We start from the raw sequence: 108,483 nt of genomic DNA, 5'->3' as shown, positions 1-108,483 counted from the left end.
TCCTTTTAGCCTCCTTTAATCCTGCTCCTTAAACTCCCTGCAGCCGTGTCCTTCGAGCATCCTGGCTGACACTCATAGTTTGACCTCAGCGGTTTCAGTGTCTGTGTCTCTTTCCTGATGCTTCTGTTGGCTTTCGAGAGGAGACCACCATATACAACAGCAAGTTCTATAGATGCTTTTTACTTGAAAAGCTTCAGCATAAAAGTTGTTTTTCCCAAAAGGCATGTTCTTGGGAGAACAGTTCATACCTATTTGAAAGTGCAGGGTTTTATTATTTTTTTTTTTCAAATTATACAACTGGACAGCAAGAGGTCATAACAAAGCAGTTTTGTATTGGAGAAACAACTTTATTGGTCACAGAAAAGAAGTAGACCAAGAGAAGAAATAGAATTAAAAGAACAGTTTATTCATAATCATGCAAATTAGGAGTCCTTTTCAAATGATGGGGAAAAACATTGTTTTTGTTCCTTTCCAAAATCCAACCACCATCACCGCAGCACAGAACCTGCCGCCACTGCCCAGGGACACGGACACTCTGGGCTATGAAGGTTGTGTTTCTTGACTTTTTGGTTTTTTGTTTTTAACAGCAGAAAAGGACATGAATTCAGAGATTTCTTTCCACGGGAAACTGAAGGAGGGAAAGCAGAAATCCACTTGTATTTGTAAATGGGCGCTTGCCTTGCCCTCTTCCGGACCCTGTAGGAGCCTGCCATTCTCATCCCCTGGCCTGGAGGGGCTGTGACCATCAGACCTGTCACATTCGGGGCCTGGGCAGCAGAGTGGCTCATTGGAAGTGTGCTGGGCCCATAACCCAGGGCTCTATGGAGCGAAACCATCCGCGGCTACAGGCTCATCTTTTTTTTCCCAGGAAGCAGCCTGCAGACCTCACTCTCTGTGTCCCCTTCTGTCTCCCTATCAGGGTGTGCAGGGCCCACAGCAGCAGCCGGCTCCACGGTATGATGGTCAGCACTCTGGACTCGGGATCCAGCGATCCGAGTTCAAATCTGGGTGGGACCTACACAATTCTTTTTTGTCCCCCTTCCCTTGATCCCCACTTTGGTGTCTCTTCCCTCAGCGCCCTCAGACCAAGGGTAGCCTGACGGCAGCCCTGGTGTCTTATGATTCCATGGTGTAATGGTCAGCAGTCTGGACTCTGAATCCAGCGATCCGAGTTCAAATCTCGGTGGAACCTGCCTCACCTGTGACCCTTCTGTGTCCTCCCAGTGCCAGGTAGTGGGCAATGCAGCCCTCAGCAGGACAGCCTGGTGCTTCCCAGACCAGGGTCTCCACTTTGGAGCTCACGTGGAGACCCCTGGCTGCAGTCTCCATTTGACGCCACTGGCCCCTCCTCAGTCACCGGTCACCTTTTCCTTGTATGTCCACCAGGACACCCCTAGTCCCTATGCGCTGCTGCCTGTGGCTTAGAGGGCATGGTCTGGTGCAGGGGCGAGTCTGCCCTCAGGGTGCACAGAGGCCTGGGGCTCTTACTGCTTCCACTTGGGCACATACCTTTCCAGGGACCCTCCAGGTCCAGACCTCTGAGTGGGGTTGTGTGGGTGGCCCAGCAGGGCTCCTGCCCATCCCCCGACCCCGCAGAGGGAACATGTTAGAGATTTCCTGATCTCTGCTCTTTTTAACGTGTACTTCCTCTCTCTAGCTTGGCTTTTAAAAAGGGAGACCAAAAGGGGCTCATACTGTCACTGCCAGGAAACGTGAATTCTTTTCATTATTAAAGCAGATCCATACAAATCCTGAGTTAAGGGCCGGGGGCCTACCTCTGTGTCTGTTCCCACGTGACCTTGGCAAGACCTTGTCCTCTTGAGGGGAGCGGGAGGAGCTGGTCCTTGGGTCCATCACAACTCTGCTGCAGATGGGATTTCAGTCCTGCTCCTGCCAGCTGCAGAACCCCGGGGCTCAACCTTCTCCTCATTCCTGTTCCCCCTGGTCTTTGTGCAAATGGGCTCATGTCTGGTTTGAGGCCCTGGCAAGCACCCCAGAAGAGCCCAGCCCCCACATTTGCTCGTGGATTATGACGGGCCTACAGTGAGGACTCCTTGGTGACGTGCCTGTAGAGATTTCCCTATTTGTGCGTAAAAAATCTGTTTCAACTGCTCTGCCTGTTTCCGATTGGGAACAAAGGCAATGCCTGAGGGAAAGGAGGTGATGTTGTAAATACCAAGTGTCCAGAAGCCAGAGGCTCAGCTTTGGGCCAGCAGCTGAGGTCAGAGAACACCATCAGGTCAGCAGCACAGGGGCCGGCACACAGGCAGTGCCCCTGCTCCACACCCTAGGCCAGCATCAAACTGATGGTGTAGACAATGGCTGAGTTCCGATCCGCAGTCCAGCAGAGTCGAGGAAGAAGAACCAGGGTCTACAACGGCTGGGACTGGCCCACGGGCCAAGGCCACGCGGAAGTGCAATGGAAAAATCTGGGCTCTGCAGGGCACTGGAGAGTAGAGCTATTCAAGACGGCCACCATGCACACAAAGCTGCCGGACACGGTCATGGTCCACAGGAGGTGCTAGCAGCACCACGGGTCCAGTGACAGCATTCTGTAGAGCGGGTCCTGGGTGCAACGTGAATCTGGACTTACTCGGCCCTCCTCCTCATGGTGGGCCCCACCACTGCCCACCAGACACTCTGTGCACCAGCCCAGCTTGACTGTGGGGCCTCCCCCTCTTCTCTGCACGTAGGGCTGGAGTTAGGACAAAGGTGGCCATAACCCCAAGATGTGCTGCAGATGAGACCCCACACCTCGTGTGATCACACATGGTCTGTCATCCTGGGCCCTGGCCACCAGGGGGCTTTGCTGCAGCTGGAAGAGACTGCTTTTGAAAAAAAAAAAGTTTTTAATGTTTACCTATTTTTGGGAGAGAGAGAGAGAGAGAGAGACAGAGTGTGAGTGGGGAGGGGCAGAAAAGAGGGAGACACAGAATCCGAAGCAGGCTCCAGGCTCCGAGCTGTCAGCACAGAGCCCGATGCGGGGCTCTAACCCACAAACCGTGAGATCATGACCTGAGCTGAAGTCAGATGCTTAACTGACTGAGCCACCCAGGCGCCCCTGGAAGAGACCGCTTTTGAAGCGAGAGGCGCAGCCCCCACACCTGACTCGTGGCTTTCTACGCCCCCTGAGAGCAAGGACAGCGCTCCTACTCTGGGCCACGGTGAGGCGAGGGGGCACGTGGCCCAGCGGGAAGGGGCATCTTCTCGACACACTCTCCACACTCAGCACATTCAACTGTTTATTCCGCAGTCAGCTCCGTGGAGGATGACACCGGTCGTGACCAGATGGAAAGGAAAAATGTACGATTTCACGCCCTAGCCGGCTATCAAGCCGGACAGGGTACGGAACACGATGAAGGAAATGGAGCCCACCAGGGGGTGACGGCACGGAGGACTCAAGAGGATCAACATCACTCGTGTTTACCAAATCCAAGTGCTTTGAAAAACCAAACCCAGGCCACTCGCAGATGTCTCTCTTTTGGAGGACGAGCCCAGATGTGGAGCGCCACGGTTCTGGAGGTTTCTGGCTGCTTGCTAGCCCTTGTTTGTATTGCGGGGACACCACATTCTATCCCTTCTTTAAGGCGCTCACAGGAGCGGCGCGGGCCGCAGGATGACAGTCACTCAAACAGCAAAGGTCGGGGGGGGCTGTCCCCTGCTAACCCCGCTGGGGAGGGACTGAGGCGAAAGCCTCCCGATCACACACCCTGGCCCGAGCGGGGCAGCCAGTCTGTCCTCCGTCCTTCCGTCCCCCTTGCCAGGCCTCCCCGACCTCGAGGGGAGTTCTCCTTAAAGGCAGAATGTAAAAGTGCAAGTCTGGGGCCCCCTGGTCAGAGGTCTGGTCCCAGGAGGCAGTTGCTACCGCTCTCGGACAACTGCAGCGGCGAGGAACGTGGCCCACTGCTACCAGAAAATCCGGAAATCCAGCTTTGTACACGAGCCCCCCCGATTCCGAAAGGATGGAATTTATTCACGGTCTGGCAAAAATGTTTTCAGGAGTAACGTAAGTGGGTGAAGTAAGAGCCAAGTCGGGCAGACCGGGGACGTGGCTCCACCACCCCCGCAGCCTGCCCGCCTCTCATCTCTTTTCCACGTCCCATCGCTCTGAGGCACATGAATCTGAACTTCTGGGGTCTTGGCTCTTCGCAGGACACTTTTTAGATTTTTTTTTTAAGCCTAAAAGATAGTAGTCTGTCTCTATTTTTGTTCTTTGGGATATTTTTCAGTCTTAAGATAAAAGGGTACTGAATTGGGGCAATCCTTCTCTCTTGTTAAAATACGCCAGTTGAACACACGTTACAAAGATAGCACCACGTCAAACCGAGTGAGGGAGCCGCCTACACACAGGGGGAGAGCGCTCCGGAAAGCACAGTGACGACTGAGAAGCGGAGAGGTTCTCCTCCAGTGTCTCCCTCCCTGGGCGGTGGCGGGGCCCGCTTCCCAGCCTTGCCCACCTTCACCACTTGATGTCTCGGCTGGCGGCAGGGAGCCCCGGGCCCTGGTACACGGTGTGCAGGGCCTCCCGGACCCTGGGGGAGTCGGCCCCGTCCAGCCACTCCCGGTACAGCTCCTGCACGTGGGCGCTGGTCTCGGGGGGCCGCACGGGGACGTCCGCGTACTTGCCCTCCATCTGCCGCAGCAGCGCCTTGTCTGCGCGCCCATCCTCCGCCTGGGCTTGGCCCCTGCCGTTCAAACACCCTGGAAGACAAGCAGGGAGCCTGTGCTTTTTCTCCTCTGCGTCGAAGGGAGTGGCTCCGGGGCAGAGGAGGAACGACACCGCGTGCGGCGTCCCGTGGCCAGAGTCTGGAGCTGGACTCGACGCGCGGCCCCCAGCTCCCAAGGACAGCAGCTTACAGGCTCGCAGCCCCGGATGCTTCCTAGTCTTACCTACTTATGCTCTCCAGGAAACAGTTTTTACCTAAAACCGAATAGCCTGCCAACCTTTAGAACCGGATGGCTGTACATGCAAATCCGGACCTCTGGTTTCTCCTGAAACTCATCAGAACCAGAAGAGCACGAAAACCGCTAACGGGCAGTCACGCCACTGCTGTCTCGTAAAGCCTCTGGGTTTTGGTCACCTCCCCCCCCCCCGGGCGGCACTGGGGAGGGGACGGGAAACCAGGAGCCCACACAGGAGCCTACCCGCCCAAGTACCGCAGCCGGGATGAAGGGCGTGCCTCTCACGTAGGCGTGCTGCTTACCTCCAAATGTGTTAGATGATGTCACGATTTATAGGATGACATTCATGGAAAAGAACTTGGAGCAAACTGCCACCCTGGTCGAGTCCCCTTCCGCCTTCCCTTGGCAGCACCCAGCAGCTGCACTTTTGACCCCAAATCCTGAAGACGCTCAGTGGTGGTGGAGGACCCTGCCCACTCTCCCAGGGTCTGCTCCTCTCCTCAGACCCCTGGCCCCCGCCCCCCTGCCTCCTCACCTGCACCCGCACCTGTCTGCTCCCCCGCGCCCCCACGTGGCCTCCCCAGACACTGGCGGGTTTTCACTAGCGCCCTGGCCGTGCCTCCTCTCCGCAGGCAGGTTCCAATCTCGTGGGCCCTCCCCACTCGGGGCACGAGTGGTCCCACTGCCACCCGGAGGCCACAGGATCCTCTCCCCCGACAGCCACACCCACTGCACCAGCAAGTCCGTGGCCTCTGCTGTGGGAAGCCGCCCCGGCCCCTCTGGTTGGCCTCTGTTTCTCTGTCCCTCAGGTGGGGCTAGCCACAGGTGGGGCCTCCGGAACCGAGAGCAGGCCCTCACCTGGTGCCACCCCAGGTGCAGCTCTTCTCTGGGACTATGTCCCAGGGCTTTTCTAAGGGGACACCTGGTTTTTCTGCTCTGTGGTGAGAGGAGGACAGGGACCACCGTGTCAACCACCAGGGCGGCACCCACGAGGTGTCAGAGTTGGGCGAGGCCTGCGGGCGGAGCCCCCGTGCCTTACCCCCGGCGCAGGCGAGCACCTCCACAAAGTGGTACGGGAACCTGCCCTTCTTCAATTTCAGAACCACATTCTGGATGTTTCGAAAGCCGTACGCAGCAGCAAAGCGTAACAGAACCTCCCCGTTCTTTTCAAGGGTGACCTCCTGGAAGTCTTTGTTCCTGTAAGGTGAACAAAATGGGTTTTCGTCTACAGAGTCCTTCCTCTGTAGGTCGACAATTGTTTTCAAATCTAAGTTGGAAACGTTAGCAAAACGAAAAGTCTGCGAATGAAAACAAAGAAGGCTTTTTGATCTTGGCTGTTCTAAACCCTATACCTAGGACAGCCCCCACCCCAACTCACTCACACACACACACACACACACACACACACACACACACACACACACAGGCCTGGCTGGCTTTGGGCAGTTTGCCCTGGACAGCAGCGCTGACCACACAGGCAGACCTCAGGGTGCGGTAGGTGACCTCCCCCACGTCCTCGTCAAACAGCTGCTTGGCGGCGTGTCTGAAGACGTGCGCCAGGTACCCGTCGGAGCTGGCTCCATCATGGCGCCTCACCTCCTCCTCCTTCAGGCCTCCGAACCTTCCCAGGCAGGAAAGAGCAACAGCAAGATTAAGTCAGATGTCCAAAGTCTTATGATCCCCGTGAAGAGAGAAACCCCTCACAGATATTCATACTCTGGGGCCACAAACTCACGTTCCTGAGTTTTAACGATCGGACAAAGCAGCAGGCAGAGCCCCACTTGGTGCGCCCACATCAGGCACGTTCCCCTGGAACCCTGACACTTGGGGATAGAGCTGGGAATCTCTGGGCCACTCGGAAGCGTGTGCACGTACCCAGCGGGGACAGGCGACAGGCACCGGCTCTGGCCACGGGCACTGCAGCCAGCTGACTAAACTCTGTAAACCTCAGGATGACCGTCCACGAAAGGGCCTCGCCGGCTAAACAGCCCACACTTGCCCTGCGTGGAGCCCAAGGGAGCCACTCTTCCCAGGAGGTGACCCAGCCTCGGGCAGGTCCAGATGCTCAATGTCGGGAACACACGAAGTTCAGAAATGGAGGGTGCTGGCATGTCAATGTCACCATGGAAACCCCCTTCCTCCAAGTGGCATCTCACACCAGGCCCCGCCCACATCCCATGGAAGAGCCAGGAAGAGCGGGTTGTGGTAAGGGCTGAGCGGCAACAGAGGAAGGGGAAACCCAGGTCAGGGGCCCCCACACCCTGTCCCTTGGCTGCAAGTGGCCTCATACAGGAGGCTCCACCCACAAGGTGCCCCTCCCTGAAAGTCACTTACAGAGTATCAACGGCTGCGTCTTTTACCACGAGGTCGCTTTGCTCCATTATCTGAACGACTTCACCTACAGACAAAGAAGGGGCATGAGGCACCGAGGAAGCTGTCCTCAGGAGCTGTTTCCCAAATCATGTCCCCACTGGAAACCTGCTAAAGCGACCCTGGACGCCGTCATGCTCACGGAGGCAGGAACCCAGCTCTAGTGCAATGTAATCCCAATAAAATGAAAAACTGATGAAACGCGAAAGAAGAGTCCAATTCCTCCGTCTGCCCTTGAAATGAGGGATTTTGCCATCTCTCCACATTTCTGTTTCTGAAGCAGAAACTTTTTGCACACAGCCTCCTGTGGACAGATGACCAAGGCGCAGTGGCTGCCCTCACATGGTATCAGGTTGTGTGCCAAGAGATGAGCTGAGAACCAGAACTGTTCTCCTACTTCCCTCCACACAGCGGCCCCCGGAAGGCTTTGTGGAAACAGCTAATGTTTACATCAGCCACCGAGGCATCACGTGCGCACGAGTGGACTCAATGTCTGAGAACGATAGTAAAATGGACTCTGCATCTCAGGAAAACCCACTATCTACCCTTCCTTGGCTGCTGGGGCCGTCCTGTCTCCCTCCCCCGGGGACCCGGGGGTTCTCGTGCTGGAGTTTCAGGTCAGGGGACCCACGCCCAGGAGTCCCTGCCCCCGAGAACTGGCCTAAAGTACACCCATGTGGGTTCAGCAGACGTAAGCCGCCCGCAGACTGCGATGTTCTGCCGAACGGTCCTGGAGGACACCGAGGAACCACCCCCACCCCAGCACACAGGCTAGAGCAGGCCCAGGGCGCTGGAGCACCGTGGGTCCCTGCTCTGTCTCCAGGTGAAGGTTTGGTTTGTCCGCAGAGCCTCTGGGCTCACACGCGACTTTTCCGCGCTGCGTGAGCGCTGCCTCTCTCCACTTTCCTGCAGTCTGGCCCTCGGGGGGCCTGTCGTGACCTCAGAGGATGATGGGCCAGAGGCCCCAGCAGTCCCCAGCTCTGTACCCCCCTCACCTGAGGTTAGTACGCAGTCAGCACCCCGGGAGCCGTGCAAAGCTGTGGGAACGTCTTCTCGAAGGGCCTCCAGTTTCCTATCGTAGCAAGGGGCCACGATAACATGGAAAATCTTGTCTGGGGACAGGTTCTGGGGAGAAGGAGCAAACCCAGGTTGGGGCTGTGGGAAGCGAGGAGGGCGGCTGTGTGCCAGTACCCACAACACCCCCCGGGGGCTTCCTCAGACCAAGTTCCGAACTGTGCCTGCCTCCCAGCTGTACGGGGAGACCGTGCCCTGGAGACCCGGGCGGATTCACCCAGAACCCATAAGGCCGATGGCCTGGAGATGCCAGGGAAGAGCTGTAAAGCTGAACCCGTTTCCCCTGAAACCTCTGCATACAGTGACCAAACATGGTTAAGAGTAAGCCACACGGATGGTTGCTCGACGCCTGGCTGGTTTGCCTTTGGACCTTCTGGAAACTTCCCAAGTGACACCTATCGGAGCTGCCCCTCTGGTGCCTACGGCTGAGCTGGAGTTGGTAGCCACGCCAGGAGCTGGCACAGTTGCTGAGTGACCTTTGTGGAGAGGCCTCGGTGGAAACACCCTACTCGGGGCAGTCTGAGGAGGGTGCCGGCCGGCCCTCAGCAGGCCCACAGGACCAGGAAACTCCTGGACTCCCCCAAGCAGTGGGGCTGGGGCAGTCCCACAGTTCATTTTTCTGTCCCCAAAGTGAACACATACACACTGACATCACATTTACAATTGACAAGCTGTGGTGATGTTATGAGCGAAGGAATGAAAAGGGAACATTCCCACTGCTAAATTAACGAGGATGCCAGAACTGTGTGGCTTCCTGAAACTGGCTGTGGGTCTGGGGGATTCCTCCAGCTCCTGCAGGGCCAGACCTTGATGGTTCCCTGGAGAGATGTCTAATCTGACTGAGGAGGGCTGTGGGGATTCTGGCAGCTGGAGAGCAGGCCACGGGAGGGGCCACATCGTGGATGGCATGAGAGTGTCAGGGACCTCCGGAAGGACCCAGGCCTGGCCTCCACCAGGCTCCCAAGGCGGCCCTGGATGGCATGCAGGGGGTCTGCGTGGGGAGGGACAGCACAGGGACCAGCTGATGATGGGGCACCGTCCACGGTGGGGGAGCCGGGGCAGGCGAGGGATGTGGAACGGCCTTCAGGGGCCTGGCTGGGAGATTTCCTGTCACGTGAAGGCAGACGCAGCCAAGGGATCAGACACTAGCTGCTCGCTGTGGTGACAGGCCAGGGACTCCCTCAACAGGATGGCAGCATTTGCACTCGGTCCGGGTCTGACGCCACCCTGGTCGTGCGTGGTGGAACATTCCCTATCTCCTGGCCCACGTGCTGCCCTCTGGGAGGAGGCTGGCTTACCTGCCGTCTAGCGAAGTAATCCTTCACCAGAGAGCCCATGATCTGTTGGGGAGACTTAGCGGTGCAGAGGTGGGGGGTGACAGGGTGGCCCAGCACCCGCTCGGCATATCGGACCCAGCCTGGGGAGAGAACGGGTCCCCTGTCAGCTCCTCACAGTGGCTTCCTCCTGCTTTCTGTCACACACGAGGAATTCAGCGCTCCCAGACCCTGTCACTTGGGGTAAAGCCAGACACCTCTCCTGACCCTAGGAGCTGGTGGCGGACCCCCCCCAGGAGCTGGTGGCGGATCCCCCGCCAAGCTGCTTTTCCTCAGCAGCTTGGGCCACGCAGACCCCAGCTGCATTTGCCCCGGACGGGAAGACGCCCCTGCCGGCTTGCCAGAGAGGACGGAGTGGAAGGAAGTGAAAGCTGGTACAGGGGCGCCTGGGTGGCGCAGTTAAGCGTCCGACTTCAGCCAGGTCACGATCTCGCGGTCCGGGAGTTCGAGCCCCGCGTCGCGCTCTGGGCTGATGGCTCAGAGCCTGGAGCCTGTTTCCAATTCTGTGTCTCCCTCTCTCTCTGCCCCTCCCCCGTTCATGCTCTGTCTCTCTCTGTCCCAAAAATAAATAAACGTTGAAAAAAAAAAAAAAAGAAAGAAAGCTGGTACAGGGGGTCCCCCAAAAGAGGAGGAGCACAAGCTTAGAGGGGCAGGCACGCGGCAGCGTCCCGAGGGGACAGGGCCCCTCTCCACCGTGCCGGCCACAACACCGTCCTTACAGCCAGTGGCCATGCTCAGATGCTGCATCGGCCACAAAGCCACCGGCTCCACTCACCTATCAGAAGTTAACGGCCAACTGCTCACTTAGGGCGAGGACCACAGGAGGATTTCACACCCCAGTGACAGTAAGAGACAGCACACTTACTCTCCACCTACTACGTGCCCAGCACGGTACAAGCATTTCCTGAGTGGCTGACGGCCACTGTGCCCTCTGGGGTCACCCCTGCTATGGTTTCCACGGGTGACAGGGGTCAGAGAGATCAGTGAACTACAAGGCCAGAAGCCTGGTGAGAGGCCTGCTGACCCCCAGCTGGGCGTGCGCACCACGGCACACGGGGGAGCACAGAAGCCTGGCAGTAAAGCTGCTCGTCAGACCCTGGGGACAGCCAGCCACTGTCCTGTGACCGCCCCCGGTAGGGAGAAGCGGCAGGCACCAGTTGACACAACAATCCCGTCCGAACAAACTCAAACCACAGCTGTCACCTCCAGGACAGGAAGTGTCTGCCGCGGCCCCCAAAAGCCCCAGGAGAGGGGGCCCTGGAGGAGGGCTCTCCTCGTCCCGGCCTCAAACATTAAGATGAGAAACTGCCAAACACCGTGGCACCTTGGGGGCCCCAAGGCCCTGCCCCCCGGTCTCAGTGCCCAGGCCAGCAGCTCGAGACACGGCTCCCAGGCAGGTGGCACCTCTGGGCTGCGGGCAGGCTGCTGTGTGCTGGCCCTGGGCGCCCCACAACATCAGGCAGAACACCAGGAGGTAAGGGCCAGGGCCCACGGAGGACCCCGGCCTTGGGTGAAGAGGGCTGAGCAGGGACAGAGAGGAGGAAGCAGGGTCCCAGGCCCCACGGCTCCCTGCATCTGAAACCAGACAGGCTAGCTTTTCCTGAGGGTTCCCTTCACCTCCCCCGGAGACAGAGAGGCTGCTGCCGGCTTCACAGCAGCACAGGTGTGACAACGCGCTACCTGGACGCTGGCACTTTCCTCGTCGGACCGCGGACGGGATGGGACGAGGGGAGGTGTTTGGAGAAGTGGCCTGCTGGGTGCCGGGCAAAGGTACACCCAACAGGAGGCGTCCTGTCAGGCTGTGGGCGGCAAGGGTACCCCAGGACCGGGGAGCCCTGTGAGCCAGCACAGGACTGCCCCGGCCCCGATTCTATCTGCCAGGTCATGTCACCTGACCGTGACATTGCTTCAGTTTCCTCACCTTGTCACAGGGAAGCAAAAATGACAATGCCAATCGTAGAAAAGGGCTAGGTTTGAACAAAGCTCACCTCCTCTCCCTGAATTTGAGAGAGGGTATGGAGCTGAACAACTTATAGTCCTGACACATTTAGGTAGAAAGAACTCCAGAAGGAAAGTGCATCATTATCTAGGAAGAACATTCCAGAAGCTCCAAACCTACATGTAAACAGACTTGAACAGCTTGAAACCCTGAACACAGCAAGTATCAGGCCAGATCGGGGGTGGGGGCCGGTCTGCGTCAGTCAGTGGCTCAGTGAGAGGGGACTCGGGCGGATGTGCAGGGGACCCGCGGGCACTTCACTCCCTCCTGACCCAAAAGCCCAGGGGGCCTGGGACCTCTGACCTCACCCACCTCCTCTCCTGCCCCCAAGGCAGACCCACGAGAAACGCTGCCTCAGGCCAACGGAGGCACAGCAGCGGGCTCTGGACGCTCACCCGGACAGGCGGAGGTGAGCATGGGCAACGCAGGCTCCTCCTCGCTGTGCTGGCGGAAGCGACGCACAAATTCCTTCTGACTCTCCAGCACGCTGAAATCCGCGGCTATCGTTGTGTCAAAGACATAGTGCACCCCTGCAAGAACGAGGGGAGCATTTAGCTTCTCTTGACCTGCAAGAGTCTGGAGAGTCGAAGATCAGACTCAAAGGACAGACTCCACGGCACCCCTGCACGATCTCCCTCACTCTCGCCTCACAAACCGCAGAAGCCCAGGACTGTGCTTTAACTTTTCCTTGAAACAATAAACATGCATCACTTTTCACAATAACATACAACTATTTTCTCTCTGGCTTCTTCTTGTTCTCTCTACACCTACATAAACACTTCATGGTAGCTCATAAAAGTAATGGGATATTGTAAGATACCAGCACCACTCTCTTCCAATCAGTGGCTACATTTCAGTCTGTGATGATCCTTGATGTCTTGAAAATAAATGAGTAAGTTGGCAGGTCATGCCTTTTTGCTGGCTGCAATTGTTATGATTTATAACCATCTATCTTTTTTCAGCTATCTTTTCAAAATAAATTTTCTTAATATTGGCTCGTAAGGATGATACATTTTTAATAATTACAATAAAGTTAAAATAACTTTAATATCTGCAGCTAGTCTAAATCTTAAAAGCAAAGTTATTCCTAAAAAGAAACATTATAAAGATAAGCATCATCTTATCACTTAAAGTATTACCTTAAATCAGTTTCGCTACAAATATATTTTATTAACATATAATGCCCATTATTTTCTTTCAAAAAATTCTCCCGCAAGTGGAGGCTGGGTGGCTTAATCAGTTGAACGTCCGACTTTGGCTCAGGTCATGATCTTGAGGTTTGTGGGTTTGAGCCCCGCATTGGGCTGTGTGCCAAGAGTTCAGAGCCCGAAGCCTGCTTCAGAGTCTGTGTCTCCCTATCTCTCTCTCTGTCAAAATAAATTTTAAAAATTCCCTCACAAGCAGTGGTGCCTGGGTGGCTGTCGGTTAAGCATCCGACTCTGGATGTCGGCTCAGGTCATGATCTTGTGGTCCATAAGATGGAGTTCTGTGTCGGCCTCTGTGCTAACAACACGAAGCCGGCTTGGGATTCTCTCTCTCCCCTCCCTCCTCTGCCTCCCTTGCTCAAGCTCTAAACCTCTTTGCCAAAATAAATAAATAAACTTAAAGAAAAAAAAAAGTTTCCTCCCAAAATAGGGCCTTTCCCCATGAGAAGAGAGCTCTGGCCTTCGGTAAGGCCGAGCTGACCTGAGGCGTTCTCAGATCATACGTGTGAAGGGGTAGCTAAATCCGCGCTCGCAGCTGTGGCCCCACTGGGAGCAGGCAGTGTGCGGGGAACCCACTCCACACCCGGTGCTCCGAGGAGGCGGCCGTCTTTATTCTGAGCGTCACCTTATTCTATTAGGAATCCCCCATGTGCTTGGTCTCTAAAAACCACTGCAGAAAAACAAACTCGTGTTGGCAAACGGCCCCCGCTGTCCTCTCCTGAGCCCACCTGGCGGTGCTGTGCACGAGGACACACGGGGCGGCAGATGCTCTGTGCATGGTGGCGTGGGGGGCTGGGGTTGGGCAGCTCTGGTCCGACGACAGCGGGTGACACAGGAGCCTTCTTACCGCCATTTTGCACAGTGCCATTCTAGCTCATTCACATCCGAGCTCCTAACCATGTCTGAAAGGGACCACCTTCCTGTTTTGTGCACAGGACACAGCCCATTCCCTCGCTGCTCTGCTCTTCAGAGCACATCCTGGGAACTCAGATGCCAGTCATCTTGCAGGAATGAGGCTCTACGAAACGCCTTCCGTGGGCCCTGGGAGCCGGGACGAGACCACACTCCTCGGCAAGTGCAGGAACCTCCAGCGTGTCCCCGGCCACCCCTTCCCAGTCCTGGAGGCCGGGCCACACCTGTCTGCACAGCAAGGGGTAAGGGACACCCGCGGGGTCTCCTCTTACATTCCTCAAGGTGCTCATGGAAGTCCTCATCTACGCTGCGCCCCTGCAAGCTGAACTCTGGAGATACAAAGGGCAGCTACAAACTGGCATCCTCAATGCACAAACAACATCAAGGAGCCTCACCAAGACTTTTGAGGAAGCCGCAGAGTCTTCTGGATGCATCAGTCACACTGAGGCGGAATTTGGCAGCAAAGTAAGGCAGAGACTGAGGACATACCGACACCACCAGCACCTTGTGCTGTGAGGTATCACATTTCTGGAAGAAACAGAGTAGAGTGTCATTCATGGGGGGAGTACGGAAAGTAACGTAAGACGTTATAATAAAAAGGTCAGAAGAGACAGAATGTCATAGATGTTCTGTGGAAAGCCTCCTAAATATACAAGCACTAGCAAGTATGATTAAGGACATGGAAAAAGTTAGGATTGAAGAGTATGACGTCCTGAGATGCCTGGGTGGCTCAGTCAGTTAGGCGTCTGACTCTTGATTTGGGCTCAGGTCATGAGCTCATGGTCGTGAGATCAAGCCCCCTGTGGGGCTCTGCGCTGAACGTGGAGCCTGCTTGACAGTCTCTCTCCCTCTGCCCCCTTTCGCCTGCTCACGCTTTCTCTCTAATTAAAAAAAAAAAAAAGTACATCCTAAGAGATTTCGTCAATTTGATTTTTTAATGTTTGTTTATTTTTTTGAGAGAGAGAGAGAGAGAGAGAGAGACCCAAGAAGTCTCTGTGCTGTCTCACAAACTGTAAGCTCATGACCTGAGCTGAAATCAAGAGTCAGATGTTTAACCGACTGAGCCACCCAGGCGCCCCTGCCAATGATAACCTTCACATCTTCTGACCTACACAGTTCTGATTTCTTTTTCTGATTGTATTGTCTAGGTCCTTTAAACTCAACCTCCGATAACAGTGGTGATAAATGGTACTAACATCTCGATTCAGACCTCGGTGGAAATGCTCATAAAGATGTACTATTAAATAGAGGTTTGCAGAATTTCTGGTAGATACCCATAGGCGTCAGCATTTCAGTTGCAGCAAATGGGTACGCAACTCACTGGAATAAATAACAAGGAAATGGTTGTTTTGTGAAACTGGGCTGGTGAGCCAGCCACTCGAGTTGTGGTCAGGGACACGGCAGTTTGTTGAGTTTGAGCCCTGCCTCAGGCTCTGTGCTGACAGTGTGGAGCCTGCTTGGGTCTCTCTCTCTCTCTCTCTCTCTCTCTGCCCCTCCCCCGCCCATGCTGTCTGCCTCTCTCAAAATAAACTTAAAAAAAAAAAAGTTATCACTGGCAGACAACACACCTACAAAACTGGAAGTAACCTAGGAAACTAGGAGAATATCAAGCTTACAAAATAGCTACATACAAATGATACGTGAAAACCAAAAGCTTTCCACCCCAACAAAAATCAGTATTACAGAATTTAACAGATAAGAGGCGGTATGTGTAACAAAACAACCACAGAGACCCAGCCACACCACGAACACATCACAGTTGCAGAGAACAGACAAAGAGGCAACATGAACACTTGGGGGGTCACACAGCCTAACCAGAGGCACAAACCACGATCATGGACGAAAAGATTATTCAGTAAAATATAAACTTCCCCCTCATTAACCTATCGACTCAATGCAACTCGCGTCAAAGTCCCACAGTTAATACCCAATAGTACAAGGTCAGCCGAGAGAGAAGAACACAGAACAAAGAGAAGGATGGGGTCTACCAGCAGCTGGGGCCTGTTAAAATAGAATCCAATAAACCGTACGTGCGTCTAGCAGTACAAAAGCCTTCTTATGACAACGCAAATTAAAAGCTAGTGAGGAGAGCGCGCCCTGCACAGCTCCAGAAATCCAGTGACTCAAGTGTGACGGGAGTGTGCACACACACTACGGGAGACGCTCCACCCGGGAGAAAACACCTGTGCCCTGTGAGCCGGGCCCAGGGTGCTGCGAGGGGGTTCGGGGGGAGGGGCTGGGAATGGCTGAGTCTGGACTTGTCTACACGAGAGAACGGCCCTCCAAGCTGTTCGACGCCGGCAGCCGAGTGCAGTCTCGAACTCACAGAGCTGTGAACAGGCGGCATACAATACGGTCAATGAGCATGTTAAAGATGTTCAGCCTCACCGACGATCAAGAAAATGCAAACGGGATCTTCTAGCGATCACACTGGAAAAACAAGGAGTTTGAGAGCAGGTGTGGTCAGCATAGCGGGACGTGGGCGTTCTCACTTATCACTTGCAGGAGCATAAAGGGAGATTCTGGCACAAAGTACCGCCACTAAAGAAGAAAAGCCCGCAGTTGTTCCGTGGAATGTGCCAGTGTGTGGGGGGACCAAGATGCGTTGTAAGTGAGCCGAGTCTGCTCAGTGTAATAAGACAGCTGAAGCCATCTTGCTCGGACAAGGACAAGGGTGAACAGGCAGGGACGGGCGAGCACGGTGACCGGAGCCGACAGGGTGAGGTCTCCCGGCTCAAAGTCCATCCCGCTGCTTGCCCACAGACCTCCCAGGGAGCCCGAACGCCAGGAAGGGGACGGACAGACACCATGCTGACAACCCAACATGTTATTTCTATCTGAAACTGTGCCCCCAAAATGCTGAAGGACGTACCCAAGAACACGCCACAGGGGTGGCAAACACAGAGAACATCGCTTGGCTCTGTCCTGGGCCACGTCAAACCCATGTTCCTCCCGGCCTCTGCCCCGCTCGGGCACATCGCGCATTGCGAGGGGCAGACCCAGGTGTGCCTTCCAGCTCCCCTGCCTCCCTGGCCATTCCTTTCACCTGTCTTCCTGTCAGGAAAGACACTGTTCACAGCTGAGTGACACAGGTCTACAGGGCAGCTGAGGGACCACAGCACTGGCCCAGCCTGATGAGCCCATTAGACCAGAACCCCACCTCTGTGAATAGACCGGGGACCTTGCCTCGTTCCACGTCAGTGAGGGAGTGTAGCCCTGGGTGGTGATCATTCTGGCTGGCGGCGGACTCTGGAGAGGGCAGAGTCAGGCAAGGAACACAGGGCCAGGGCCAAGACCTATGCCCTGACCCCAGCAGAGGCTTTCATGACTCACCTGCACCGCCCCCCTGGGCCGCAACACCAGCAGGTGCCCCAGAAGCCCTACCTTATTAAGGTTCAGAACTCGAAAGAAGTCCTTGGCGTTCTGCTGGGAGACCTGGAGCCCTTCCTCTGCAGTGACACAGCTGTCACACGCCAGGCAGTCACTCAGAAATATCTTGGCATCAGCCAACTTATGGAATTCTCCCTTCTACAAAAGAAAGATGAGGTAGGTTTTGGTCTGATATTTCAGTAAAAACTCTAACATGTGCTTCTCTAGGGAGGGTGGCAGCATGAGACCAGCACAGGACATGGACCCCCTTGAACAGCACAGAGCCAGGCCTGCAGCTCGAGGGGCTGGAGGGGCACAGAACAGGCCACAGTGACACCAGGGAGTCTCGCAGATGACAATCGAGGGCAGGAGCAGGACGGCAGTGTCGTGTGGTGGGAAAAAATCTCCATTCCTGTGCCTTGGGAGCTGGCCCGGACCTTCTCCTCCCTGTACCCCTTCTGTGCAGCCCTGGGGACTCCTGCTTGGCCGGGTGAGCTCCCCATGGAAACCCGTGGCCTGGCCTCAGGTCTGAATGGGGCCCAAGAGTTTGCACTTCTAACGTGCTCCCAGGTGGGGCCAGACCTGCCACTCCAGGGTCTGGAGCACACGGCCGGTGCCTGGTAGATACTGCTGTGCTCCACCGAGAGTACAGCCTCTCCGTGCCTGCAGGGGTGTCTGTGAGCACGCTCTGCACTGTGCCCAGCAGGACTTCCTCCCTGCCCAGTGCACCACCCAGTCCTTTCTGCAGGCTCTCCTGGGCCAGGTCTGGTCCTTCCCCTGCCTCTTGTCTCCTAAACGTGTGCCTGTGAGGAAGACTGCCCAGCACCCCTGCTCTGCCATCAGCCTTACCTTCCAGAGCAGTGCCAGCTTCCCCACCCCCAACACCTCCCCAGCCTTCACCTCCAGCGGGGCTCTCGCCCTCCTGAGCTCCAGACGGCCATCCCATAGAAAGCTCAGCGTCTGTGGAACCAGAACTGCACTCTACTGCCTGCACTGCGTCCTTTCCTGCTTTTGCCACTCTGGCGGGCCTGCCCAGGCCCCACCACCCTGTCTCCCATATCGTTTCCTTCATCCTCCCCTGCTCTAGCCACCTTAAGCCACCTGCCCCCAAACACACATACGACCTGTCCCCTTACCCAGACGCCCTCAATGGCTTCCACTGCCCCTCCCCCAGAGCACTCTGTCCGCACCTCCCTTGTGCCTGGAAAGCGCACCCCACCCCTGACCTGCTCACACAGGGGGTACCACCCACCGTGCTGGCAGGGCGTCCACTGAGGCCGTGTGCACACCTTATCTCTGTGTCACCACGGCCCTGGGAGGGAAGTAACTCGACTCTCCAGCTCACTGATAAGGAAACTGGGGCTCCAGGGTTTAGATGTCTGTCTGAGATGACGAGGCCAGCGGGTGGGTGTGGGAGGCACCGGGCACTCCCCGCCTCTTCCACCTTTGTGCCCTGGGGGCCGTTCTCACCTACTGCTTGCCAAACCCTACGGCCGCCGGACCACAGAGGGGTGCCAGTACAGGAGGGACGAGACCAGTTCCTGTCGGGCCAGACGTCGAGACTACAGAGAACCCGGCTGCTCTTCGCCCCACGTTGCCAGCTCTCCACTAGTGAGGTCGGTACCCGGACTTTCCAGGGAAGAGCGACCTCCCCCTACCCGGTAAACACAAACCGTCACTTCTAGCTGAGGAGGATGCAAACACTCAAGAACGGACTTAGAGAAGAAACCATTAGAAAAATAACCTTACAGAATCAGATTTGAATTATTTTATAAGTTACCTACCTAAACTCCCATTTTACAGAATGAAGCTTTTCATTACATAAAATTGGACATTCCAATACTATAACACTCCTTCTAATAAACGATTAAGGAGGACGCTTTTCTCTGTTCCTCATGCAGCTTGCCCTGGCTCGGTGTATTCTCGGAAGGCTGGCTCTCGGGCACCTCTGTCTCAAAAGGTCATGTGCCTCGGAATGACGGACCTGTGTGTGTGTGTGTGTGTGTGTGTGGCCCCCGGCAGGGCACCACTTCAGTACCTTCTTTCCTAGAGCATGACGTGCTGGGGACAGGAGCCCTCGAAGAGGACAAAAAACGGCCACAGCCGTTTACTCCAGGCGAATACAACACTGAAAAACTACTTGCCTCTCTGTTCTCCAGGGCCAGACTTGGTACGTCGACTGATGCATTCTCTTGGTCATCGGTTTTTGTTTTTTTACTACATTCCTTGAAAAGGCAAAGGAACATATAAAAGAACAACTTTTAATTTGACTCCCTGAATTTGCAAAGATGCACATGGTCTCCGCTCCATTAACCTCATGTGTAGAAGTTTTTTCTACAAAAATAAAAGCGGCCGTACTTGTGGACACATGGAGACAGACACACACACACACACACACACACACACACACACACACTCTCTCCTCTATCTGTATCTGTATCCCTTTTAGTAACTGAGAACTAGAAACAATGGGGCCTTCCATCCACAGGTAAATCAACACCGACTACCTGCACACATCATATTTAGAACACAATGGACTAGAACTGTTCGTGAAGCTCTGAAAACGCACTTGCTGTATGTTAAGTAAAAAAAAAAAAAAAAAGTGATGGAATATTTATATGAGCCAATTTGTGGAAAAACAAACCAAAAACCCCATTCGTGCACTGAATGGCTGTGTATGTTCCGCTGCCTAGAAACAAGTGTGGAAAGCCATCCCAGTTACCATGGTTACGCAGGTGGAGAGGACCAGCCCAGACCTTCCTGCCTGTATAGTTTTGTTACTATAAGCATGTTAGCTATAGAAAAGCCTCCTCAAAAACATTTTTTGATCATGGTTTCAATCATCCACATCAAGAATGGTGTTTTCCGTGACTGCCCTGAGTGGTTGCAGAGGTTGGTGTTTTGGGGGGTTTTTTAGTATTCTTTTTCTGGCTTCAAAAATACTTTGCGAGCATGGACAAGTGCACGGAAAACTAGAAAGACGAAGCATGACCCCAACTGTAACATTAACTACAAGGCACCTGAAAACGTCACCTGACACGCAGTAGTAGCTCCAGACACCTGGCAAGGTGCAGCGCCTGGAGCTTACCAACCATCTAGTCTCCCTCCATCCAGTTAAAACCCCAACTAGTTCTGCCAGACACGCGATCAAGGGTGCATGTTGACGCGGACGCAGAGGCGCCCGGAGCGGCGATCCGGAGGACCGGGAGCGAGGACCGCGCAGCGGCTGGCGCTGCCCGCTCTGGGCACCGGGGCTCCCGCATGCCCGCAGACGCGGGCAGCCCCGAGCCCCCGCAGTCCCGATCCCCTGACCCCAAGCAGCCTCGACCCCGGACAGGCCGACCCTCGACTCCCTGACCCGGGGCGGCCCATCTCAGCCGGGCCGGCCCCGGACCCCAGCCCGGCCGGCCCCCGACCTCCTGACCTCGAGCAGCCGGGCCTTTCCCTGCAGCCCCCGGCCCCCCACGCCCAGACCCCCGACCCCGAGTGCGCGGAGCCCACCTTCCGCGTGCAGTGCTCACACTTCATCTGGAGCGGGGCAGGCAGGGGGCCAGGGCTCGGCCTGAGAAGAGCACCGGGAGACGCGGTCACTGACGCCCGCCACCCGCCGCCCTTTGTTGTAGTCGCCCCCGGCCGGCCCCACCCCCGGAGTCTCCTCTCGACCAATGAGAGCGCTGGGAAGGGACAGGCCTCACCACTAAACCAATAGAAGTGAGAAAAGGGCGATGCGCCTCCCTCCCGCACGGCTCCGCCTAGGCCAATGAGAGCACCGGGAAGGGGCGGGCCGGGCCCCGGAGCCAATCGGAGTGCGCGGGGGCGGGGTGCGGCGGACGCCCTGGAGGCCCGGCAAGTTCTCGCGCCCGTTTTGGCAGCGCGCGGGTCGGGGACGGGTGCTGGGTGGACGCGCGGACCCTCTCTGTAGGAGGCAGCCCCGAATTGTCCTGGGGCGCTGGGCCGTCAGCTCGGCGCCGCCTCACGCCCGTTTCTAGGCTTCGCCGGGCCATCGCCATTGCGGCCCCGAGGCGCGTCACGTAGGCCGGTCCCGGTGGCAGTGCGCACGCGCAGGTGTGCACCACGTGGCGCCTTAGGGCGCACGAAGTTGGGTGTGAAACGAGACCTCCGGAAGTTCTCGGCAGGTGTGTGGATGCTTGCTTTACAAACAGAGAGCAGTTACTGATTCTGGGAGTGATGACTCCACCTGCGGGGCTAAAATGAAAATGTTTAACTCTTAATAATGAAAATAAACACTTTACAAAATCAGCGTCTGCTCCTTACAGGATGGTCAGAAACGAGAGGCATGCCTAGAAAACTTGAGTAGAGAATAGGAAAAGTAACTGGTGACCTTAAAAATAGAGTTGCCATTTTACCAGAAAAAATGGGTTTATTTGGGAATAACAGAGAATTGCAATTGGGACCAAGCTAGCTGTACCAAAACCATAATAGGCAAGTCTGGAAACAAAGGAGATGAGCACACTTTTAGAGGAAAAGGGGATGTTGGCAGAGGCTATTGTAAACAGAAAGTCCAGTGGAGTAAAGTAGTGGCCTCTCAGCACCGAGCTTGACTGCTTCTCCTGGCTGGGCTGTCCTGCTGCAGTAGTTGAGTACCTGCAAGGATCCTGCGGGGTCTGCGTTGGAGACCAGCGGTCGTGGACGGAGAGCGCCCCTGCCTGGCCCCAACCCAGCCTAAAGAGGGTTTCCTTGATTCAGTTTCAGGATTTCTAGTGCTTCATACAGCTTTTCACAAATGCCTCTGTTAACTCAGGAGGTCTTTTTAAAAATGTTTTATTTATTATTTTTGAGAGAGAAAGAGACAGAGTGCGAGCGGGGAAGGGGCAGAGAGGCAGACACAGAATGGGAAGCAGGCTCCAGGCTCAGCTGTCAGCACAGAGCCCCATGCTGGGCTCACACCCATGAACTGTGAGATCATGACCTGAGCTGAAGTCCCACACTTAACCAACTGAGCCACCCTGGTACCCCTAAACTCAGGAGGTCTTAAATGGCTCCCAGATTAACTCTCTGCATTACTCAAATCTAGGTCAGCAGCTCTCAGAAAACACATTCCTTCAGTTTTAAGCATGAATAACGGTATTTTGCGGTTGTCACTTGTATATATTTCTCATTATTATTTTAAAAACGTAACCATGATACCATTACCGTAATGTGTGAAAAAAGAAAATTGCGATTACTTAATTTCATCAAATATGTAGTGTCTAGGTTTCCCTAAATTGAACCTTTTTTTTTTTTCAGTTTAAATCAGGACCTAAATAAGGTCTAATATATTCATTGGTTTGAGTGTTTCTTGTGTCTCTTTTTAAAAATTTTGTTTTAGAATAACTTGCAGCTCACTTAGAAGTCGCAAAGACACCATGGAGAGCTCCTGGTCTAAAGGTTTGTGTGTGCGTTTGAATTTGTAGGTTCCAACCACATCCTGCTGGCTTCTCCTTGCATATCGCTATAAAGGAATCCGGTGATTCGGCTGTAGGGCTTCCAAGAATTGCTGCCTGTGTCCTTGTGGAGTCCTTTCATATATCCTTGTTGTCTGAGTTCCCAGTAAAGAGTAGTTAGAACATTCTCATGCTTTGATCACGGGTTAAATTTGTTGGCAAGCCTATTTCATATATATTGTAATTCCTTCAGGAGTTTATACTAACCATCTTTTTTGTGATATTAATTAGTGCACATTGATGAAACTGCATGGATCCATTCATTTATTATAGCAATTTTTAACCCTACCGTTTCTTCTTTAAAAAAAAAAAATGTTTATTTATTTTGAGAGAGAGCGGGCACGAGCAGGGGAGGGGAAGAGAGAGAGGGAGAGAGAGAATACATCAGTGCAGAGCCCACTGTGGGGCTCTATCCCATGAACCGTGAGATAATGACCTGAGCTGAAATCAAAAGTCAGACACTCAACAGACTGAGCCAACCAGGGGCCCCAGTTTCTTATTAATTTACTAGTGGGAATACTTTCATAATGATAAATTCCTCTCATTCACTATTTGGTTACTCTGTTGTAAATTTTTTTATTATTATTATTAATGTTTATTGAATTTTGAGAGAGAGGGAGACAATATCTGAAGCAGGCTCCAGGCCCTGAGCTGTCAGCACGGAGCCCGATGCGGGGCTTGAACTCACAAGCTGTGAGATCATGACCTGAGCTGAAGTCAGACACTCAACCGACTGAGCCACCTGGGTGCCCCACTCTGTTGTAAATTTTATAAAGAAAGGCAGGATGAATGAATCTGTCAAAAAAAAAAAGAAATCCAAGTTCCTTTCTTAGTATCCTCTGAAAGTGAACGAAGGATTTAAAATTGATCATTACGAATTATGGATTTAAACCCTTGAAGATTTTTGATTCATATTTTTTAAATGTTTTATTTTTGAGAGAGAGAGAGAGCATGAGTGGAGGAGGGGGAGAGGGAGGGTGACAGAGGATCTGAAGCAGGCTCTGTGCTGACACAAGTGAGCCGGATGTAGGGCTTAAAACTCATGAACCTTGAGATCATGACCTGAGCCAAAGTTGGACGCTCAACTGACTGAGCCCCCCAGGTGCCTTGATTCATTTGAATTATTGTTCTTGTTGATGCTCAAATCCTTTTTTTTTTTTTCCTTTTTTTCTTTTTGGCATAGAAAATCTCTTCAGCTAGGCTCCAAACATTTTTTAACAAGATGCTAATAGTCTGTTTGGTTTTTGATACATCTGCTTGTGCATTTCTTGCTTTAGACCTGAAATCACTCCTTTCTCCCAAAAGCCTGGTTCCTTTAGTAGCAACTGCTATTTAAAAACCACAAAATCTGTACTAGTATTGTTCATTGCTACTGCATTGGTTATCGTTTCCAGGACTTTCCAGTGGACAGCATTAAGAGACATTTTTTTTTTTAATTTTTAATGTTTATTTTTGAGAGAGAGAGGGAGAGGGAGAGAGAGCAGGGGAAGAGCAGAGAGTGAGAGGAAGACACAGGAATCCAAAGCAGGCCTGCAGATCCCGCAAAACACAACCAGGAAGAAAAGCTCTTCCTCCTGCAGTGTCTCTCCAGCACCCTCTACTGGCAAAGCTTAACACCATGCCAGAGAGCACACAAAACACAGGGGTTCAGGTCCATTTTCAGGGATCAGGCAATGAAGTTTGAGTTTAGAGCTGATTTAATGCCTTGGTAATTGGCACAATATACAGGTTTATTCACTCAGTACCCTCTTTATGGATGTTGTATTTCCAGTCTTGCTTTTGCCAATAGTCAGCAGGATTTTAACCAAATTGACTATCATTTGGTTACACATCTGACATTTGTAAGAGTCCAGCGCAGTCTTCATTTTTAAACACCTTATAATCCAGTAGAAAAGGTCAAATTACACAAATAAATGTAATGCAAAGTAGAATTTCCTAGGTATCATCCCAGTTCTACCCAAATTCTGAGTCAGACCACTTCCTGTTGCAGTAAGCAGGACGAACTTAAAGGAAGTACTAACAATTCCAATCAGTCTTCAAGAAGGAAGTCCACTTCAAGAAGGAACGTGAGCTGAGGGCTCAGGTCGGCGAGGCTATGCTCAGACAGAGCCCAGTTTTGCTACAGCTTAGAGGAGACGGTCTCAAAGTGCTCAAGGTGTGGTTCCTGGACCAGCACTATTAGCAACATGTATATTTTCAGCCCCACCCATGACTGGGCACAGGTACCAGCCGTCTGTTTCAGTAAGTCTGCCAGGTGATTCCGATGCATGCTCAGGTTCGGGAACCACAGCAGAGAATGTCTGAAGGAGACTGGTAAAGTATAAAAGTCATCTCCAAATTTTTGATCACGTGCCTATATTGGTAAACTTGTAGGGTTATGCATACTGATGTTCATATATTTCTTTATAAGGTAATATGCAGTGTTATACTGTTATGCATGTTATAAAACACCGAGAATAAATATGAAAAAAGAAAAACAGGAATACAAACTCTCCTATGGCCTTTTGGCACCCCACATATCACTCGGCCTTACCACTTTGGAGATCACTGAGGCAGGTAGACAGTGACTATACGATGAAGACATACAGGTAGGGTCCTTTCCTCATCTGGTCAGAATTAGAAAGGCAAGTTAGGGTCCTACTCGGGTCCTCATCTGGCCGCAGTAAGGGAAGGTGGTGTTTTGGTGGAGAGGGAGCAGAAAGGCCACCTATGCGGGCATCACAAGGTTTTCCTGGAGAAAACAGTCTCTCTTACCACAACTCTTTTTCGCAGACATCAGGGCATGTTTATTAGCAATAGATAAACTATCATCACAAACACGTGAGTGTTTTGTTTTCCCAGCTACACTGGGAAAGTTGTTTTGGGGTTAAGGATCTCTGGTTTACACCTACCCTCCCCCACTTGCCTTGCATGGGCTGTTTAGATTTAAATTTTTAGCCTGTTGAGGGGCGCCTGGGTGTCCAACTTTGGCTCACATCATGATCTTCCAGCTCCTGAGTTTGAACCCTGCTTGGGGCCTACTTTGGATTCTGTGTCTCTGGCTCTCTCTGCCCTTCCCCCACCTCCTCCCCTCTCTCCCTCTCTCTCTCAAAAATAAATATTTAAAAAATTAAAAAAAATAGCTTAAACTTGTAGTCTGTTAATATACTTGGGGAAGTATAATAAAAGGAAAACTTTAGAGTGGAGTTAGGAGGCAGGCAGGGGGAGCTGTTGGCCCAGCATTAGTTAGCAATTACAGATGTTATGCCCAGAATTCATGATCCCCAAAGCCCACCCGACACAGCGGCGAGATACCGGGGGGGGGGGGGGGGGGGGGGGGGGGGGAGAGAGAGAGGGAGGGAGGGAGGGAGGGAGAGGGAGAGGGAGAGGGAGAGGGAGAGAGAGAGGGAGGGAGAGAGGGAGAGGGAGAGAGAGAGAGAGAGAGAGAGAGAGAGAGAGAGAGAGAGAGAGAGAGAGGGAGAGAGAGTTTCAAAAGCACAAAGGTTTTATAGGGGTCTAGGGGCAGTTGGTGAGGTAATGGCTGTGGCCTCAGCCGATTGGCTGGAAAAGGGTCGTGGCCTCGGCGATTGGCTGGGGAAGGGTTGGAGTCCTGTTACGCAGGTCACCAGGTGTGTTTTGATCTGGAAATTTGAACGGATGAGCAGGTTACTCAAGGGGAGGAGGCGTGGTCTGACGTTTCTGCGATTTTCCCGGAAAGGGGGCATATCGGGGGCATAGTCACTCAAGGTGGAAGACACAGAACAAGATGGAGTCGGCCGGCATAGGTCCGCTCTTTCACAGACTCAACAGGAGGAGAGGCACCTTGCAGGTGGAGGCTACTTACCCAGCAACAGGAAGGTTTCCTGCTGCTCCGGCAACAGCCCAGCCAATGAGAGGACACTATACTCCCAGCTCCCAGTTTAGTCCAATGGACATTCTGTTTACAACAGCCCCGCCCACCCACCGACTGTATAAAAGAGCCTCCACATCCTGGTCTCCAGACTTGCTTGTTGTTCTGGGTTGGGATTCTCTGCTATTCTCAAATAACCCCATCTTTACTGGTAAAATAGCTGGCAGTGTTATTTTTAAGGTTAACATCTTAATAGGATACATTGAATCTATAGATCAGAGTAGCAGGATTTATTTTTTACAATAACTTTTCAAACCATGAATGATTTCAGCTGTACTTCGATATTAAAGTTTTTACGTCTGTTGTTACATTAACTTCAGAGACTGCTTTTTATTGACATTGTAAGTGAGGCTTTTTTGAGGCATAACTTACAGACTTTCTAGGGCTCAGTTACCCCCAGTTAGAGTGGCGTCCTTAGCACGTGGCTGTCAACAGCATAGGCGACCTGCTTCCTGACTGCATTTGCTAGCTTTGCTCCGGCACAACACCTAGGTGCCTTAATGGCACCCCTTTCACTCTCCCTCCAAGCGGTGGAGGAACCAGAGGGCCTGAAGGCCTACCCCAGCCCCACCCCAGCTCGGGAAGTCAGCCGCCCTACTCCGCCCCCGGCAGTCAGGGAAGTCCGTCGTTCCGCACCTCGCAGGGTGGAAACCTCCTACAGTTCGCGCCCAAATACCGGAAGTCAGTCGCCCCGTCCCCGGAAGTCCGGAAGCCACTCCCTGGTCGTCCCCAACCCCGAAGTCGGCAACTCCCGCTCCCTAAATCCGGAAGTCAGCCACCCCGCCCGGCCCCCGGCAGTCCAGAAATTACCCCCAATCCGTCCCCCTAATGTCGGAAGTCAGCGACGCCCGCTCACTAGAGTCCGGAAGTCAGCCGCCCCGCCTCCGGCAGTTCAGAAGTCAGCCGCTCCGCCCTCCGCCCCGGAAACCACCCACAGCCCGCCCCCAAGCCCGGAAGTGGGTACCCCAGCTCCCGGCAGTCCGGAAGTCGGTGCCGCCCCGCCCCTGGCAGTCCGGAAGTCAGTCGCCCCACCCCCGACCCCGGAAGTCGGCGGCTGGTTGTCCGCCGCGAGGTCCCGGCCCTGCGCTCGCGCCCGCCGGGTCGTGCGCTCGGTAGGGTCGGGGGTCGGGCCACCGTCGAGGGCTGCGGGCGGGCTGCAGGTGGCGCGGGCTGGCCACGCCTGGGTTCCAGGGCGTCCTGGAGCTGCGGGAAGCGGGCCGAGCGCGCAGGGCCTGGCTGTGGGGGTCGGGGGCAGCCCAGTGGTGGTCCAAGATCTAGGACCTGGGTGTGTCGATTGAATGCACCCTTTACTGTCAGATGCTTGATTTGACCTTCCTGGAGTTTCTGCAAAGCCACTCACGAGCTGGGTCCCTCGAGTAGTGCTTTGCGGGGGCTGCGGTCTTCGGGGCAGTTAGGCCGCTCGGCGCAGCATTTACTCAGCAGATGCTTGTGCTCGTCCTGACCCTCCGTTGCATAGCCTGTTGTCCCAGCGGCCGGAGGGGATCGTTAGAGTGGCTTTCTCGGCCAACGCCAGGGCGTACTCAAGCTACCGCGAGCCTTCACTTCCCTTTCTTGGTGGAGGCCGGCACAGGGAAATGAGGGCGAGCTGGTGGGTTCTGCTGCGGTGTCAGAAGCTTGAATGCACACTGCGGAGGGCTAACGGTTTCCAAGTTGGACGGGGGCAGGTGGCGGTCAGGTGCCTGTTGACGCTTTGCGAGTCTGAGCAGGGCAGGTAGCCCCAGTCCAGTCGGTGTAACTGGGCAGAGAAGGGCCTTGAAAAAGAAAGGGTCTCTGGGGGCTGCAGAAATGGCCGTGGGCACAAGCTGACTGGTTCCACCGGTGCCCAGGCTTCCTTCCTGGGGAGGAGCTGGGCGCTTGTGTGCAGACAGTGGCGGGAGGACTCCATTTGTCTGTCTGCCCGTCCGCAGCCCGTCTCCTGTTGACAGTGGTGCCCTCGCGGTCCAGGGATGTACATGCAGGTGGAGTCACGCACCAGCTCCTGCCTCCATCTGAAGAGGGCTCCAGGCATCAGGTCCTGGTCTCTGCTTGTTGGTAAGAATTTCCATGTTTTCCCTCAAGTTAAAAATCTACCTTTAAAAAAAGATGAAAATGAAACTAAATTGTTCTTCCTTTGTTCCGTTACCCCCAAGTATAGCAACTGTTTTGTTGCTTTGTATCTTCCCAGCCTTTACTCTCTGTGCATGCCTTTGCAGAGAATTCCCACAGCCCCCTTTTCACCACTTAGCTTCTCCTACTGTGTGTGTTCTTCTGAGGTCTTGCCGTTCCCCTTTTACTTGCTTTCGTACACCTGCTTGCAGGTGTATGTTGCAGGCTCACGTGATAGGCCACAGTTCATTCCTGTTTTCTCTCCGTCCCTGGCGCCGTCTTTCCGAGGGTCCTGCACCCGACTGTGCTGTGTTGGTGGGATCCAAGGAGTGAGGGCTGGAATGGCTGTGCCATCAGCAGTGGTCTCCGGTTCATCTTTCCCGTCACCCTGCATGTGGCCTCTTGCCTGTTCTGCCTCATGTGCCACGTAGTGAACTTTATATATGTCTTGTGTTCGTTCCACACCACATGCTGTTGGCAGGTTCCTCTGTCTGGTTCCCACTCAGCCCTGGAAACTTGAGTAGAGAAGCGTGTCCAGGGAACACTGTGAATGGCATTTGCCATGTTTCCGAGTGTACTCCCTGGATGTTTCCCCCACTTAAAAACAAATTTTTTTTTTTTTAATTTAAATTGTAGTTACTTAACATACAGTGTGTTTCCCCCACTTGTGAGCCTGGTGGTCTTCTGTCCCCCTGCTCCCCACCTGCAGCCATCCCTGGCCCCCGAAAGGCCTGCTTGTCTGGGCCTGGGGCTCCTGGGAGGAGGGGGCTCTGGGCTGGTGGTGGCCCAATACGGAGGCACCTGCTTTCTTTTCTCTTTGCAGGAATCTTGTCTATTGGCCTGGCTGCCGCCTACTACAGTGGAGGTGAGGTGCTTCATCTGCTCACCCCCTGCCCCGCAAAGTAACTTCCTCTGCCGTTTGGGAAATAGAGCAAAGAAACAAAACCCTTCATTCGTGACCCACTGAGGCATAGCCTTTGGAATTGGCGCCCCTGCCTCTGTAGCCCCAGCTCTGTGCACTGGTGTGGTTTTCCTAGTATGCCTGTGCCATGAAGCCTGTGCCTTCCCCTTATATCTGGAGCATTTTCCTGTGTCATGAAATATTCTGCAAAAAGGTGCTCTCTTGTGCCAGCCTGATGTTCCGGTGCAGGCTGAGCCATACTCGCAGCCCCCCTGTAAGTTCCTGCCCCTCCATTGTCACAGGCTATGCCAGCCCAACTTCTCTGTCTCCAGTAGACACTGGAGGGGGAGCTGAGGGCACCCAGAGCTGGCTGGCCGTCCTGGGCCAGGGTTCCTTGCAGGCACGGGCAGCCAGCCAGCCAGCCAGCCCCAGACACCACTCCTGCCCAGTGTCCACTGGGGCGGGGCCCCTCATGGCCTTTGCCCTTCACCTGGCTGCGTCCTGTGTTTGCTCCTCAGATAGTCTGGGCTGGAAACTCTTCTACGTTACTGGCTGCCTGTTCGTGGCCGTGCAGAACCTGGAGGACTGGGAGGTAAGGTCAGCACAGGCAAGGGCGCTCAGGTGTTTCTGCTCCGGGCTTCCCCACGTGGGCGTCACAGCAGACGGAGAGGCTCTGAGGCCTGAACTTTTAGCTTAGTGGTTTCTGGCTAGTGGCGTTCAGCTCCTGGGCAGGGAAATCTCCTGAAGCTGTTTTTCTCCTAGAAGCTCTTCGTGACTGTTTGCACCGAAATTCTTTACTCTTGAGTGTTGCCATAGCACAGAATAGAATGATGGGCTCCCTCGGTGGCTAATGTCTGTCTCCCTTGGTGGCCAACAACCTCCCCTGTGCCTTTGTCCCCTTCATGAGGAACCGCATGACCCAGCGTTGCTCTCTGACCTCCGACCTTTGACCTCCATGCTTTTGTTTGACAACCTCAGCTGCTGTGCTTACTTCTCTTTTGCTTGCAGAGAGCACCTGCTTTGATGCCCCTCTCTCTCTCTACACACCCTGGTCCCGTGCTCCCAACAGACAGGAGCACGAGAGCATCTGGCGGCAGGTGTTTGGCTCTGGCAGAGCACTTGGCCGTCAGGGTTGGGTTTCAGCTGGGTGTCTTCCTGAGCGTCTGCTCTGGCGAGTCCGGGCCTCCTCTCTGGAAATTTTGTGTGTGGCTGGCTTGCAGAGAGGCCAGCAGCCAGGTGATCACCTTCTGGCCGGTTTTCCAGGAAGCTGTCTTCAACAAGGGCACCGGGAAGGTTGTGCTGAAGACGTTCAGCTTGTATAAGAAGCTGCTGACTCTTTTCCGAGCTGGTCACGACCAAGGTGAGGCACAGGGAGCGCACAGGACCTGGGGTGTGGCGGGAGGCCGGCTGCCCCCGGCTGGATGGAGGGTGGTGAGTGGAAAACAGAGACCAGGCCTAAGGCCTGGAAGTGGGGTGGGTCCAAGCTGGCCATTCAGTGACTTGGGGTTTTGCCCTGCCTGGTGGACACAGGGTGTCCCCAGACATTGCCGGGTAGCCCCTAGCTCAGTGGCCAGCCGTCAGGGACCAGGAAGGCATTTTTCAGCAGTTGGGGGAAGATGGAGCAGAAAGATGGGCAAAATAGCGCTCAGCTCCTCCCTGATGCGCTTGAGGGCACGGGTAGAGTTTTCAAGGGGCCGGCAGGAGTGCTAGATGCCCAGACAATGCCAGTGGCCCAACCTTGCGCTGTGGTCACTGACCAGTGATGAGGGTCTCTGTACGGTAGCCTCGAAGTGGCTGTGCCCAGCACACAGGCAGGAGGGGCAGGCGGGAGGTAGGCAGAATGCAGACGCTGACCAGCTCCCCCGCAGTGGTGGTCCTACTGAATGACATCCGGGACGTGAACGTGGAGGAGGAGAAGGTCCGCTATTTCGGGAAGGGCTACGTGGTGGTGCTGCGGCTTGTGACGGGCTTTTCCCACCCCCTCACCCAGAGTGCCATCATGGGTCACCGCAGGTAAGCCGTGGGCAGGGGACTCGTTTGGCCAGGGCTGGCTGCCTGTGCCCCTCACCCCCATCAGGTGGCCCTCACAGTGGACTGCCCAGCACGGCAGGGCACAGGGAGGGGACTTGGGGAAACATGGACTGTCCCTGCCACTAGGGGAATGTTGGAAGTCCCCACAGGGACAGAAGGGTCTCCTTGAGGACAGAGGTCTGGGGTCACGGGAGGGTCGGGGCCAGAAGGCACCACGTCCTGGAAGTGGGCGGTCCGGCAGGAGGTAGGTGTGGTCTTCCTGGCCAGCACCTCTGCCGGGGTAACTTGCCCCTCCTGTTGTTGCCCGGCCCAGTGACGTGGAAGCCATTGCCAAGCTTATTGCAACCTTCCTGGAACTGCACCGCCTTGAGAGCCCCGTGGAGCTGTCTCAGAGCAGTGACAGTGAGGCTGATGGTCCCGGGAGCCAGAGCTGACGCCCGCAGAGCCCCTGGCCTTGGTTCTGGTGGCACCCTCGTGGGCCTCCTGGGCCACCAGCAAGTCTTCCTCCAGCGCCTGGCTGTGTCCCTGGCAGCCCCGGGGTGGGACCCTCAGCCATTCCTGCTGCTTGCTTCTGTCCTCTGAGGACGCCACAGGCTGGACTTCCTCTGCGGGCTTTGAGGTGTCCGGGGAGGGCATGAGCCTCAGATCTGCCTCTTCCTGGCATCGGACGGCTCCAGCCTGGGCAGCGTGGGGACCGGGTCTCTGGAATGGGAAGGATGCCCAGGCTCCCCAGGGTGGGGAGGAAGGTTTGCCAGCACTGGCTCCCCCCGAGCTGTTCAACCCCCCGGTGCAGCAGGTGAGCACAGGGCCAGCAGCTGGGTCAGGCTCTGAGGATGCCCATGCTGGCGTGTTGTCCCCAGGAATCCCAGTGCTCCCTACACACAACCTCCCTTCCCCGGCTGGATGTCCTCATTGGTTAGAGAGGTCCTTCCTTGCCCAGGGTCTGCAGGGCCCAGGGCAGATGGCGAGGGTCCTGTCTGGCTGTGTGCACTGTGGCCACGCCTGAGACCTCCCCAGCCCACAGACAGCAGTCTCCACCCAGGATCACGGCTGGGCTGTCACAGGGCAGAGAAGACCTCAGCCTAGGCGAAGCCTGCTGGTCAAGAGGAGGCTCTCCTGGCTTCACGGTAGGCCTAAGCCAGGGCATCTCCCTTAAGAATCAGGTCCTAGCTTCTTGAACCCAGGCAAGAGGTGGGCTGGGCCCACAGCTGCCCCTCAGTGGGGCCCAGGGCCGCAGGGCGGCGAGGGCACCTCTGAGCAGGCCCTCAGGAGGCTGTGTCTAGGAATGGTCAGGACACAGAGCACTGCAGTGTCCCCAGGCCCTGGGTGAGTGAGGACAGTAGTTTCTAGGAAGCGAGAGAAACAAGACACTCCCTCTTCTCCATGGTGGCCGCCAACTAGCCCTGATTTGAGGACACAGTCATTTATACAAGCCAAAGTTAGGTTTTTAAGTGGTCAAGTCAAAGCCTTTTTCTAAAATAAAGTATGAAACGTCGTAATGGGTTTGTGGTGTGTTCATCCCAGACGATAGATGCTCTGTACTCTGGAGGCGGCTCCCCCCCCCCCACCTTTGCTGGGCCCCCGGGGTGAGGAGGGTCTTGGACCCCTGCGCAGGCCTGACTGCAGCCAGCCAGATCCATGGCAGTTCTAGCTTCCACTCCCTTTATTTCAAAAGAGCTGAAGCTCCCACGCAGACTAGCAAGTAGGCGCGGCACATCATGCCTTCCATCGGCCTTTCCAACGACGGCGGTCCGCGCCGTGGGTGCTGCCTGTGGCCGGCAGTCCCAGGCGCCTGGCAGACCTAGGGGGGCCCCAGGGGATGGCTCAGGTTCGGCCCCTCCCCTCCGGGGTCCTGACCCGAGTGTGGGCTGGGGCTGGGGCCGGCGCCGGCCGCCTCCCTGAGGTCCTGCACCAAAGCCTGCAGCCGCCGCAAGCTGGGCCGCGCGTTCTCCTCCAGCCACTCCTCCACGGCGTCCGGGTAGAAGACACGATGCAGGGCGGCCTCCAGCTCCTGCACCAAGGTGCTCCACCTGGCCAGGAGGCTGAGGACCAGTGCCCGTGGTGAGCCCGCCTGCCGGGCACCCCTGGGTGACAGCTCAGCCTGTGCGCTACGCTCACATTCCGAACGACCCCACAGGTCGGTATGGTTCTGTGCCTCAGTTTGCCCATCCATGAAACATGGCTATTAGTGCTCACCTCACAGTGTTGTTGGGGATAAATGAGTGACTACTGTGTTTTCACATCTAAAACTGGAAGGCTCTTTACATCTAGCTGGCAGGGTTTTTCTTTATGTGTGAACCTGACAGCATCTGATGGCATCTAACCCTGCGTGGACACTGAGTTGGCCTTGGCTCAGAGCTGTGAGCCAGGAGAGCCCGGGGGCAGGGGGGCTGGCTGGCTGGCTGGGACTCTGTCCCCACGGTGCTGGTGGGGGGGGGAGGGGATGTGGGGCACGCGGCAGCAGCAAGGCCAGGACAGGTCTCCAGCAGGTCTGGCTCCATGATGAGCCCTGGGCCCTCACCTTCTTAGGTGGGAATGGCCCAGCCTCTAACACTGAAGGCACAGCAGTCAGCAAAGCTGACTCACCTAGGAATTCGTGGCTGCAATACCTACAGAGCTTGTCTTAGTTCAAAGCCAGTGGCCACAGAAAGCTGTCATCAGGCGGCAGAGGTCGCGCAGCCCTGGGGGTGGGCACCGCGGGGAGGGGGCGGCTACCTGAGCGCCTGGGGCTGGATGTGCTGGACCATGACCGGGTGGATGAGCTTCCGCCCGCGGTGATAGGGGCTGAACCAGCCGGTCACGTACCTGCAGGCAGTCCGCACAGGCAGGCCCGCTGCAGCTGACGTGTCTGCCTCACGGTGGTTTTAAGATCATACTTGTAAAAAACTTAGGAGTCTGGGAGGCATTTTAAACAGTTGCTTGCCCCCGGAAGTCTGTCTGTGACCACCCTCACCCTGTCCCGGGGGGAGTGCGGGGTGGGGCTCAGCCCCTGCCTGCTCACCTGTCCCTCTCCAGGAGCGTGTCCACAGAGCTGCGCAGGTGGAGGCCGACGTGCGTGACGAGGGCCAGGATGTCGCTGCCGGGGAAGGAGCCGGCCCCCTCGCTGCACGGAGAGCCACCGTGCTGAGACGGGTCCACAGAGTGCGAGGGCAGAGGCAGGGCTGGGGGTGGGCAGGTTACCTCATAAGATCAGTTATTTCTAGGCTTGAGATCCCAAGAAAGTTCTCCACTCTTGCTTTAACGTCTTCGGTAAAGCCTCCTGCAACCAACCATGGATGGAGGTGGTTGGAGGGGCCTCCGGAGGGGAGCGAGGCAGGGGCCCTGTGCCACGGTGCTGGCCTGGTGGTGGGCAAAGTGGCCAAGGAGGCCAGCATGCAGGTGCCAGCCCCAAGGAGACCTCGGGGACAGATGGGCCCGTGGCTTCTTATTAAACACATGAAAACGGGCTCATTATGCTAAGAACAAGAAAACAGAGAATCAAGAGCAGCGACACCCCTCGGGAGACCGCCGGCTGTGCCTCCGGCGCCCCCACGGTGTCCCGGGTGCACGCAGCACCCGGCAAGTGTGGTTTCTCACACGAGGAGCCGTCCCGAGCAACTGGAAAGAACCAGAGAGGCCTGCAGGCACCACTGTGGGCCGGGCTCCACGTCAGTGTGGGTGGACACATGCCACTGGTGCAGGAGGGCGCCAGCTGGGAGGGCAGGAGGCCTGTGTCCGCGGAGGGTGGAGGGCTCCACAGCAGCAGTGCCCTCCACAGAGCAGGGAAGCTGAAGCCAGCGCCCAGCATGAACGGGGTTTCCGCTGGGGTGTCCCTGTGCCTTCCTCCCAGCGGTTCACAACCACCGCTTCAGAAGCCATCGGATAGAACGGAGGGCGGGTGTCTGTGCTTTTCCTGCTGCAGGCAGCCTGCACGCAGTCTGGGAGCCGGGCCTGCTGCCCCCAGGGCCTCCCACGCCTCTCTGCACCAGCACCACGTGCGCCAAGCAGTCCTGTGGTTCAGGTGCACGTGGTTCTGTGCCACCTGCGAGTCCCCGTCTCTGCCAAAGTGGCAAGTGCTGGGGCCAGCCTGGGCATTCAGTGGATTTACATAGCAAGGGCCCTTTTCTGCACCTCGCCCATGGTGAATTTCCTTCACGGGCTCTCTGGGGGCAGCAGGGTGGGGGGGGGGGGTGGCTGAGCCCCCCTCTGCTGGTGTGAAAGACCAGAGTCCGGCCCCAAGGAGATACAGTCGGCGGCATCAGGCACTCCCGCCACCCGGGAGGAGCAGGAGACCGTACCGTGTAGGAGCGACTGCAGACAGACGGCCAGGGACGGGATTCCCACGGGCAGCAACTCGCACAGCACGGAGAAGTGATCGTACCTAAGTGCAGGGGAGAGGGGCGCTCAGCTCCTGCTTGCACACGAGACCGAGCTGGCTGCTGCCTCTGGAAACATCCCACCCAGAAGGCCCTGCCTGGGGGCCCGCAGCTGCCTCCGCCTCTGCCCTCCCGGGCGCAGCAATGGACCAGGCCTTGGTCCGGAGGAGGGGTTCACGTGCCGCTCCGCTTTTCAAATGCTGTGAAATCCCCAAGGAGCCAAAATCTGTCCCCATGCCCGCCATACGTGAGACGAGTCACGTGTGGCCCCCTGGAGGCGGGGCTGCCGAAGTGGCCCTCTGCAGAGTCTGGGGGCTGGCTGGCCGTGGGGTGTGAGGCGCCCAGGCGCCTCCCCTCTGACTGAGGCCCAGAATGGATGGGCCACGGAGGGGTGGTCGTCCCGGGCAGCAGCGCTGCGTCGACCCTCCGAGCAGGTCGGCCCGGGAGCTTCCCCGGGGCCTGTGTGGCCTTACCTCTGCCAGCCGGTCAGGACGATGCCCTGCAGCATGTCTGCGGGCCCGCTGGCCGCCACCTGCAGCCACTGCACATTGTTTCTGAGGTGGTGCTCGATAGGGGTCAGGGCCTGGCTCGCCCCTGTGGCCCCCTTGAAGGCACTGGCGGCCCACAGCCGGAGAAAACCGCACCTGCGGTACTTTTCCATGAGGAGAGCTGAGTGAGAGAGTGTGCGGTGTGACCGGCCCGGGGCCCGAGGGGCCGTGGCCGCAGAGTCCAGACACTGAGAAGCCAGGAGGAGCCCACAACCGGGCGGGCTTAAATCTCAGTGAGAGAAGAGACTCGTGGGAAATACCACAGAGGACAGGCTATCCCGGTGTGACCCGCGACGGGACGTGTGCCAGGGGGCTCCCGGGGCTCCCGTGGGAGGGGCCTGAGTGGAAGCTGAGGCGGTTAGCAGGATTCTGATGAACCTCAAGCCCCTGGGCCGCCAGGGCTCCAGGGTCTCAGAGGCCGTGGCCAGGTCACTAACCTTTGCCGTGGATGTCCAGGTCGGCCCCGTAGTCCCAGAGCACGGGCTCCACCAGCTGTGGCACCCCTGATGCTGGGGGCAGAGAGAGGCTGTGAGCTGAGGCCCGTCTGGACACATCCTGGCTGCCCACAGGCCTTGCATTACAACGGAGCACAGGCTGTCTTGTTTAGGGGGGCGTGAGTTTTTTTTTTTTTTTTTTTTAACATTTATTATTGAGAAACAGAGAGAGATAGAGCATGAGCTCTATGGGAGGGGCTGAGAGAAAGGGAGACACAGAATCCGAAGCGGGCTCCAGGCTCCGAGCTGTCAGCACAGAGCCCGACGCGGGGCTCGAACTCACAGACCGTGAGATCATGACCTGAGCCGAAGTCAGAAGCTTAACTGACTGAGCCACCCAGGCGCCCCAGCGGGCTGTGGATTTTGAGAACAGACTCGAAACAGTTGAGTTCTTGACAGTAAATGTTGCAACCATGAAGCCAGCCAACGTTGGAAATGACCAGACTCTGGGAGTTCTGTAAAAAGCGAACCCCCAGTCTCGGGGTCCCAGAGCTTCCTACGAGGGGGAAAGGCTCTGTCTGTGTGTGACGGTGGGGGCGCTAGGACTAGTGGAGTAGGAACACATTACTACTTGGATTTAATTCTAATTAGTCCTAGTGAGAACCCTAGTGGCCACACCTGGGGAGGGCTGCTGCCACGGACACACCCCAGTCCTGCAGAAGTGGGGGCAGTGGCTAGGCTCTAGGCCGAGGCTGTGACTGGACCATGGGGTACGTCTCTGGCTCATCCCAGAGCCTCAGCCACGACCCCTGCAGGGCTGGCCACAGGGTTGTGTGAGGCTGAGGCGGTTAGAGGCACCAGACACTCAAGGCCCAGTGGGACCCTTTCGCCCCCATCCCCCATTAGGGCCCCATGGCTACTCTCCATTCAGACTCATCACTTTGTACGCCTACAAGACTCTAAAATGCCTTCTGGAGGAATGGCCCTTTTGTGTGAGAAAATCTAGAAAGTGGCTCTAAGGGGGTTGCCTGGAGAGAGCACTTCGGGGCAGGGGTCCTAGAGTGCTCCTCCCTCCCCAGACCAGGGTCTGGGAGCCGCTGGCCTCCTTACTCCCTACTCCTGGCACCAGAAGCCTGGGGGATGGGCCTGCCAACCTGAGAGCTGGTCCTCGGGGATGGCCCGCAGCATGTCGTCCCACACCAGTGGCGTCGTGGCGGGGTGCCGGGCCAGCACGTTGCAGGCCACCGCCTTCATGTGGGACAGACACAGTCTTGCTTTGGTGTTATGCTCCTGTCGCAGCCACCGTCTCGAGGCCTCACCCTCTCCAAGATAATAGACCTGGAAGGAAACACAGGCCCGCCTCCGGATCGCCCGGCCTCACTGCAGACACACTTGGGAGAGAGACCGCGCTCATGCCATGGCTGATGGATCTCAGTGGCAGCTGCCTGTGGGGAGGAGCTGGTGAGGGGGGCCCTCCTGCTACACCGAGACCTAACTCCCACTCAAGGTTTCCTCTGAACATTCACAGCAGCCTGAAGGCGAGCTAACCTGAGTGTCTGCCAGCCAACAAGTACATAGAGCACATGGGGGCTGGCTCTGCCCCTGCCGGGGGCGAGGACAGCACGGCTGTCTCGGGCCACAGGCCATCCCTCGTCCAGCTCCATGGCTCTGCCCGCATGAGGTCACGGGTCAGCTGGGAGGGATGACCTGGCTTTATCCTTCGTCCTTTGGTATGTTGACTACTTTTGTACGTAAGAGAATAACCCACAAAGTGGGACCAGGAGCAGGGGCTGCGGCAGGAGGGACGCCCAGTGGGTGAGGCTCAGGCAGAAGAACTGTCGAAGGACCCACCTCGTCGCAGCCGACGTGGAGCCACCGGGCACCCGGGTGCAGCTCCATGACCTGGCTGATCATGGCTCCCACCAGAGCCAGGGACTCCGCCTCGTGGGGGTTCAGGGTGTTAGGGAAGAGCGCCACTTCTCGGAGGTGAGCGAGAGCCTTGTGCTTCAGCACAAACTGCGGAGAGATGACAGGAGGTGACAGGAGGTGACAGACGCTGCAGCCACCCTGCAGAGTCACAGGCAGGGCCTGCTCCAGGTCCCCAAGACGGCGCTGGCGGGCCGGGCTGAGACTCTCTTTCCTCCCAGTCTGCCCAGGCTGGGAGAAGAACACGAGAACCAGGCTGCACGGGCTGTTCAGTACGGTACAGACGTCAGCACGTCCTTCCCTGAACACGTGCAGAACGGAACACTGGTCAAAACAGCCATTTCAGGGCTCTGGACGTGAACCAAAGGTGAACACCACACCTGAAGCCTGCTAGCACTGTGGTAAGAACAGAGAGTCTGCGCCCCCCCCCCCCCACCACCCAGCGCTGGCTGAGCGCAGACCCCCTGGGGCCACCATCTGTGAAGGCGGCAAAGTCGCCCGAACTCTGCGGTCCTCATGGTGTGTGTGTGGGGGGGGGGGGGGGGCGGCTACCACCAGCCAGAAATGTGATGGGTGACCGTGGAAACGAGAGCCGCGCACACACGGCTGAGGCAGGGGACTGGGTGAACTCCCAGAGCCCCCAGCGCCTGCAGCACAGGGTGGGTCCTGACGGCTCAAGCACACGGCTGCCTGGGCCCTGGCTGACCACCAACCATAAAGACAGAGGGGTGGCCCCTAGGAGGCCAGGGCAAAAATACAAATTAGAATAAAACACTATGGGGTGCCTGGGTGGCTCAGCTGATTAAGTATCTGACTTCAGGTCATGACCTCACAGTTCATGGATTCTAGCCCTGCGTCAGGCTCTGTGCTGAGAGCTCAGCCTGGAACCTGCTTCAGATTCTGTGTCTCCCTCTCTCTCTGCCCCTCCCCAACTTGTACTCTGTCTCTGAGTCTCTCAAAAATAAATAAACTGTTAAAAAATTTTTTTAAATAATATATAGGGGCACCTGGGTGGCTTAGTCGGTTAAGTGTCCAGCTTCAGCTCAAGTCATGATCTCATGGTTTGTGAGTTCAAGCCCCATGTTGGGCTCTGTGCTGACAGCTCAGAGCCTGGAGCCTACTTCAAATTTTGTGTCTCCCTCTCTTTGCTCCTCCCCCTTTCATGTTCTGTCTCTGTCTCTCAAAAATAAATAAGCGTTAACGCGCGCGCGCGTGCGCGCGCCCACACACACACACACACACACACACAGAGGCATCAGTAGCCACACACAGCTGGGGACACAGGCCTGCAGATTAAATCCAGGCAATTCCAACCACTTGCAGGGGAAAAAGTCAGATTCTCTATAACATATTATCCGAAATGTCCAATTTTCAACCAAAAAATCATGAGATGTGCAATAAACAGGAAAGTGGAACCCAGACTCAGGGAAAAAGCCAATTGATAGAAACTAACACTGATGTGGGCCCAAATGTCAGATTTATCAATTACTTCAAAGAAACCATTATGAAAATGTTCCCAGAATTAAACTATAATAATGAAAAATGAAAATCCATTTCGTGGGCTCCACAGAAGATTTGAAACATCAGAAGAAACAGTGATTGGGATGACAGACCAATAGAGTCTCCTCAGGCTCAACAACACAGAGAAAAGGTGGGGAGAACAAAGAGACTCAGAAGCTCGTGCGGTGACATTAGGTGCCCTAACGCACATGCGAAGGGAGCCCTGGCCAAGAGGAGAGAATGGACACAGAAACACTTGAGGACGTGGCCCAAAACTTCACAAAAGTGATGAAAATAATCTACAGTTCCAAGAAGCTCGACGAGCCCCAAGCAGGATAAATGCACAGAAACCCAGACCTAGAAGTCCTACTAACCAAACCACTACAGCAAGGCAAACGTACACAGGAAGTCCTGAAAACATCAGGAAAAGAAAAAACTTTGGGAAATAATAACATAAGGAAAGGCTGACAGAGCCTGTTCACAGATCGGAGAAGTCAGCAGAGTAGAGGTAGTTTCTCCCCAAGTTGACTTACAGACTTGATACAATTTCAATCAAAATCCCAGCAAGGTTTCTTAAAGACATACAGATAAACTTAGTCTAAAATATATATGGAGAAGCATGAGGCGCCTGGGTGGCTCAGTTATTTGAGCGTCCGACTCTTGGTTTTGGCTCAGGTCGCGATCTCACGGTTGGTGGGATCAAGCCCCGCGCTGGGCTCTGAGGACAGCCGTGTGGAGCCTGCTTGGGATTCTCTTTCTGCCCCCTTCCCCATGCTCTTTCTCTCTCAAAATAAATAAATGTACATTAAAAAATATATATGGTTCAGAAATGGGCCACAAATAATGTCGACTGGTTTTTGACAAAGATACAAAGGCAATTCCAAATTTCAAATTCCAAAGAAAGGATAATCTTCCAATCAGTGGTGCTGGCATGACCAGTCATCTTGAGGGGTCATAGGCTATGTGCAAAACACAATAAACCTCACCCTACACCTCAGGCCTTACACAAGAATTAAGTCAACACGGACCATAACAGCAAGTGGGAAGTGTGCAAATGTAGAACTTTAGAAGGAAACAGGAAAAATCTTCATGATCTGGTGACTGGCAGAGAAATGACACCAAAAGTACGACCCATCAGAGCAAAGCTGAGAAACTGGACTCATCAAAATTAGAGACTTTTGTTCTTTGAGATACACTAAGACGATGATGACAAAGTACAGATTGGGGGCAAATACTTGCAAATCACACATCTAACAGACTTGTATCCAGAATGTCCAGAGAACGTTAAAAACTGAACAGTTCAGAAGACAAAATGTGCAAATACTCATACAGCTATGTCACAAAGTGGGTATTCTGGGGCGCCTGGGTGGCTCATTCGGTTGGGCGGCCGACTACGGCTCAGGTCATGATCTCGCGGTCTGTGAGTTTGAGCCCCTCATCGAGCTCTGTGCTGACAGCTCAGAGCCTGGAGCCTGCTTCGGATTCCGTTCTCCCTCTCTCTCTTCCCCTGCCCTGCTTGCACTCTGTCTCTCCGTCTCAAAAATAAATAAACATTAAAAAAAATTTTTTTAAACCCAAAAAACAAAGGGGGTGTCCTCATGGTACGTAAACACAGGTAAAGGACCTCCTCCAGAAGGAACCAACCTGAGGACACCTTAACTTTGGATTTGTGGTCTCCAGCACAGAGAGAGCACACTTCCGTAGTCTCAAGTCGCCTGGTTGAAACACTTTACTGCAGTGGCCCCCGGAAACAAATGCACCCTGAGAGCCCCGCAAGGGCCCCCTCAAGGGGCAGGATTGGGGGGCCAGGCTGTGCTCTGGAACGACAGAGAAAGGGGCAGAGGGCACCGCTAGGGGGGCCTTCCAGCAGGTCAGGCGGTAGTTCGCACAAGGGTGGAGACAGGGATAGCAGGTGCCAACTCAAGAGCCTGAGGAGCAAAGGCACACGATGGCCCGAACTGCAGGGGTGGGAGGGGTGCCGAACAGGGCAGCGGAGACTGGGTCTGGGGGTCACGGAGCACGGGGAGGGGAGGCAGGAGTGGGCACCGCATTGTCTAGGGAGAGCGTGAGGTGAGGAGGGAGGGTTTCGAGAGAAGCTGTGGGACCGCCACATCCAGCGGCAGCTACAGGATAGCACGCTGCTGGCAGAAGTGGCGTCACAGCCAGAAGTGGGGGGCTGGAACAGTGTGGGGTTTGGGAGGCAGCAGCTGGGGCCACGTAAAGCCCGAGACTCAAGTTAAAGGGACGAGAACCCGTGGCTGCATTTAGTGACTCGGAGGACGGGGTGGGGTTGGGGGGCTGTGGAGATGCTCTGTGGCCCCTGGTGGTGGGAAGTGAGGAGCGCAGAGAGCGCATCACGGAGCTGCACAGGAAGGTTAGAGGCCAGAGGCCTGGGCGGTGTGGGGGGCTGGGGGGTGGGGGCGGGGGCGGTCCCGGTGCTCAGCTGGAGAAGGGAAGGAAGGGCTGCCCGTGGGTCTAGCAGGTGTATCTGTTAGAGGGAAAAACGGAACCTGCAGCCACTAAGCGTTTAATTTGCTTTTCATCTTTGATGCAGACGTGAAAAATGTTTCCGAAGATCACACAAGAGCTTGGGGAAATATTTTCAGTATTGAATGATGAATACAAGTTAAAAAGGAAAACAACTCAGCCCCCAGGGCTCCATGGGAATCATGCATCCCCCACTGGCTCTTTCCCACCATTCCTTGGACAAAGTCGCTCTGATCTAAAGTCCTGTGCTCTCCGGTCGTTTGCAGGGCAGGGGCTTGCAAGAAAGAGCTGCTCCCTGCCTGTGTACCCCTGAGCCCCAACACCTGGGTATCAGGAAACTTTGTTCCTCCCACTTACCTCCATGTGTCCAAATGTCTGTACCAATGGAATGACCTCTAGCTCATTCAGTGCAGCCAGATGCAGGATCTCTTTGATTTCAGGGGGGCTAGAGAGACAAACATCGATCACCCAGAGAGGTTCACACCACCTCCATTCACACAAGAGCTCCCATTCACACCTCCCATTCACACGAGAGCTCCAGTTCGCACCACCTCCTGTTCACACCCCAGCCCATGTTCACACACACACACACACTCATGCTCCTGTTCACGTTCCCTCTCCCTTGTCAGGCTCCAGGGGGACTCTCCTTGGGAAACTGGTATGGTCGCCATTGGTCACTATTCCAAAAAGTACAAAAGATATGCCTAAGGTTTCAGAGAGGGCTCTCTAGAATTTTGGAAAATGATGCTGTTATGTTCTCAAATAACAGTTTGCTTTTTACTTGCTATTCTTACCCAAACTATAAGAAGCAAGTCATTTTACAAGAAATTAGAAATCATATCCTAGAGCAGGAATGGTAGATGGGCTGAAGGACAAATCTGCCTGCCTGTTTTCACACGCCCCATGACCTAAAAATGGTCTCTGTAGTTTAAAATGGTTGAGAAAAATCAAAAGAGGAATACTATTTTATGACATGTAAAAATTATACGAAATTCGAATTTCAGTACCCACAAACAGCTTTATTGGAACACAGCCATGCTCACTCATTTACATTATCACCCATGACTGCCTGTGCTCCACAGGTGGTTGTAACAGAGGCCAGGTGGGCTGCACAGCCTAAAATCCTGACTGTCTGGCCCTTTACAGAAAAGCCGGTGGCCCCTTTAATAGAGGAAAGAGAAAAGAGCTTCAAGGTTGCGGTGGCGGGACTCAGCCCCGTGGGAGTTAGCTTCCGTCTGTGAGCACGCCTGAGGGCAGGAATGCTCCAGGTGGTGAGGACAGCACGCAGGAGGGCTAGTTGCCCCCTGCGTTACCAGTTGCCGTTCATGAACTTATCTCAAAAAGAAAATGCTTTCCAGTTTCTGTATGTGTTTGAACCATTTCTTCAGTTAATCAGTTCTCTGAATGTACTGATTTTAAGTGGACCTTTTTCAAGCTTCACAGGTACCCCAGCACTTTTTCCACTTGAAAAAACACACTAAACAAACAAAAGGTGTTCACTGTTTGAAGAAAAACAGAATAGTGTGAAAAGACACCTCACTGCAATGTTAACACTCTGAGCATGTGCGTGGGGCATGGACATTTTGGGGAGTTCTGACATAGAGCCAAACCTCCCTCCAGAGCGGTGGGGTGCTTCAGAGCCTACCAGTGGGAGGTTTGCTTTTTCTGACCTTGTGAACACAGAGCATTAGAACTTGTTAAAAAGTTTCGCCAATTGGATGGCCAAAATGGTGTTTGACTTGTTTTAATTTACTTTATTACTATCGTATGCTTATCGGACATTTTAATTTCTTTTGGGGGATCTGCCCGTTAATATCCTTTGCTCATCTTCCTTTTGGGTTATTTGTTATTGATTTACATGGACACCGTAACTCTAGGGACGCCTGGGTGGCTCAGTGGGTTGAACACCCAACTTTAGCTCAGGTCATAATCTCATGGTTTGTGAGTTCGAGCTCCACATTGGGCTGTCTTCTGGCAGCACAGAGCCTGCTTTCAGATCCTCTGTCTCCCTCCCGCTCAAAAATAAACATTAAAAAAATAATAAAATGGACACCATAACTCTAAAGCCCAGCAAGGTACACCCACAAGCACTGTATCTACTTTTACGGATTCTGACCCCCTTTCCTTTAATCTTTGTTTTCCTGATGAGGGTCCCAACCATGGCCTTAAAGAGCAGCATCCCCTTCCCCACCCCCCCGCCTTCCCCAATCCTCCACCCTCCCCCTAAATGTTTCCAAATTCTCTTCAGTGAGTGTGTTTTATCTTCGCAACTAAGACAGGCGTTTAAAAGCCAGACGTGGGCTGCCCCACCACTGCCAAACCCTCGCCTGCCCTGCCCACACCTCCGGGCGGCCCCAAGCAGCCGCTTTCTCCGTGGCTGGGGTACCTGTATGCGTGCTTGGCCCTCAGCAGCCTCAGGTGGCCCTCGTAGGGAAACATATCTTCATACTCGAGGAGCAGCCCATTGGCGCCCAGGGCATGGAACAGAGGAAAGACCTGGGGGAACAGGGATGCTGTGAGGATGCGACTATCTGAAGGAAGGTGACAGCTGTACCCCATGCGGTCTGCCTTCTTGCTCGAGGGCATGGTTGTAGTTGAGATTCACATTTTTCCTGGAAACGTTTAACCAGAATACATACTTTGTGTTACACCAAATCGAACTCTCTACCACATCAAGTCTTCACTTGACACAAGGTGGGTCTGCACCTGGGGAGCAGAGGCGCAGCTCAGCCTGTGGACAGCGAGGGGCTGAGGGCGTGGCAGGAAATGTTCCCACCTCCTCCTCTACCTTTATTTCAAAGGGTATGACTTCCTATTCTCAAGGATTTTCAGGACTAGTTCATGTCTACCATACACAGAACTGAGATTTCTTTCTGGTCTGATGTCAAGGCCAGGGTGGAAAAGAACACATCTTGGGCGCTGCTGGAGGGGCCTCCTGCAGGTATCTGAAATAGCAGCCCCTCCCTGGATGATGGTCGTTGCGGGTTCCACAAGATTTTAATACTCCTGTTGATGTATCTGTCAAGCTTTCTCTCTCCACAAGTGTGGGGACATTCTGATGCAAGCTGGATGGAAGGAGCAAAGGAGCCTGGGGCTAAAACTTAGCTGTAGAAAGTTCATAATCGGTAGTAGACTGCAAATTACAAAGAGAGGTAGACAGATTGTGGAAAGGAAAGAGCTCACGCAGGTCAGGCGTGTGGATAACGCGACATAATGGTCTCGGTATCTTCCATTTTCCTCGGCATTTTTCCCTCCGGTTTCCTTCTTAGCCTGTCGTGGCCATCTGACCACCACAGCCGTTTGGCACTTCGACCGTTGGGGTTGGTGGTGATCCTCTGTGTTGTGGGTGGTGGGGAGGCTGTGGGGCCGGGCGGCCTGGCTGTCCCCAGCACACACTCCGTCCGGCACTGGACCCAGCTGGGGAGAAGGTCTTCACTGTGAAACCGCACAAGCATGCACACACATGACAGAGTAGGCCCCTGTGTCCTGCTGTCAAGACTCAAAATCGTTTTACCTAATTTCCACTTTTCTGACTAGAATATTTCTTTTTTTTTTTTAATTTTTTTTTCAACGTTTTTTATTTTTATTTTTGGGACAGAGAGGGACAGAGCATGAACGGGGGAGGGGCAGAGAGAGAGGGAGACACAGAATCGGAAACAGGCTCCAGGCTCCGAGCCATCAGCCCAGAGCCCGACGCGGGGCTTGAACTCACGGACCGCGAGATCGTGACCTGGCTGAAGTATGACGCTTAACCGACTGCGCCACCCAGGCGCCCCCTGACTAGAATATTTCTAAGCAAATCCCGGACAACACAATTGTTCACCTATAAATAATTCAACACATATCCCTGACGAAGACTTTTCACACAAGCACAACTATAGCAACTATCCCACCTAACCAAACCACTCTTTAAAATCACGCACGTTCCAATTTTCCCATGTCTAGAATCTTTTCACGTGCAGCTTAAGCCCAGTCCAGATGACACCCACACACTGCACTAACAGATTTTTTTAAGGTTCTCTGATTTTTAACGGTACCCTTTCTTTAATCTGAAATTTATTTCTTGAGGAAATCGAGTCCCTTGTTTCGCACTGTTTCCCAAATTTTGGATTTGATGGATGGTATTCTTAAGATGTCCTTTCATGTGTTTCCTGTTCTCGTGTGTGCTGGCGGTTAGACATGAAGGTGAGATTAGATCCAGGTTTCATTCTTTTGGCAAGAGTACTTCATACATGTTTCTAGAAATCACAAGTCTGGCTGCTCCCCTGGAGGGATGTCAGGCTGATCAGTGGGTTCAGGGGCATCAGCCAGACCCATGCCTTGAACTTCTGCCCAACGGTTTCAACTACCACTGACATTACCTAGGGCACCCTGAACAGGAACTGTGAGGTGGTGACTTTCCAATGACGTCATTCCTCATGTCTGTTGGCTGGAATGCTTCCTTAGGGCAGAATTTTCTCTCAGCAATTATTTGGTTACTCCAGTCCTGCCACTGCTGCCGCTGGTGGTTCGTCAGTAAATTCTCTTGGATGTTTACAATAGCTGGTCTGTAGCTTTTGTACCATGAAGACCATTTTGGTTGGATACAAAATCCTTGATTCATGTTTCATTTTCTTGAGAACCTTAAATATGTCCTTTCCTTGTCTTCTGTCATAAAATGTTGCTGTCAAATATCTGATGCCAGCCTAATTTTCCTTCCCTCATATAGAACTTGGGCCTTTTTCCTGTGTGCCCAAAGGAGTTGTTCATTTTCATTTTCTTTAATCTGACACCTTTACCAAAGGGTGCCTTAGTGTCCGTCATCCTAGGTACACAGTACGCCCTTTCCACATGCAGACCCAAGTATTCTTTAATTTCACAAAAGCGTTTTTGAATTGTAGTTTCTGAGCATTTGTCCTAGAGCACTGCTTTGGTTCCCTGCTCTGAGGACTGTTGAGCATGGCTGAGACACAGCGTCTTCCTCATCAAGAGGTGGGGTCTACCCCCAGCCTTGAATCTGGGCTGACATGGACTTGCTTGACCAAGAATCACGCAAGGCCCAGGATGGCTTGCAACTTTGGAGCCTAAATGCTGCCCTGTGACTGCCGTGCAGACAGGAGGCTGGCCTACCCTCTGTGAGGCCAGGCACCCACGTGGAGCAGAACTGAGGGGCCCAGCGGACAGCCAGCACTAACTGCTGGACATGTAAGGCCATCTGGGACCGTCTGGCATTCCTAGTCGTCAGGGGACTGCAAACACAGGAGGGAACGGGGGCAGACCGGCAGAGCCACCCACCAGACCAAAGGAACAGACGGAAGGAATTGCTGTCTGAAGCCTCTAATTTTGGGGTGGTCGACCCCCCAGCAGCAGGTCACTGAGGCAGTGGCTCCAGCAGCAGGGGAGCTGGACCTTCTTTGCTTATCTTCTGTATTTATCAATTTGTTACAACGCTTTTTATCTCTTCATGTGTGACATTTTCTTCTTCGTTATTTACTTCCCAAGAGTATGCTTTCCACGGTGTCTGCTCACTTCTGTCCTTCTAGTTTAGTCTCTTTGTTTCCTTTTTTGTCATAATTCATTCCTGAGCCTGGTAAGCAGTTGCTCTGTACCCTTCTGTCTGGCTATTACTTGCTGGGCTTCTCTACTTCTGAATACACTGTTTGCTCATAGCTCCTATCATTTTCTTAATATCTTTTATCTTATTTTGAAATATTACATACAGCTTCATCTGCTTTGCGGTCACATCTTCCTGGTGCACCTTTGTCATTATGGTGTTCCTGAGATCATGATTCTCTTTTTTCTTACAGTGCCTGTGTATGATATTTAACCACAATCCTTTTCTGCTACTCATGTTTTTTATTTAAAAAGTTAAAAAAAAATTTTTTTTACATTTATACTATGTATTTTTTTTAATTTTATTTTTTAAAATTTACATCCAAATTAGTTAGCATATAGTGCAACAATGATTTCAGGAGTAGATTCCTTAATGCCTCTTACCCATTTAGCCCATCCCCCCTCCCACAACCCCTCCAGTAACCCTGTTTGTTCTCCATATTTATGAGTCTCTCGTGTTTTGTTCCCCCCTCTGTTTTTATATTATTTTTTTCCCTTTTTTTTTTTTTTTTTAATTTTAGAGAGAGAGCACAAGCAAGGGATAGGGGCAGAGGGGGAGAGAGAGAGAGAGAGAGAGAGAAAGAACCTGAAGCAGGCTACACATTCAGTGCAGAGCCTGACGCAGGGCTCAATCCCACAACCTTGGGATCATGACCTGAGGTGAAATCAATAGTTGGATGCTGAGCTGACTGAGCCGCTCAGGCGCCCCACTACTGCTCAGGTTTTTTTTTTTAATTTTTTTTTTTAACATTTATTCATCTTTGAGAGACAGAGAGACAGAGCACGAGTGGGGAAGGGGCAGAGAAAGGGGGACACCGAATCCGAAGCAGGCTCCAGGCTCTTAGCTATCAGCACAGAGCCTGACGCGGGGCTCGAACTCACGAACTGCGAGATCATAACCTGAGCCAAAGTCGGACATTCAACTGACTGAGCCACCCAGGCGCCCCCCGCTTTTCAAAAAAAAAATTTTTTTTCCACTACTGCTCAGGTTTAAATGAGATGTGTTTTCTTGTATTTTTAAGAATAGGTTCTTTTTTTTCTTTTTTTGAGGTTTTTTTTTTTTTTTTAAGTTTATTTTGAGAGAGAATGTGAGCGGGGAAGGGGCAGAGAGAGGGAGAGAGAGAATCCCAAGCAGGCTCCATGCCACCAGCACAGAGCCTGATGCAGGGCTCGAACTCACGAACTGCGAGATCACAACCTGAGCCAAAACCAAGATGCTTAACCACCTGAGCCCTCCAGGTGCCCCTAAGAACAGGTTCTTGTGTTTGGAATGGAGATGGGCCGGTCCAGGGCTCCCTCTCTGTGGTGACAAGAAGAATCAGGAGTTACAGACACCATGCAGCCACTTCCACAGCACTTGGCCTCTGCATCCCTTCTCTTGGCACTGGAACCTTTCCTCTGCTCCACTTTCAATGTTCTTGCCCAGCTCACTGTGGATTCTCTTCCCAACGCTGCTGTCTTTAATGTGGGGCTGTCTTTCTAGAAGTTTCTGGAAGGTATTTCTGAGAGCCTTGGGCCTCTGCAACATCTTCTTCTGAGTCTTTCTGCACTCACTCTCAAATTGCAGCCAGTGAAACCTCTCCACAGTTCTTCTCTCACGGAGGACCTGTACTTGCAGGGCAATTTTCTGGCTTCTCTGGTCTTGGCCCTGTCAGAATTCCTTCCTCTGTCCTCCATCACTGCCTGCCTGGTTACTAATCTCACATGGGTGTTACCCTGTTTTGAGGTCTGGCTATACCACTTGGGGTTCATGGGGACACCCTCACACCTACTTTTGTTGAAGAGGGTATTAGTTTTCTAAGGCTGCTGTATCAAATCACCACAAACTAGGTGGCTTAATGCAATGAGTTCTACAAGCCAGAAATCAAAAATCAAAGTGTGGGCAGGGTGGTGCTCCAGGGAGGAACCCTTCCTTGCCTCTTCCAGCTCCTAGTGTCTCTGGCAGTCCTGGTGTTCCTTGGTTTATAGATGCATCCCTCCAATCTCTGCCTCTGTCTTCACAGGGTGCCCCACGTCTACGTTTCCCTCTTCTTATAAGAACGTCACTCATTGGATTAGTACTACTCTACTCCTGCAAGGCCTCATCTTATGTCGCTTATAACTGCAAAGACCCTATTTTCAAATGAGGTCACACTCACAGGTACAAGTGGTTAGGATGTGAACATATCTTTTCTGGGGACACAATTCAGCCCACAGCAAAGAAGCCGTGGGTTTCTTTTGTTGTTCCCCCTGCCCCCTTTTGCTATCCTAGTTGCTCAGTTTTACAAAGGGATTTGGGGGAAACTCAAAAGTTGTGCTGCTGCCAACATCATGCCCCAGCCTGGAACCCCATGGTTGTGCTCTAAATACACATTTCTACAGAACACTGTTTACCACTTTGGAGACCAAAGCCAAGGCAAGGGAGACTGACTAGAGGGAAAGGGGCTCTTACCTCAGAGAGGTAGGAGACCTTTGGTGGAGCTCCTTTAAGGTCCAGATGAACTAATCGCATCTTAAATGGTGAAGAACCTGACATTTCACTATTTGTCATGAAGTCATATGACAAAATCTCTGGTCTGGGCGCTTCTTCCTAGTGGAGAAATTCAAAGTTAGAAGCGGCAGAGGCTCCTTTTTGCCCCTTGGCCTCACACTTTGTGTTTCTGTTCTGACACGCCCAGGTGTGCTTTGTCCACTAGGAGGAAACTCATTTTACCAACGTGAAAATGAATCAAGAAATCTACCTCATGTTCAGATAAAGGGACCTCTGCCACTTAATCGTGATCTGCCCCTAACACAGAACAGCACTCGTTTCCTTACAAGATGGCTGTAATAACACAGTGGCCGGAAAATAATTTTGTTTGAAAGACTGTCTTGAGCTATATGTACCACGCGGGGAAAACAGGTAGGTGTAAACATTTTTCAGGCCCTGCAGTATGACCTTCAATTTTATTTTACTTTGAAGAGCATTAAAAATCATTTACATTCTAGAGCCCAAGTGAACTTGGTTACGGAGGAAGAAACTGTAAAAATTAAGTCTAGGTCAGAGAAAACTGTCTAGGATTTAAAATAGGCCATGGATAATTTGAAAAATAAGTGAGCCACAAGAATATTAGAGCTGACTAGTTTACGTTAAAGTACAGGAAAGATCTAGAGGGTAATGAAGTAGTTGGGAAAGACTGAAATCTCCCCGCCAGTGAACATAAAAGCACAGAGGATGAGATGCAAAAAGCAAAAGAAAATCTTTACATGGTGGTCATTTTTACAGTCCACTAATTCAAACTACCCATTCTGTGAAAGGATTCACAAACCCCTAATCTTAAGAAATCTATTATAAAGCAGGCAGGATGAAATTGATGCAACAGAAACCGGTTTGGTTTTTTTGTTTTTGTTTTTTTTTTTTTAAGAAATTATATTCAAAACAATCGCAATGACAAAGAAGTTACCAGCTGCCGGGTAGATGAGTTTGTGAACAAGCATTCTGAAATCCGCTTTTAAAGTTGAATTATTTAAAATCGGACAGACCAATTCCATTCTCCAGGGAACAGACTTAAAAGAAACACTTCCAGGCTGAGGGGTGTGCACTGGTGGTGTGCACATCCCCTCCGGTTCAGAGACAAGCCCTGCTCCCGCCCCTGCAAGCCGAGGTAAGCGAGCTCCGACGTCTCACCTGAAACTCACACGGTGGCTTAACAACGCGAAATCTCCGCAAAATCTGAAGGAAAAGAAACAGAAGTCAGTGTTTCATCTCTGAAGAGTGTGCTACTCTCTTTGCTCCGGCTCCCTCCTGCACGAAGTCTACAGAAATGAGACTATCCCGAAGACCGGGGCAGGAGGTCACTGGCCAGCCTCTCCGCTGGGTGTGCACCCGACGCTGATGGCACCCCGAATGGCACCCGAGCTGCACTCCGCTGCCCAGTTTCGGGAGTGTGGGCAGGCCTTTCAGACCAGCAAGTGTGTGAACATTTTCCTTCCGGGTGCTCGCCTTCTCCAGACTCCGTCCTCGCGCATGAACCTCTCTGGTAGCTGCGCTCCTTCGGAACCAGGCTGCTGGCGGGGCTGGTTGAGCGGTGCCTTCTCGCCCACCGGACGAGGTCCTGTGCGGAAACGGAAAGCTGCACACCAGCTGGGCCCTCGCGAGGTACGCGTGCGCGGAGCACCAGCCGGGCCCAGCACCCCAGGCGTGGTGCGGACCCCAGGGAAGGAAACGGAGACCCCGGGAGGAGGGCTTGGAGACCTCTAGAAGGGCCCGGAGAGCCCGGCAGGAGGGCGCGCACGCGGACGAGGACCCACTTCTGACTGCAGGCTCTGAGGCTGAGCGGGCTCCGAGGACGGAGAGGCGGGAGCGGGGCGCGCGGGTGGGCGGGGTGTCCGGCGAGGTGCGCGGCCAGGTCCGCGGCGCCCCGCCCTGCTCGGCGTTCGGCCTCCGATTGCTCGGGCCTGGCCGCCAGGCTCGGGGTCGACGGCCGAGCGCTTCGCTCTGCGTCCCAGGCCGCGACGGCCTCGCGCTTCCCCTCGCGGCGCTCGTCCCGGGCTCGGGGCGGCTCCCGCGTTCGGCCCGGTTCCGCAGCGGCCTGGCCCGATGGCGCCTCAGCGGAGGGGCGCGCTCAGGGCGCCCGAGGGCAGCGGGGCGTCAGAGCGCCGGCGCCCGTGCAGGTACAGGGCAGCGTGGGGAGGGGCGAGCTGCGGCGGGCGGGGCGGGGCCGTGTGATGGGCGTGGTCTGGTTGGGGCGGGGCCTCGGGAGCGCGTGCTGCGCAGCTGGGTCGACTCCTCCTCCCCGCCCCGGAGATGTCTATGATCCCTGTTTAAAATAATCAGGTATCCACTCAACATGGTCTGACCATGCTGTGCCCACCTTGGGATTTATTTAACTGGAATTCGTTTTCTTCATATAGCACTGCAAAGGGGGGAGGCACATATAAAAATAAGTCAGATTCCCTCCTTTTCAAGAATTAATTACATATTTAAAGCAAGGGTGCCTTGATCTTTTTTCTTATTTTTTGCAAGTTCTTTAAGCCCTACAGTCACCAAGTTTTTCCTAGACAACAGAGCACACAGTTTCTCAGTTACACACGTGCACACACACATGCATGCAACATCAGTAATTACGTTAGTTAGACGTACAGTTAACCCAGGTTGTGCAAGAAGTGTCTTAATTATGAATGATTTTCACTGTTGCTTGTACTGTCCTCTTGGCTGGCTTGTGGGTGGACTCACACCTTAGTTACGTCCACCAGGGGCACATGTGTGGTTCTGGAGGGTCACTTTCGGTTTCAGGGAACGTGATTGGCATTGGCAACATAGATTCAGGTTCTCCATGAGCCTGGCTGGGCTGGGAGGGACACTGGCCGGCAGCTCATCTGGTTGCCAGCACAGGGCACAGTGGGCCCTGCCTGGTCAGATGGGGCTGGGGGCCACACTCCCCACCATATCCTTCCAGGCTGGCGAGTGCTTCTGGATTGGTTGGGAGTAGCTCTGACCTCTGTTAGGGCAGGAACAGTTTAAGGCTCTCTGTGATTAAGTGTGAACATGCTCCCTGGTCATCGTGGCCCACTTTTCAGCACATGTGAGTGCAGTTGTGTTTTGTCCTCAGCACAAAGAATGTCTGGGCACCTTGGGAGGTGCGGAGGAAGTGGCTGAGAACTACCATCCTGGGGGCCTGTGCTGTGCTTACTGGGCTCCTGCTCTGGAGCAGCCTGGGGGGTGATGATGGCGTCACTGAGGTCCTGGCTCACCGTGGGGAGATCCTGCCTGGCAGGTTCATTGAGGTGCCCTGCTCGGAGGACTATGACAGTCACCGAAGGTTTGAAGGTAGGCGATGCAGCCTTGGTCTGGGAGGCTACACAGGCTCTTGCCTTACACGAACACCGAACATGGTGCATTTGAGATGCGTGGGTCTTTCGCTGCAGCGACGTGGTGTAGGGGTCAGGGGGGTACAGTCAAACTTTCCCTCCTTCAGGTCGGTTAACCCACACGTGGGCTGGGAAGTGCAAGGGCAGGCCTGCTGATCACCGAGGTGCCCCACACTGTGGGCACTATCTGTTGGAGGAGACTGCCTGAAGGGACATAACAGAATTGGAAAGGCAGGGATGAGAAAATTGAAGCCAGAAAAGGCATTAGCTGTAGAGTGTCATTAGGTGTATTTGCTGCAGAAAATGTTGCAACGAAAAATGTCCCTACCAGAAGCCCTTCCTGGTGTCGTGTAGTGTGTCCCTGTGTGTCCCCTTCTGGAGGGGAGGAGGGGAGTGCTGCCCAGAGGCAGCGGCCGCCCTGGAGTTCAGCACCCTGGAGAGCCCCCCCCCCCCCCCTCCTCCCTGCCCCACCCCGCCCCGCCCCGCGCCTGCCCCGTACTGGGCACTGTCGGCTTTATTTCCTGCACGTTCGTTGCTGCCTGGACGCTTTCTCAGTTTTAAAAACCTAGCCTGCGCCACTGGGTTTTAAGGACAAAATTCAGTTAATTTTTTAATTCGGAGCAATGCTTTGGACCTGAACTGGAAGAAGATTGCCGAGTCTTTCCACTGAGGGGCGCTGTGGTGACGCACACCAGAGGGGATTACCTCCCCCTGACTCCCTCAGCCTTTCCCTCTTAACCTGTGTCCCAGCTTTTGAGAAAGTATTTTTCAAGTAGTTAGAAGTGAAGTTTCTTCTTGCCCATTTAATAATTTAGCCACATTAAAACAGTTTGCGGGGGGGGGGGCACGGGGTTCCAGTTTGGGATGATGAAGGCATTCGGGAGATGAATGGTGATGTTGGCACAACAGTATGAATTTGCCTCATATCCCTGAACTTGTACACTTAAAAATGGTTACAATGGGGGGCGCCTGGGTGTTCAGTCGGTTAAGGGTCCGACTTTGGCTCAGGTCATGAACCCTCAGTTCGTGATTTCGAGCCCAGCAGTGGTCTATCTTGCACTCAGCACAGAGCCTGCTTTCGATCCTCTGCCTCTCTCTCTCTCTCTCTCTCTCTCTCTCTGCCCCTCCCCTCCCCCACTCTCTCTCTCTCTCAAAAAAATTTTTTTAAATGGTTAAAATGGTAAATTTTGTGTTATGTATATTTACCACAATACAAAGAATAGTTAAAGTGTATTTAAAGCTTCTAGTTGGGGCAGGGGGCTCCTGATGTGGGAGGATCTGCCCCCTGGGGGGTGTCTGGACAGGCTGCTGCACTGTGTATATGTGGAGTGTGTGCTCATGCATGTGCACAGATGAGTAAGCCATTCAAAATTCACTTTTTCACCCAAATGATGCTCTTCATACTCACATTGAACACGTTGTGTCACTGATGGACTTTAGCATTTCAAAATTTATGGGGTTTTGGTTCTGTTTAAAAACTGATTTCTGGGACGCTTAGATGGCTCAGTCGGTTGAGCGTCCAGCTCGGGTCATGGTCTCGAGGTTTGTCAGTTCAAGCCCCATGTGGGGCTCTGTGCTGACAGCTGGGAGGCTGGATCCTGCTTCAGATTCTGTGTCTCCCTCTCTCTCTGCCCCTCCCCAGCTTGCACTCTGTTTCTCTCTCTCAAAAATAAACATTAAAAAAATTTTTTTAATTGATTTTGGGGGCACCTGGGTTACTCAGCTGGTTAAGTGTCCAACTTTGGCCCGGGTCATGATCTCACGGTTCGTGAATTTGAGCCCCGCATTGGGCTCTCTGCTAACAGCACGAAGCCCACTTCAGCTCAGGTCATGATCTCAGGGCTCGTGAGTTTGAGCCCCGTGTCAGGTTCTGTGCTGACAGCATGAAGCCCGCTTCTGATCCTCTGTCCCCCTCTCTCTCTGCCCCTCCCCCGTGCACATGCGTGCTCTCTCTCTCTCAAAATAAATGAATTTAAAAAACGGTTAGATTTTTTTAAAAAATTGATTTCTAACCTAATTGCATTGTAGGTAGATAAAATAATGTGTATGATATAGATCCTCTGATTTTGGCTCAGACTTTCATTTTGTGTTTTTGTAAATGTTCCGTATACACCCGGAAAAATGTTTCCTAACGGTTGCGTGCAAAGTTCTATGTAATTCTCCTAGTCTCCTACTATATATACAAACCATCTATATCCTCATGGATTTCTGCCCCCTTTGTCCATCGAGTACCGAGAGAGGTGTGCAGGCATCTCCACTTCGACTGTGGGTCTGGTAGCTTCTGTCATGTTGACTGTTTCGCGTCTGAGATGATACTATCTAATGCTGTTTGTCACACCTTCATCTTCGTGGTAAACTGTTCTATCACCTCTAAATATGACCCTCTTTTTCTCTGTAATGATTCTTTTGCCTTAAAGTGCATTAGTTATACAGATATCACTCTCCAACTTTTCTTTTGGTGATCATTGTATTTTCTTTTATTATTAACCCTTCTGTGTCTCATATTTACATTTTTTATGAAAAGCATACATCTCGCTTTTGTTTATAATGAAAACACCTGTGTCAGTAGGATTGTATTTAGCCTTCTGGAACTGAAGCACCCCTCCCCCGATGGTCCTCCAAGTAGAAGTTTATTTTCCCCACACAACAAGACCCAGAGAGATGCCCGCCCCCCCCCCCCCCCGCCCCCAGGCTGGCCTGGTGCTCTGTGAGCCCCTCACCACTTGTACTCAGTGTGTGGCTCACATGGTCTCAGGACATTCTCTGACCTCCAGGCACCAGGCTCATGTTCCAGGCAGGAAGGGGGGAGAAAAGATGAAAAGTTAAAGGTCAGCCCAACAGGTCCTGAGTGTCCCAAGTCTCCATCTCATTGGCCAGGACCTGTTGATGGCCCACCTAGTACAAGGGAGCTGGGCCCACCTTAAGTGCTGAAACACAAGGAGTTTGCAGAGCCTGTCCGCCTCTGATGCTCTGCCTCTTCCTGGCCTCATCCACCTGACCCTGGCTCCATCCCCAACTGGGCTTCTTTACCCTCATGCCCCTAAGCAGCTGCACCTCCTGGTTGCAGAGAGGCAAGAGGGAGCTCAGGGTGGGACATGTGGTAAGCACATTTGGTGGCAGCTTTTGCTGGGTCCCTGGGATAGGACAGTGACTAGAATTACAAGCACAACTTCAGTTGTCCTGGAAGGACTTTCTCACAGGGGCTTAGGAAGGCTGGGTCTGTGGTCATGGATTGTCATGGATGCCGCCTCTGGGGTGGCTCAGGGCTCTCTTCCCAAGGGTAAGCAATGAGCCAGATGCTTCCCAGCGTCCTGCCTGGTGTGGGACCACCAGGAGTGTGCTGTGCCCAGTGGGATGTCAGCGTGTCCTACACAGGATGCACTTACGCTGAGGAATCATTGTCGCTTCTCTGAAATTCATACCTGTTTAGGTGTCCTATATTTTATTTTATTTTATTTTATTTTATTTTATTTTATTTTATTTTTTAATGTTTACTTATTTATTGAGGTGGGGGGTGGGCTGTACTGTCAGCACAGAGCCTGATGCGGGGCTTGAACTCATGAACTGTGAGATCATGACCTGAGTCGAAATCAAGAGTTGGACGCTTAACCAACTGAGTCACCCAGGCACCCCTAGGTGTCTTGCATTTTATTTGCCAAATCTGTCCCCCCAATCCTGTGGAAGGCACAGCCCACCCCACAAAACTGTCCCTGGGGAAGGCCAGCTACAGGTAAATCCTCAACAAATGCAAATGGCTCTGTTGGGATTCAGCATGGGGTCAGCATCTCATTCTGGCTATCTCTCTCCAGGCTGCTCCCCTAGGAAGTGTGGGCGGGGCATCACCGACACCGTCATCACCAGGGATGAAGCTCGGAGGATTCGCAGGTACCCAAGCCTTTTCTGTCCTGAACAAGTGTGAAAGTGGGGCTGGGGGACAGGAAGCAGACAATTACTACGAAAAAGATGATTTAAGGAAATTCATTTAGAACTCCCTAAGAATTTTCTTGTATGCTTCCAAGGGCAAAGGTAGGCTTTTCCAATTTCCAGGAGCGAAGGCTTTTGCCCTCAGTCATGTGGCTGCTGATGGAACCTGCCAGAAGCCTAACCACTCTTCACGGGAAGTGGTTCTGACCTGTAGAGGAGGTTGGGGCAGTGCTGTTTCCATGAGCTGCTGGCGGAGCCCTGGGACACCTGTGGAGAGCAGGTGGTCACTAGAGAGCAGTTCAGTCTCTGTGCCGAGACTGGCTAGGAATTAGCCCTTTGGCCAACTGGCTGTGACTCAGGATGGGGCAGGAAGTCTTACTCAGGTACAGTTGACATTCGCTTTTCCTTTGTTGGGATTAAAAAAATTTTTTAGGGGCGCCTGTGTGGCTCAGTCGGTTAAGCAGCCGACCTTGGCTCAGGTCATGATCTCGCGGTCCGTGAGTTCGAGCCCCGCGTCGGGCTCTGTGCTGACAACTCGGAGCCTGGAGCCTGTTTCAGATTCTGTGTCTCCCTCTCTCTGACCCTCCCCCGTTCATGCTCTGTCTCTCTCTGTCTCAAAAATAAATAAATGTTAAAAAAAAATTAAAAAAAAATTTTTTTTAATGTTTATTCATTTTTGAGAGGAAGAGAGAGAGAGAGAGAGAGTGCGCACGCGTGTGGGGGAGGGGCAGAGAGAGAGGGAGACACAGAATCCGAAGAAGGCTCCAGGCTCCAAGCTGTCAGCACAGAGCCCGACAGGGGGCTTGAACTCACAGTGTCTGTGAGATCACGACATGAGCTAAAGTTGGACGCTCAACCGACTGGGCCACCCAGGTGTTCCTGACAACAGGATCTTAAGGCTTTGATTTTCCAACAACTTGTTCAAACACAAAAGCTGTTTAGACACACATGCCAAGTGCCCAGTGGAGCAGAGTCTGACCCTCGAGCTGCCTTCTGCCCGTGTGCCTGCCCAGGGTCCCGGCTGCCTTCTGCCAGTGGTGTGCCCAGCTGAGGGTCCCATCAGGGAGACGGTCCCCATGCTTCTACATAACAGTGTAGGGACTTGTTGGGCAGGAGTCAGTGATATTTCAGCGGCTGATCTGTCCCCAGTACAGCTTCCTGGTAGGCTGTGATTGGTCTGTAAGATGCTCTTGCGTCTCCAGTGGTGTGGATGGTCCTGTCAGATGCAGCACAGGCCACCATGGGGCCTCTACCTCCTGAGCTGGGCATTGCAAAGGTGTCCCCCCAGCCTTCGATGACCAGAGGGGGACATGTCAGCCCAGAGGGACCCAGTGGGGGGAGTTCAGCCTATTTTAGTGGGCACCAGCTCTCAGTGCCAAAGGTGGAAGTTAAATTTAAGCTCAGTAGTTTCTAAACTGTGTCATATAATTAACAAGACCATGATGAAATGTTGCCATTTTCTCATTTGGGTTTGCAAATTGAGTCCTTTGGTCTGAGTGTGTGTTTATATCATAAACAGTAAATGAGCTGTTAACAGTGCATTAATCGTGCTGGTTGTTACTTGCCCGGCTATATCATAGACTATTCTATTGACTAAATCCCGACTTACAATGACCTTTCCCCACAGCATAGCCGAGAAGGGGCTGTCCCTGGGAGGATCTGACGGAGGGGTGAGTTCCTGCTTTAGTTTTCTTTCTACCCCTTTAACTTGCTCACCATCCGAGGGACAGCGGCACTGGATTTGCAGGGCTCTTGGGTACCCCCCTCCCCCCACGCCACATTTGGTGGACATGGGAGTGTCCCCTCTCTTCAGGGTGAGTCACAGCCACCTGCTCCAGATCTCATTCATATTTCAGACACCCAGCTGGGGGCAGATGGACCTGGTCTCAGGCAGTGAGCTTAGGGGGAGTTAGGAGCCCAGTGAGGAGGGTGACAAGCCCTGGAAACAGGAGAGGCAGAAGTGGGAGGGCTGCTGGGAAATGGTGGCAGACACACACCCCAGGCCCCAGGCAGGAGGTGCCCACAGACACGGTGTGGGCACCGTCATCTGTGAGGTGCAGGGGGCAGGGCTCGCATGAACGACTTACCCCCCCCGGAACCTGGGGATAGGACCTTAATTGGAAAAGGGTCTTTGCAGATGCCACTAAGTTAAGGGACTCAAGAGGAGATGGTTCTGGACTGGGGTGGGCCCTAAGTCCAATGGCGAGAGAGGCAGAGGGAGATCTGAGGAAGAAGAGGAGAAGCCACAGGAAGATAGAGGCAGAGGTGGAGGGATGCTGCCACAAGCCAGGGGACGCCTGGAGCCACCAGAAGCTGGAAGACGCAGGAGGCACTCTCTCCTAGGGCCTCTGGAGGGAGCGTGGCCCTGCCCACACCTGGATTTAGGACCTCTGGCTTCAGTAGCTGTGACAGGATAAAGTTCTGCTGGTTCAAGCCCCCAGTTGATGGTGATTAGTTACAACAGCTGCCGGGAACAGGCGGCCAGCACTGTGTCTCATCTGCCTCCTGGGCAGCCTCTGTCCCTGCGAGCCCTGCACGTCAGCTTGCCTTCCCGTGTGGCATCCTGAACGTGGGTCTCCTCACCCAGTGAGTGGAGCTGTGGAAGATCAGTCCCCTCTGCATTGTTTGGTGATCCCTGGATTATCGCCATTACACGGACCTGAATCAGTCTACATGTTTGAAAGTCCTGGGAAGATTAGTTTACAGACTTTGGTAGAATTTCTAAGTATTTCTCTGATGATCTGCATGGCTTTATTTTATTCTGCAAACTTTTACCTGGAAATTAAGCTCCTTTTATTTCTGTTTGATTTGATTCAGAGGGAGCATTTATTAAAAACCCATTTGTGCATGGACTCATTTCTTATTCATTGTTGGGCATTCCCGCAGGAAATTGTCTTGTGGCAAATTATCAGATTTGATGTCTTTAAGCTCAGTTAACATTTATTTTTTTTTAATTTTTTGTTTTTACATTTATTTATTTTTTGAGAGACGTAGAGAGACAGAGCACAAGCAGGGGAGGGTCAGAGAGAGAGGGAGACACAGAATCCGAAGCAGGCTCCAGGCTCTGAGCTGTCAGCACAGAGCCCGATATGGGGCTCAAACTCACAAACCGTGAGATCATGACCTGGGCTGAAGTCGGACGCTTAACCGACTGGGCCACCCAGGCACCTCTCAGTTAACATTTATTAACCTCAAATTATGTTCAAACCTCCGGGCTGGTTGCTGTATCAATGAGGAAAGATATAGTAGCTTCCCAGACAGCATAAAAATGATTTGTGCTGGTGACCACTTCTCCTAGATATGGGGAAGGGCCCACAGAAGGGAGTGCACGACACTTTGGCCATCCTGTAGAGAGGTATGACTCACTAATTCCACTCCTAGGGATTTCCCAAGAGGATGAAAGCATCTGTCCAAACAGACTTGTCCACCAGTGCGCAGAGCAGATTTGTAATAGCCCCAAACTGGAAACAGGCCACGTGGCTGTGGCATCCCGGACCACGGAGTACTCCTTAGCAACAAGGACGGTGGACGTCTGTAGACACGAAGGCATGAGCAAACCACAGAGAGGTGATGCTGAGTGGAAGGAGCCAGACCCAAAAAGAGCATATCCCACATGATTGCATTCACAGATAATTCTAGAAAGCGTGAATCAGTCTGTCATGGCAGGAAGCACATCAGTGGTTCCCTGGGTGGGGAGGGGTGGGTGGAGAGAGGCAGGAGCAGGATGGTAAAGGGGTGCAAGGACATTTTGGGATGTGGTTGTTATCTTGGTGATTGATGGTGGTTTATGGGCATGTGATGTGTGGTCCCCTTACACCTCAACAGGGCTGAAGGAGGGAGGGTGGGTGGGGTGTGATTCAGCTGCAGGAGTTCACAGACTGTGGACTGTTTTCAGCAAATCGGACTAAGCAGGAGAGAACGAGATGTCCTATACATACCCTGGGCCCAACTTTCTTGAAACCCAGCACTGCTCCCTGGCCCAGGCTGGATCTCAGTGGTCTGCGTTTACCTTTGGCGACTTTCAAACCCCGTCACCCTGTGCTCTGTGCACGTCTTTTCCAGGCGTCCATCCTGGACTTGCACTCAGGAGCCCTGTCTGTTGGGAAGCACTTTGTGAACCTGTACAGGTGAGAGCCCAAGAGGGGCTGCGACCCTCTCTGTGCGGTATGACCTTGCACCCTTGTGCAGTTCTTAGCTGGGAAGTGGGAGGTGTGGCCCTTCTCAGGCGCAGGGTCCCTGTTCACCAGCTGCAGGAAATAGTTTAGCGCTACACCCAGGGAGCGCTTCTTGGGAAAGCAGGACCTACCTGAGGCCTAGGGACAGCTAGAGGAAGGGGGGGGGGGGCGGTGCCCACCAGGCTCTGGGGCCAAGGGGAGCTGGAAAGAGTCAGGGGCACTCTGATCCTCCCTGAGGCCAGGGAAGGAAAGGGATTCTCCCAGCCTTGCTGAATGTCACCCTCACTCTGCTGGTATTGACTTCCCTGCCTTTTAATCACATAGTTGTCACTGTAGAGGGAGCAGTTAGGACAAGCTAGTTTTCAGGGACCTACTGGTTAGTTGGAGGAAACACTGAGTTTAAAGGAAATAAGGAAAAGATTGAAATGTTATATAATAAAACGTTAACAATAAACGTTTAATGAAATGTAGCATTTGTTAACACTATGTTTTTTCGCAGATACTTTGGAGATAAAATACAAACCGTCTTCTCAGAAGAGGACTTCCAGTTGTACCGGTGAGGAGGAAAGTGGTGAGGAGGTCAGACGTGGAGGCAGGTGCAGCGGGCTGAGTGGGGAGGGCCGAGGGTCGGTGTGCCCAGGAGCCCAGCCCAACCGGGGGCGGAACCCAAGTGTGCCCCGCCCACCGGCACTGCCCACCCACCACCTAGACCACACCCACCCCGCCCACCAGTGAACCCCACCCCATCCTCGTCCCGCCCACTAGCCCCGGATCCACTCCATTCCATCCAGTCCACGCCCACCCACTGCCCCCGCCCACCACGCACCCTAGACCACACCCACCCCGCCAGCACCGCCCACTCAACTCAATCCAGGCCACGCCCACCCCTGACCTCACCCACCCCGGGCCTATGCCAAGCTCTCCCCACCATTACCCTGGCCAGGCCACACCTACCCCCTTGGTCCTGGTCACACTCACCCCATCATCACCCTGTCCCCTTCCCCCTGTGGTGTGCCTATCCACTTACACCGGCCTAGTCCAAGCCTGCCCCTGACCACACCTCCCAGTCCGTGGCCCACTGGTCACACCCATCCAATCCATGCTTCGACCACGCCCTCAAAGACCACCACCCATCCACGCCGGCTGACCACGCCCCAGCAGCGTTCCCTTTCAACCCCGCTCCCCCCCCCCCGCCCCCCCACCAGCCCCTGGCTTGTTGTGGGCATGTTGTGAACAGAGGGTCTCACGAAAGGTGAAATGCACCGTTCACTTTGTTGGAATCCAGGCAGGTGGATGAAGGGGTGGTACCTCTCTGCCCCCAGGAGGCCAGGGAACCCAAAGACCCAGCGAGTGGCCGCAAAAATACTGAGGGGAGGCGGGGTTGTGCGGACTGGTCTACTCTCCCGGCTCCGAGGTTTCCTTCTTCCCCTGGCTCCTCTCCGGCCCTCTGCGCAGTCAGGGCAGACGTGCGGAATTCACCCGAGCACGCTTTGTGCTGGTGGGTAGTACACCGGGCAGCCGCCTCCGCAGCTGTGGGTCTAGCCAGGCCATCGCCCTCACGCCACCCAGTGGAGGCTGCGTGTGCCCCTCGGCCCAGGGCTGTTCTCAGGCCTTCACGACAGCTCACGGATACGGAGGCACATCCAGCCTCAGGGGGGTCCAGCAGCTCTTGTAACCGCCGTGCAGGGCTGTGCCCACTCCCCAGCCACACCACACATGCCAGTGCCACCCCCACTTGGTGCCCTCTCAGACACAGCCCTCCTGTCCTGGCAGCTCCCCCGCTGGGGCAAGGTGTTCGTTTGTTTTTGTTTTGTTTTGTTTTTTTATCCTGGGGGGAGGAGAAGGGCAGAGAGACAGAGAATCCCAAGCAGGCTCTCCGCGGCCAGCACAGAGCCTGACTCTGGGCTCCTTCCCATGAAGCGTGAGATCATGACCTGAATCCGAAATCCAGAGTCTGGCTCTCAACCGACTGAGCCACCCAGGTGCCCCAGGAGTGTTTTTGCTTTTTATTTAAAACTTTTAACTTTTAGATAATCAAGACTTCCATACTGTTTTGAGAACTAGCACAGGGAGACCCTGTTGTACCCTCCACCCAGGATCCCTGACTGCAACTGCTTCGTGTGAGAGTAGGGTGTCGCCCCCAGGATGTGGCACCATGCCACCTATTTGTTCAGATTCCCTGCTTTCACCTTATTTGTGTGAGTGTGTGCAGTTCTGTCCCCGTGTAGGTCATGTAAGGGCCGCCAGTCACGCCACCAGGCATCCCGTCCCCACGCGGCCCCCACTTTGCCCTTGTGCACCCTCAGCTCCAGCACCCATCCCCAACCAGCAGCCAGCAGGCCTCCTGGGCTGGAAACACAGCTGCCGCTTCCCCTTGGTCACGTCTCCAGGGAGACAGCTGGAAAACAAAGCTGGGCTACTGGTCCAGAGAGAAGTGAGGGGTCGGATGAACTCTACACATGAATAGTAACGGCAGTGAGTGGTGCACTTGATCCCTGCCATGCGCTAGTGACCTTACTTGGTGGCTGTGAAGTCTGGGCCTGGAGCGCGACAGGGTCTCCTGGTGCAACCAGCCAGGCACTGGTGGTGCAGGAGCCTCAGTCTGTGATTACACAGTGACCAGTTAACGTCATTCACCATGTTACCGTTTAGTAAAAAGTGTGGGTCGGTATTTTCACGTTCATAAGGTCGATGAAACATATGAATGAACACCGTGAATGAAGGGAAAACAGCAGATTTCTGTCTCATTTGAGTGTGAACATGCAGAGAGGAAGGGTGTCGGTCACCTCTGTAGTATGGAAGGGCTTGCGGTCTCACACAGAACCCAGGAAGGGTTGCACAAATGAAAAAGAGTTTGTATTTCTGGAGAGAAAACCCAGTCGGTGGTTGCACCCAGAAGCATGCATGCTGTCGCTGGGCACGTGGGCACTGGATATGACGGCTCCCAAGAGGCAGGCGATGCCCCCTGTGTTCTAGTGCAGCTTAAGGTTTAATAAATGAGATTGGTAATTATCAATGAAGAAAGAGGGAAGGAACCAATCAGTTTCACACAATAAACCAATTGTTAAAATAATAATAACTAAAAAAATAATGAAAACTTTTCAAAATATGTTGTTGAAGAGTGTTGTCAAGTAGATGGCAGTGTTTAGAGAAATCTTTTTTCTCATCTTGTCTATTCTATGGTTAAAAATAACTGAGCATTTGGAGATATGACCAGAATATTACCAGCACGAGATACCAGTGTGATCTAATTTATGGTCTAGATCATCACAGACCACATCTGCAGAGTGACAGAGCAGGGTTTGGGTGACATCTCCACTGCTGTCTCCCACGCAAGGATTCCGATAATTCACAGAAAATGCAACGCTCCGTCTGTGGGTCTCACAAACCTGGAAGGAGAATGGTGGCTGAGATGGGCTATCTGGCCAACGTTCAAGGCAAACATTTGGTCTGAACCGTTCCCCGCACCACACCTCGGGCTGTTACACTCAGGACCACGTCCACGTCGTGTCCTGGACTCTGAGTCACCAAACCGCCTTTTCTGGATGTGCCGAAGATAAAAGCCACCAAATCGCTTCCAGACTTTTCTCAGCCGCCATCTGTGCGCTGACATCAAGGAGAATACGCAGCATGATATGCACAGAAGCCAGAACCATGAAAGCTGAGGACTGTCCTGGTGGCCCCGTGGGAGCCGTTGCCACAGCGGGAACCGTCACCACAGCGGGAGCCATCGCCACAGCGAGAGCCGTCGCCACAGCAGGAACCGTCACCACAGCGGGAACCAAGAAAGTGGAAGGCCAGTGTGCCCCAAGTGGGCGGGGCTCTTTCTGGCTCCAAGGTGGAAATGTTAAGTTGGTGAACATAGAATAAAAGTGAGGAAACCAGGAGACAGAAGCAGAAAGTACTGCAGAAGCTGAGAGGAAGCTTGTGCGTGGAGTGAAGCTGGGATTGATTCCAGGAGGAGCAGCATCGCATTGTCAACGCGTCATCCACACCGTGTGCTGTTTGGTGACAGATGGAAGAATATCATGAGTCTCTAAGTTCTTTCAGTTTGTCGGACTCCGACATTTGGCTAAACTCTGAAATGCTTTGGGCCTTGAAGGTGAACAAAGATGAAGAAACAGAGCCTGCTGGATAAGTGATGTGCTCATAAGTACTTTTTATGACTTGGGTGATAAGAGCTACTGAATGCATATGTCCCTCCTACCCCATGGAGGAGTCCGAAGAATTCTGAACATAATTGTTGGTCCAGCAGAAGTTCCATGGGCATCACTAATGTTAGAATAACTACTAACTGAGATGAGTTTGGGGGAGCTCCACCCCAGGAAAGGTCTAGCGCACCCCCAGTTAGTGCCCTGCCTTGTGGGAGTACCCTTGAGCACGTGGTGTGCATGTTGAAGCATCATCATCAGTGGTTTGGAAATGTTGGAATGATTTATGTCCTGTTGGGCTGGAGCTCCATCATTTGTGGTCCTAGACCTAGTTTACCAAATATTCTGTAAGTGTGCACACAGGTAGGTACCTGTGTGTGCATATGTGTGTGTGCACACCTGTACATGTAGGCGCATATGGGGGGTGTACATGTATGTATGTGTATATGGGAGCAGGTATGTGCATGTGTAGTTATGTCTTGCAGGCATGTATTGTGCATGTGTATGGGAGTTAGTGTGTATGGTGTGTGTATGTGTATGCGCATGTGTGTGGGCATATATGTAGGTAGGTATGTGTGTGCACGTGTGTAGACGTGTGTAGGTAGATGGACAGCAAGTGCATGTGTCCGCCTCACAGGTGTGGCTCAGCCTGTGTAGCGCTGCTCCCCTGCATCCTGGCCTCCCAGGAGTCGGCTCCCTGGAGCTCTGTGGAATGGGCCGTGCAGGTCAGCAGTGGTCCAGGGAGGGTGGTGCCCCCACCACGAATGCCCGTGTGGTGAATTGTGCCCCGTGGCACCTCGCCGCACAGCCGCGTGTGTAGGGCTGGGAGCCCAGACCCCTGGACGTGCCAGGGAGGGGCTGGTGTCTCCGGGGGCAGCACCCCTCTGCCGCGGCAGGAATGGCCCGGGCCCCTGACCACGCACAGTGCAGCTCTCAGACAGGGCCGAGGTCGTCCTCTGGGCCTCTGTGGGGAGCACGTGCACCTGGTGCAGAGGGCCACTCGCCCCGCAGCTGCCTGTCTGTCCCCGCAGACGGGGCCCCCGCCCTTGGCCATGCCCCAAGGAGCCGGTCCTCAGGGTTCCTGGCTCTGCACACGATGCGCCTTCACACGTGCGTGGGCCACATGTACGTCTGTCCATCTTGCTGCTTTCCCACAGCCGTGTCACTCTGTAGCGTGGCGCTGCGTGGGCTCCGGGGGGCCCGTGGAGAATCCTCTCCTCTGAGGCTGCACTGCTCCTGGGTGACGCCTGTGTCCTCTCTACAGGGACGTGCGGCAGAAGGTCCAGCTCACGATTGCCCAGGCTTTTGGCATCAGCGCATCTTCACTGCACCTGACCAAGCCCACGTTCTTCTCCCGCATCAACAGCACCCAAGCCCGGACGGCACACGACGAGTACTGGCACGCGCACGTGGACAAGGTGGGCACCCGCTCTCCAGCATGGGCCCCGGGGCTTATTCGTGGCTGCCCGAGCTGCCCGCCCGGGTTTCTGAGTGTCCACTGCAGCCTTTCTGTGGTTGGGGTTTTACACATCTTTGTCTCTGATGCTCAGGTGCGTCCCGAACCCCGAGGATGTAGTCGGGGTGGGGGGGGGGGCGGGAACCTGTCCCCAAGTGATGGTGAAAAGTGCTTTAAGAAGTGGTGGGCACTCTGTCCTCTGTGGCCGTCTCCACTGGCGCCATAAGCTTCACCACGTATCCCCTGGGCAGCCTTCTGTTGCCCCCGCAGCTGCAGGTGGCCTCTCCTCGGGCCTGCCTGCCCCACCCCCATGTTCTTCCTCTTCATGGGAAGATCTCTTGACCACTCCGGACCCTCTGGATTTCCCGTCCTTGCTCTGCTCTCGATCCGTGATGTTGACCAGCTGCAGGAGGAGCCCGTCCCTGCCTGTCCTGCAGCCACCCCACCTCCCACCGCCCTGCACACCCACGGTCTCGGCATGCTGCCAGGGGAGACCTGCCTCGGGAGACACCCGAGGGCTGCCATGTGCTCAGGTGATCCAGGACACCCCTTGTGTCCCTAGATGCTAGAACAAAAGAAGCAAGTGGAAAATACCCAGAACCGGGGTGAGTGATGAGGCAGGTTGGGATGCACGCTTGCAGATGTGGCTTTGGCCTCAAGACCAGCCAGACGCCTAGTGTCTGTTTCGTCTCGACTGAGCTGACGGAGGAGGCACCATGCATCTGCGAGCACTTGCGTGTGGTTAGTGAAACTGAGGACCCCGATATGTAATCGGCTTGAGCCAGTGTAAACAGAAGTGGCATCTGTGGCCAGTGGCTCCCGTGTGGGCCCACGCCGCTCTGGGGCTCCACCAGATTCAGGCTGGGAGTGTGGGGTTTCTGGCCTCCAGGTGGCAGGCACCATGTGCTCAGATCCGGCTGTGATGGAGCCCCATCCCCCTGCACCTCGTGGCACTGGCAGCTATTGACCCATTGGTAACCACTGTCAGATCATCGTTTGGGGACAGGGTGAGACCTTTGGTGTAAGGTGATCGCGGACACTACAGAGGCAGAAGAGGGTGTTCTGGTGCTGAGGGAAAAGACGATGTATGCGGAGGACAGACAGGCACTTCCAGCACACAGAGAAGGGGGCCCCACGCGTGGGCTGGAGTCCAGGAGGATTTCCTGCACGAAGGAAGGACAGCCGTCCACACACCAGGAAGAGTCGGTTCAAGAGAAACACGCCCTGGCCGCGTTCTCGAAGACCATACTCTTCAGGCGGGAAGAGACAGGCCCCGGTGACAAGTCGGAAGCTGCAGGCTCCCCAGAGGGATGCTTAGAGCCAGGAGGCCACAGAAGGGTCTGCAGGAGCCAGGGCAGTGCGAGCAGCCAAGGACTGCTCACATGTGGGCATGGCGAGAAGACGTCCTCAGACACAAGAGAACTGGACCGTGGCACCTGCTCGTGATCCGCGGGGCTCCTGTCTCTAGCTCAGGACAGACTCCCCAGCACAGCCCGCTGCTTCCAGTTTCCTCCTTACCCAGGTCCCCGGTTTTCACGTGAGCTTTGGGGGGGTTCCTGTGCAGCATCTGGGGATGGGCGGGTATGAGAGGGTCAGGCTCCTGGACCCTCCTGCTGTACCTGGGTCTCTTTTAGGCTTACGTGGCTCATGTATGCTTTCAACTCATGTGAGGTTCACTGCTGAAGGTGTTCTAGAAGCAGACCCTGGGAGATCGTGGTCTCCCATCACCCTGGTGTTTGTTTGGTGAACGAACATCAGTTAAGGCGAAGCCGAGATGGGCTCTTGGTGGGGTTGTGGAGTCAAGCCCAGGTGTGTAGAATCCAGCTTCACGTGGCCTGGTGCAGAGGGCACAAGGTGATGTTGGGTCTCCGTCACCACTGCAGCCTTGCTGGTTGGCCACCTCATGTCAGGAGATGACTGTTGTCATGGTGATGGGGGCGAAGATGGTGGCAGGGGAGAAGGCTCTTCAAGCTGTGGTCAGACATGTCGCAGGAGGTTGGCCTGGGGCTTCTGCGTCCCGTTCCCATGATGCCTACAGGTGTCAGTAAAATCTTGTAAGACTGGCTGTCAACCCAGCAGCTTAGAGGCAGGGGTCGGGCTGCGTGTCAGGGCTGGCGGGGTGACGTTTCAGACTAATTCTTAGACTCTTCCGTTACTGTTCCTCTCCTACCCCAGACTTGCTAATTGAATGGTTCATCAGCCTGGAATACGTTATTATGTGATAAAAATTCTTTGCACGAAAAAAGTGCATCTCTCACTAATTCCGTTTATTAATTATTAAAGCTCTTTGTTCTGATCTGTGTCACTGAAGCCCTTGGAAATTACATCTTCCTTTCATATTACAGTTAGCTTCTCCTCAGCAGCCCGAGGTTTTAAACCAAACCCTGAAGGTGTCACATTGAAAACGACGTGTCTGTGTGGCAGCCCTGGCCTGCAGTGGCTTCCAGGGGTCCCTTCTGTCCCTGACTTCGGGGCATCTGAGGAAACAAGCGATAGCCGCCCCCTGTTTCCATTCCTTCGTCCAGGTGGGAGTGGGGGTCGATTCTCAGAGGGTCCGTGCTCAGACGTACCCCTCCTCTGCAAACGAGTGTCTACACAAAGAGGGTCAGACACAAAAGGACAGATCCCGTGGGATCCCATGGCTATGAGGTCTCTAGAGTTGTCAGAAGGGTCGGCACCAGGGGGCGGAGGGCGGGGGTGAGCGTGTAATGGGACAGTTTCCATGTGGGAGGTTGGAGTTCTGGAGACAGACGGGGGATGGTGGCACAACAGTGAGAACATGCCTGCTGCCCCCCGGGCTGCGCACTGAGGTGGTTAAAATGGTAAGTTTATGGCATGTGTTTTTACTGGAGTTAAGAACAAAGGTTGGAGTCGCCCAGCATCTGAAAGAGCGACAGCACTTGCCATTGCTGCCGGTGCAGGAGACTGGCACTGCTGGTCAGCAATGACGCTGCCACCGTCCCAGGAATCGCTATGGTGCCGGCTTGTCTGCCCTGCGTCCCGCACACGCTGCCTTTCCGGAAGACAGCTGTCTGGGCGTTTGAGCTGTGTCAGAGTCCCAGCAAAAACACACGACCGTGGGCTCAACCAAGGTGTTTCTGAAGTCAAGAAGGCAGTGAGCGGCCTCTGTTAGGTGCACGTGTTGTATGCTGACCTCTGAAGGCTGAGAGCGGTGTCCTGGGCTTGTGTGCCCCACGAGAACCTCGATGGTGACGCGCTCCCTCCGCTCTGCCCACAGGTGACCTATGGCTCCTTTGACTACACCTCGCTGCTCTACCTCTCTGACTACCTGGACGACTTCGGTGGAGGGAGATTTGTGTTCGTGGAGGAGGGGGCCAACAAGACAGTGGAGCCAAGAGCAGGTAGGGCCCTCACGCGGCAGCCCCAGGCATGGGCAGATGCCCAGCGATGCTGCGCTTGCCTGATGCGTCTGCTGGTCCTGGACACCCAGGGGCCCCATCGCCCACGGTCGCTGCCGCCATGGCACAGCGGTTCCCAGAGCCCGCCCCTCCCTGCCCTGTGGTGCACTCCCCAGAGGGACTCAGCAGCTCACGTGAGGTGATACTCCCAACCTGACGATGTTGATAACAGCACTGAGCACTGGGGCTTGCCTCCCCGGACACAGTGCGGACACTCAGAGCTGCCCAGTGAGCAGGTGCTGGGCAGATGACGTGTCCCTCCCTCTGGCACTTGTGGGGAAGAGGGGGGACTCACAGACAGACCCGGCCACTTGGCTCCAGCCCAGGTACCTCGGACAGCGCCAGTGCCGTCCACCTGCTGCTGCGTCTCACCTGTGCCTGTGGCATTGTCCTCACCTGCTCACTGGGCTCCTGCCGGCTGGGAGCTCGGTCAGGCCAGTGAGGGTGCCCACCTGGCTTGGCCAGAATGTTCCTGTCAGCCATGGGGCAGTCCCCCAAGCCGGTGGGTCCAAACTGCTCCTTGTAGTAGCTCTGAATTGGACACCAAGTGGCTTGGAAATCAAAAGGCATAAAAAGGAAATTAAACCGCTCGGGGTTTGCTCTCCTCCCTCCATGGGGTGAGCACAGGAAGAGGTGTAGACCTGGGCTCAGTCAGTGGGCAGGAGGGGCCCTGGACACCCTGCAGTTCCAAGGCTTTAATGGATAAAGAACCAGAGAAGCTTCTGTCACTGAGGCTGGGTGTTACATGCACATGCTTTTGAGAGGTGCCCTTGTTGTCCCAGAGAAAAGAACACGCAGGATTATAGACACTGAGTTTCTCTCACACGCTTGGTTACTCAGTTGCTGAGCTCAATCTCTAAGTTGTTTACTGAAGAGTGTAAAAAGCCAGAAAGTACCTTTTTGTGAATACTGAAATGTTTTGTGTTTATAGAATTGGGTGGGCAGTACAACTCGATGCACCCCTGGAGGATATAGTCCTGGAGGATGTGGCCTTGGGGCACACGGCCCTGAGGGACATGGTTCTGGGGGTCGTGGCCCTGGGAGACTCTCCCCTGGGAGACCCACTGCTGGGGGACGCAGGTCTGGGGGACGTGGCCCTGGGGGATAGGTTCTAGGGGACGTGGTTCTGGGAGACATGGTCCTGGGGGACATGGCCCTGGGGGACAAGGTTCTAGGGGATGTGGTTCTGGGTGACGTGGCCCTGGGGGACATGGTTCTGGGAGGCATGGTTCTAGGAGACGTGGCCCTGGGAGACAAGATTCTGGGGGATGTGGCCCTGGGAGCCCCACCCACCAGTGTAAATGTTACAGGTCTGTCTTGCGCTTGGCCTCGTGTGGTGAGTTAGCAGCGCTGGTCCCTGGACAGATGATGATTTCATCCTCTGCTAATAATTTCCTTGTGGTTCTGATACGAGCGGCCTGCCACTGGGTTCTTCAGAGCATTTCTGTGGTACCTACTCTTACTTGATTACTATGGACTTTTCACCAGTCAGAATCAAGTGTAGGGCTTACCTGCTGGTTGGACAGGACAGAGGGGCTCAGGATTGTGCAGCCGGTGCTGTACTTTTCTCTAGTTACCACACCGGCACTTGATGGGGTCCGAGGGCCTCTTTCCAGGTGGACAAGATGAGAGGCAGCCACACTATTTTATACGATTGACTGTGTGCTGTCCCTGCCTGGGGCTCAGCGAGGTACATTCGTCCCCACAGACATCGTGGGAGCTGTCGTTTGACTCTGGAGAGACGCACAGCAGCTCACCCACCAATGAGACCAATTTAAATGTTATGGTTCTTGCCTTGGACAGTCTCTCCTCTCTTGTGGAAATTCACAGGAAAATACACACAATAAAATACACACTTACATTTTCCCACTCATTCGATCTTTCCAGAACCCTCACTCTTTTCCGTAGACCCGGGTTTCCAACGGGGACCATTTTTCTTCGGCCTTAACACCCCCAGCCCCATGGGTCTGCCAGCTGTGGCTCTTCTGTTAATGCCCTCATTTCACCTTTTCTAGCATATTTCCACTGGCTGTGAAATTCTGGAGTGATAGAATTTTCCTTTCTCTGTAGAAACATCATTTTATTTTCAGGTTCCATTCTTGCTGAGGGAGAGTCGTTGTCAGGGTCACTGTCCCCATGGTCACTGCCTTTTTTCTCTGCTGCTTCCAAGATTTTCCCAAATGACTCATTTCATCTGTTTGACTGGGATGGGCCTCCGCGTCCCACTCGGGGTTGGCTACACCGATTGGATTGGATTGGGTTAAAAAGCCAGGTTTTCACGACTTTGGGGAAAGTTTGGGTCATTGTTTCCTCAAGTTCTCTTTTTCTGTCCCAGTGTTAACTTCTTCTGAGGCTCCAACAGCATGAATGGTGGAAGGCTCTGTATTGTCCCAAGGTCCTTTTCTCTGCTCTTCAGCACCTCTGTCTACAAACTGTGCGGAAACGCTGGAAGGGACACGGAGACCCCTACTCTTACTGTGCGTCCACAGACCCTTGAGAACTGCGTCTGTCTACATGGGCAGAGGGGGTGGATGGGCACGGGAGGCCGGCGGCCGCTGTGCAGACAGGCCTGGCTGCTGTCCCATGTCTCAAGTTTGAATCAAGAGACCAAGGACAAGATGTGTTTTAAAAATGTAAGTCTCGGGGTGCCTAGGTGGTCAGTTGGTTGAGCATCCAACTTCGGCTCAGGTCATGGTCTCACGGTTGGTGGGTTTGAGCCCCGTGTCAGGCTCTGTGCTGACAGCTCAGGGCCTGGAGCCCACTTCGGATTCTGTGTCTCCCTCTCTCTCTGCCCCTCCCCGACTTGCACTCTGTCTCTTTCAAATAAACATTAAAAAATAAATAAATGTAACTCTCAGAAAGTGTGGTGGGTCCGGATTGCTCTGGGAAAGCGTTTCCTTCCCATGGGGGTGGCTGGGCTGGTCCAGAGGAGGGGACTGCACTGTGTGTGAGTTCCAAGAGCCCCCAGGCTCACACTCATAGGTTTCCTGTGTGTTCACCATTTCTTTTGCTCTGTTGTTTCCAAACACAGCCCGGTTCTCTGTTTACAGCTAGAAAGCAGGGTGTGTCTGAGGTGGCTTCTTCTCTCCTTTGCAAAGATTACGGTCAATTTGCAAGTATTGATGGAAGCAGTCAACTGTCCAGCAGTGGCTTTGTGGGTTTTTTTTATTGTTTTTTGTGTTGTGGGTTTTTTTGTTTTGTTTTGTTTTAATTCTTTTTATCTTAGAGAGAGAGAACATAAGCAGGGGAGGGGCAGAGGGAAAGGGAGAGAATCCCAAGCAGGCTCCATGCTTAGTGCAGAGCCTGACACAGGGCTCAATCAATGCCACAACCCTGGGCTCATGACATGAGCTGAAATCAAGAGTCGGACGCTCAACCGGCTGAGCTGTAACTGTGAAGGGAAATGTGGTTGTCATGGGGCCCGGCCACGCGGCCAGAGCATAGTACCTGCTGAATCTCAGGTTCCTCCGTCATGGCTTGGTAATGGTCAGCTCGCTTGTAGAAAATTCTATAGTGCTGTGTGCAAGGCCAGTTAAAGACAGAAGCAGTTGAACATGGAATTGTCTGAAAATGGACAGGTTGGAAGGGCCCCTACTCTGGACTCCCAGAAGCTGCCTTTCCCTAGGCAGAAAGGTGAAGACCATTTATCTCAACTTGAAGGGAGCTGACGAGGCATTGGGTGTTTTGTCTTGACATATCTTTCTTGATTCTTTGGTAAGACATTGCCATCACTCTCCACGGTTTGGTTTTGTCTGACATGGGAGTAGAACCTGAAAGACTGTGAGGGGTGGGCCTGGGGAGGTCACGTGGCCTGTCGGGGCACCCTGGACGGTGCTGGCAGGACCTGGCCCCCACATCTGGGCCCACCCACCACAAAGAGGGCCAGGGTGGGGGCTGGGGTGCCCCTCACGCATGGAGGTGTCCTGCTGCAGCCGTTTCCATGGTGGGTACACCTGTCCTATTTCCTGGTTTGCTGTGTCAGGGCCGGCCACGTGTGTGGCCTCCGGGTCACTTCCCTCTTCTCTCTTCTGTCCCAGGCCGGGTGTCCTTCTTTACCTCAGGGTCCGAGAACCTGCACCGTGTGGAGAAGGTCCACTGGGGCACCCGCTACGCCGTCACCATCGCCTTCACCTGCAACCCCGACCACGGGATCGCAGACCCTGAGTTCACGTAGCCCTCCTGTTCACGGCGCCCTCCCGCTGGGAAGCAGCCACACGGAACAGAACGTCCTCCTCTCCCCATTTCAGCCCATTTCTTTGAACAAGGTGCCTTATGAATCACCCTGGATTTTGATTTCCTGATGTTTCGATCATTTGTTGTCCATAAGTAAATTAGGGGGAAGCAGCTTTTCACCACCAAGCACTGTGTGTTTGCTTCGGCGTGCTGTTGACATCAGGCCCAGAAGCTAGCAGCGACCCTTCCCCAAGAGGGGATCCCGGGGCCCTGGGTGGAAATTCCCATTTGTGAACAGATAATCATTTGCCTGGGCCTCATCCAGATTCATCCGCCGAAGACTGACTTTTGAATGTGGATGATGCCATGACCTGTAGAGAAGGTCCAGTGAGTGCACGGCTCTGGGAGACACATTGGGGGCCGAGGACCTGAGACATCAGTGATGTGAGTCCTTCCTGACACGGCATCTTCCAGAAACCAAGCTGGTCACACCCTGCAGGAGCCCCGGTGATGCTCTGCATAGGAAGGCAGGGTGCGGGGTAGGCCAGGTGGGGCAGCGGGAACCGATTCCCCAGACGGCACGTATAATTTGGGGGAGCGCCGGCAAAGTACAAAGCAGCAGATCAGACATTGTGACAGTGGATTGAGGCCAAGCAGAGGACAGGACACCAATAAACTAACTGTCAGCTGAACCTCAGGCCCCTAGGCTCCAGGGGGCCGTGGGGAAGGAAGGAACGTCACTGATTGCTCGTCCAGACCCTTTTGGACTGACTGACGTAAATACCGGTGTTCAACTTGATCTTGAATTTCAGAAGAAGTGAGTGTAGGGCTGGCCCACTGCCCTCCCTGAATCCAGGTAGCCCCTCCCTGGGCAGGGGCTCTGCAGGTTCCTGTTCACCGTCCCAGCCTCCCACCTGCCCTCCGTTCCCCACTTCACCCCCACCAGCTGTGTGCTGTGCCCCACAGAGTGGCAGGGGAGGGTCCGCAGCCGGTGACCAGAGCGGGTGCCCGAGCCCTGTTCCCCCTGCAGCCCTGCCCTGACATTTCTTCTGGGTCCACACCTTGGAGGCCAAGCAGACCCAACAGAGCTGGGGGTACAGGCAGTCCCTCATCCTGAGAAGGCCTCATGGTGGGCATCATGGGTGACGTCCCAATCCCTGTGGACACAAGAGGCGGGGGCTCGTGATCTTGCCCCAGTCACACAGCTGGCCGGTGCCAGCTTGAGCTCTCTGGGTTTCCCGGGCCCGGGAGCATTCCCTGTCCTCTCGTGCCCCTTGCTAGAGAAGACAGATGTGAGGGGGGCCTATTCCTGGAAAATGCCCATGAGAGTGAGGAGGGAATGGGCGCCATCCAGGGTCTCCACGTGCCCAGGGTGGGTTACTGGACCAAGGCTCTGTTCCCAGGAAAAAGTGGGCCATATGTTTATACCTGCCCCCCCCCTCCTGGGTCCCCAGTCCCCAGAACAGACCCCAGCCACACAGCCGAGACCCTCCTTACCTGTGGGGCTGCCAGGGGCTGGCAGGTTTTGTGGGGGAAGGGAGCATGGTGGTGAGGTACTGGCCATATGGCGGACCTCTCTGTGCCTGTCTCTGTGGGCCAGTGCAGGGGGGCGGGTGGGTTTGGCTGTCCGCAAGCCATTGCCGAGGCCTCGTGCGGGTCTTGGCTCAGACACACTGTGTTCAGGGGCCTTGGGGCACATACCCCTCAGAAGGAAGCCCAGACCCCTCAGATGGGTCAGGACCCAGCTGTGAGACCCCAGCTGGTACCCCAACCTCAGCCACCCCTCCGTCTCCTGCCCAACACAGGTGGGCACACCTGCCCATGCCGTTGGTCAGCGCCTCCCTCACCCCTAAAGTCACCCACCCCAAGGCCCCCTCCTGACTGTCCAGAAGGCTCCTGGCTACCAGCTGCATGCTGCCCAAACTGGCATGCAGTGGGCACAATCTGTCCACCTCCATTCTGCCCAAAGGCCACGGGCTGGGGGAGGGAGGGCGCAGAATAGGAAGGGGGGGTGCGTTGGTAGGGAGAGGGCAGGAACGGAGGCGCCCTCCCCGGTCAGGCCCCAGGCCCAGCCCTCACTTGGCCCCAAGCCCCTTGGCTCAAGGCAGCCTCGGGATATCAGGCTGACACATAGCTGTGGGGTGAGACACAGGCTCTGGGCTTTCTGTCCTGCGGCAGGGGGCCTGAGGCCCACAGAGGGCAAAGAGGGGCTGAGGGGCAGGTGTTCCTGGCTCAACCCCCACCTGGGCCCCACGTGGCCTGGCAACCCCCACGTCCGGGTTTCTCAGGTGTGAAAGAGGGATAAAAACTTGATGAAAAAGGGGAGCAGTGGTGTGCTCGCTGAGGGGGCGGCCCTGGGGACCAGGAAGTACACACATGGAGGGAGGGCAGGGTGGGGCCGGACCCCTAGACAAGAGTTCCCCAGGCCACGGACTGCCTGAAGCCACCCACCTGCTCTGACCCCAGTCAGCATCCGGCCGGGGGTGGGGAGAAGGGGGCAGGTCAGAGCTGTCCAGCCTGGGGGCATGCCCTGGGCAGCTCAGGGCATGGGGCTCTCCTCTGGGGCCTGGGCCGGTTCCGGGAGGACTGGCCCCTCGCCCCCCACGTGGGGCCGGGCACCGGCCGGTCTGGAAGAAGCAAGTCTGGGCTCCTGGCTGTGGGCTGCTGGCAGCATCGCTTCCTGCTTGCGCGTCATCTGTCTGGAATTCCGGTGGAAAAATGTGCCCTGGCACTGGGGCTCTTGGATTCCTGGTTTGGTGGTTTGTGGGTGTCGGAGGCCCAGGCTGGACTCTGGCCACCCCTGCCTCCCCCTACACGGGGATGAGGGCTCCCAGCTTCTGCTAGCTGCGCTCCCCTCCCTTCTCATGCCTGGTGGGGGTTGGGGGACGGTGGCCCCACAGCTGGGGGTGCTCTTTGGGTGCTCTCTCCAGGGGACAAAGGAGCCCCCGCGTCCTGTTCCCCAAGGCCAGCTCTTTACCTGACGCAGATCAGGAACACCTGTCAGCTGGGTGTGCACAGGTGTTGAATCCCGTGAGTTCAGGCCTCTGAGAGCCGCTCAGGATGCCCTCCCAGACAGGGCCACACGCGGCACCCCACGAGCACTGTCACTCCCCCTCCCCCACCCCCGCGAGGGTCCGTTAGCTGAGCATGGTCTCCAACAGCAGAGAGCTGCCAGGGCAGGTGAACAGTGGTGCCTGCTGGTTTAGGTGCAGCTCGCTTCCCAAAGAATGAGTTCCTGGAAAGATGAGGAACACAGGGAGGCACTTTGAAGTGTGACTTTCTTGTTGATAAAGAACCTCCAAAGTGCAGCAGCCCTGGGCGTGCCTCCCGGTGACATGGACTCCGTGGGTGACGCTCCCTGGGCCAGGCTGGCTCTTCCTGCCCTTCCCACTGGGACCCTTGTGAGGTGGCATGGTGGGACTCCCGCAGGCCGGCCTCTGGGGGCCGGGAGCGCCTGAAAAAGCCCCACCAGGCCCTGTGGCCCGGCCATGGAGGTGATCAGCAGCCCCTGCCAAACCGAGCCGTCTGGAGACCGAGGGGCAGGAATGTGCCTGTGCCTGGTAAGCCCATCATCCCCACTGGGCTCTGGAGCCCGGACGCCTGCCCGCCACCTCCTGGGAAGCGAAAACTCTGCTTGGCTGTGAAATCTCCCAGCTTCTGGTTTCTTCCCCAGCACCCACCAGCCCCCTCCACTGCCTCCTGGAAGACAGAAGACAATGAAATAAGGAAGGGCAGCAGGTCCCCAGTCAAGGAACATAGTTCATTCATTTATTCATTCCTCACTGGAGGGTGCCGGACCCTCCACTGTCCTGTTCGCAGGAGCCCACAGCCTGCCTGGGATACTGTCCCCTCCCCGTATTTGCTCCAGGAGCTGAGTGGGGCCCGGGGCGGGGGGCCTGGGGAGGGATGCCGGGGGATGAGACAGGGCAGGGAAGAGCCCTGAGGCCTGGCATTCGACCTCGCTCCTAATGAGCACCCCATCCCAGCCAGTCATTGTTCTGGGGGGGTGGCGTGAGCCCCCACCTACAAGGTCCTCTCCCACCCCGGCCCCCCCTTAACCCAGGTTCAAGCCAGCCCTGCAGACCAAAGTCCAAATTCATGAAACATTCAATCTGCGGGCAGACGTGCTTCACAGAGATTCTAGTACCTTCCCCACATGCACCCAAAAAACAGTCAGTCCCGGTGGGGCACAGACACAGGACCACTGGTAGCTGCTGGTGATGCACCGCCCAGCAATCGTGTGTCTGGGAGTTTCTCAGGGAGACGGAAGCAGCATGGTCTGTCGTGGCCCGAGACTGGATGCACGAGCCCACCCGAGGTAACAGGTGGCCGTCCCTCCATCACAGTGCTCCTCAGCGGCAGAAAGTAGCGATGACCGCGGCATGGAGGCCCGGGCCAGCTGACGGATCTCCTCTGTGAGAAGTCCGAGAAGCAGCGAAACCTGTGAAAACGAGGGCGAGGACATGGCTTCTGGGGCCCACGGCAGGAGGAGGGTCCGCACTCTGGGGCGGCCGGGCCCCATCGGGACAGGGGTGGGGCGGCTCGGCCGCCGGGTCCCTGTCCTGGGTCATGGGATAACACTGTTGGTTTTCTCAAGCATCTGTGCCAAGCTTTTACGAAAATGGGCGCACGTGTGCTCACACACCCACACGCACGCTCCCGTTTGTTTGAGGGAAGACCTGGGATTACATTAGACGGTCTCACCCTCTGTTCTCCCCGCCATTCTGCCTTTGGTCTACTCAGTGATGTCACTGCTATTCTCCGAGACCACAACCTTCTCACCTCAACGCCATGTCATCTCTACTTAAAACCGTGGTACATTCCGTGGGGTCTTTGACTTTCAGCAACGCTGAAATGAGTATCTTTATCTACATCTGGCTTTTGGATTTCGGATAAAATCCTGAAAGTGGGGTTATCAGAGCGTGAGTTACAAACGCTTACCTGCCTCTTGATGAGTCGTGCCACTTGGTGCTTGAGGATATCATTTCTGCTTGACCCTTAAATGTATTTTTCTGCATCAGAATTTTAAATGACCTATGTAGTTGAATCCATCTGTCTTTTCCTTGGGTTCTGGGTCTACATCATGCTTACAAAAGCCTTGCCATTCCTGACTCTAGAAATATATTCACAGTATTTTTCTCTTCATTTTTAGATGCTTTTATGATTCACATTTGCACGTAAAATTCCACCTGAATTTACTTTCCTTGGGGCCCCAGCCCACGTTCTCCCAGTCCCGGTGAACCTTACCTCCATTCTGTGTTGGACGCCTCATTTCCTGGGTGACCCTGAGGTCGGGGCTCTTTCACTTCTGAGCTCAGGCCACCCTGTTAGACTGGTTACAGCCTCAGAGGACGTTTTAATGCCTTGGAGGAAATCATACTGACACCTTTGTTCTCCACCTTCCTGACTGCTGTCACCATGTTTCTAGGTGAACTGCAGAGGGATGTTTTTCCAGTTCTGTCCCAAACCGTGTGGCCCCAGAGTACAGACACCCTGAGCTCAGCATGAACAGAGACCCTGCCTCCAGGATGGGCAATCAGGGCAGGTGATGGGTCAGCACATCCAGAAGGAAAACCAACACGGCAAAGTGTCCTGGAAGCTTCTAGAGGCCCCGGAGCAGCCCAAAGCAGCCTGTGGTGGACAGCAGGGTGGCAGTGGTCTGGGCAGTGGTGAGGTGACCGAGGCAGGGCGATAGTGCTTTTCGAGCTGGCACGACAGTATGCTCGATGTTGCCACAGGCCCAGGCTGACCTTGGCGGTATGTTTCTTCATTTGCAGGTCAAGGTGCTGAGTGGATAGCATTTAAGTGCCCAGGGACCTCATCATCACCCTGAGTGTCCCTCAGTCTTCATGTGCTCACCAGACAGTTCAACATTCCTCCTGTCTCCACTGCTGACCCCACTGGTCTGGAGGTCAGGCTGGGCCCAGGCTGGGGTCCTCCCGGCTCATGGAAGCCAGTGCTGTGGCCTCAGAGCACCTGCCACTCCCCCTCCATCCCCTTTCTCCTCCCTGCCTCCTCTTCCTCTTCCTCGTCTCCCATGGGCCCCCCTGCCCAGGAAGCAGGTTGCCCCCCAGTGAGGCCTCCAGGCTTCAGGATCTTGGTTTGGTCTGATGGGTTCAGAGTGGACCTTGACACGGACATAGAGTGATGGCCTGTGCCCCTCCCTCCCCCTGGTTTTGTGTGAAGCGGCTCCATGCACAGCTTGGGTGGTCCCCTGCTCTGTGTCTGGAACCAGCTTCCTCTGTCCCCAAGGACAAGCAGAGGCAGGGCCTCCAGTGCAGGCTGTCGGGGCCCTGGGGGCACTGGCCGCAGGGGAAGGACACCCAGATTCCGAGCCATCGAGGGAGAGCGATAGGATGAAGGCCGGGTGGGTTTGGCCACCCAGGCCTGAGAGCGGGTCAGGCTCTGGTCATTATGGGGCACGTGGGGGCCAAGCTCAGAAGGCCCCAGCACCCAGGGCTGAGCATCCCTGATTTCCTGGCTCTCTTCCCCAGGCCTGCTCCTGAGGCGTCCACACTGCCCCCCGGCTCTGGTGTGAGCGGGCCGCTGTCTGTGAGGTGCTGGGGGCACGTGTGGGGGCCCCAGCCAGAGGTAGGACCAAGTCTGTGAGGTTCCGGGGACATTCAGCAGGCAAGGGTCAGGGGTCAGAACTGCAGGTGGCAGGGGGGCTCAGGAGGCATCAGGATACAAATCTGGCCCCCCAGAGCTCTGCTTCTCCCGGGGACCCCAGGGCCGGGGCCTCTGTCCTTGCAGTTCCCCTTGCTCAGCCCAGGGAGCCGGGCAACCGCTCAGGCTCTCTCCGGGCCCCCTGCTCTCTCTGTGGACTCCCTGCTCTCTGCGGGCAGCTGGGAGTCATTCCCTGGTTCCAGGGCCACCCAACGAGGCGGCTGCCACCCACCACGTTCCGCCACTTCCCTGACACCAAGTGGGGGTCAGTCCTGTGTGGGGGCTGGGTCTCATCATCAGGAACCCCGACTCCTGGGACGTTCCTCTGTGCTGGGCAGACCAGGACAACTGGTCACCCAGGCCGGGGTTTCTGGCTGGACCGGCACACTCCGCTGCCCTGGGGCTGCCCAGGGGAGGGATGCTGTGGCTCCTAGATGCCTTCTCAGGTGCGCCTGGAGCATCCTGGGCTCCTGGCCCCCAGGGACCCCTTCAGAGCTGTTCCCCTGTGGTTTTACTCAGCTCCCAGGAGCCTCCTGACCCCAGGCTGACCCTGTTGGCCCTGTCCCATTCCCTGAGGTCGCTGGGCCCCTCCAGACCCCACTCTCTGAACAGGACACTGGGCCTGGCACCCATGGAATGTCTGCCTGGTTGTCACAGCATTTGGGTGCTTAGGCCTCCCCACGTCCATGCCTCTCTTTCTCTGGGGGCTTTGGCCCCTGGATAGGTCTGGAGCTTTCTGGGGGCACTTGTGACCCTGAGACAAGCAGCCTGAAGTGTGACCAGAGGCTCCTGCACACCCAGGGATCAGCAGAGAAGCTGCATTGACTGTGGCCAAGTTTGCAACCCCAGCTCATTCACCTGTGGCCCCCGGGGCCGAACCCCACACTCGCGGGCACCACAAGCCCACCCCATCCAGGCTCAGGTCTTCGGGTCCAGACCCTGCTGGCTGCATTCTGCTCCCTCTGGCAGATGGCCTGGGCCCCTCCTTCCCTGTGTCTGTGCCTCTGTCTCTTTTGCTTGAGGGCCCACGGGGTGGGGGTGGGGCCTGATGCGCAGTGTCCCTCCCTGGTTCTGCCTCGCCTGCAGCAGCCAGGAGCCTGGGGGCCTCACCCAGAATGCCTGCTCAAGCAGGAGGCTCACATAGGAGGCTCCCAAGGCAGCAGCCTTCTCTCTAGATTAAACTCCCCTGGAGAGGGGGAAAATGTCATGTTTCATCTGGTAATCACCAACATCCCCCCGAAAGGACACAGTCCCCTGCGTCCCCAGAAACTGGCCAGACAAGCAGATGGGCCCCAGAGCCTGTGGAGGCAGCCTGGGCTGGGTCACCGAACCCCCTTGGCCTGAGCTGAGGGGGCTGTCCAAAGCCCTTCTGCTCCAGGTGATGTGGATTCACGGAGAAGGCCCTCAGCTGCTGGGCTTCCTCCCTCCTGGGAGCTGTTGGAAAACCTCAGCCTGTGGGACTGCCCTGCAGCCGCCCAGCCTGATCTGAAGGCAGCCAGGCTCAGGGACATGCCTGGTCAGAGACTTCCCTGTGTCAGGGGACGGAGGCCCTGGTCATTGTCTTCCCAGGGACAGGGGCACGGAGGGACCTGGTCAATGTCTTCTCAGAAACAGAGGGAACTGGCCAAAAGGGGCTCAGACGATCCATAGACCCAAGATGCTACAGAACCAGGAGGGTCCATAGTGACGACGGCCATGAAACCACCTGTCTCCCGAAGGGCCTGCCGGTGGCGTCTCCCCCCATACACGTGACCAGGTGGGGAAGTCCAGGTTCCTGGGACAGAACTCCAAGTATGAAGCCCGGGCTCCCTTTGGTTGGAAGGCAGTGGCCCAGCCTCCACCACCCGCCCCTCCCTGAGCCCCTGAGCAGCCATGTCCTGACACGGACCTCAGCCGGTCTACCCGGAGCAGCCGCTCTTTTGTTATAAACCAGGAGGACGGCGGTGGGGGCCCCCGGGGCCTGCGGGCGCGGAAGCTGTGCAGCCCGGAAAACAGTCCGGCAATTCCTGCAATACCATAGGAGCCTCCCCACGAGATGAGAACATCTCTGCACACAGACGTGCACACGCCTGCTCAGAGTAGTGCTGTCCCCGCTGGGGGGGGGGGGGGGTGCTCAGGACGTCCCTCAGGTGACCCCACAGTGAGTACTCAGCTCTAAGACAGGACGGAGTGCTGCCCCCCGATGCGACGTGGACAGACACCTGCAATCAGCTAACTCTGAGCAAAGAAGACTGTTCTCCTTAACGTGGGCGGGTGGGCCTCAGCCATTCAGTTCAAAGTCTTCCGGGCAAAGGGAGGAGGCTGCCCAGAAAAGCAGGAATTCTACCCGAAGTTGCAACTTGAACTTGGGTCCACACCGCGCATTTCAGACTTGCCAGCCTCCTCATTGCATGAGTCATTTCCTTAAAAGAAATCCTTTTTTGTTTTTTTAATGTTTATTTTCTTTTTGAGAGAGGGATAGAGAGAGAGAGAGAGAGAGCGCGCGCGCGCGCGCGCGCGCGCGCGTGCGAGTGGGGGAGGGGCAGAGGCAGAGGGAGACAGAATCTGAAGCAGGTGCCAGGCTCTGAGCTGTCAGCACAGAGCCCGACACGGGGCTTAAACTCGTGAACTGTGAGATCGTGATCTGAGCCGGAGTCGGACGCTAACTGACTGAACCACCCTGGTGCCCCAAAAGAAATCCGTTATACCTTATGTCCTACTGGTTTCCTGGGTCACCCTGACTGACGGACGTCCTAACATTGGACTGGGTAGTGGTTGCACCGCTCTGTAAATTGACTCAGAATTACTAGTTGCACTTTAATTGGTGGATGTCACGGTGGGTAGTTTTGCCTCAAGAAAACTGTAACTGAACAACAGAAGCCCGGACATGTCAGAGCTCAGCTCTAGCTACCACGTGCTCGGCCCCGGGCGACCGCACACCCCGGCACCTTCCCAGTGCAGCCCTCCCTGGTCCAGGCCCTCCTGAGCTCCAGCTCCTGCCCCGGCTCAGAAGGCCTAGACCCTCAGCAGCCTCAAAGCTCTGGGGGCCAAGACTGGGATTTGAGGCCCTGGCGAGGGTGGGGGGCACAGGCAGGGGACACCCCCTGCAGGATCCAGCCTGGCCTCCGAGCAGGCAGAGAAGCCTGGTGAGGCCATAAAGCCGGGCACCGTGCCTGACGGGTCGTGGGTCTTGAGCCAGACGAGGCCTCCATACATCATTGACTAAGTGGGTGCTGGGTACCAGGGGTGAGGGACGGGGAGTGTCAGTGGGCCCAGAGAGGCCAGCGAGGCCACAGCAAACCTGCTGGGTCTCCACGTGGCAGTGTGGGGGCGAGTGCACGTTAGGAGAGGGTGCACACGTGTGTGTCGATCGTGTCCACATGTGAGCCCCTGCCTCATATTTTAAACTCTGAAGCACCCTGGATGGGTCGCCTGCCGGGCAGGAGGTGGGACGCCAGCCCCAGCAGAGCGCCAGGCAGTGGTGTGCCCGGAGGTGGGGGCAGCAGTGGGGGGAAAGGGGAGAGGGGAGGGGTCGGCCAGGGGAGGCCGCGCTGGGGGCTGGAAGAGTGCGGTAGCAGAGAGAGGATAATCAATGGACACCACGGGTTGGGGGGGGGTCTCTCGGGGAGGCGGTGAGGGGGCTGCTGGGAGGCAGGAGTTTGATTTCATTTCTTATCGGACCTAGGCCGGTGGGTGCGAGGCCTGTGAAGCCGGCAGCCTCTGGCCGTCCTGTCCTGCGCCTGAAGCTTCAGCCCTTTGCCAGGCAGTCCCTCCCTCCTGGATCCCACTGCCTCAGGGGAGCCCGCCCTGCTGAGCCTGTCTTGCCCCAGTGAAGGCTGGAGCCACCTGAGGTCCCAGCATCGTGGGGTTTGGAGGCCTGGATGGAATGGACTGTCCCGGGGCAGCAGACCCGCACCAGTCTGTACCGCGAGGCTGGCAGGGCAGGCTTGTCCCTGAGTGACCAGGAGAGACAAGCACACAGGCAGGATTCCCAAGTCCAGCTTGTGCACAGGGCCAGGGACCTCTACCTTGTGTTCCCAAAGGGCCCCTGGGCCCCAGCTCAGCCTGCAGGAACCTGGCCCACGGGTCTGCCCTGTACCGACTCGGCCCTGACAGGGGACTCACTTTTCCTGGGGCTCTTCTCCCTCCTCCCTGGATGAGGCCCCTAGAAACTTCTGCCCTGCCTCTGTGCCTGTGTGTGTGCTTGCATGCGCAGGTGCCTGTGTGGGTTTACGTGTGTGTCAATCTCTAGCCCCAAGTCTCCTAGGACCTGCGGCTCCCACTCCCTCTCTCTCAAGGATGTGCCTTGGCCCCTGCAGTCAGTACTGTCCTGCTGGCTGTCCCCCCACCCCATTGCCCTGGGGCTACTGCCATTGCCTTGCTTCTCCTGACTCCGGAATCAAGGGCTTCCTAGCCTGACCCCCCAGCCTGCTGGTGGCCTCACCCCACCAGATTCCTCCATGCCCTCACTACTATCTTGGAAAAACCCTGTCCCCACCCCTGCCACTCCAGGCCTCTGGGGTCAGGACACTGCTGACCCCGGTCTCATCTGTGTCCCCCAAGCCCATCATGGGGACATGGTGCCCCCTGCCTGCCTTTTGCCCCTGCCCTTCCCTCTGTGTCCCTGGAAGCCGTGTCCAGCACTCCTGGGAGCATTACGCAGGACACTCAGGTCCCTTCTGACACAAGATGTGTCAATCCAGGTCTTAAGTTTGGGGTCGAAAATGTAACTTTCTCAGTACTGCTCCAAGAAACGATGCAAAAAGCATTCTCATGTGCAGATGAATGGGGGCTGCAGGGACACTTTGGGGGCATCTCTGGTCTCCAAGGCTGGGGGCTTCCTGGCACATCCTAAAATCAGGATTTGGGAAGCGGAGACCTGGGGTCTTGGTCAAGGTGCAAACCTAGGGCCATTCTCTTCCAAAAGCATTTGGGGTCCCAAGTGGGGCCAATGGCCGCAGACCCCACCTTCAGGAGCTGCCTGCAGGGACAGGAGCTGTCCACCCCCACATTAGGATCCTAGTGGGGCCTTGAAAGGGATCAGGAAGGGCCTGGATGGTACTGAGTCTGACATGAAGCTGAGGCTGAGACCTGCCCGTGGGGTAGGAGACGGGCCCCAGGGTAGCGTGTAGAGGCTGCGAGGGGTGGGGACAGGTCTAGAACCCTTCCCTGTGGGCTCTCTGTGGACAGAGCCTGGTGGCCTCAGTGTCCCCAGAAGGCCTAGCTCAGACACGGCACGCAGGAGGCATGAGATAAACTCCCATGCTGCAAAGGGGTGTGATCTGAACCCCCCAGTTCCTGCCCTGGAATGCCATCCCCCAGCTGCCCCCTCCTCCCCGAGCAACGTGGGGCTGTCTTTTCCTACCCTGCGGCAGGCTGGGTGGCACGTGCCCACCACGTCAGGGCAGCTGGACCAGGCCCCTGCAAAGGAAGATGTGCGCCCCCCCCCCCCCCCCCCCGAGCAGACTGACGGGCCCCGCCCCGTGCTGTGGGAGGCATCCTGAAGAGGCTTCCTACCCCTCCACAGCCCATCCCTGCTGCCAGGCCGGGACAGGGGTGCAGAGCTCAGGGTTTATCGTCCCAGTGCTGACACTGTGCGGAATGGAGCCACGCGGGAGCTGGGAGGGTCGGGGACAGGGATGGGTCACAGAACAGCGGCGCCACAGGGACCGCACCGCAGCCAGGAGAGGAATGTGCCTGCCACGGGTCCCAGCAGGCCCTGGCCGGGCACTCACTGTGTCTACTGCTGTGGGTGGTGAAAACTCTGTGGGCCACGGTCTTCAGAAGCTGGTTCCGGGCCTGACGGACCCCTCTGACCCTCCCACAGACCCTCCTAGATGGTCTGGGTACCAGGAAGATGGCTGGGCTGCTGATGCTGAACTGAGCCATGCAGAAGGGAGAGCAGGGAACTTTCTGGATGAAGACTAAGTGATGGGGGACAGTGGGGGCCTAGGAGGGGCTCCAGGGGGCAGACTGCATTCTGGGGCCCTTCCCTGCAGGACTCAAGCCTCCCCCACCTCTCGACCCCGGCGCTCACGTGGGGCCCCGGGACGCTCAGGCGCAGACCGCTCTAGAGGCCGCCGGAGACAGGGTGATGGTCTCGGTGGCCTGCTGGCTGCTGGAGGACAGCGAGTGGCCGGAGCCGCGCTGGAAGAGGACCCGGCACGGCAGGGAGTGGCCGGCGCCGGCGGGCCCGCGGGCACTCCTGGCGCGGAGCGAGCGCCGGCGGTACTCGCGGTAGTTCTTGGTGAGCAGCGTGTAGAGGAAGGGGTTGACGCAGCTGTTGCCATAGGTGAGGCAGGTGGTCAGGTAGTTGACGATGCGCGCAGTGCGCGGCGTCAGCGTCTGGGCCCCACGGTACTGGGCGAGGAGCTGCCACAGCCAGAAGGGCAGGAAGCAGGCCCAGAAGAGCAGCACGATGCCCAGGATGAGGTAGAGCACCTTGGGGTTGGGCAGCCGCCGCGTCTGCGTGAAGGAGGCCCGCTGGGACAGCCAGTAGGCCCGGGCCAGGCGCACGTACAGCAGCCCGATGACCGTGCCGGGCCCCACGATGCTCGTCCCGAAGAGCAGGGTCAGGTAGGCGCGGTGGGCGCGCGGGCCCCACACCGGGAGGCAGAGGCTCTTGTGGCCCCTGTGGACCAGCCGGATGGCCAGCATCATGGGCAGCGCCAGCAGCAGCGCCAGCAGCCACGTGCCCAGGGCGAGGACCTTGCGGTAACCCTTGGAGCGCTGCACCGTGTCCAGCGGCCTCAGCACCGCGGCGTAGCGCTCGCTGCTCATGACGGTCAGGGTGAAGATGCTGGCGTGCATGGTCAGGAAGTCCAGGCTGAAGAGAACTCGGCAGCCCACGTCGCCAAAGTGCCACTCCTTGGTGACATAGGTGGCCACGATGAAGGGGATGCTGAGCAGGTAGAGGAGGTCGGCCAGCGCCAGGTTGACGACATAGACAGACATGGAGGCTGAGGTGTGCAGGACGCGGCACATGACCACCAGCGTGTACACGTTGCCGGCCATGCCCACCACGCCCATGGCCGACAGCACTGCCCCGATGGCACCCGTGGCCACCAGGTCCTCCAGGGAGCTGGGCTCTGTGGGGCTGGCCCACGAGCGGTTGAGGGATGCGTTGGGGGCAGCAGACGGCTCGGGGAAACCGCTCACGGGCGCGGGGCTCAGCGCCATCTCACGCGGGGCTCCGTGCGGGGGCGTGCTGCTCCTTTGGACGGGGAGGGGGCATCTGTGGGCAACAAGCGTGCTCTGTGGGAGAAGATGCTCATTAAAGATGCAGCTGAGGCAACCACCACGCTCCCAGAAGGCTGTGTGAGGGCACAGTCCCCACCGGGCTCAAGGGCCTGCCGAGGGACAAGGCTCATCGTCTCCCGATGCCCCTTTGGGGACTCTCTGTTCAGAGCCCTACGGCTCTGCCTCATTTTCCCCAGCTTTCCAGGGGGCCCAGAGAACCACCCAGACCAGCTGTCCCTAGTGCATGCCTCCGCAGCACCCCCAGCCCAGTCTCAGAGCAAGTCCAAAGGCCTGTGGGGTTGACTGGTCTTTTCTGCAAACCAGAACACGGCAGGGCAGCCCCAGGGGGTGGGGGCAGCAGTGGGTGGAGCCAGGAGTCCTCCCCAGGCCCAGGGCTGTGCTATTCCCAGAGTCCTTTCTCCCAACTGTTTTCTCCTGCACACTTCAAAAAAATGTGTTTAGATTACTAAAGTAATATTCACTGATTTTAAAAGTTAAACCAGGAAAATATTCCCCCTGGCGAACAGGGGGAAGCACCTGTAATGTCTCTTTATCCACAGGGGGGAAATGAGCCTGGATTCCTACCTCATGCCATTCACAAAATAATTCAAGGTGGATTGTGGACCTGTGTATAATAGGTTACATCAACCAAGCTAGCTAGCTTCTGGAAGAAATGCAGAATACCTGCGTGACCACGGGCAGGCAAAGATTTCTCAAAAACGAACAGGAAACACTGGAAATAGAACAGGAGACCAAGCAGGTGGACTTCATTAAAATCAGCGACTTCGCTGAGAGTAAAAATGTAAATTAAATCGTGAACCAGGAAAAGACTTTCAGAAGACAAAGAACTAGTAACCAAAATATATGAAAGAACTAAATAGACACAGACTAAGGACTCAGTTGGAGGGGGGAAAGAAAGAGATTTGAAGAGGAACTTTTCAAAAGAAGTATCCAAATGGCCCAGAAGCACATGAAGAAATGCTCAACATCATCGGTCGTCAGGGAAGCAGAGTTCAAAACCACGGGGGGCCCAACCTAATGGCTACGATCAGAAAACAGATACAGGCGTCTGGGCTGGCGGAGGAGCCGGCGGGAGCGTGAAATGGTGCAGCCCCCTTGGAAAGCAAGGTGGCGCCATCAGTGAAGCGGGACACGTCCTCTTCCTGAGCCTGGGTCTGCCCCCGAGGGAAGTAACTGCAATTCTCCACCAAGAGACAAGCGTGAGAACGTTGACAGCAGCTTACTTCTGATACCCAAGAGCTGGAAACAGCCCAAACTTCCATACGTAGAAGCGTGGATCAACAGACTGACATCTCCCTAGAAGCGCTCTGCAGCCGTGGAGTGGGTGGGGTTGCCGCTTGAGTCGGTAACTTGGAGGAAACGCGCCCATGCTACGTTGAGCGAAGGAAACCAGAGAGAAAACACAGCTGTGTGGGGCCCTTACGGGACGTTCACGCACCGGCAAGATGCTCTGTGACAGTGGAGGTCAGAGTAGTGGTTACCTACTCTGTCAACTGGTAGGGGCACTGGGGAGTCCTCGGGGGGGGGGGGGACTGAAGCAGGCTATGTCCTGATCTGGGTGGTGGTCACACGCATGGGCACAGACACATGTACTTAAGACCTGTGCTTCCGGGACGAAGATTATCCTCACAAGAAGAAGAACGGCCCCCCCCAAAAAAAACGTGAGATACTTAACTGCAGGGGGCGGGGTCTGTGGCACCCCACATCCCGGTGTCCAGGGATAATAATGGCTTCAGGCGTTCTCCCTCTGCATGTCCAGTGGCGGTAATAACAACGGTGAGTCTGGACTGTCCCACCCTGAGCGACCAGAGCCCCGCGTGCTCTGAGGACCGGCCCAGCCTCCGGTCGGGTGCCTGGCCAGGGTGCCCCTGTACCCCCCCTGCTGAGGGCTGCAGGCCTTGAGGGAAGGACCACCAGGAGGGATGTGAAGCGCACCCCCCCCCCCCCGCCCGCCCAGATCCTGCGGCTTCCAAGAGGGCCTTGCGCTCACAGCCCGCAAGCAGCCCATGCCAGGCACCGCGGGGCCGGCGGGAGGGCGCCCCGACACCCGGACGCCCCTTTGCCTCGACGCCCCTGTCCTGCTCCCTGACAGCCCCACGCCCCCAGCCCCGGCCGCGCACTCGCGCTGGTGTCCTGCTCCTCGCTTACCAAGCGTGGGGTCCGTCCCGAGTCCTGGGTCACCGAGCACGTCCCCAAGTTCCCGGGTCGGCGGAGGGGCGCCCGCCCCCAGGTCCCACCGGGAAAGCCGCACCCGGACCCGGGTCGTCGCCGCCACCTGCCCCGCCGCCAGCTGAGAATGCGCCGCGCGGGTATTAATAACCCGGGGCCGAGGGGGGCGCTGGAACGAGGGGACGCGGCTGGGGGCGCTTGGGGGCGTGGGGGCGGTGCTGGAGGGAGGGGGCGGTGCTGGAGGAATGGGGGCGGTGCGGGGGGCGGTGTTGGAGGAATGGGGGGCAGTGCTGGGGGAGGGGGCGGTGCGGGAGGCGGTGCTGGAGAAATGGGGGCGGAGCGGGGGGGTGCTGGGGGAGGGGGAGGTGCGGGGTCGGTGCTGGAGGCATGGAGGCGGTGCGGGGGGCGGTGCTGGAGGAATGGGGGGCGGTGCGGGGGGGCGGTGATGGAGAGAGGGAGAGGTGCGGGGGGCGGCTGGAGGAATAGGGGGTGGTGCGGGGGGCGGTGCTGGAGGGAGGGGGCGGTGAGGGGGGCAGTGCTGGAGAAAGGGGGCGGCGCGGGAGGGGCGGTGCTGGAGGCAGGGGGAGATGCGGGCGTGGTGCTGGAGGGAGGGGGCGGTGCGGGGGGGCGGTGCTGGAGGGAGGGGGAGGTGCGGAGGCAGTGCTGGACCAAAGGGGGCAGTGTGGGGGTGGTGCTGGAGGGAGGGGGCATGGCAGGGGGCGTGGCAGTGTTGGCTAGAGAAGAGTCCAGCACAAGTGGGATCCTTCCCGCTGGGAGGGAGGTGAGGAGGCGGGAGGGGGTGTCGAGGGGAGAGGCAGACGGGGTTAGGGGGCGCCTCCCCGGGTGGGAAAAGGCAGGAGCTGGAACACTAGGGCCAAGGACCACAGGTCGCGGTCAGTGGCCGGCAGCCCAAGTGGGAGTCTGAGCAGGGCTCACCCTGAGTGAAACAGACACCTCGCCCCTCTGTGCCTGCTCCCCTCAGTTTCCCTGAGCTCCTGGGACTCTTGGTTGTCAATCAGGCCCTCAAGCTGCAGGGGGACAGTAGGGGGGGTGTTGAGAGACTGACCAGTCCATGACCCAGTGGCATTAATGACATTCACATTGTGCAACCATCACCATCTCCAAGTTTCTCCTTTTCCCAGTCTGGAACTGTCCCATCAAACAGTGTCTCCACCCCGAATCTTATGTCTCTATGGGTGTCACTCCTCTAGAGACATCCTGTGAGGGCCGTCATACAGAATTTGTCCTTTAATGTCTGGTTTCTTTCCCTTACTATAATGTTCTAAAGGGTCATCCGTGTAGTGTCTGAACTTCCTTTTCACTGCTGAATAAGGTTCCATTGTGTGTATGACCCACATTCTGTCCTTCATCTGTGACCACTGGCTATGCCCCCTCTGGAAGCTGTTTTGTTTAACAATTTCCCACCCCTTTTGTGGATGCTATTCTTTCCTTTATCGCTGAAAAATCTTAACCATCCTTATTGTCAGGACTTTTCAATTTTTTTTAACGTTTATTTATTTTTGAGACAGAGAGAGACAGAGCATGAACAGGGGAGGGGCAGAGAGAGAGGGAGACACAGAATCTGAAACAGGCTCCAGGCTCTGAGCGGTCAGCACAGAACCCGACGCGGGGCTCGAACTCACGGACCGTGAGATCATGACCCGAGCCGAAGTCGGACGCTTAACCTACCGAGCCACCCAGGCGCCCCTTGTCAGGTCTTTTCAGACAGCTCCATCATTCTCAGGGAGCCCGGCACTCTATGAACACTGCTCCCCACTCCTCGCTGGCAGACGGGAGACCTGAGCCTGTGGATCTCAGTACAGGAGAGTCTCACTGCTCTTAGACAAGTGGACTGACTCATAGACGGGTCTGACTCTCACCCTCTCCCTCCATGGGCAGGTGACTCAGTCTGATGGGGCTTAGCATGTTGGGGCTTATCTGCCGCCTTGGGTCCAAACACCCCCATAACCCAAGAGTGTCCGGTCACAGAAACCTCCAGGATACAGCCCTTGGCCAGCTGCCAAGGTGGCCGAGCAGCTCAGCCTGAGGCCTGAGCCCTCATGGCCACAGACTGGGAGGTACAGATGACCAAGGACAGTCATCATCAAAAACATGGGTCAGCTCCCTGCCCTTCCAGGATCCACCTTTGTGTCTCCTCTCCTGGTCATGCAGAGTCACAGGCCACACAGCCCACGGCCCTCTCTCCATTTGCACCACGAGGAAAGGACAGGCGCACATCCAGCGTGCTTGCTGGACAGACCCACAGACAGTGGGGAAGGGGCTGGGCAACAGGAGCCAGGCGTGGGGAGAGGAAGGTAGGGAGGGGCCCGAAGGTGCTGGTGGCCAGGGACGGCCCCTTGTCGGTGGAGGACACCGAGAACCTTCCTCTTCTGCGTGGTGACTCAGCCTGGACCTGAGAGGCTCACTGCTCAGTCCAGAGCCAGGGGCAGGGGCACGGGGCCAGGGCTCCTGCGAGACACGGGAATTTGGGGCTGTTGCTGCCCTCAGGAGTTGTGGGGGCCCCACAAATCTATTGTGCTCTGTGCAAAAGTAACCCTGCGTGACTGTGATTCACTATATGGACCATTAAATCACAAATTATAATCCTAAAACCCTCACTTCCCATAAATGTGAATTTAACTTTGCTTTTTGGGTTCATTATATTTTGCAATAATAATTTTTCTGTAAGAACTCATTCCCAATTGCATTACTAAATTCTGTGGAAAATGAGGTTCCATAGACAGAAATCTGGCTTCTTTACAGGTGCCCCATTCAGCCCCAGCACAGACTTGTCAAAGAGGCACATTCTTGTCACTGCCTCCTTTCTTCCCCTTAAAACAAACCGGCCAGAGAAGGATAAAGGGGAGGAGGCAGGACTAGGGGGTGGGGAAGCGCACCCCTGGCAGGGTCCAGGCAAAGGCTGTCTGTGGGAGGAGGCCCACCTTGGCAGAAACGGCCAGGCAGTAGCCCCACCCGGAACTCAGGCAGGGCTATGGGCTCCCTGCACAGCCCACAGCTGAGGACGCCTGGCCCCAGAAGGTCCCGGCAGGGATGTACCTGCCTGGCTGCCCCACGGCCTCCCCAGGACCCCTCTGTAGTCAGTGGCTAACTGCACTTTTCCAAAAGACCCTTCCCTTGGTGATGCTGCTAATGTTGCCCTTTGCTTTCAATTTCAGAAGCTGCATGTTTTCCAGTCCTGGTTCTAAACAGCTCAGACAAACACAGGTCTCCAGTTGGGGGTGACCCCTGTTAATCAGTGGAGAGCCTCCAGCATCTGAGCAAGCACTTGAGCTCGCACAGAGCAGTGTCAGGTGCAGAGTGCTCCCCTGACTTAAAACGTCCTTGGTGGGGGCGCCTGGCCGCTCAGTCGGTTGAGCGTCCGACTTCGGCTCAGGTCACGGTCTTGTGGTTTGTGAATTTGAGCCCCATGTCGGGCTCTCTGCTGCCAGAGCAGAGCCCATTTTGGATCCTCTGTCTCCCTCTCACTCTGCCTCTCCTCCGCTCGTGTGCATGCTCTCTCTCTATCTCTCTCAAAAATAAACATTAAAAGAAAATGTCCAAGCTTGGGAAAGCTGAGGTGCAGGGTGAATGGGGAGAAATTTCAAGTGCACAAAACAATGTCTTAACCCGGTCCTGACCCTTCGTCCCCTGGGGAAGGTATGTGGGTCCCCACCTCTTGGAGAGGTACTGTGGGTCTGAGCACTGCAGCCTCCCCGGTCCCAGTGGGGCTACTCAGGCTTGGTGACCTGCGGAAAAGGCCTGATTAAGGTCTACAAAACCTCGGTTCTGAGTAAAAAGGCCGTTTGCAAAGCCCCTGAGAGCCATTCTGGGGTCTTCAAAGGTGGGACTTGATGTCCCAGTGAGGGTAGAAACGGCAGGGGTGCCAGATTTCTCCCGCAAGCAGTTTAACCAAGGCCATGTGCATCCGTGGAGTGCAACTCCTGACAATGTCCATGTAGCAGTGTGCAGAGGGTCCTTTCCCTCAGCATGGTGGCCCTACTCCTCCTATCTCCCTCCGAAACAAGTTCAGGAGCTCCACTTCCTTCCTGAGGACCATCGACCCCATCCATGAAAGCAGCAGTGGGGTGCCCCAGCCCCAAAACTAATGGAGGGGCCTCTTCAAAGCGGTGGGTGTCCTGTCCCTGTACATCTCTCCCAGGAACTTCCTTCACCATCACATCACCATCACATCACCATCACATCACCATCACATCACCATCACCATCACCATCACATCACCATCCCCATCGCCATCGCCATCGCCATCGCCATCACATCACCATCACCATCACCATCACCATCACCATCACCATCACCATCATATCACCATCACCATCACCATCACCATCACATCACCATCACCATTACTATCACCATCACCATCACATCGCCATCGCCATCGCCATCACATCACCATCACATCACCATCACATCACCATCACCATCACCATCACATCACCATCACATCACCATCACATCACCATCACCATCACATCACCATCACCATCACCATCACATCACCATCACCATCACCATCACCATCAGCATCACATCACTATCACCATCACCATCACCATCACATCACCATCACATCACCATCACCATCACCATCACCATCACCATCACCATCACATCACATCACCATCACCATCACCATCACATCGCCATCGCCATCGCCATCACATCACCATCACCATCACCATCACATCACCATCACATCACCATCACCATCACCATCACCATCACATCGCCATCGCCATCACCATCACATCACCATCACCATCACATCACCATCACCATCACATCACCATCACCATCACATCAGCATCACCATCACCATCACCATCAGCATCACATCACCATCACCATCACCATCATATCACCATCACATTACCATCACCATCACCATCACATCACCATCACCATCACCATCACCATCACCATCACATCACCATCACCATCACCATCACATCACCATCATCATCACCATGGCCACTGTAACCACCCACCAACATCACCACTAGCATCACCATCCCCATGACCATCCCCAGCGTCCCCACCACCTCCACGACCAGCATCACCGCCACTATCATTTTTACTCTCGCTCAGTATATAACACGTAACTGTGACCACCATCTAGATCAAATGACTGTATTTTCAGTATTTGTTTCAGATTGTTGTTTTAGGAAATAATATATCCGTAGCCCTCACTCCCCTTCTTCCCCCCCCCCCCCCCCCCGAGCACCACTGCCCCGACTTTGGAGCAACTCGCAAACTTTTTTTTTGGCCAGGTATTTCCCATGTGCAATTCATAATGTGCTTTAAAATGTTCATAAATGGGACTGTACTATACTTATCCTTTTCCAATCTTCTGTTTTCTCTCCATCAGAAAAACAAGAGCTCCTTCACCCCTCTGAAAGGTTCTGGCGTATTCCACCGCATGCATCCTGGCTAGTTTCCGGGGACCCCCTCCACCCCATCCCAAGGGCCAGCAGCTGACCAGACTGACTCCGGCAGGGCTCCGGGCCAGACATAGAGGTGGTCAAGGAGATCTGGACTCCGGCTGCGTCAGTGGGAATCGGTGCCTTCCCTTGTCGACTGGGTGGCCTCGGGGGAGTTACCGTACCTCTCTGTGCTTCAACGTCCTCGTCTGTCAAGTGCCGCTGAAAGTAGAAGTGGCCTCATCAGAGTGCTGTGAGTTTTCAATGAGCTTAATGCGCGTGAGTGCTGCACGACGCAGGTGCGCAGGTGGCGCTCAGAAACCACGGCTGTTAGGACGATGATGGTGATGAAGATGAAGGTGATGCCGTGGTCCCTGCCGTCAGGAAGTCTTCTGTCTATGTGGTGAGAGCGGCGCTCAGCATGCACACGGCCGGCCACCCGGCCCCGGGGGACCTGCATCTGGGCAGCACCATTTGGCTCTTGGCAGCGGGAGGAGAAACCTCCCAGGTGGCAAGGGGAGCGGGTCCGGGAGGGTGTCCTGGCCGAGGGGCTACCTGGGCTGTGGGGCTGCTGGGATGTGGCAGGAGGAGGTTCTGCTAAATCTTAGGTGCCCGTGCAGTGTGACCTGCCAGGCAGCAGGCTGAAGACAGAGACTGAGATGGGACAGGCCACCTCAGTGTCCCAGCTGAGGCCGAGGTGGCCGTGTGTCCCCTGCTCCGGGGACCTGGATATCTGCCCTGTGCAGGATGGGCTGTGCTCCAGCAGCAGCTGCAGCAGCAAGGCCCAGAGGCCCCCAGGCCTGAGTCGCCAGAAGGTCAAACTCCAGAGGGGAGCGCCCCCTTCCTTGCAGTGCGTGGGCCCTCTGGGGGACAGGCTACATCTGGACTCAGCGTCCCCTCCTCGTGTCCTGGCGGTGACTACAGCCCAGCCCTCAGCCTGTGACCCTGAGCACCTGCTCTACCCTGGGGTCGGGGGAGGAGAGTCTCAGACACCATTTGTCCTCCTACCTAAGACAGAAAGTGCTAGAGAATCCTGAGAAACATAAAGGGTTTCTGTCTGTAGATGGGGCAGGTCTCCTTCCCTGAAGCACTGCCTCCACCCACGTTGCCCCCCAACAAAGGAAACTCAGGGGCGGATTGGAGACACTCTGTTTTTCTCTGCTGTGTTTCCTCCAAGCTCCTGGGGTCCAGCTGCTGGAGACCACAGGCCAGCTCAGAGAAAATCTCCTCCAACGCAAAGATGCCCCTCACACCTGGGGCGGGAGGGTTCAGACTGGTTCAGACCCCTCCGGGGAGGGAAGAGATGCAAGTGTGCTTGTGGTCAGCCACAGACGTACGTCCCAATGGTGTCCATTGAGGTCTTACTGGCGTAAACCGTCAGGAGAGCTGGCCAGTCCTGACCTCCTGCTTCTCTTGGAAACGCAGCAGCTCTGGGGTCATGGGGCCCCCGCCTGATGGACAGCTGCCCCGGGGGTGGGGGGATGTTCCGGGACCTGCAGGGATTCCAAGCCTCGCTGGCCCCCTCCAGGAGGCATACGCTCGGTGTCCACCGCCCCTCCCTTGGGCCCCCGCCCTCTCTGTCCTGCGCTCTGGGCCTGGTTCCTATGCCACATGTGGGTCTGTCCTCGGGCTGGTGCAGCGGCGCCCGATAGGATACAGGGCTCCCAGATAAATTCGGTTTTCTGATCAACAACAAATAATTTTTGCTGCTGCCTGGACATCGGACAGGAACGACCCTCCACAGGGACCTGCCTGAGCTGTGAATGCAAGTGAGTGTAGTTGGTGGTGGTGCTGATTCAAATTCAGAGAGAAAATCCGCCCTGTGATCTGAGGCAGCGTGAGGGTCAGCCGTGCCCTTAGCAGCCTGAACGGATGCAGCTGTTTTCAGTGGAGAGAATAATTCACATTGGAGCCCTGTCTGGGGGCGTTGGGGGTGGGGGTTGTTTTCACGGGCCCCTGGGACGAGCACACAGGTATCTCTACTCTGGACTGATGTGCTATGACTTTGACATTTGATTTTTTAAGTTTGAGGTGAGATTCTCATAACCTATTATGCAATTAACTACCGTGCAACTGTTACCTCTATCCAGTTCTAGAACACTGTCAGTGTCTCCAAAGGAGACCCTACACCCGTTGAGCAATGACTCCGCTTCCCCCTTTCCCCCGGTCCCTGGCAAGCATGATCAGCTCTGTCTCTGTGCAGTTGTCTATTAGACATCCACGTAAGTGGAGTCCTACGGCATGACCTCCCCCCACTGGGCGTGACGCTCTGGGAATTCGTCCACACTGTGGCGTGCGCTGCTGCCTCACTCCTCTTATGGTGAATAACGCTCCGTTGCACGAACGTGCCGCATTTGTTCACCCCTTCATCTGGCCATTTGGACTGTGAACGGTGCTGTGACGAACACGTACCTACATGGTTACCTACTGGGCACGTCATTCAGATGGTAGCTACATATTTCATTTTGGGGGGATTTCATATTTTTTTGCTTTCACCATCACCTGGTGAGTCGGTGTCTTCTCTGTTTTCAGGTGGGACGTGCTCAGGTGCTACCGGCAGTCTGGTATGGAGGGGAGCTCTTGCCTGGGTGCTGCCGGAGGACTGCCTGGTCCTGACCAAGCACCCCCAGTACTGCAAAGAAGCCTGGTCATTGAGGGAAAACAAAAAGAGGCTGCCCCAAACAAGGGTTGGCTGGAATAATGGATGAATGGACTGTTTAACCTGGAGGGATGGAGAGGGGACGAAGGCAAGACCAGGCTGGGTTTGTTTGGGAGAGGAGCCAGGCACGTGTCCCAACGGACTCCAACTCACTAAACTCTTGTAGAATTATCAGGGCTGTTGAAGTGCAGGGTTGCAAACTCGTGCTGCATGATTGCTTTGTCACCACTTAATTAGCATCAGAGGCCTTCATGATTTAACCAGGAGCCTGGCTTCTGCACACACAGGAGGGAGACTGCCCTCAAAGTTGCTAGGGGTAACCCTAACTCACAGTAAAACCCTCCAGAGTGGACCTGTGTCTGTCACTGAAAGAGATACAGCCCACCCTTGAATCATGGGAAGGCTGTGTCACCCAGAGACACCAACAGAGGGCTTCAGAAACCTCCAGATCAGTCATTTCCAAGGAGAACCGACCGCTTCACAGCATCTTCTCTGCCCATGGTGCCCTGTGTCTGCTAGAGCACCCTACTCCTGGGAAGGAGCAGCACCCTGGGAGGCTGGTCCCTGCCCCTGCCATAGCCATTATTGTTCAAACACGGCCCTTTATTTTCAGTGTGCATGTGTTTGTTTAGAAATAACGTGAGAAGCACCAGGGAACCAAACTCTTACCAGGAGCCGAACTTGACTCACCTGCCCTGTGCTGTCCCACTTCTGTCTCCTACTCTGGGAGATCGAAACTTGCCAAGGACTCATCCAAGTCACCGAGATGACAAAGCCAATCAACAAGGACTAACTGAAAGATGACTCAGCCCACGGCTTGATGCAAAACTCTTCTGACTTTATTTAGTTAACAAACGACACACAAAGAAATGGGTACTAAACGCTCAAACCGCAAAGAATGGCCAACATCCGAAACCAGGCCTCTCCCAGCGCACACCAGCGTCCCCACTGCCGCCGACAGGGTCTCCTGGAGCCCCAGAGACCGTCCGGGCGGAGGCAAGCACACATCCCCGTCGCCCCCACCTCCGCACCCTCCGGGGCGCGCGTGTCCCACTCCACACACCCCTGCGTGTGGCCAAGGGCGGGGCCGGGGTCCAGACGCGCACCCTGCACCCCACTTCACAAGCTGCGCGGCAGCAACCGTTCGCGAAGCGCGTCGCCCAGGGCGTCGCGTTCCCGGCTCCGGCTCCGTGGCATTTGGCGGAGGAGAACCTCTCTCCCGCTTACAGGCTTTTGGGTCCCTTCCACGGAGGCAGAGACGGTCCCGATCCTCAGTCCCGACGCAGCTCCCCATTCTTCGTCCCCAGGCACCGGCCCCCCTATTCTTGGCCGGTGGCTCCCCTGGCTGTCGTGGGGAGGGGGCAGCCAGGAACGGTGGCCACTTGGGCCTCGGGCCCTCAGTTCTGGGGCCCTCGGCCGAAGGGCTGGAAGCGGGCCAGCTCCCCCAGGGCCGAGGCTCCCACGGCAGCCAGGCTCCCCCCACTGGGCCCGCTGCTCCCGGGCTCGGGGGTGCCGGGATCCCACCGTGGGAGGAGGAGGCCGGGGGCCCGGGCGATGCGGGGGGGGGGGAGGGGGGGGCCCTCCCCCGCCCCCGCCTTGGCCCAGGGGGAAGAAGAGAGGATGGCGAGTCCCCTCTTCAGCAGGGCTGTGTCCGCAGGGACCAGCTCCTCGTCCTGCCCCGCAGGAGAGGACTCCAGAACGCGCAGCTTCCGCCGGTGCAGGTCCTGCTTCCGGGGTGCGTCTTGGAGTCCCACCGCCCACACCTCATCGGGCTCCAGCAGCACTTTCCAGGACATTCCAGGACTTTCCACAGGACCCACCCCGGCGTCGTCTTCCGGAGGTAGACGGCATCGCAGCAGCCCGCCACGGAGAGGCGCTGCGGGTCCCTTAACCAGGCCTCGGCCTCGGCCTCGGCGGGGTCCACGGCCCGCGTGGTGCCCAGCTCCAACACCGTGGGCTCCCCCGGGGGCAGGTCCACTCTGAGAAGCCCCTGCCACGGAGGAGGGGGCCTCGGCCAGTGTGCGCAGGCGGGGGCCCCCCGAGCCTCCAGGGGAGGCTCTGGGTCCAGTCAGCGTCGTCAGGGCCCAGGCCCCGGGGTGCTGCGTCCTGAGGCTCCAGCTCGGTGGGCGCGAAGTGGTGGTCCGGGCCCTCCTCCTCCGACCCGGGAGGGGGGGGGGGCCGACCCCCACTCCACAGACCCCCTCCTGGGCGGAGTGACCCTGGCCCTGCCCCCAGCTCAGCCCCACCCCCGGGCCCCAGCCCTGCTCAGGCCCCGCCCCGGCGGGGTCCATCGGCTCAGGGTCCCAGTCTCCCTCCTCCCAGTCCTCCGACTCCAGCGAGTCTCTGAGCTCCAGGAAGGCAGCCTTGAAGCAAGCGAAGCAAATCCCCAGCTGGTCGCCATGTCGAAGCTGATACATCCAGGACGCGCGGAGGTAGGACACGCCCTCGTCCCCGTACCGCACGCTGACCGGGGGGGCACATGGCCACGCTGCCTGCCTCCTACCGGGGTGGGCAGCGAGGGTGGGACGCGCCGGGCACTTCAGGTGGCCTGGCCCACAGGTGGGGGGGAGGGGCGGGAGGAGGAGGAGGAGGAGGAAGGCGAGGATCAGGAGGGGGAGAGAAAGAAAGGGGTTTCTTGTGCAGGTATTTGGGGAGGGGTGGGGGTGGGCGAGCTGGGTCCCAGTTCAACAGAGACCTGCAGAGGTTGGGCAGGTTGGACTTCCGGAAAATTCTTCAGCTCCGGCGATGGCTCTATTCTCTGGGAAGCTGCAAAGGGAGAGAGAGCAAGTGAGGTCGGTGCCCCTTGCAGGCAGGCGGGAGGGTCACCGGGGGGAGCCGGGGCAGGGGGCCGATGGGTTGAGACCTGGCCCTTTCAGCTCTGCCCTGCTCAGTGCAGCTGCTCCCGAGGCCTGGTGGGCACACGGCCCCTCCCCCACAGCCCCCCACCCCCAGTCGGCCTTGCCCGGCAGCACCTGAGAGGACCTCAGGGAAACCGAGGGGATCTGATGGGATCCGAGGAAAGTGCCAGAAGCTGAGGAAACTCAGAGCACCTGGTGGGAGCTGAGGGAAACTGAGGGAACATGGGGGAACCTGAGGGAAAGTGCCAGAAGCTGAGGGAACCTGAGGGGATCTGACAGACACTGAGAGAAGCCGATGGGATTTGACAGAAGATGAGAGAACCTGACAGAACCTGAGGGAACCTGAGGAAACCTGACAGACAGTAGCTGAGAGAAACTGATGGATCCTGATGGAATCCGAGAAAACTTGAGACAAACTGACAGAACCTGATGGAAACTGCCAGATGTTGAGGGAACATGGGGGAACCTGAGGGAAACCTGCTGGAAGCTGAGAGAACCTGACGGGATCTGAGGAAACCTGAAAAAAACGGAAGAACCTGATGGAAACTGCCTGATGCTGAGGCAACCTGCCTGGAAGCGGAGGGAAACTTATGGAAGCTGGGAGAACCTGACAGAACCTGAGGGAACCTGACAGAATCTGAGAAAACCCGAGGGATCCTGATGGGATCTGAGGGGAGCTGAGGGAACTTTGGGGAACCTGAGGGGATCTGACAGATTTGAGAGAATCTGATGGGATTTGAAAGAAGATGAGAGAACCTGACAGAACCTGATGGATCCTGAGGCGACCTGATGGAATCTGAGGAAACCTGACAGAAGCGGAGAGAATCTGATGGGATTTGACAGAATCTGAGAAAACCTAAGACAGAACCTGATGGAAACTGCCAGGTGCTGAGGGAACATGGGGGAACCTGAGGGAAACTTCTGGAAGCTGGGGAAACCTGATGGGATCTGAGGAAACCTGAAAGAACCTGAGAAAACCCGAGAGAAACGGACAGAACCCGATGGAAACTGCCAGATGCTGAGGGAACCTGCCTGGAAGCTGAGGGAAACCGATGGAAACCGATGGAAACCGATGGAAGCTGAGAGAACCTGACAGAACCTGAGGGAAAGTGGTGGGATCTGAGGGAAACTGACAGAACCTGATGGATCCTGATGGAAGCTGAGGGAACGTGGGGGAACCTGAGGGAAACTGCTGGAAGCTGAGAGAACCTGATGGAAGCTGATGGACGCTGAGGGAACCTGACAGAAGCTGAACGAACCTGAGGGAACGTGACAGAAGCTGAAAGAATCTGATGGAACCTGATGGAAACTCAGGGAGCCACCCCCAGCCACCTCAGCCTCTCACCCCACCTCACCCCACCCCACCCCACCCCACCCCGTGGGCCCGTGTCCCCTGGACCCTCTCCTCGGCCCGAGGGGCCGTCACCCTGCCTGGCACCTCCCTCCTACAGGCACCCCGCCCCCCCAGAAAGGAGGGAGGCAGTGCACCTGGGAATATAAAGGGCCCTTTCCCATGATGCCCTGGGCTCATCTGCATATCTCCCATGAGCCTCGGCCCACCAGCAACTGAAACTGCTGAGTCACCCACCTCCCTCCCAGGAGCCCCGTGCAGCCCCCCAGGCGGGGCAGGCTGTCCCCCTCTGGCCTCCCCAGCACCGCCGGGGCTCCGCGCGCGTGCGCGCGTGTGCGCGTGTGCGTGTACGTGTGTGTATGTGTATGTGCTCTGGCCCATAGAACTCTTCTCGTCCTTTCCGTCTGAGGGTTTCTGGAACTGGGCAGGTGGACGCTTCTCCGATGGCCCTTGTCCCTTCGTGGGTGACCTGCCGGCCCCGGGTCCTGTCCCGTGGTTTAAAGTGGGTTTTTTCTAGTTGTCTCTTGATTAAAGGTTTTTTATGAATTCCAGAAAATGTTCAATTCTCAATTATTTACATTTGAAACACATTTCCCCTAGTCTGGCTCTTCTTTTCACTTGTATTTATTTATTTATTTTGATTTTTTATTAATTTATGTTTTTTATTTATTTTTGAGAGAGAGAGAGAGAGAGACAGAGCATGAGTGGGGGAGGGGCAGAGAGAGGGAGACACAGAATCCGAAGCAGGCTCCAGGCTCCGAGCTGACAGCACAGCGCCCGATACACGAACCGTGAGATCATGACCTGAGCCAAAGTTGATGCTTAACTGACTGAGGTACCCAGGCGCCCCATCTTTTCACTTTTAAAATAAAGATTCTTGGGGCGCCTGGGTGGCTTAGTCGGCTGAGCATCCGACTTGGGCTCAGGTCATGATCTCACAGTTCGTGGATTCGAGTCCCACGTCGGGCTCTGTGCTGACAGCTCAGAGCCTGGAGCCTGTTTCGGATTCTGTGTCTCCCTCTCTCTCTTCCCCTCCCCCGCTCATGCTCTGTCTCTCTCTCTCTGTCAAAATAAATAAAAATTTTTAAAAAATAAAATAAAATAAAGATTCTCGGGGCACCTGCGTGGCTTAGTTGGTTGGGCGTCCAACTTCCGCTCGGGTCATGACCTCACGGTTCGTGGGTTCAAGCCCCATGTTGGGCTCTGTGTTGGCAGCTTGGGGGCTGGAGCCTGCTTCGGATTCTGTGTCTCCCCCTCTCTCTACCCCTCCCCCACTCATGCTCGCTCTCTCACTCTCTCTGAAAAAATAAACATCGGCACCAGTCGTACATTTGTCATAATTGGTGAACCCGGAGAAGACACAGCCAGCCTCTGGAACACGGCTGCAAAGTTCCTGGGGTCTGCGGTTCTCAAACCTTGCTGCACATTAAGATTTTCCTGGGGGGGGCGCCTGGGTGGCACAGTCGGTTAAGCGTCCGACTTCAGCCAGGTCACGATCTCACGGTCCGTGAGTTCGAGCCCCGCGTCGGGCTCTGGGCTGATGACTCGGAGCCTGGAGCCTGTTTCCGATTCTGTGTCTCCCTCTCTCTCTGCCCCTCCCCCGTTCATGCTCTGTCTCTCTCTGTCCCAAAAATAAATAAAAAACGTTGAAAAAAAAATTTTTTAAAAATTAAAAAAAAGATTTTCCTGGGAACTCACGTCACAGCATGTAGCAGACAGGCCCGAGGTGACCCCCAGAGGCCACGCCCTCCCTGTGATTGGAGGGAGCCTACGACTTCCCTCCAACCGAGAAGCGGTACTGAGGGTGTATGCTGCTGCCTGATGAAGTCACATTATGTGGCAGAGGGGTGTCCCGACTGCAATGACACTACTATGAATTACATAAGACCCCAAGCCAGCTCTTGCTGTCTCCTCCCGGCCTTCAAGAGGGAAACAGCCAAGCAGGGAGCTGTGGCCAGGCTCTGGGATCTGAAAGTGCACCCAGCTGACAGCCAGGAAAGCCGAGGCCCTTAGTCCTACAACCACAGGATAGGACTTCTGTCAGCTGAGAGCACAATCCATCTGACACTTGGGTTGCACCTGTGTGAGACCCTGAGCGAGGGCCCAGCCAAGGCAAATCCCAACTCCCAGTCCATGGAAACCGGAAGAAAGTACATGTGTGCTCTGTTAAGCCAGTAAGCTTGGTCATTTGTTATGAAGCAACAGAAAACTAACATTTGTGCATATGGTTCTATCAGAATTCTCACATGGGCCCCAGGCATCAGTGTCTCTTAAGTTTTCCAGATGTTTCCAATATGCTGTACAATTCAAGAACCAGTGCTTAGACGCCTGGGTGAACTTAGAAGTTTTCACAGATATCAGGTCATTAACCCTCCACCCTCCCCTGGCCTTAGCCTCACTGATGCCCAAGCCAGGCTCTGCACAATCCCTGAATACCCATGGCCCACCCAACCCCCAAGTCACACCACCCTGCGACTAAGGCAGCTTACCGTGACCTGCCACAAACTGCATAGTGTGTGATTGGACCCGCCTCATGTTCCTAACCAAAGCCACGACCTGGAGGCCAGCAGGGACCAGACCCCGGCCCCCAGAGCTTCCCGCGTTCCAAAGCGCCATGTCCACAGGCCCAGGACACGTAAGCTCTATGGACAAGGGTGAAGGGGCAGAAGCCCAAAAGAGTGAGTGTGGCCAAGGCTTGTCAGACTAGAAGAGGGTCAGGATGACCTCTCTGGTCAAGGTTAAGAGCCCCCCGCTGCCCCAAGGGCTGAGGCCCTTGAGACGAAAGAGGCCAAAGCCCGGTGTGCCTTCGAGCCTGCTACGGTGCTTGTCTGTGTCTCATCCGAGAGGACTGTGCAGCTCCCAAGGCTTAGAGAACATTCCAGAGATGTTTGTGGGGTGGACACATTCCTGCTTCTTGGCTGGCTTGGTGACCTCCGTCCTCGGGATGACCATCAAAGTGTTGCTGACCTACTTCATTCCCAGGCACAGCATCCCCTGGATGGGTTCGGAGCCAACCTGGCCTGGCGCCTTTCCTGGGCACAGACCCCGCCAGCGTGTCCGGGAATCTGACCTGAGCACGGCCGGTTGTGCCCAGAGAAACCACCTGACCCAAAAAGCCTATAAGCCCACACGGGCTTGGATCTGAGGGCAGGTGACCCAGTTGGAGTCAGGCCCTAATAAGAAAGGAAAGCGTGTTTAAATAATCAAGTGATTCACCGAAGAAAACCTTCTTGGAAACTGTTATTGTAATCACCACTGAGACGGGAAGGCTGCACATGTTGATGGAACCGAGTACTTGGGGTCTGAGCGAACGTTTGCATGGTTGCTGTTCCACGGCAAGGAAAGGCCGCCCTCAGCTCCGCCGAGATGCAGGAGTTTCTACTGGCTTCTCTTTCATTCCTCCTCACGGGCACTAAGCCAGGAGAGGAAGAGCTTCACTGTAGAGAGTCTTCAGGGAGACCCTGCCTGCTGACAGGAAGGAGGGCCCCCGCCTCCACGGGACAGGCACGCGACGCGGGCACGGAGATGGGACCCCCGTGGCCATGGAGGACAGATGCACTCTCAAAGTTGCCCGTTGATTTCCGATTCTTTTACTGACTTGCCCCATAAAGTGAGAGTTGCGTTTCCAAAGGAACAGAAAGGCACGAAGACAAGGACAAATAATAATTCTCTGAGCGACAAGGCTAATGACTCCGAGTAAGCCGTGAAAATGAGTAAGGGTCGCGAGTTCTCTGTAAGATAGCTCTCAGAGCCAGTGGTGTCTCTGCCCCTGCACTCGCCTGGGGCGCCCCGGGTCACACGTGAGCGGGCGTCTCCAACCCGTATTCCAGTCTCCGTCAGAGGCACTGCTTCCACGGGGACATTAAGTTTAGTGCTGTAATAAGTCTGCCGTCAGCGCAGTGTCTTGGATTTGACGTCCATGTCATGTGCACACGGTGCGTACAACTAATTGTCTTCATTCGGTTTCGTCTTATCATTCGGAGTTTACAGAACCAAATAGTTCGGCTGCCTCTGTTTCCCCGTCTGTTCTGAAGACGGCTCCTTGTTGGCCCGTTCCCCATCCAGCTGCCCGCTCTCCTGTCAGGGGCCCAGTCACCTTCTGCCTCCAGCCGCCACTCTTTACAGGTTTGACTGCAAAGGACTCTCTTCCCCGAAACCTGCCCTTTGCCCTTTCCGGTGTTTGGGCAGCGCAAGCCCGGGAGGCTTCCTGGGGGCGCCCGTCATAAGAGTTGCTCCTCGCCCCACCCACAGTGCGTTCTGCAGCGAGGCTCCACTCTCCCTGCCGTCCCTGTTTGATTTTCTTCGTCCTACTCGCTCCCGTCTGAAATTATGGTCCTTGTCTACCCAGGAGACTACTGTCCATCTCTCCCATGGAAATGTAGCCTCCAGAGCAGGGAACGGTCTTTTTTCTTTAACCACTAAATTCCCCAACCTAGGATGAGCGCTCGGCGGACATTTGCCAGAGGGACAACGGGGCACAACGGATGGATGAGTGACAGTCAGTCCCGGTGGGAACGGCCCCTTGGCTCTAGTGTCCCAGGTTTGCCGTGGCGTTGCCGTGGGACCTCCACGATGGGGAAAGCGCCGGCCCTTCC

The 108,483-nt window shown here is 55.6% G+C and overlaps 7 protein-coding genes across 12 annotated transcripts; 2 read left to right on the top strand and 5 right to left on the bottom strand.

Annotated features, from left to right (window-relative positions):
* Window positions 1-385: 385 nt before the first annotated feature.
* NARF (nuclear prelamin A recognition factor) lies at window positions 386-27,324 on the bottom strand. 3 transcript variants are annotated; one of them, XM_053212548.1, is made up of 13 exons: window positions 27,309-27,324; window positions 20,667-21,371; window positions 19,303-19,390; window positions 17,181-17,317; window positions 14,192-14,324; window positions 12,075-12,209; window positions 9,645-9,763; window positions 8,268-8,397; window positions 7,237-7,300; window positions 6,386-6,523; window positions 5,942-6,099; window positions 4,458-4,701; window positions 386-2,828 (listed from the first exon to the last, which is right to left on the bottom strand). In XM_053212548.1, the coding sequence occupies exons 2-12, from the start codon at window positions 20,691-20,693 to the stop codon at window positions 4,460-4,462; spliced, it is 1,371 nt and encodes a 456-aa protein (XP_053068523.1). In that variant the 5' UTR covers window positions 20,694-21,371; window positions 27,309-27,324; the 3' UTR covers window positions 386-2,828; window positions 4,458-4,459. The 3 variants fall into 3 exon arrangements, with proteins under 3 accessions (XP_053068523.1, XP_053068524.1, XP_053068522.1); XM_053212549.1 differs by having other exon boundaries at window positions 386-2,825; XM_053212547.1 differs by lacking the exon at window positions 386-2,828 and adding an exon at window positions 2,879-3,980 and having other exon boundaries at window positions 27,309-27,323.
* A 129-nt stretch (window positions 27,325-27,453) lies between these two features.
* Window positions 27,454-33,035, top strand: LOC106986342 (cytochrome b-245 chaperone 1). Of its 2 annotated transcripts, none has more exons than XM_027052415.2 (7): window positions 27,454-27,610; window positions 28,427-28,550; window positions 29,428-29,469; window positions 30,024-30,097; window positions 30,769-30,865; window positions 31,374-31,518; window positions 31,850-33,035. In XM_027052415.2, the coding sequence occupies exons 2-7, from the start codon at window positions 28,466-28,468 to the stop codon at window positions 31,968-31,970; spliced, it is 564 nt and encodes a 187-aa protein (XP_026908216.1). In that variant the 5' UTR covers window positions 27,454-27,610; window positions 28,427-28,465; the 3' UTR covers window positions 31,971-33,035. The 2 variants fall into 2 exon arrangements, with proteins under 2 accessions (XP_026908216.1, XP_014939995.1); XM_015084509.3 differs by lacking the exon at window positions 27,454-27,610 and adding an exon at window positions 27,813-28,107.
* Window positions 33,036-33,177: 142 nt separating this feature from the next.
* On the bottom strand, window positions 33,178-52,781 carry HEXD (hexosaminidase D). 2 transcript variants are annotated; one of them, XM_027052410.2, is made up of 15 exons: window positions 52,648-52,781; window positions 52,340-52,451; window positions 52,025-52,069; window positions 50,810-50,947; window positions 45,173-45,282; window positions 43,144-43,231; window positions 38,725-38,889; window positions 38,028-38,211; window positions 36,877-36,948; window positions 36,365-36,560; window positions 35,814-35,896; window positions 34,717-34,795; window positions 34,538-34,639; window positions 34,252-34,341; window positions 33,178-33,578 (listed from the first exon to the last, which is right to left on the bottom strand). In XM_027052410.2, the coding sequence occupies exons 4-15, from the start codon at window positions 50,906-50,908 to the stop codon at window positions 33,338-33,340; spliced, it is 1,509 nt and encodes a 502-aa protein (XP_026908211.2). In that variant the 5' UTR covers window positions 50,909-50,947; window positions 52,025-52,069; window positions 52,340-52,451; window positions 52,648-52,781; the 3' UTR covers window positions 33,178-33,337. The 2 variants fall into 2 exon arrangements, with proteins under 2 accessions (XP_026908211.2, XP_026908209.2); XM_027052408.2 differs by lacking the exons at window positions 34,252-34,341; window positions 52,648-52,781 and having other exon boundaries at window positions 52,340-52,474.
* Window positions 52,782-52,789: 8 nt separating this feature from the next.
* Window positions 52,790-75,691, top strand: OGFOD3 (2-oxoglutarate and iron dependent oxygenase domain containing 3). 2 transcript variants are annotated; one of them, XM_027052414.2, is made up of 9 exons: window positions 52,790-53,010; window positions 53,949-54,166; window positions 58,017-58,092; window positions 59,759-59,801; window positions 62,194-62,258; window positions 62,806-62,862; window positions 67,722-67,875; window positions 71,152-71,275; window positions 75,370-75,691. In XM_027052414.2, the coding sequence occupies exons 1-9, from the start codon at window positions 52,937-52,939 to the stop codon at window positions 75,504-75,506; spliced, it is 948 nt and encodes a 315-aa protein (XP_026908215.1). In that variant the 5' UTR covers window positions 52,790-52,936; the 3' UTR covers window positions 75,507-75,691. The 2 variants fall into 2 exon arrangements, with proteins under 2 accessions (XP_026908215.1, XP_026908214.1); XM_027052413.2 differs by lacking the exon at window positions 75,370-75,691 and adding an exon at window positions 73,749-74,499.
* An 11,917-nt stretch (window positions 75,692-87,608) lies between these two features.
* Window positions 87,609-91,754, bottom strand: UTS2R (urotensin 2 receptor). Its single transcript, XM_027052368.2, has 2 exons — window positions 91,559-91,754; window positions 87,609-89,404 (listed from the first exon to the last, which is right to left on the bottom strand). The coding sequence occupies exon 2, from the start codon at window positions 89,327-89,329 to the stop codon at window positions 88,205-88,207; it is 1,125 nt and encodes a 374-aa protein (XP_026908169.1). The 5' UTR covers window positions 89,330-89,404; window positions 91,559-91,754; the 3' UTR covers window positions 87,609-88,204.
* An 8,748-nt stretch (window positions 91,755-100,502) lies between these two features.
* LOC113597686 (uncharacterized) lies at window positions 100,503-101,700 on the bottom strand. Its single transcript, XM_027054418.2, has one exon. The coding sequence runs from the start codon at window positions 101,473-101,475 to the stop codon at window positions 101,077-101,079; it is 399 nt and encodes a 132-aa protein (XP_026910219.2). The 5' UTR covers window positions 101,476-101,700; the 3' UTR covers window positions 100,503-101,076.
* A 25-nt stretch (window positions 101,701-101,725) lies between these two features.
* TEX19 (testis expressed 19) lies at window positions 101,726-102,363 on the bottom strand (the record flags this gene model as incomplete). Its single annotated transcript, XM_053211856.1, is given in 2 exon segments — window positions 101,726-101,877; window positions 101,880-102,363. Coding segments are annotated over 2 exon segments (636 nt in total), but the record flags the coding sequence as incomplete, so codon positions are not given.
* Window positions 102,364-108,483: the final 6,120 nt, after the last annotated feature.

This window comes from Acinonyx jubatus, chromosome E1 (assembly GCF_027475565.1).
Source record: "Acinonyx jubatus isolate Ajub_Pintada_27869175 chromosome E1, VMU_Ajub_asm_v1.0, whole genome shotgun sequence".
Taxonomy (NCBI): domain Eukaryota; kingdom Metazoa; phylum Chordata; class Mammalia; order Carnivora; family Felidae; genus Acinonyx; species Acinonyx jubatus.
Note: the sequence above shows the minus strand (reverse complement) of the source record. Positions and strands in the feature narration are given on the sequence as shown.

Excerpts from the sequence above, each read along its gene's own strand:
- NARF (XM_053212548.1), bottom strand. The coding sequence starts at position 20,693 with ATGAAGTGTGAGCACTGCACGCGGAAG. Across the intron at positions 19,391-20,666 it reads GTGAGCACTGCACGCGGAAG|GAATGTAGTAAAAAAACAAA; the intron begins GTGGGCTCCGCG and ends TGCCTTTTCAAG. Across the intron at positions 14,325-17,180 it reads GAGTTCTGAACCTTAATAAG|AAATGTGATACCTCACAGCA; the intron begins GTAGGGCTTCTG and ends TGTTTCTTCCAG.
- LOC106986342 (XM_027052415.2), top strand. The coding sequence starts at position 28,466 with ATGTACATGCAGGTGGAGTCACGCACCAGCTCCTGCCTCCATCTGAAG. Across the intron at positions 29,470-30,023 it reads TGCCGCCTACTACAGTGGAG|ATAGTCTGGGCTGGAAACTC; the intron begins GTGAGGTGCTTC and ends TTTGCTCCTCAG. Across the intron at positions 30,866-31,373 it reads CCGAGCTGGTCACGACCAAG|TGGTGGTCCTACTGAATGAC; the intron begins GTGAGGCACAGG and ends GCTCCCCCGCAG.
- HEXD (XM_027052410.2), bottom strand. The coding sequence starts at position 50,908 with ATGACAAATAGTGAAATGTCAGGTTCTTCACCATTTAAGATGCGATTA. Across the intron at positions 36,949-38,027 it reads CCCCGAGGACCAGCTCTCAG|CATCAGGGGTGCCACAGCTG; the intron begins GTTGGCAGGCCC and ends CTCTGCCCCCAG. Across the intron at positions 36,561-36,876 it reads CCTGGACATCCACGGCAAAG|CTCTCCTCATGGAAAAGTAC; the intron begins GTTAGTGACCTG and ends TCTCTCACTCAG.
- OGFOD3 (XM_027052413.2), top strand. The coding sequence starts at position 52,937 with ATGGCGCCTCAGCGGAGGGGCGCGCTCAGGGCGCCCGAGGGCAGCGGG. Across the intron at positions 53,011-53,948 it reads GAGCGCCGGCGCCCGTGCAG|CACAAAGAATGTCTGGGCAC; the intron begins GTACAGGGCAGC and ends TTTTGTCCTCAG. Across the intron at positions 67,876-71,151 it reads GGCACGCGCACGTGGACAAG|GTGACCTATGGCTCCTTTGA; the intron begins GTGGGCACCCGC and ends CTCTGCCCACAG.
- UTS2R (XM_027052368.2), bottom strand. The coding sequence starts at position 89,329 with ATGGCGCTGAGCCCCGCGCCCGTGAGCGGTTTCCCCGAGCCGTCTGCT.
- LOC113597686 (XM_027054418.2), bottom strand. The coding sequence starts at position 101,475 with ATGTCCTGGAAAGTGCTGCTGGAGCCCGATGAGGTGTGGGCGGTGGGA.